The 117497-nt window shown below is 43.3% G+C and overlaps 1 protein-coding gene across 1 annotated transcript; it reads left to right on the forward strand.

Moving 5' to 3' along the window:
• Positions 1-3223: 3223 nt before the first annotated feature.
• On the forward strand, positions 3224-102886 carry GAREM1 (GRB2 associated regulator of MAPK1 subtype 1). Its single transcript, XM_075270516.1, has 6 exons — positions 3224-3672; positions 24471-24611; positions 72419-72549; positions 85295-86470; positions 95855-96021; positions 100772-102886. The coding sequence occupies exons 1-6, from the start codon at positions 3561-3563 to the stop codon at positions 101679-101681; spliced, it is 2637 nt and encodes an 878-aa protein (XP_075126617.1). The 5' UTR covers positions 3224-3560; the 3' UTR covers positions 101682-102886.
• Positions 102887-117497: the final 14611 nt, after the last annotated feature.

Genomic DNA, 117497 nt, shown 5'->3' on the forward strand with positions numbered 1-117497 from the left:
CCAGCGCTTGCTCGCGGACACTGATAAAAAAAAATAGCCCGTAGCACGCAGCTTCTACTATGGCTACTGCGCATGCGCCCGGGCTATATTTTTTTTATCAGTGTCCGCGAGCAAGCGCCGGAGGAGGACGGGACCCGAAGACGTCGGAGGAAGAAGAGGCAGGGAAGAAGATGAAGACACACCCTGAATGCCCGCCCAGCGTGCACGCTCCGTAAGTAAATCACATTCTTTTTTAAGTTATTATTTTAAAACGGGGGGGGGGGGTAGTTTAATTTAACATTTACGGTGCCTGAATAGCCTTTTAAAAGGCTATGCACGCATATGTGGGGCTCTATCAGCATGATTTTGCTGATAGAGCCCCTTTAAGTCCCTCTCCTGGTGCCCCAGTTTAAACTAGAGGAAAATAGAGGGGGACATTAAACTCGGGCAGCTAGAAGCAGACATTACACCGCAGGGGTAGCTGAAGGGGAATATTAAACTGGGGGCAACTAGAGGCAGACAGGTCCCCCTCCAGCTACCTCCACAGTTTAATGCCCCCCTCCAGTTGACTCCAATTTAATCACCCCCCAGTTTAAGTGCCCTCCTTCATCTACCCCCAGTTTCATGTCCCCCTCCATTTCTCCCCAGTTTCATATCCCCCTCCATCTGCCCACAGTATCATATCCCCCTCCATCTGCCTCCAGTTTCATGTCCCCCCCTCCATCTGACCCCAGTTTCATGTTCCCCTTCCATCTCTGCCCCTAGGTTACTGAGACACACACAGACACATGCACTCTCCACCCTGCATGACACAGACATGTGTTACTACTTAGGGCTAGTTCACATGTGAACTGCCCGCGCGGGTTTTGACACCGAGAGAGCCGCGGGGAGCCGCGTCTCTCTCTGATCAAAACCCGCCTGCCGCGACCATCGCGGTCGCGGCTTTCCCCTCCTCTGTCGGCTCAAATGAATGAGCCGACATAGGAGGGTGCTGCCGGGGGTGGAAGCCGCACGGCTCAACCCGCGCGGCTTCCGCCTGAAGATAGGGCAGGTCGCTTCTTTTCTCCGCTAGCAGCAGCCCGCCGCTAGCGGAAAAAAGAAGCCTGGTGGTCTGCATAGACCACCATTGTAAGGGGAGGTTTTTGACGCGAAATCCGCTGTCAAAAACTTCCCTTGGGCTCACGTGTGAACGAGCCCTTACACAGGGAGACACTGCAGGTAGTTCAGCTTTGCTGTTCTCTGCACGGGACTGTGGAGGAGGGGGAGGGGGGCTCATAGGTCACATGTTCAGTCTCTTCTCCTGGCTGAGTGAGAGGTGGGGGGAGGAGACGCAGCAGTGAGTTTTATAGAGAAAACACTCAGGGGCATAAGCATGACAATCTGTAAGCCGTTCAGGATGGCGAGATAGGACTATAAATCCGGGACAGTCCCGCGAAAGATTGGGACTGTTGGGAGGTATGGCAAACCATCATAAATTACCCCCTGTAAGTGCAAGTGCAGAAGATCATTTGTAGTGTCAATGTACATAAAAGAAATGAAGTTGCCAGCAACGCAGTACCCCATAAATATAGGGACAACCTGAAGGGGGATGAATGATTTAGTAATCCCCATACTGTAGCAACAATCTGCTACACTTACAGGGAGTCTGTCAACAGAACACAGCCTTTCATCACAGCCCTGGGGGAAGATAGGTTAGGGTCACTTAAATCAAAAGGTCTTTTCCCCTTATGAATTGGGTCCTCCATTGCAGAGATATCACTTTTTTTGGCCAATGTGCAACTGAGCTTTTTGGAGCAATGAGGGTGTTGCCGCTTACCTCTCTGGAGCAATAGTAATGCCCCTATTGCTTATCTTCATATTGATAAAAACTCTGATATCTCTGTATTAGAGGCCCCAATTCACATAGGGAAAACAACATTTGACATAGGAAACCCTAACCAATCTTTCTGTGGGACTGCGGTGTTATGCTGCATTCTAGTGATAGACTCCATTTATTGCAGCCATACATACCACTGTTTAAGAAGTAGGACTACTTCACCTGCTGTATATGGGACTGCTCCACATGAAAAAAAAAAAAATTGGTTCAAGATCTGGTGTACTGTGTAGTTCTATATTGTAAGCAGTATTACAGCCAGAAACTAATCTACAGCATTAAGGCTGGGTTCACACTACCGCCACTGTCCGCACAGAGGTTTCTGTTGTAAACCCCAAGGAAACTGGATAGGGGACGGCTTGCCATTCATTTGATGTTCCCATAGGCCACTTTTCAACTGAGACAGAAAAAAAAGAATATCCTGTTGGTCACTATCAGGTTGGTGTATGTTGTATAACTTTTGTATATGGAATAGCACAATTTATTGCAATATTCCATCTACAATTCTCCAACACATATGCCAAGAGTCTAGCAATGGGACCAATGGTGGACAAATAACATGGTATAAGTGTACAATGGTATCCATCAGAGGTATGTTTTAGGAAATCCTCCCAATATATACCTGAAATGGACACTACAAGACACAGTGTGAAGGTATAGACTGGAAAGATGGCACCTCCAGGAGCTTACTGTGATTATACATTAAAGGGAGTCTGTCAAGTCCAAAGTGACTCTCAAACTAACAGTAGTTGAAGTAATGCAGAGAGGCGACAGGAGACCTGGAGGACGACTTCGGATGTCAGATTAGACTGTGCAAGACATTATGGATCGTTTGAAACCTTCCCCCACAAAATCATTACGTCGGTTAGCTCAAGAAACCGGGTACTCAAAGTCGACCTGTCAAAGAACCGCCAAGAAAGGGAAAATCAAGCCATACCGCGTCACATCTGAAATTGCTGCCAACAACAGTGACATGTTGTAGAGGACATTCTCGAATATGGAGCGTCGCGTTTCTTTGTGCGCAGATGTTGCACTTTTTGTAATGTGGACTTGTTTTCCACTAAATACAGGTATGTTCAGTTCTTACAGCTCGTCTTTACGTTCACGTGTTTGCAAGTAATTCACATTTTTAAAGTTGTACTCCGGAGTGGGACACCCTGTGTATATATCAATACTATTTATAAATACATATATACAGTATCTATTACATGTGTACAGTATGTTACATATATGCGGTATACAGATGAGTATAAAATATTCCTTGTGTAGTCAGTGCAGTCATTGAGGTATCCCCATGAATGGCGTTGCAGTTGTGCTTGCGGCCACTAGGGGGCAATTGTGGGCTTCCACTTTCTCTTCACTCCAGCTCCATAGCAGGAGCCTGTGGATGTCAGGAAGTGTTCCCCTTGCAGTGGGATTTGGGCAGGGGAGGAGGCGTCTCCCGCACACCCTGTTGATTAGTCAGCGCCGGGTATGGTGTATTCTAGTGCCCGCTGGAGGGGAGCGACAACCAGAGCAGCAACTGGGGCCAAAGAAGTGGCCGGGAAAGGAGCAGGCACCGAGCAGGAGAGGAGACTCTGCAACTCCGATCAACATGAACCCGAGCAGCTGAAGGCAGTGCAGTAGATCCCGGCACTGCAGAGTCCTGGGCAGCCCCCTGGAGCCCCCAGCCCTGCTGTCTCCCTCTGTACGGGGCCGGGGGAAGAAGATGGAACTGGCAGCCCCCTCGCTGAAGGATGTGAAGTGGAGCTCGGCCTCATTCCCCTTGGACTTGCTGGTCAGCTCTTACCGGCTGCCTCAGCTTGTCAGGCTGGAGAGTGGTGAGTACAGCCGCCTGCTACACATATACATCCATATATAGTGCACATCCATACGGGGCACCCAGCCATATACATGTGAGCCCCCGGACTGTGAGCACACTGCATGTCCTGGCTATTTATAGCACTATCTATAGGTCACGGCAGGGGGCGCTGCAGGACGCCCATACATTGTATGACACCTGGGCACACTCTATGTAATAGTACCAGCGGTGCCAGCCTGTGCTCAGAGCTGTGCCATGGTCACTAACACTGCGGCTCAGATTTTCCATGGCAGCTGCCATGTTGTTGTGAGAAATATTGCCAGGGTTCAGACGTGATTGGGCTGCAGTGCCGGGGGCGTCAGAATGACGTGAGGGGACATGAGTGGCAGCTCTGTTGGCTCCATCATACTGCTTTGCCATGTGTTGTGCTGCCCCCTCTGTCTCCTGGCTGTGTATATACTCCAGGATACTGATGATCAGTGTATACTTGTGACCCCTGCGGGTGCCCAGTAAGTGCAGCACTTGCCATTGCTGGACACTTAGTTCTACTAGCCAGTCTGTCAGATTACTAGTCCACAGCTAGTTCACTACTGATACAATTCTGTATTTTTTATGTTGAGCTGCATCGGTTTGATTGCGATGTCATGACTTCTACATGCTTCCAGCATATGCTGATGCCCTAAGCATAAGTACCTGTGCAAGATATTGTGACCGTAAAGAGCCGTAACCACCTTTAACCACTTCTGGACCGTCCGTAGACTATAAACATCCGGAAGGTGGTTGCCTAGTTCTGACAGGACATGCCGGTATGTCCAGCAGAACTTGCTCCACTGCGCCCCCCTCCACCGTACTGAGCTCTGAAGTCCCGCGGTCAATAGACCATGGAGACCTCAGAGCTTCACCCAGAGACCACTCTGTGTGTTCTTCAGGTATGTGATCCATACACAGCGATAACAATGACAATCGGCACATGAACAGATTGCTCTGCTGTGCCTCCACCCCCCCTGTACTTAGCTCTGAGGTCCCGCTTTCTATTGACAGTGGAGACCTCATAGCTTAGCCCGGGGACCGGCCTGCGTGGTTTCTGGGCATACACTTTCTGTGACAGGCTGCTATAGATCACATTGCGATCACATTGTATGGTGCATGAGCAGAATATGCTCCACTGCACCTCCCCCCTCCTTCCCTCCATCCCCCTTGCACACAGCTCCGAAGTCTCCACTGTCAATACACAGAGACCTCAGAGCTTATCCCAGAGACCAGCCTGTGTGGGCGTGTGATCGCTGTCCCAGCCAGTCACAGTGATCACAAGGAAGCTTGTTACACAGTGACAAACTTCATTGGCTGAACGCTGATCTCCCTCTCCTTTAGCCTATCAGAAAGGGAGATCAGCACTTCTGCCTCCACCCCCAGCAGTGCTCCGTGGTCAGAAGACAGCTATGATCAGAGTATCTGCACCCTAATATACATTTGTCATACAAAAGCAGATTTTTTTGTGCTATATACATATAGGTTATTGTTGTACTTTTAGGGTGCAGTCATGCAGTGGCTCTGGACACACAGTATAGGGAAGAAATGTATTGATTATTGTCTACAACTTGTTACTGGCCAGAGCCGCTGCATGTATCTGCACCCTAAAATGCTTGTTTGACTCAGGCAGTCTACTATAGTTATAGATTTGTAGAGAGTTTATTGGTTGTCTTCTATAAAGTTAGTGATCTTATAGACATTGTAGTGGTTATTATTAATTTATAGGATATTATATTTATTTGTCAGGTTGTCAGCATCATGTCACAGAAATTATATATAGTGCTGAGGAGGCATACGCTATGCTTTGTTCCTCTGATGAGGAGATAGTGTGAAACGGTCAGGCTCTGAATATGTACCTGTTGAAGGCAGTGATACCTTAACTGTAAGGTCAGATGATGACACTTCTGCAGAAAGGGACAAAAAAATTACAGAGAAGGCAGCAAAGACAGCAGCGAGCAGTATACAGCTAGCACGAGTATACAGATGCCAGGGACCTCTACCAGCCAAGTCAGCGAAGCTACTGAGATCACTAGTGAGAGGCTGCACAGACAGCAGGACCAAACATCCCAGGCTGCTATGCAAAGTGCTCCATCAGAAATCATTTACCCAGTGTGGTCAAGTTCTGCAACATACACACCTGCTATCCCTTCCTTTACGGCCCAAGCTGGTGTAAATGTGCCAACAGAGAATTTTGGCCCCATTGACTTTTCAAACTTTTTATAACTGAGAAACTGCTGGAGCATGTAGTGCTCCAAACAAACGTATATGCAGAACAGTATCTGGCAAACAATCCGTCCTCCTGCTATGCCAGACCCAAATACTGGAAACCAACAACTGCGCCAGAAATGAAACCGTTTCTAGCCCTGACCTTTAGTATGGGACTTACAAGGAAATCAGAACTAAAGGCGTACTGGTCTACCAACCCCATTCACCACATGCCAGTATTCTGCTGTGATGGCCCGCAGTCGCTAGGAAGCTTTATTGAGATTCTTACATTTCAATGATAATGCCCTTTGTCCCCCACAAGTTGGGAGGTGTAGAGACAGTCTATACAAACTAAGGGCCCCTTCACACGGAGTTTACACTCCGTGTATTCTGTCTTCGCGCTGTGTATTCTGTACAATTTACACATGTATTTTTACACGTGTAAAATGTACAGAATACACGGAGCGTAAACTCCGTGTGAAGGGGCCCTAAGGCCTCTCATTAATCATTTCAACAAAATTTTTTGCAGAGGTATACACTCCTAAGAAAAACATAGCAATTGATGAATCCCTGATTCATTTCACAGGCCGCCTTGTATTCAAACACTATATACCAAGTAAGAGGGCAAGGTATGGAGTTAAAGGGGCTCTATCATTGGAAAAAGTCATTTTTAACTAATCACATCCTTGAATAGGTTTTAGAAAGTCTATTCCACACCTACCTTTAGTATGTAAATTGTCTCAGTGGTTTTTGAATAAGTCCATTTTTATTCATATGCTAATTATACTGGTGCACGGTGCATCGTGCACCCCCTGTGCTATTCTTTCCTATGGGTGTATACAGTACAGGCTGCTGCTGCTGATGACTCAGCTTCCTGTGTGCACACACACATAGGAGATAATAGCAGGGACGAGTGCTGCTGGGAACTTCCTGTGCTGGCTGGAAGCTCATTAGCATATGAATACAATGGACTTATTCAGAAACCACTGTGGCAATCTACATACTAAAGGTAGGTGTGGAATAGCATTTCTTAAACCTATGCAAAGATGTGGTTAGTTAAAAATGACTTTTCCAAATGATAGAGCCCCTTTAAGCTCTACAAACTTTGTGAAAGTGGCACTGGCTATACCTATGCCTTCAGGATTTATGAGGGAAAGGACTGCCTTCTTAGTCCCCCTGGTTGCCCATACTACATGGGTGTTAATGGGAAGATTGTGTGGGATCTCATAAACCCATTACTTCATCAGGGCTATCACTTATACTTGGACAATTATTATACAAGTATACCACTTCTTAAGCATGGAGGGCACAGTTACTTGTGGAACTGTACGATCCAATCGTAAGGGCTTTCCAGAGAGACTGGAGGCATGAAACGGGGAGAGTTCTCATGCCTGCGTAGCTCAGAAATGCTGTCAATAAAATACAGGGACAAAGGAGATGTCTTCCTTCTCAGCACCATACATGCTGATGCTACAGTCCCATAGCAGTCAGACAAAAAAAATGTGCAGGCAGAAAAACCAGTGTGTGTGGTGGACTACAATAAATTTATGGGCACAGTTGATTTAAATGACCAGATGCTTAGGCCATATCTGATCTTGCGCAAATCAAGATACTGGTATAAAAAAAAGTGTTCTTCTACCTTCTACAACTGGCAATATACAATGCCTTCATTGTTTACAAGCAATCTGGAAACCAGGCTCCCTTCCTAAAGTTCCAGGAAGAAATCATCATCAGTCTACTTTATCCATCTGCTACTGTTCTAGCCCGTGCACACTCCCATTGACTTCAATGACATTTTTTACACGTTTAAAAAACGTACCAAAAAATGCGCGTTTTATAACTTGTTTTATAAATTGTTTTATTAGGGGGCGTTCACACTACCGTCGGTGTCCGACATGTAGTGTCCGCTCAAAATCTGTCACAGACACTAGGAGCGGACACTAGCTGTCCGTGACACCTGTCATTTATTTCAATGGGCATCGGGTGCGTTCTTTTGCACTCCGTGCCCGTCCTTTCCTGTCCGCAAGTGAAGATGTCCGACTTCTCAAGCGGACAGAAAAACCCTGCATGCAGGGTTCCTCTGTCCGCTTGAGAAGTTGGACATCTTCACCTGCGGACAGGAAAGGACAGGCACGGAGTGCAAAAGAACGCACCCGATGCCCATTGAAATAAATGACAGGTGGAGCGGACACAGCTAGTGTCCGCTCCTAGTGTCCGTGACAGATTTTGAGCGGACACTAGGAGCGGACACTACATGTTGGACACTGACGGTAGTGTGAACGCCCCCTTACTTGTTTTGTGATGTTTATTGTTTATATATTTCACATAAATAGAACTTTTAGCACAAGTCGTGTCTGTTAGATTTTTTCAACATTTTGCCAAATAAGAATTATAAATACAAATAGAAGCGGTGGGGGATAATTTGTTCCACATGGTCATTTTGTCAGTTCACAAAACCTGTAATGATAGATAAGATAAGATAATTCTTTAATAGTCCCACAGTGGGGAAATTTCAGTTAGCATGTTCAATAGCATGGTGTCCGCAAACCAGCTATGGAAAATTTAGCCTCCAGTTTGCACACCATTCATTGCAGGCCCTGCTGTAGGCCCAAATAATGGAGAAAATACTCAAATGTGGTATTAATACAAACAGCAGAAATAAGAAAATGTATTTTAGAATATATATATTTATTACATTTTTTTTTAGGTTATAAACATAGGAAAAAGCATTTTTTATTTTTTTTTTTACCCTTTTCCCTCAGTTTTTTTTTTTAAAGTTAAATTTATTGCTTATTTTGTTATAAAACGTGAAAGCCCATTATGTTCTGAGCAAAAGGAGACCAAATACATGGAGGTTGGCAAAGTAATAGAAAAACAATTTGCAGTTAAACTGGAACATGGTTAAAACCTGAAAATGTGCCTGGTCTGGAAGGGGGGGGGGGGTAAAGGATCTGGTATGGAAGTGGTTAAACAGGAGCACATCTAAGATGTCACTGAAGGGTTAACCTAGAGACTTACCATATATGCTGGTGCACATTTACTTTCTGCAGTTTCTTCATGGGCACAGGACTCTTTAGGAACTCATACTGTTTTGGTGGCTGCACATTTGTAAGGGTAGTAACTAGAGATGAGCGAACACTAAAATGTTCGAGGTTCGAAATTCGATTCGAACAGCCGCTCACTGTTCGAGTGTTCGAATGGGTTTCGAACCCCATTATAGTCTATGGGGAACATAAACTCGTTAAGGGGGAAACCCAAATTCGTGTCTGGAGGGTCACCAAGTCCACTATGACACCCCAGGAAATGATACCAACACCCTGGAATGACACTGGGACAGCAGGGGAAGCATGTCTGGGGGCATAAAAGTCACTTTATTTCATGGAAATCCCTGTCAGTTTGCGATCTTTGCAAGCTAACTTTTCCCCATAGAAATGCATTGGCCAGTGCTGATTGGCCAGAGTACGGAACTCGACCAATCAGCGCTGGCTCTGCTGGAGGAGGCGAAGTCTAAGATCGCTCCACACCAGTCTCCATTCAGGTCCGACCTTAGACTCCGCCTCCTCCGGCAGAGCCAGCGCTGATTGGCCGAAGGCTGGCCAATGCATTCCTATGCGAATGCAGAGACTTAGCAGTGCTGAGTCAGTTTTGCTCAACTACACATCTGATGCACACTCGGCACTGCTACATCAGATGTAGCAATCTGATGTAGCAGAGCCGAGGGTGCACTAGAACCCCTGTGCAAACTCAGTTCACGCTAATAGAATGCATTGGCCAGCGCTGATTGGCCAATGCATTCTATTAGCCCGATGAAGTAGAGCTGAATGTGTGTGCTAAGCACACACATTCAGCACTGCTTCATCACGCCAATACAATGCATTAGCCAGTGCTGATTGGCCAGAGTACGGAATTCGGCCAATCAGCGCTGGCCAATGCATTCTATTAGCCCGATGAAGTAGAGCTGAATGTGTGTGCTAAGCACACACATTCAGCACTGCTTCATCACGCCAATACAATGCATTAGCCAGTGCTGATTGGCCAGAGTACGGAATTCGGCCAATCAGCGCTGGCCAATGCATTCTATTAGCCCGATGAAGTAGAGCTGAATGTGTGTGCTAAGCACACACATTCAGCACTGCTTCATCACGCCAATACAATGCATTAGCCAGTGCTGATTGGCCAGAGTACGGAATTCGGCCAATCAGCGCTGGCTCTGCTGGAGGAGGCGGAGTCTAAGGTCGGACCTGAATGGAGACTGGTGTGGAGCGATCTTAGACTCCGCCTCCTCCAGCAGAGCCAGCGCTGATTGGCCGAATTCCGTACTCTGGCCAATCAGCACTGGCTAATGCATTGTATTGGCGTGATGAAGCAGTGCTGAATGTGTGTGCTTAGCACACACATTCAGCTCTACTTCATCGGGCTAATAGAATGCATTGGCCAATCAGCGCTGGCCAATGCATTCTATTAGCGTGAACTGAGTTTGCACAGGGGTTCTAGTGCACCCTCGGCTCTGCTACATCAGATTGCTACATCTGATGTAGCAGTGCCGAGTGTGCATCAGATGTGTAGTTGAGCAAAACTGACTCAGCACTGCTAAGTCTCTGCATTCGCATAGGAATGCATTGGCCAGCCTTCGGCCAATCAGCGCTGGCTCTGCCGGAGGAGGCGGAGTCTAAGGTCGGACCTGAATGGAGACTGGTGTGGAGCGATCTTAGACTCCGCCTCCTCCAGCAGAGCCAGCGCTGATTGGTCGAGTTCCGTACTCTGGCCAATCAGCGCTGGCCAATGCATTCTATTAGCCCGATGAAGTAGAGCTGAATGTGTGTGCTTAGCACACACATTCAGCTCTACTTCATCAGGCTAATAGAATACATTGGCCAATCAGCGCTGGCCAATGCATTCTATTAGCTTGATGAAGCAGAGTGTGCACAAGGGTTCAAGCGCACCCTCGGCTCTGATGTAGCAGAGCTGAGGGTGCACAAGGGTTCAAGTGCACCCTCGGCTCTCCTACATCAGAGCCGAGGGTGCGCTTGAACCCTTGTGCAGCCTCGGCTCTGCTACATCAGAGCCGAGGGTGCGCTTGAACCCTTGTGCACACTCTGCTTCATCAAGCCAATAGAATGCATTGTCCAGCACTGATTGGCCAGAGTACGGAATTCGGCCAATCAGCGCTGGCCAATGCATCCCTATGGGAAAAAGTTTATCTCACAAAAATCACAATTACACACCCGATAGAGCCCCAAAAAGTTATTTTTAATAACATTCCCCCCTAAATAAAGGTTATCCCTAGCTATCCCTGCCTGTACAGCTATCCCTGTCTCATAGTCACAAAGTTCACATTCTCATATGACCCGGATTTGAAATCCACTATTCGTCTAAAATGGAGGTCACCTGATTTCGGCAGCCAATGACTTTTTCCAATTTTTTTCAATGCCCCCGGTGTCGTAGTTCCTGTCCCACCTCCCCTGCGCTGTTATTGGTGCAAAAAAGGCGCCAGGGAAGGTGGGAGGGGAATCGAATTTTGGCGCACTTTACCACGCGGTGTTCGATTCGATTCGAACATGGCGAACACCCTGATATCCGATCGAACATGTGTTCGATAGAACACTGTTCGCTCATCTCTAGTAGTAACTAGAGATGAGCGAGTAGTATTGTGTTGTAGTGTTATATCTCAGATATTGGCATATGTAAATGACCTTTTTGGACATGATTTGTTGTGGATTTTTGGTGTGAAATCTGCAGAAAAATACAATATATGTACAAACATTAATCTGTGTACAAAAGATTATCGCAGATGTGAGGCCGTGCTTTATTTACGTTACATATGGCAGATTTCTTCCAGCGGTTTGTCACAGTAAATTCCATGTGTTACAGATTATTTTATTTTTGCCTATACAAAAGAAAAAAGTCTTTCCATGATTTCTTACCTGCACAGCCATATGTCCAAATCTATAGGAATAATGTCCGGCAGTGTCAAGTGTGCAGCCTGATCGACACCAATGGTGTGTAACAGACCCCATACAGGCTACATTCATTTTGTACAACCATCTTGCACCTGAGGGACGCCCATTTTTGACGGCTTCTCCATACGTTCGCCATAAAGGTATATTGTCTCCACACAGACCATAATAGGAAATGACGGACTATCACGATAATGGCCACATGAATAGCCCCCATTCACTTGAATTGAATTTAATGCTGCCGAATATTACAGGCTCATTATTTACTGTCATGTGAATATAGCTTTACCCTGCCAGGGTCTGTAGGATTTCCCTTAAAGTATCCATCATTTTGCATCATTTTTCCTTCCACATGCTTCAGGCCCACTGTGGAAGGAAATTTATACACTTGAGAAAGGGCTTCCTAGCCAGAAACGCATTGTGTATCTGTTCATAATAAAGAAGTTTTTCATCCATTACCATGGGCGAGCGCTGTTTGTCTTTGCCCGAATGCTGTGAGGAGGCTGGTCCGCTATTTCTTGGTTTGAGTCCTCTTGTACACTGCTCCACACATGGTAGAAGGTTTGCCTATAGGAACCCTTTAGTTCTGTGCCATGTTGTGTTGTGGTCATTGTCAAAGTTAGTGGGCCCACACTACCATTATTTAAGTCCGTTGTTCTCATCTCTCACAGGATAAGAGCAACATTAAATGACAGATGCAGATGCAGGGAGCCCACCCTGTTGGGGCCCATCTGCATTCACCCCAATGTAAAAAAGCACGATGCTCTATTCTGATAGAAGTCGCGCAAGCAGCACTTTTACTTCTGTTACAAAAGTAAGCAAATGTGACAGAAGAATGTGTCCATCATGTCTTTGCATTATAGTCAATGAGAACGGAGGCAGGGGGTGTCCATTACTGTACTACCGTTAATGTCTGTTGCTGTTTTCCTAAAGATAGTAACGGTAGTGTGAACATACCCTTAGGGATGGAGAAATAAAAAAAGTCGTTATGCTAGGGGATGGGGGGGTTAAGGATATAGGTAAGGATATGTGGCCAATGTTGTGATAACAAAGGGAACGCTTTCACTAGACACACTACATGTCACGTAAATCAGGCTGGACGGCATTTTCTGAATGTTGCCCTGGTTTGTTACTGTACATTTCCATTGCAAAGCTTGTAGTGTGTGGACCAATTTGTCAATGAATGATATTTTATTACATAAAGACCTGGCATGATGAATAATCTTATACAGAATACCTAGTTTACAATGCATCCCTTGCACAGCCTGGAGGACACTACTTACTGTGACTGTGTGGAACTGCCTACTGACATACATTGATTTTTCTACATATGGGAAAAAACCATGCCAGGAAATCTGCAATATTACATGTTGGTTTCCTGTGCTCTGTTATGATCCCTTTTAAGGAATCAATGTAGGGTCCTAATCTCATCTAATAGATGTGTCATATGATCACCCGTAGCAGGGCTTCATATAATTAACATTAATATAATGCCTCGGTATTAAATGCTGGCCATTGATCGGGTGACGCTAGAAGTGCTTGTCTTCCATTTCTAATTTACTTGTTACAGTGCGGTCACAGGGAGCAGAAGAGAACCTGTCATCTTTCCTGACATGTCTATTTTAGCAGACGCCTGTATTTATTAGGAGATAGCAATCCTAGAGCATCTTTTCCCTATAGTCTACGTTTTGGCGACATTGGGGTGCATTCACATAGTGTGTAGTTGGGCCTAGTCAAGACTATGTCAGGAAAAAAATGCATGCAGTTCTTTTCAGTTTTCATAGATGAAAATTGTAAATGAAATAAATATACTTCAGCTATAAAATGAAGAAACTGCATGCGTTTTTTTCTGATACAGTTTTGATGCAATTTTAACAGGGCCCAGCTTCATTGTGTGAATTCATCCTTATGAATACATTGAAATTTGGATGTTACAAGACAACTGGGTCTTGCTTAATCTTAATATTTATTAAGAAAAATACAGGAAGAATAAGGCTAAATTGACATGTCCGAGGTGCCAAATGGCCGTGAATAGCTGCTAGTTTCATCTATCCCCTATACAGTGTATGGACGGCTCTGGAAAATGGACCATCTCTAATGTATTCCCTATATTCTCTATATATCCCCTATAATTTGGCAAGATGGGAAGATATCTTCATCTTTGGCTGTGTTCACATTGATGTGATGAGCCTCTGGTATATTTCCCATCACCTTTTCCTGCAAGAACAGTGGTAATTTAGGTTCCTGCTCGGAAAACAAAGGAAAACTGCACAATATCCCAGTGGTCCCCATTATATGTCTATGGGGAAAGTCGTTCACCATTTGGATTGATCATATGACTGATTTGGCATCGTGTCATGTCTTCTATTATAAATGGCCATGACACCAATGTGAACATAGCCCAAGGCCTTAGACCATCAGGTAGTGAAGTGATTTCTGTAAGCTCTCCTTTCTGTGCTCCTGGCTTGTTGCTCAATAAGTATTTTAATCAATTTCCCAAAAGGAAAGTTTAATATTTAATCAGGTCTTTAAAGAGTTAATATCTTTCGCTCTGCTGATTTATTTCATAGGTCTCGCCCCTACTGTCTAATTCATGGCAGATCTCAGCATCTAGTAATTGGGTGAAAGGGCGCATTGCAGGGAGTAATCCGAGTACCAAACATTGAAAATTGCATGGTTGTGGTTATATACATGGAGGATGGGAACGTGACCTTGACCATTGTAACCAGTGAGTTGCAGTCTATTGTTTCGTTGTCTTAAAGTCAGCATGTACAGGCCAAGACCTCAGAAGATGGATACATAGCATATAATCGGTTATACGTATAGTATTGGACTGCAGATTTTACTGTGACGTGCACACTGTATAGCTTATAGGTGATGTCCTGCATTATAGCCCGTCTCTTACTGAACTTTTATTGGATCTTGAGCTTGAAATCTTGATCAAAATGTCTTGGAGAAATCAGTCCCAACTCCAGAGCCCTGGGTATAAGTAGATTAATGCAGTGTTAGGTTACATTCACACTACCGTTATGAATAGGTAACAAAATAAAACCTCCAGCGCCAAAAGTGGTTGATATTAAAACTTCACCTTTACTTCATCCAATTAAAAATGTATACAAAATGGATCCACTCCGTAATAAAAAGGCATAGCTTACGCGTTTCGGGGCTGCATAGTATGCCCCTTACTCATAGCCTGCTATCAAACAACTGAACACATCTTAAATAGCTAGTTAACTCCTCCCATGTGTGGGTTCGATTTTAACCCTCCACGCACAATGCAAACAATACCATACAACTGGTAACGCCGCCACCGCCAAAGTTCAAACATCATTATATCGCAAGCCTACCTCAGGTAACACCACGCTATTGGCTTCCAGCTGCCATCCACCCCACACTATTAAATCTGTGCCGGTAGGGGAGTTGACTCGTACCAAACGAGCCTGTTCAGATGATGCGGTTTTTAAAGAACAATCACAGGTAACATTAAGAAGGTTAAGAGATCGCCAATATCCCACATGGACCCTTAAAAGGGCTGAACAGATTGTTTCCATTAAGGATCGTGGGTCTCTTTTAGAGGATAAATCTTCCTCGATGAAAAATAAAAAATCCCTTTTGTATTTTTCAACACCATACAGCCCTCAATATAATCAGGTAGTTCAAGTCATAAAAAGGAACCTACCAATTTTAGAAACTGATCCTGTTGTCAAAAATATCTTGCAGGTGGGTGTTAGATTTGTCCCAAGTAGGGGCATGTCATTAGCAGACCACTTATCGCCGAGTTTGTATGTCTCTCATGACAAGCAGGAATCTACTTGGCTGGGAACTGTGGGTTTCTATAAATGCGCATGTATTAGATGCGATATAATGATGTTTGAACTTTGGCGGTGGCGGCGTTACCAGTTGTATGGTATTGTTGCATTGTGCGTGGAGGGTTAAAATCGAACCCACACATGGGAGGAGTTAACTAGCTATTTAAGATGTGTTCAGTTGTTTGATAGCAGGCTATGAGTAAGGGGCATACTATGCAGCCCTGAAACGCGTAAGCTATGCCTTTGTATTACGGAGTGGATCCATTTTGTATACATTTTTAATTGGATGAAGTAAAGGTGAAGTTTTAATATCAACCACTTTTGGCGCTGGAGGTTTTATTTTGTTATCTATTGTATATCGTATCCTCTTCAGTTGGGGATCTATCCGGAGCAGCCTATAAAAGTATGTTTTTCATTCCTTTCCCATTCATTTTTTGGGTTTGAGCGTTTTTTTGGCAATATATTTATCTGTGGACCGTTATGAATATCTGTTTCTGTCATCCATCAAAGGATCAGAGCAACAGATATTAACTATAACTGAGTAACGAACATAGACAGAGCCCCCTATGTCTGTTTCTCTTCCCACTGACTGTAATGTAAAAAACATGATGGACACTTTCTTCCATCATATTTGTTTACATTTGTAATAGAAGAAAAAATTCTGCATACAAAACTTCTCTTCTGACAGAGAAGTAAAAAACATGATGGAAGAAAAATTCTCTTATGATATTTACATTGGGGAGAATGTAGGGGGACATCTGACAGAGGGGCTTGAATCTTCACCCGTCATTTCATGTCCGTTATTCTTATCCTGTGGTGGATGAGCCCACAGGCATTAAATAATGGTAGTGGCAACACACCTTTACTTGAACAATTGTTTGGTGTACTTACATAGTCAGACACATATTGGCAGTTAGTCACACTGGCCATTCTTGTCCAGTGAAACAAGGCAAAGGACTAATGATCTTCCAAAGAACATTCGTTTTGAAGAAAGATCCTACATAGAATGAGCTTTTCTGTCTATTGAGTGAAAATTTCAAACATGGCCAGCATCTTTCCAGACAGTGGTAATGTTTCTCCAAGTAAATGCTCTGTCAGATAAAAATTAAAAGTTTAGTTACGCATTACATCCATGACCAGTAAACAAGTGCAGATGTGAATCCAGCCTTAAAGATAAGATAAGATAATCCTTTAATAGTCCCACAGTGGGGAAATTTCAGTATGTTGCAGCAGCATAGTAATACAGATACAGGATAATACACAGTGATATATTACGGAAGTAGACACACATATGCTGAGAAGAGAAGATATACTAGGAGTCCATAGCAGCTAAGGAACAGAAGAAGAAAGAAAGAAGGAAGACTTCATAGTCATAATCATTAGTTCTCTGTGCGGAGAGATCTTCGCTTGGCCTGATGTAGATTATGTAGCCTGGTCGCGGTTGGAAGGAAGGACTTGCGATAGCGCTCCTTCTCACACTTGGGGTGAAGCAGTTGGTCACTTACAGTGCTGCCAAGTCCCATCAAGGTCCCATACATGGGGTGGGATTTATTCTCCCACATGGAGCTCACCACGGACAGTATCCTTCTGTCACCCACCACCTGTACTGGGTCAAGGGGGCTCCCCAGGACAGAGCTGGCCCTTCTGATCCGCCTGTCAAGTCTGTTTCTGTCCCTGGTTGATATACTGCTAGAGGTAGAGCCTGCTGTGGCACTTTCTGTGCAGCGCCTCCAGGTGATCAGCCCATTCTAATGTATTACACCCAGATACTTATAGGTCCTGACTATCTCAATACATGTTCCTTGGATCTCCACCGGGGTCGGAGCACTTCTCTGTTTAATAAAGTCCACCACTATCTCCTTGCTCTTCCCAGCATTAATCCTGACGTGGTTCCGCTGATACCATTCCACAAAATCCCGGTTTGATTCTCTGTATTCCCTATCGTCGCTATCAGTGATAAGGCCGACTATAGCAGAGTCATCGGAGTACTTCTGTAAGTAACAGATGGATGAGTTATGCCTAAAGTCAGCAGTGTACAGTGTGAAGAGAAATGGGGCAAGAACTGTACCTTGTGGTGCCCCCGTACTACAGATCACAGTGTCAGACACACAGTCCTGGGCTCTCACATACTGAGGGCGGTTAGTCAGGTAGTCTAGGATCCAGTTGGACAGGTGATGGTCCACACCACCAAGGTTCAGCTTCTCCCTCAGTAGCCCTGGCTGAATGGTGTTGAACGCACTGAAGAAATCAAAGAACATTATCCTCACAGTGTTCCTGGGTTTCTCCAGGAGAGAGAGAGCTCTGTGAAGAAGGTGAATGATGGCATCATCTACCCCAATGCCCGGCCGATAGACAAACTGGAGGGGGTCCAGAGCAGAGCTCACTAGGGGGCGTAGGGGTGTCAGGACCAGTCTCTCTAGGACCTTCATCAGGTGGGATGTCAGTGCTCAGGGTAGTCATTGTAGCCCATCGGGTTGGGTTTCTTTGGGACTGATACCACACAAGATGTTTTCCACAGTTGAGGTACCACTCCCAGCTTTAGACTCATATTGTACATGTGCGTAATAATGCCACACAGCTGGTCACTGCACATTTTAAGAATCCTTAAACCCTTAAAGGGATATTGTAATTCCAGTCCATCTCCTAGTCACAGGATAGGGACTAACTATGTGACTGCTGGAGGTAGCTGAGCTCTGGCCTAACTATAAAGGACTCAACTGCAGCCAGGCCTAGAAGTCAGGATTGTGCATAGGTCACCCTCACTACACTAATTCTGAAACTCGTTTGATCTCTGTTCAGATTTCCTTTGATGTCTTGCAGTCTTTGCATAGTGAATGCACTACCCCTGCTGTCTGGATTGGGACACAGATTTATGACGCACAGACTTATCTGCCCTATTGATATGAATGGAGTATCAGTGTACATACTTGGCCGGCTGCTCCTTCTGTAGGAGTGACATGGAACCCCTGTTCTTATGATAGTGGGAGTTTCGGATCATATCCTGTCCTGTGGATAGAGGATAACCTCTAATCATCAGAATAACCCTTTAAGCCTGCCATGGCCTCACTTAATAACCAGTCTCAAGAACATCAAGGAAGTAGCAGATCCTTATTTTCTACCAACACTGAGGCTACTGTATTTGCTGGTTGTCTCCATGTCTTGCCCATTATGTTGGTAAGACTTAGTATTCCTGTGTCTCCAATAATATTAGACAATCTACAGTAGGTTAATAAATTGAAAAACCATCCCATGAGTGGTTCTGCCATACTTGTGAGGTATACAATGTGCCAGGTTGGTTTCTCTTTAAGAGTGTGGGCACTGAGCCTCTTTGCAGCGGTGGTGCGTGGTGTTCTGCTTACTGCTGTGTTGTTCCCTTGACAACCCACAATTTAACTTTAGAAATTACCTGGGGAGGGGCAGACGTACAATGTAAAGGACATAATCGCTTTCCAAGCAAAACTGTTACAATAATATAAAGTACAAAGGAACACTAACCTCTAAGTGTGTTTAAAATGTGGTTTTACCTATAATTGCACTTTTTTAAAAAAAATTGCATGTCGTAAATGGCTTCCTTTGTTGCCGCTAGCTTTATTATATATATATATATATATATATATATATATATATATATATATATATATAGTGTGTGTATTTATTTTTTTCTTGTGGGCAATTACATTCTATTGAGTAACTTTTTGTGCTGTAACTTTTATGGGCATCTAAGCTTGATATCAACTTAGAGGCAATCGGATACAAACTTGTGCCCATGTTCACCTGGTGCGGTTTTTTGTGCAGTTGATGGTAGTATAACAATATTGGACATGAAAAGGTAGTGCAGTCACATAATAACTTGAGGAAACATAGGAAATGGTAAGGAAAACTAAAACAAACATATAGTAAACGTATAGTATAGTATAGAAAACATTTCTTATCCACATATACACTTGTGTTCTAGTGGCAATATTTTAGAAGATGTTCATATTTAGAGCAAGAGACCCCACTACATGGGCGTTTTTTTCCCATCGTACTTGCTGACATAATAGCCGTCTGTGTATATGAATGCATTTTGAGAGTGACTGGCCAACCAACAGGCCTGCCATTTGAGACAAGTGTAAGCATATTCAGTTTTTTGACAGATATGTTCTATATTTGTCCAGAATCAACACCTCAATTTTTATTAGACTTTAAAAAAATAAAAATAAATCAATCATAGACACCCGAATTATAAAATGGAGGACACTCAGGACACTCATGATGAACGCTGTCTTGCATGCACGACTTTTTATTCTGTTACAAAAGTAAGCAAATATTGTGGAAGACAGTGTCTGTTTAATACTCAGAGTATCCGCAGACCAGGAAATCCAAAGATGCACCAGATTTAGGATATTGATGTCTCTAACTTTTCACCTGGAAAACATTTCTGAAATCTTTAGTTTTCCATAAATATAATTAAGTTTTTAATGAGTTGGAAGTTGTCTTCTCCAGCAGAAGTCACGTGTAAAGGCTGGGTGAGGTCACATCTATGTTGGAGTTTCTGTCGGAAACTCCGTAGCAGAAATCGCTGAGATTTGATGGAGAAGAAAGTCTTGAATTGTAACTTGTTGTAGCGGTCCAGCTCTCTGTTGTTCGGGGGCCCCGATGGACCCGAGAGCCTGGATGGCGCTAGTGTGAACCTAGTGTCACCAAAATGAACCTCCAAATGTATATTTGAGTAAACTGACCATTTTCTGTTACTATTGGAATCTATGAAGGTTAATAGACTTTCTATCTTCAAGGCTTCTTTCACATGAGCTATCTGTTTTGCGGACTAGGAATTGTAGAGTTGGTTCTTGCTGATTTTTATTACTGTTCAGTTTGCTTCATTTTGAGTAAATGTTGCTGCCAGATTCCTTTTCTTCTAAAATTACATGAGACAAGTGGCAGATGCTAGTATTATAAGGTTTTGTGATATTGCCAGAGTAACAGGAAAAATCTGTAATTACTTTTTCTTTTAATATACAATGAAGATGCAGCAAACTAATGCTACAGCTTCCGTAGTGGGCCAGTTCCTTAGTCCAGCGAGATCAATATCCGGACTCTTAGTATAGGTAGTTTTCTTACTCGGAAATTGACTCTTATAAGTGATATATTTATTTCCAGAATGTTACATTTACTTTTTCTTTTTTTTTCTCCCTGCAGTTAATCTAAGATCTATGGCTAGAGTTTAAGATACTCAGTAGAGAATAGTTTGTATCATTCTGACATTTTATAGGCTCCCCCATGCTGGATGAGTGGTGTTACTCCTGTGTTGACACTGCCATGTACCACGTTTCGATGTTGAGGAGGGGAAGATTTTGTTCCTTCAGCCCATTACTGTTCAAGCTTTGAAGGGCATGGACAAAGTCATAGTATTGATTCTAGTTGTAAGGAAACGCAGAGGAACCGGAGACTTAATGGATGACTCGCCTGTGAAATAGACTCGTTCTGCGGAGTTGGCTAAATCCAGGGAAGAGCGATCATTAGCAGGAATAACACTGCGACCATAGAAAATACCACATTCACAGGCCTTTGTTCAGTCAAATACATTCAGAAGATAAATATAGGGGTTGTTTATGGCCTAGAAATCTGTCATAGACAGCAGTGATAAAGATAGCAGGGCTGTTCATTTATCCAGTGTGCAAGAAATACACTGTTCAGGCCCTGTTCACATCATGTTAGTGAGCTACATTTAGGATGTAAGCTGGAAAAAAGCACCTGGCATACATGCCAAGTGTATATATACTTCTCCATTTACCCAACAAAGGGGAAAAGCGTATTCTACTTATCTCCATTATCATACCTCCCAACCGTCCCGATTTCCGCGGGACAGTCACGATTTGGGTGACATGTCCCGCGGTCCCGGTTGGAGGGAGGTATGTCCCGATTTCAACTCAGATCTGCGTCCAGAGGACGCAGATCTGAGTTGAACACATATGCGGCTGAAGCAAGGAGCTGACACAGGTCAGCTCCTCGCTTCGCCTCTGCCCGCCTCTCTCCCTGACACATGCGGCTGAAGCTGCTCGCTTCGCCGCTGCGTCTCTCTCTCGCTGACACATGCGGCTGAAGCGAGGAGCTGACCTGTGTCAGCTCCTCGCTTCCCTGCTACCGCCGGCTCCTGGCTTGTAGACGCGATGTACAAGCCAGGAGCCGGCGGCAGCGGTGAAGCGAGGAGCTGACACAGGTCAGCTCCTCGCTTCAGCGGCATGTGTCAGCGAGAGAGAGACGCAGCGGCGAAGCGAGCACGCGAGCAGCTTCAGCCGCTTGTGTCAGGGAGAGAGGCGAGCAGAGAGCGGCGAGGGAGCGGAGGAGAAGGTAAGTTTAATGTGGAGGTGGAACGTGAATCTGGGGGCAGATGAAGGAGAGGACGGCATGACACTGGGGGCAGAGATGGAGAGGACGGCATGACACTGGGGGCAAAGATGTGGGGACATGAATCTGGGGGCAGAGATGGAGGGACATGAATCTGGGGGCAGAGATGGCGGACATGAATCTGGGGGCAGAGATGGGGGACATGAATCTGGGGGCAGAGATGGAGAGGACATGAATCTGGGGGCAGAGATGGAGGGACATGAATCTGGGGGCAGAGATGTGGGGACATGAATCTGGGGGCAGAGATGGGGGACATGAATCTGGGGGCAGAGATGGAGGGGACATGAATCTGGGGGCAGAGATGGAGGGACATGAATCTGGGGGCAGAGATGGAAGAGGGACATGAAACTGGGGGCAGATGAAGGGTGTATATGAAACTGGGGGAGAGATAGAGGGGGGGACATATAATTTACGGGTGACTGTAGGAGGATTATACTGTGTGCGGGCACATGAAAAATTAACGAGTGGGCGGAGTTAACACAAAAGTGGGCGGGGCTAAATTTGCCGCGGCACGCTATGCGCGCCGCACATTTTATCCCTCTTTCGGTTCTTCAAAAGTTGGGAGGTATGCATTATTATTATGTATTACATAGTACTGTGCTGTACATTTGTGAAGGGGTTCACATACAATGTACAATAAACACAAAACTAACAAGTAGATACTTGTAGAAAAGAGGACTCTGCCTACAGGCTTAGTCTTGTATGGTAATAAATCATTGCATACACTGAGCAACTACAAGGCCCAGCACAATGTAAGTCTCTGATGTCCTGTACAGATTATAGTATAGGAGAGTATGTCGCTGGGCGCAGGGACTCCTCGCAGATTAGATAACTATATTGCTAGGAGTCCCTCTCTCAGCATACTGTTCAGACCACTAAATCCAGCCAACAAACAGGCCGAGTTTTACAGGTGAAGCTCAGTCGTGTGACTGTAAGGATAGTGATGTGTCTGTACAATGGGATGTATTGCATCAGTCCATCTGACACTGGTGTTTGTCTTCACTTGGTCTCAAAACGTGATGAGAATAGTCTTAGGCTAAATTCACATAATTCACTAGGAGGAATTTATCAATCCTTCTACACAAGTTTTCTGGTGTAAAGGGATGATATGGTGGCGCACATATGGCTCAGGGCCCTTTCTTGTGACAATCCCCGTTTTCGCCTTCTCCCTTTGTTGTGTGACTATGGGTGGGCAGGACAGTGGACTTAGACTTGTTCATCCCAGAGTAAAATATTGTATCTACGCATTGTGCATTGTATGCAACTATGTCAGAAAACTGAAGTAACAGTATTAATCTTATGTAATCTTTTCCACTGTGTTTCACTTATTAACTACATTACAACTGGCAGGTAATAAATGAGTGCACTTATCCTTCTGACCTCATATATGACCCTTGCTGTACTATGCCTGTTAATATGTAATCTCTTCCTGCAATATGTTGTATTAAATTATCGTCTGTTGGCAGGATTTGTCCTTTTACGTGTTATCCTTTACAGCTACACATCATGGCATCATTGCTTCAGAGACCATTTTTTAAAAATGTAGATTGTGAGCCCCATATAGAGCTCACAATCTACATTTTTCCCTATCAGTATGTCTTTGGAGTATGGGAGGAAATCCAGGCAAACACGAGAAGAACATACAAACTCCTTGCAGATGTTGTTCCTGGCGGGATTCAAACCCAGGACTCCAGCACTGCAAGGCTACAGTGCTAACCACTGAGCCACCGTGTTGCCCCCGCTTCAGATACCGTGGCCCTTTCTTCTGTTCTGTGTTCCCTAAAAGTCCTGCATGTCAGTGCAATTACTGATATAAGTAAGAGGGTAAGAGATCCTGAGGAACAATCGCATGTATGGTCCAGTCGAAACGGTCCAGCCGATGTGACCACCTGAATGGTTTTACTAGGACCTCATTTCTAGATTTATATGCGGAGATTTCTTTAATGGAGTCCAGAAAGGTGTCCAGAAATTTGCTCAGTATCTCAATCTGTTGGGTCCATGGACATCCTAATGTGTCACATATCACAATACCTGACTAGGCTGTTATCATATTGGACTAGTCTTTGCAGTACTCTATTATCTGGGAAACCATGTCTAGATGAACAATGCCTAGATATGGACATAAATATACAGTAATGTACAGAGGTATTAAGGACGTTTTCAGTAGTGGGAATTATTGGGCTTTTTGTGTTATATTGTCTGTAGCACCATTATAAGAGCTCTATCTCAATTTAGTCTCCAGACTAGACATATTAATGGCTTTTAGGTTATTATCTGATTTATCACAGACATTACTTATGGATTAACCTTTGATATCTCACAGTATAGATTGAATGGTTAAGTCTCATGTCATTTCAGCCCTTTATAAAGGTGTGTCGTCAGTCCATCGTGAATGCAAATAATCTATATCTATATATTTATTTTTTTAGGGGAAAACATTGAAGGTCTGCGGGAGAATGACTATCTCTTAATTCACTCGTGTCGGCAGTGGACCACCATCACAGCCCACAGTTTAGAAGAGGGGCATTATGTCATAGGTCCAAAGATTGAGATTCCTGTGCACTATGGAGGTATGTCTACAAAAATACCACTACTTCTTTTATAGCTATAAGTTATCGAGCCTCTTACCTCTGGGCAGTTTATGTAATGAGTTACGAGTTCCACCTTCAATAAAGAATCTGACATGTTTTTCCATGTTGTTGTGGCTGCTTTGATATTGTGCATTGCATACCATTGATGGATATGCTGCTTAATGCAGCGTTGTACAGAGCTGTAATTGCTCACTTCAGTCCCTGTCACATTTTTCCCTTACACACACTATGTGCACAGAAGTAATGGGGCTTATGCCAATTGTCCCATTTCTATGATTTCTATGTTTCTTTTTGGAAATTTTCATTAGATTTTAATAACAATCAAAGTGAGTGACAAACTTTCAGATTGTCCACCTGTACATTATTTGTACTCCAAACAGACATATCTATGAGCATAGAATACATGTGACTGCCACGTAGTTTGACATTTCAGATGGTCTGGGATATCAGTCAGTGAATTTACTTGCTCAGCATATATAAACTGATCAGAGTAACATTGTATAGGGAACAGGAGCTCCATTTCAGATCAAGACATAGTTAAAGAGGTATATCAAGACTTTACTACTGATGACCTCTCCTTAAGATCAGATTGGTGGGGATCAAACGCACAGCACCTCAACCAATTGGCTGTTCATAGAAGCCACCGTGAACTGGAGCCGTCACAGGTCAGTGCATTGTGTAGTACCTATGCCTTGTTATTGCTGCTCTACCCAATTCAAGTCAGTGGGGCCGAGCTTGCAGTATCTAGCCTGACTGCTACACTCTGTATAGAGATGTACTAGTTCTGGTGCAAACTACTGGAAGTTAGATCCCCCTCCCCCACCTATCTGATATTGATCCTATATCCTAAGATTAGGTCATCCATATAAGTCTTGGAATATCTCTATAAAGAAGACATTTTGCCACCTCCACCAACTCCATCTCCTTGCATCCTTCAATAGGTGGTGATGCAAGGATTCCCACACCGTTAGAATTTTTTCCCCTACCCCCTGTGTTCCTGAGCAATGTACTGTATAGACTAGCACAATGGCAAAGATGATGGCGCCTTTACAGTGGAAAGAAGCTGACGGTGCCCATGCTTCTGAATCAAAATTTTGCACACTGCATTACCATTAATAACATTATCATTACAACTAATAACACTATAATTTTTGTTTCCTGACTTGCGAATGCTACATTTTTACAAATGATATTATTTTCTGTTTAGTACAAAGTAACATAGTACATTCCAGATCTACTCCTCATTTCACTATGACATTGCCAGCAGAGTTGATAATAACTTCTTTGTATCTGGTGAGTCCTCATCGCAGTGTTTTATGTAAGGCACAGTACTGCTCTTTGGGACATGATACTGAGATGTCTCCTCTCTGCTCCTGGCTTCATCTATGTAACACCCCTGCTATGAAAACCTTAGAAGGAAAAAGTAAATGAAACCATTCTGACAACAGGGCAATAAATGAATTGGCAGTAGTGTGATGTATATGTTCTTTGCTGCGTTTGTTGATCGGTGTTTCGCTATGTTTGACCCTAGCCATAGTCAAAGTTTGCAACTTGGATTTTGTAGTTTTGTGTTCATGGGACATTTGCAGTTCCTATGTTGATGACATTATAGTTATTAGCTATAATTGCCTGTCAATAGTCCGAATGGTTTCCTAGAGGGTTGTTATGATACATTTGTAATCTCCAGGTCGATAGTAACATGATAAGCTGTCTAGGATCTAAACTGCAGGATGATGGATACATATTGTTTGGTGCCTGGTAATAACATCCAGGTTTCCTTAGTCATTTAGTCATGGTTAGCTATTAACACTGTGGTTAATGATCATTGTGGTTATAAATCTCCAGCCTTTATAGCTATTTATTATCTCCGTTTTCTGTCTTACATCACTTCACTTTAGTTACTTTCTTGATTTCCTCAATTATCCAAAAAGATTTCTCAGTTAAATGATCTGTTGTATCAGTTTAACCCCTTTAACACTGACGTCTAATCCTCTGGATGGGCTCACACCTAACATTGCATATTTGCCAAAACTGCCTATAGATCTTATCATTGGGAAGAGTGACCCATCTACGGGAAAAGCTATTGAATAAAGTCTCACCATACTGTATCTGTTTAGCAGTCAGATTTTATTTCCAAATGTGTCTCAGGTTTATTAAGGCTAAGGATTGTAGGCAACAATGCCAGTCATTCACATTGAGGAGGATTTGGATATATGGATTCTTTCTCCTAAATCCTTTTTATCCAATGCAAGTGAATAGGGTATATTAAGCCTCATTCACATGCAGTGAATACAATTTGTGCAGATATTCCATAGGACTAGCTTTGATGCTAGTCCATAGTCATGGCAATTTTGCAGCAGTAATGTGAATGTCGACCTCATATTACGGTCACGGATTCTCTTGTAGACAGATATTTGATTTGCTAAAGAACAAATCGGAGATGCCTGAACATACATTACAGGAAAAAGACCATTGTTCACTTATAGTAATTTACATAAGAGATGACACAATATGTACAAAGTGTAAAAATATTAGTATTTGGCACATGTATAAACCCAGAGCAGTCTAACTGGTTACCATTGCTCAGGACCGCTGTTTTTTTGTTGTTGTTGGGGTTGTTGTCCAGTTTCATATTTATCAAAATGATTCTCTTTATTCTGGCCATGACCCATAGCAGAGCACTCTATATACGCTATATTTCTTGGATTGGTTGGATTAGACTTTGTGCAAAAAAGCTTTCTGTGTCTTCACTCAATTGTCATAGTGTTTGTAAGAACTAGAAAATTGCAAGGAAATTTTCCGATATGATAAAACCACAAGAAACGTTCAAGTGCTCCAGACCTTCTATCAGTTCTTGGTTTCAAGACGGTAATAGATAAAGCTTTTTATACTTGTATGTATGTCTGTACGATGGTTAAACGTTTGTGGTCCAGATGGTTTTACTTATCACACAATGACACAGTGACGTTTGCCTACAGCTCTTATCACATTGTGGAATTCCCACTAGGTCTAAGTGAGAACAGGAGGGAATGACGGCAACAAAAACTTATGCATTATTTATATCTCTTACTTGGGGCCTGCTTAGGGGTACTTCACATGGCGCAAATTTTCCTAGCTGAAAATTCAGCTTCGGGAAATGAAATTCCAAATTCCGCACCTGCCAGGTATTTTCTGTCTGAAGATCAAATATGATAAAAATCCATATCTGAGTGGAATGAAATGAATGGAGGATGTTTTGGGACAGAATTTGGAGCTGATTTTGATGAAGAGGGCTCTGTCTGTGTCTATTACTCTTCTACTATTAATGTTGGTTGTTTTCATTCTATGATGAAGGCAACAGTCTGCAATAATGATAATGTGAACATGCCCTAAGCCACCCTAAGAATATATTCTTTGCTCTATATAACTTTCTCTTTAGTCTGATGTCTTCTTTGCATCTGAGGAAGGGGTGCACTCTGTGTAGTGCCTCACACCCCAAAATGTGTAATCTGAGTCATTAAATATAGTGAATTTTATTCCACTACTTATTGGGATTATTCATTCCTTGTGGAGCGCATAGCCTGGTATAGCCACTCAACAAGGGATTTGTTCTTTAGTCTTGACGGCCATTTTTTTTTTCTGTCTCATGGAAGTTTTAGAACTAAAACAGTCAGATTGAACATAATAAATGGCCAAAACCCCCTCCCCTTGCACACCAGATGCTCAGTTTTAAAGTTTAATGCCTCCAATTTTGACCTTCTGGTCAGTGATCTTTATGTAGTATGCAAGCAGATACTGTCACAAGTATATTTACTCACGGGCCCTTTGTCAGTAGGAATATACTGGAGATTCACAGAGCCATGTCATTTCTAGTGTATAGAATGCAGTTATTACAGTATGGGTTTAATTTAGTGTGTGTCCCCCTGACTGCAGCAATGTACTTCATAGATGCCCTGTACGTTGTGTGACGTGCGCATTGTGTGCGAGCCGGAGCAGCTGGGACATGATCTGTGGGCTGATCTGAGTGGGTTGTTAAAAACTTGTTAAGACCAGTTTGATTAGTTAATGCTTTTTATAATAGGTGTTCATTACTTGACTGCATCCTATTATTAGAGGGGATGGCGTTGCAAACGTTTGTGTGTTCATCTATGTTTCCATTTGTTGTGTACATTTCTTCTGCAAGTTATTTGGAAGTCAGAGGAACAGCTCACATGGACATGGCAGGATTAACTCATCAGCCATCGTCTGTAATTGGTGTATAATATGAGCTTGTCATGTCGCAGGATTATTTAGTGAAAGATTGAAGGGAGTGTATACATAATGCGTCCTTCCCTGCTTCACAACAAAACTCATATTCTCCCAGTGATCTGGTGAAATGGCAAGTTATACATTGAAGACGACTTGTCTGTTCTCCTGACATGTTTGTTTAAGCCAATACATAAAATAAATAAGAATTCTGGAACATCTTTTCTTGAGGTGCCCGCACACCTTTATTAGCTGTCAGTTGAACACTCATTCCTCCTGACTCCCCTATTCTCATGAATGAACGGGACATCACTGCTGGTGTCAGCCAAGGAACCGGTATACAGAAGACCATAGCTATTGCTGCTGAGGCCTTGTAATGTTTATCTCCAGCTATAAACAACTTTGTATAAATGAGTAGTACAGGTTAATAACTGAAACTTTGTAATATATGTTATGAAATATGTTTTCTTCTCCACTTTTCAGGCACAGCTAGGGGGCGTTCACACTTGCGCCTGGTGTCCGTCCATCGTGAATCCGCTGAAATTTCAGAAGAACAGATTGAGAACAGTTTGCAAACGGTCCATTTAAAAACCCATTCACTTTGAGGAGTTTTAAAAGCAATCCGCAGGTGTCTGTTTGCAGTCTCTCCCGTGAATTCACTTTTTTTGGACAGACACAAAAGTCTTGCATGTCCCTCTTTGTGTTCATGAAAAAAGGCGGATTCAAGATGGAGAGGCTGCAAATGGACACCTGCAGATTGCTTTAAAAACCCATTGAAATGAATGGGTTTTCAAATGGACCATTTCCAAACCGTTCCCAATGTTTTTCTGCAATTTCGTCGGATTCATGACAGATGGACACCAGGCACAAGTGACCAAGGCATTACTTCCTACATATTAATGTATGGACGGGGATAGAAAAGACACTCAAATAATTGCTGCTGTTACACCCTCTTACTCTTTTGGGTCCATTCACACGTAGTAAACGCTCGCTCATTTTGGCAAAATACAAAATTTTTTTTAAAAAAATACACGTGTAAAAATAAGACTCCCATTGACTTCAATGACTTTTTTACGCGTGTAAAAAAACACATAAAAAACCCGTCAAAATACACGTGTAAAATGTCAATGGGAGTCTTATTTTTACACGTGTATTTTTGACAAAATGAGCGCGCGTTTACTCCGTATGAATGGACCCTTTGAGTTTACACTTTTGACACGGCTAGGTTTGTAGTTAAGGGACTTCTAGTGCACAGAACAAGGCAATAAAACAATTAACCAGCTGGCTGGCGAATCCTACTCCACTGCTCTCTTCTGCATAGAGCTCTGTGTATGAGGCTGAATGCAGTCAGATTGAAGATACGGAACAGGAGAACAGCTTAACCCCTTCCTGACATCCACCGTAATAAGGATGCTGAGGCGGGGTCTTAGAAGATGTATTGCACTGCAGAGACCCAGAGCTAGTGCACACAATCACATCACTCTGATCACAGGCATTGCATTAAGTGACATTCCCTAAGTGTATTTAAAAAACAAACATCCAACCCCCTCACCTCTTCTAGTCCAGAAGGCGGTCACCTACTGGTTCCTAATGAAGTCTCCCAGGCCTGTCTTTGTAATATAGCTATTGAGGCAGGTCTATGACCATCTTCAATAGCTATGTAGCGAACGCCCCATAGACTTCAGTACAGCTGTATTGTAATCTATGGGACATGCAATCAAAAGATTGAGGGGCCAAGCCCTCTAGGTGAGCTAAAAAAAAAAAAACTAAAAAAAAAAAAACCCAAAACAATAAAACACTAAATAAACACTAACTCAAATCACCTCCCCCATCCCCGGAATAAATAAACATATTATACATCTGTGTTTCTGAAAACTTCTACAAACTTATAAAAATATTTATCCCATACGGCGAATGCTGAAACACAGAAAAAAAAATCCAAAAGGTATTCTTTAATACTGCTGAAGGGGCCGTGAACATAAAGTCAGACAAACCACTTTACACTCCTGTTCATACTTGGTAGATAAATCTGTGTAAATCGCTGTGAAATTTCTGCAGCAAAATATAGTTTTCTGCAAGTAAATTAGAACTTTAGGAAACTGCATTCCCATATTACATAAAACTGCTCTGTTCTCGCTTCTATTTTGTTGTCACAGAAATGGGAACAGATCCCAAAAGAGAGAACAAGGGAAAACTTCAGATTTGGCTTTTTGTTCCCACTTTTTAGATATTTTTATCATTCTTGATGACCAAATCCAAGATGGAGAGAGAGAGAGAGAGGGTATGAGAACAGATCTCTTTGAATTTGGTGGGAACGAAGACCATTCAGCTTTACAGAAAATAGACTATTATATTAAGGAATTACTTGGACACTTGATACAATCTTATTGGGGGACTTTCCATTAAAACACCAGATTGGAAGGCAGATGGTGATGTATAAATGTCATTACCATATTCTACAGAAGTAGGAACAAACCATGGAAAGAATCTAAAAATCGGAACAAAATAAATATAAATAAAAACTATTATTACTATTATTAATGGTGTAGTCTGGAGACGTACTGCATGCTGAGATGTAGCCGTGCCGCAGATGTCTCGTGCAGCCCTGGCCCCTCTTATTGACAGAATGCCTGTGTGTTCTAATTACGGCCCATCTTCCCATTTCCTGCTCTTAGATCCCACTGAACAGCAATAAAGGAACCACTAGTATGGCTAAGAATGCTCCCATTGTGTCTCATGGCGGACTGAAGAGCGAGCAAGCAGAGCACAACATGGATACAACAACCTATACTGGCTGCATGAGCATATTAATCCTGTTATATGGATTTTTTTGTAAACAGGGAGTTTACCAAATTCATAATATGTATTCACGTCTAAGTCCCCTTATAGAAGGCTAAGTGCTGAATTCTATCTACAATGAAGTCTGCACTTATAACCCTTCCTACACTGAGGAGCTTCTTAGCAGAACAAATTTTGGAATTGATATACAGATGTAGAAGAGTTATCGTAACCTGAACTTACACTTTGACTTAAACTTAATATCTTATCTTATCTTATTTTAATATCTTTGATGGGTTTTTGTTGTCCTCTAAGATATTGCTGCAGCAGTTTAACCAATTGCAGAAGTTCGAGATAACTCTGCTATATCTGTATTTATATTGTAATTCTATTTTCACTGCAAGAGAAATGTACAGAAATATATAAAGGCCCTCTCATTGCTGGGTATTGGTAGCTGTGATATCCAACATTAAATGAGTTATAAGTATTTTATCACAGTGACCAGCAGTGCAGGAGATGCCGACTGTCAGGGAAGGATCCAATTGCAACTCAGTCTAAGTGTATGTACTTGTTACAATAGGTACCTCCTAATCTATACAATATATAGCTCCATTTCTCATATGTAGAGTGCCAAACCCCTGCATAGAGACATTAGATTAAAGAAAAAGAGAAAGATTTACTAAGTGAGCTTGAATACTGGCTCAGTGTTGTGTCATGCATCACTTTATTACATTTATTACATGTATTATACAGTGTAGTCTGGTAAGCTGCGAGAGTCTATGCTGAGACTTGCAATAACTCTGAGACTTCCCTATAAGTACAGGTTCTTTAGGTTGGTTATGCCATGTCTATGGAGGGAGTCTTGATTCTTCCTATTTGTTTCTTGCTGTGTAGTTTATGAATCCAAAGAACATCTTGGTTTTCTCTCATGGTTAAATAATGTGTCTTGATCAGTGGCGTAACTAGGAATGGCGAACTTTTGACATGGGGGCCCCCAGACCGACGCCGAAGACCCCGACCAACCGCCTCCCCCCCATTCCTGCGTGCACTATTATGCCCCATAATACTGCACACAGTATTATGCCCCATAGTGGCCCCTGCAAACAGGACTATGCCCTATAGTGGTCCCTGCACACAGTATTATGCCCCATAGTGGCCCCTGCGCACAGGACTATGCCCCATAGCGGCCCCTGCGCACAGTATTATGCCCCATAGTGGCCCCTGCACATAGTATTATGCCTGATAGTGGCCCCTGCACACAGGGGCCCCAGCACACAGGATTATGCCTCATAGTGGCCCCTGCACACAGTATTATGCCTCATAGTGGCCCCTGCGCACAGTATTATGCCCCATAGTGGCCCCTGCACACAGGACTATGCCCCATAGTGGCCCCTCCGCACAGTATTATGCCCCATAGTGGCCCCTGCACATAGTATTATGCCCGATAATGGCCCCTGCACACAGGGGCCCCAGCACACAGTATTATGCCCCATAGTGGCCACTGCACATACGATTATGCCCCATAGTAGCCCCTGCACACAGTATTAAGTAACTCCAGCCGGTAACAGCGTATTTTTTTTTAAAAACACAGCGGTAGTGGCTGTCGCCCGGCCCCTTAATGTCCCGGGCCCTGTGCTGCTACCGCGGCTACCCCAATAGTTACGCCCCTGGTCTTGACTGCGTCATGTATTCAAATTAACCCTTTATTGACTTTTAGTGCTATCAATTCTTACTAGGACACATCTTGGCTTTTTTAGAAGGTTGATTTAGTTATTTACTTATTTCTTCTCATTTGGACCAATTGCAAAGTACAGGAAAATGCCTCTGATCCTGAGAAGCCGAAGGACTGCCTGCCACTATTCATATAGGGCTGTGTTCATATCACTGTTTTAGCAGACTGGCTGTCCGACGGACCTGAATGGTGGAGAGCCTGGCACAAGTGTGAACCTAGCCTGAGTTGGTAACTTTTTTTCTGTCTCACTCTTACTCCACCCAGAACTGGTCCTGACGCTGCAGTTTAGGCCCAGTTCACATCTGCATTCGGGGAGTCCACTTAGGGATCTCCTGAACGGAAACCTATATGCATAAAAAAGTGATTACCATAGACTATAATGGGGTCCGTGTGGATTCCATACAAAACATGAGGAGAGAAAAGTGCTGCTTTGTAGTCTATGGGTTCCGCCGGTTTCCTTAGGTAACCACTTTTTTATGCATATAGGATTCCGTTCTGGGGGTCCCCAAGCGGACTACCTGAACAGAAACCCGAATGCAGATGTGAACCAGGCCTTAGTTTATAAGCACACCACCATGTGCATATGGCTGGGCTGTGATAACCATGGATAACCTCTGTGTGCTGCCTGTGCCTCCACCGCCCAGGCTTAGGACCTGTCTTGAGTTTTGTCCTGAGCGCACTGCTGCATACGTAGGCCCATGATATGTGTGTATATGTGGCCATAGAAATTAATGGGTCAGTGTATTGTCTGCGAAAAACATGTCTAGCATACGCACGAAGCCTTAGACTCAGACCCCACAGCCCTGTTTTTTGAGAGGCAATGATGTGGGACTTGGTAAAATCCCACATCATTGCAGCAAAGGCCTCTGGGAAGGTCGGGCATGATGTTAAAGGGAGCGACCCCTAGTGGGCTGCATGACTGAGGCACTGTCTCCCTATATTAACATCATGGGAGACAGATTTACATATTCTTCCCATGATCCCTCACAGTGGAGTGCAAATGGCTTAATAAGTCTCCACACACCTATATGGTGGTCTCTCCCTAAGGAGTGACAATATGCCCTTAACCTGGTCTAGAAGCCTCTCACCTCTGCCAAGTTAGTCTTCTCTGCGTTGGGCTGAAGAGATCCAAACAGATTGAAACAGCTGTCCTCGGCTGAGAGACTGACTTGGTAAAATCCCACATCATTGCAGCAAAGGCCTCTGGGAAAGTCGGGCATGATGTTAAAGGGAGCGCCCCCTAGTGGGCTACATGACTGAGGCAATATCTCCCTATATTAACATCATGGGAGGCAGATTTGCATATTCTTCCAGAGAAAAAAAATAGTCATGTAGCTAAATGTATTGTATATTGGAACTGAAGAAAATGACGACTCTAACTCATGATGTGACTTAATGTCGTTTTCCAATTTGTTCTGACTCTCATAACAAGATGTTTATATCCAAGTTCATGAAGGTTTTTTATGTTTTTTCTAAGAAATAAGGATTATTAATAAGGTGCTTCTACAATTCCATAAAAAGCTCTGTGAAGTGCTGCTGCTGAGGTGAAAACACGTACTCTGTTGTGTGGGCTGTGTTTGTTCCCGCTGTTCCAGTTACATATGTACTGAATCTTGATGATTTTCCTGGAATAGTACGATGATACTTGAAACAAAAATGCTGTAGAATTAGAGATGGCTGTGACTACAACTGGTCTGAGTCACTGAGCAGCCGGCGGCCGACGCTTAGCAGCCCAGCTGACAGGTTCATGCTCTTACACTACACCATTATTCATTATGCTGCCACGGTTTGGGTATGGAACTTATAATCTAAATTCCAGACTTTTTCCCACAATAATACCCTAATATTATTTTGTACCAAAATGTCTTAAAGATCACCTCTAAAATGTACCTAAAGCAACAAGTACGCATGAGATTTCATTCACACGCTGCAGCACTAGAGACTTGGAAAATCTGGAGCCTAGGCCTGGTTCACGTGTGTGCATGGGTTTCCATTCGGAGATCCGCTTGGGGGCCCCACAGACACCATAGACTACATTGGGGTCTGTGTGGTTTCCACATGAAAAATGTGGAGAATAAAGAGCTCTTTGTAGAACTTTTCTATCCACATTTTTCATGCAGAGAGGGGAATGGAATCCCCGAATGCAGATGTGACCCGGGTCTTAGGTACATGGCACAGAAGCTGTAAAAATGCACCTGAAGTCCTATGTAGCTCCATATGACAGAGCTATACCTGACCTTACATCATGGCATAAAATGCTCTGTTGGGCCATATATACACCGCTATTGGTACATACAGTAAAGTATCCAACATTCCAAATTTTCAATGAAATTGGAGATATATGGAGATACAGTAAAGGCCCCGTTCACCTCAATGGCTGCCTACAAAATGAAGCTGTAAAAACTTGAACTGTGCGGAACAGTTGGTGCAGCCCATAGATATCGTTTGACAAAAGCTTTAGGATACTGTAGGAGTCACATGATAGTATCAGAAAATCATTTATTGAGGTCAGGAGAGAGGGACCAGCAGGGAATATTGGTGGGGCCCGCAATGGAAGTAGAATTGTTTGTATTACATTTTTATTTGCAGTACAACCCTTTTGTAGAGATCCTGCAAAATTCAGAAAGGTAAGAAAGGTTGTTTCAGCCCAGAAGGTACACAATGTGATCCATAAGCCAATATCTCGGGGACCAGGGCTGTGTGAATGTGTTATCTGTTTATGCAGCACATCCATGGACACTTCTATTCATGTTCTTTATTGTAATGTAGTGTCTCCAGAATGTTTATATGTGACTGATCCGTACCCTTCCCCTTCACACATCATAAACCATGGCTAGGGCTCAGTTATTCTGGAATTTAGATGTCCCCGGCTTTATAGTAATAAGATATTGTTTGCAATGGGCTCCAGAACATACAAGGACAAGATGCAAAACAAGGTATTAGAAAATGGGAACCATAACCAAAACAAACAATACAGGTTCCTATGTGCTTATCCTCATGTCACATACTGCCTCATAATCTGACCGTACAGAATTTGTGTATCTGCTTATTCATTTGCTAATCCATTTTACGTTTTATAACTTGATGTAAATCTGTTTTTTATAAGCTTTTCTATAGAAACTCAATTTGGGGAAGATGGCAAAAGGGATAAGGCTAGGTTTACATGGCACTTTTTGGCTGAAGAAGTTTTTATTTCCAGTAGTGCCTAGCACATGTACTATAGATGTCACCTATATGGTAACAGCCAAAACACCAGCAAATTTCAGTATAATGGTTCTTAGCATAGAGGTATCACGTATACTAACATGGGCTACTCATTACTGCAAATAAAAATTGTGTAAAAAAAAATTGAAGAAAACTCTGTGGACTTTCTGTGAAAAGCATTACGGGAAAAAACGGGATGAGTTCCCGTTGCAGCGCTTTTTGGTTGCGGCTCACTATGTGGGGCCGTAGCCTAAAGTAGAGATCAGAGATTAGGGTTTTTTGAGTAGTGATCATTCGCACTGATAGAGGGAACTCGGGAAGTCGTCTTCTGATCCATGCTACAAGGTCACTTTAATATCAATGGGTTCATCAGTAAGGATTGACCTTGTTTAGGCATGTTAATGAGATATTGGGATATTGATGGGTAGCACAGTGTTATACAAGATGGGGATAAAAGGTCAATGATTTAATCAGTTGCCAAATGTAATGCCATCATATTCTATTGTGTGTGAGATAAAAACTGCAGGTTATATTACAAAATAAAAGGAAATCTCATAATGATCTGCTAGCAGCATGTTATAGATCAGTAGGAGCTTTTTGGGAAAGGGTTTCAGCATGACTTGTCATACTTTGATTGAAACCCTTGTTCTTTGTGTGCTTGGGACCACCCAGTAGACTCCCAACAGTGACTGACAGCGTCTATGTAGGCAGACTCCTACAGGTAAGACTGTTTATCATAGCGATAGTATATATAGATCTGCTCTGCTCCCCATGCTGTATAACGCTGCCAGTGGTGAAAAGTATTGTCATGGTGGCAGGTTCCCTTTATGTATTGTCACCAGTTATGATGTCTAAAACTATTATTTGCTTTAAGGAATAAATGAAGGAAGACGCTGTGTTAGTCTTAAAATTGATGTTTCTTACAAATAGTACTATACTTAGATGGATCTCATTCACCCAAATGTTTCAGTATTATGTTGTGCAGATGAATGATAATGGGAAGAAATGACCCCAACAGCTCTCCTGACAAGTCACTCTCCAATGTGTATTATTTGTGATTTAAAGTTTTGGAGCCTCCTTCGGGCTAGTTCACACTGGGCTAGTGACCGCGTATTTTGGTCCTGATTTTGACGCGGGAAGCCACGTCAAAATAGGACCAAATGCACCTGCCGCGACTGTTGCGGCTTCCGAAAGCCGCAACTTCCTGCTCCAGAGTATGCCCAAATGAATGGGCTTAGTCCGGAGGCTGCTGTCGCGAAGCGGACACCACGGCTGAATCCGCCTAAAGAAAGGACAGCTTGTTTCTTTTTTCCGTGAGTGGGAACACACTGCTCACGGAAAAAAGAATACTAGCGGTCTACATAGACCTCTATTGTTAGGGGGCGGATTTTGAGGTGGATTCAGCGTCAAAATCCACCCCCTCTTGCCCCGTGTGAACGATCCCTTTCTCATACCTTGTGCTATTCTTCTGTTATCCCTCCTAGAAGGTAATACATAAGATGGCAGATGGTGTGTCCCTTCCACAAGAGTTTGAGTTGTGGATTTAGGCCTGTAATGGTTTTGGATGAAGTTAGAAAAAGTTACTGATTTTCATAGGAATTCAATCACTAGGTTTTTAATGAATGAGATGGTATTGACTGCTTCTGGCAACCATTTATGAAGGGTATGTTCACACTGAGTTTTTTGCAGGCGGATTTTGACACGGACCCCATTAAAGTCTATTGGATTGGTTTTCCGTTTTCAGATTCCCAAGCTAAAGCTATAACCGTGCACATGATACCTGCTGTATAAATGGACAGATGAGCTACAGGGGCCTGGACCTCTGAAGCTACATGTCTGCTCCTTGCTTCACTTTACTTGCAGGATCAGAGGATGTGTGATCTATACCCAGGATTAGAGAACAAGGTCTTCTTTTTTTATGACAGAAACAATCACCATGTCTGTCTGTAGGCTGTGTGTGGTATTGCAGTTTATCTGCATCTAAGTGATGCTGTTTCTAGAAAAAAGCAGACCCTTTCTTATTCTAATAACCCTGTAACTCCTCCAGTGCTTGGCTGACACAATCTTAGGTGTCAGAGTAAACCACACAAATTGGTTCTTCCTGAATGCACCTTCCTATATGATTATTATTATTATTATTATTATTATTATTATTATTATTGTTTATTTATATAGCGCCATTAATTCCATGGTGCTTTACATTTGGGGGTTTTCATACAATACACAAAATATATAGGTAGATATAATACTAACAGTGACCGACTGGTACAGGGGGGTAGAGGGCCCTTCCCGCGAGGGCTTACAATCTATGATCTCTAGTCTATGATCTCCAGTCTATTCTTCCATCATGTACCTGTATGATCATTAGACTCCAATATTGCGCTAACATAATAAAATGTCTGTCTCCGACCCTCCTGCCATCTGGTAATTGTTATGTCTGAGGGGTTTCATTCTATGACAGATGATGAGCGAGACGGTAATTGTGTCTTATTATGATACGGCTCCTAACCATGTCACATCTTAGTGACTATGTTATTATCATTTAGAAACCTCACTTGGGGTCTCTCACTAGCTGGAATTACAATACAGCGTAATACTGAAATGTCAGTAGGGGTGACCATTCTGCTTTATATTGTAACATTAACTTGTATGTGAATAGGTGTTTATCCTTATACCAGGTCTCTCCCTGCTATCCTCTGACCACCGTCTAATTCAGTGCATTTCATTTGGATAATCTGGATGGTCGATCCCCTGCATGCACATATACTGGGACCCCATCTGAAGGTTGTGCCTCCTGTCTATTCACATGTATATCCTTTTACTTGCACTGTGGTATATAATTATAGCACATAGCGGAATAGCAAACCACTTTACCTGATCCAAACTGTTCCCCCGCACAGTACATTTCTTGTCCTTTAATGCCACATTTGTGATTCACTATTCATTTGTCCCTGATATCAGGTTTATTACTTTGCCCTTTCCATACTCCTACGAGCCTGGCTTCTGTGTTACGATACTAAATCCGCAGATTGCTCAGCACATGTATTTACAGAGCGCTAGAAGATGAATGAATGTTGTGTTGGTGTGCATTTTATTTCCATTGGAGATTTCACAGCCTGCCTACTATCTTATCTATGGAAACATTGGTGGCTGTGTTGTCTACATCAGTGACTTGTCTGAGAAGTAATGGCATTCACAGCAACCTGAATGTAGATCAGATGAGTCACAGGAGGGAATAGGCCTTGTTTATCCATTCATCTCATCATGTGGAAGATATTTACAGGGCGGCCTATCAACCTGTAGCCGCTTGGGAAATCTTTTATGCTCCCATTATTCTTTTATGCAAGCTTGGCTCAAATAAGCCTAAATTAATCTAATGCCATAAATTGCTGATCTCTATAGAACAGTCAGTCATGGGACTGTGAGAACATTTTCTGGCCTAATTTTTGTGTTGCCATTTCCCATGTAACTGGATTGTCTTTTGACCTAGAATTGGAACCTTTACCCGTTTATGCTTTGCTTGTCTTTTATTCTGTTTCAGATAGTGGGCATTTGGGTACCAACAGGCCTTATGGCTACTTATTTTTAACTAGTTTAACCCATTTGTGACTGACCCATAGACTTTCTACGTTGGTCACAAGCAGGCCTTATTCCGGTACAACTGACTTTGTGTCACTTGCATTGGAATAAGTGTACGTCTTGTGTTCTGTGTGAAGAAAGTGTACAAAAAGCCAGGTACCCTCAACTAACATCCAGAGTCAGAAAACCAGTGATCCCAGGGGTTTAACACTTTGGATGCCACAGTCCATACCAGCTTGGAAGGAAGTGGGCTCACTCCAATTTTAGCTCAATGTAAGCCAACTAAAAGGCAGCACAAACCTCTAAAGATGCACCAAATTTACCATCTAGCATCAGCCACTGTGATAAGTCTGGAGCATTTTTAGACTGTCTAAATTTACACTGTCTGACTATTGGTAAATCTGCGCCAGTGCTTCATTAGTCTATGGACTGTGTCTGGAATTGCTCAGTCCCACTCGCGTGAAAAGGGCCAAGTCTCAATAATAGACGTAGCCCAGGGGCAAAAAGTTCTTTGGGAGCAAATGCACCTATTTGTCTCCACTCAGGCAATCCCCTCTGACTGGATCTTATGGTATTTGTGTGACTTTGAAGCTATAGAAGTCCTTTGGTAACCCCAGATGACCTGTACAAGTCAAAGATGCTAATGCTGGCTTAAGATGACAGATAAAGAACACTAAATTGTTTTGTGTCCTTTACTATTGTCCATATTGTGTTTTTTAATGTGAACTTAAAACATGGAAGGACTTTTTATGAACCAGTTCCTATTTTTGCATGTATTTTTCACATCAATCCCATGTTTATACATAAAGGTTTTTTTGTTCTTCATTTCCTATGCCAATTGTTCATTGTATACTTAAATATTCTTATGTTCCTACACCCACACCACCAGAAGAAAAATGTTCCTATTGAATGTTCAAAATTCTTTTAGGTCAGTGATATATATATTCAGAACAGTGCTGACTATACAGGCAGGCAGAAGCATGCTTGCTAGAAGACACCTAGGTATATGCAGAGTGACCTGAAGAAGGTCAAGATTGGTGGAAACACTAAACACAAAAAAAGAAAACAATCCTTCCTTCCTGTTCTACTTTCCTTTGCTCATACTTTCTCATGCTACATTTGGTTTCAGAAATCCACCATATCCCTCTTCATCCTCACAGTATTGTGTCTGGTTGTAAGACAACTGGGTGAAGCAGGAGCATCCCTGCAGTGTCCTGTCTGCAGTAGGGACAGATGATTCTTTAAGCACCATCCTCTTCATCATGTCCCACCCCTTAACTCCATCTTCAAACAAAGATGGCGCAGATCAGTAGTAGATTAACCTTATGTTCTCTGAAGGTTACTAAAAGACTGTGTCCGGATCATGCAGAACATTCTGCAGACTGACAAGCACTGAGGGCACATGTTCTTGTTTAATTTTATTTTGTGTTCCTTTAAGAACAGAGAAAGCCTTTGGTATCAGTTGTTTATGAATACTACAATACATCGGATTTCTTCTTGACTCAAAAAACAAAGCAGCAGTAGCGGAAAACGGCAGAGGTCTTGGCGTGACAAGCTGAGAGTGCTAGGTTGGAAGAAGGTGGATGAGATGTATAGCGGGTGTATTAGTGACAGCATTAGACCCTATATCGATTCATATTTAGAGGCACCTTTTGAAACCACTGGAAAAGAGGTCCAAAATCTTTTCATAACCAAATGAATAACTTTTTCAGTGGTTTCCATCTTTCGATAAAGTAGCAAAGAACATTTCTTGTTATGCTAAGGCTGCCTAGTTTGCTCAAGTACTTTTCCCTACTATAGAATTGTAAGATAGTGTCCGGCGCTCTCAGCTGTTTCTTATTTTACAAGTGGTTCCGCCTCTCCTTTTTAGTGATATGATGAGTGCTATTATGTTTACAGATCCCAAGCCCATGATTTTCTTCTTTCCTTGAGTAGTGCTCAGCGCAGACTGTGAAGAACTCGGATTAATTGATGCCCGGATACTTGAAAGTTCTCCAGTCTGGATGAGTCATTGGTGTTTGTGTAGCACAAATAGGCATAAGAGACGCTGCCAGAGGAAGCACTGCCATTATGCTCCGTGTTTATGCCCATGCAATATGTCATGTTTGTTATAGCCGTACCCCCTTCACCGCATGAAAATGTCATGGCAATCTGTTATATCCTGTGGAAATATTAATTTATGGGCTTATTCTGTTTACCCTTAGTTGAATTTACTTCACTGTCATATGCCACGTGGGCTGTGACCCAGTCGCCAGGTAGTCCATAGTACCTACCTATGGATATAAATCTAAGTGTGACTCCGAGATTTGTGCAAGTGCCAGGGTAAATTTAGCAGTTGGAAATTACTCAGTTGTTGGTGTCTGTGTAATAAAAAAAAGACACTAAATAACTAGTAGAGCCAACGTGGGTACTTGACCTGGTCCCTGATCATTTGGATGCTTACTTGTAATGTCAATCCAATCCAATGACTGGCCGAGACAGACACATAGGTGACCTTTTTTTTTTTTTTTTTCTGAAACCAAAAAATTTGACATTCTAGCATGATGTATAGAGAGAGCTTTACCTCACCCTGACAAATCCTCAAGTATACGAAGTCTCCAGCTGACCAAGATTACACAAGGTCTAGTAACGGAGAATATTATTTGCTCTATTAGGGAATGAGTATAGAGTTCTGATCTAGTCACCATCCATCTGCCTAGTCCCCTTAGTATAAATATATACAGGGTGTATGTTATGGCTACAGTAAGTATTAGAGATGAGCGAACAGTGTTCTATCGAACTCATGTTCGATCGGATATTAGGCTGTTCGGCATGTTCGAATCGAATCGAACACCGCGTGGTAAAGTGCGCCATTACTCGATTCCCCTCCCACCTTCCCTGGCGCCTTTTTTGCTCCAATAACAGCGCTGGGTAGGTGGGACAGGAACTACGACACCGGTGACGTTGAAAAAAGTAGGCAAAACCCATTGGCTGCCGAAAACATGTGACCTCTAATTTAAAAGAACAGCGACGCCCAGCTTCGCGTCATTCTGAGCTTGCAATTCACCGAGGACGGAGGTTTCCGTCCAGCTAGCTAGGGCTTAGATTCTGGGTAGGCAGGGACAGGCTAGGATAGGAAGGAGAAGACAACCAACAGCTCTTGTAAGAGCTAAATTCCAGGGAGAAGCTTGTCAGTGTAACGTGGCACTGACGGGCTCAATCGCCGCAACCCAGCTTTCCCAGGATCCTGAATGGAATACACTGTCAGTGTATTCCCGTATACCCGATATATACCCCGATACCCGTTCCAACGGTGTGCCCCCCCACCTTCACCCCAGAAATACCCTGCAAGTCCCCTAGCAATAGAATTGGGGCTATATACACCCACAATTTTTACTACTGGTATACAGTGCCATTGTCTGACTGGGAATTCAAAGAATATATTGGGAATACAAATACCCTCATTTCTTGCTACTGCCATATAGTGCCAGTTTCTGACTGGTAATTCAAAGAATATATTGGGGTTACGTGCACCCACAATTTTTACTACTGGTATACAGTGCCATTGTCTGACTGGGAATTCAAAGAATATATTGGGAATACAAATACCCTCATTTCTTGCTACTGCCATATAGTGCCAGTGTCTGACTGGGAATTCAAAGAATATATTGGGGTTACGTGCACCCACAATTTTTACTACTGGTATACAGTGCCATTGTCTGACTGGGAATTCAAAGAGTATATTGGGAATACAAATACCCTCATTTCTTGCTACTGCCATATAGTGCCAGTTTCTGACTGGGAATTCAAAGAATATATTGGGGTTACGTGCACCCACAATTTTTACTACTGGTATACAGTGCCATTGTCTGACTGGGAATTCAAAGAGTATATTGGGAATACAAATACCCTCATTTCTTGCTACTGCCATATAGTGCCAGTGTCTGACTGGGAATTCAAAGAATATATTGGGGTTACGTGCACCCACAATTTTTACTACTGGTATACAGTGCCATTGTCTGACTGGGAATTCAAAGAGTATATTGGGAATACAAATACCCTCATTTCTTGCTACTGCCATATAGTGCCAGTTTCTGACTGGGAATTCAAAGAATATATTGGGGTTACGTGCACCCACAATTTTTACTACTGGTATACAGTGCCATTGTCTGACTGGGAATTCAAAGAATATATTGGGGTTATAAATACCCTCATTTCTTGCTACTGCCATATAGTGCCAGTTTCTGACTGGGAATTCAAAGAATATATTGGGGTTACGTGCACCCACAATTTTTACTACTGGTATACAGTGCCATTGTCTGACTGGGAATTCAAAGAATATATTGGGGTTATAAATACCCTCATTTCTTGCTACTGCCATATAGTGCCAGTTTCTGACTGGTAATTCAAAGAATATATTGGGGTTACGTGCACCCACAATTTTTACTACTGGTATACAGTGCCATTGTCTGACTGGGAATTCAAAGAGTATATTGGGAATACAAATACCCTCATTTCTTGCTACTGCCATATAGTGCCAGTGTCTGACTGGGAATTCAAAGAATATATTGGGGTTACGTGCACCCACAATTTTTACTACTGGTATACAGTGCCATTGTCTGACTGGGAATTCAAAGAGTATATTGGGAATACAAATACCCTCATTTCTTGCTACTGCCATATAGTGCCAGTTTCTGACTGGGAATTCAAAGAATATATTGGGGTTACGTGCACCCACAATTTTTACTACTGGTATACAGTGCCATTGTCTGACTGGGAATTCAAAGAGTATATTGGGAATACAAATACCCTCATTTCTTGCTACTGCCATATAGTGCCAGTGTCTGACTGGGAATTCAAAGAATATATTGGGGTTACGTGCACCCACAATTTTTACTACTGGTATACAGTGCCATTGTCTGACTGGGAATTCAAAGAGTATATTGGGAATACAAATACCCTCATTTCTTGCTACTGCCATATAGTGCCAGTTTCTGACTGGGAATTCAAAGAATATATTGGGGTTACGTGCACCCACAATTTTTACTACTGGTATACAGTGCCATTGTCTGACTGGGAATTCAAAGAATATATTGGGGTTATAAATACCCTCATTTCTTGCTACTGCCATATAGTGCCAGTTTCTGACTGGGAATTCAAAGAATATATTGGGGTTACGTGCACCCACAATTTTTACTACTGGTATACAGTGCCATTGTCTGACTGGGAATTCAAAGAATATATTGGGGTTATAAATACCCTCATTTCTTGCTACTGCCATATAGTGCCAGTTTCTGACTGGTAATTCAAAGAATATATTGGGGTTACGTGCACCCACAATTTTTACTACTGGTATACAGTGCCATTGTCTGACTGGGAATTCAAAGAATATATTGGGGTTATAAATACCCTCATTTCTTGCTACTGCCATATAGTGCCAGTTTCTGACTGGTAATTCAAAGAATATATTGGGGTTACGTGCACCCACAATTTTTACTACTGGTATACAGTGCCATTGTCTGACTGGGAATTCAAAGAGTATATTGGGAATACAAATACCCTCATTTCTTGCTACTGCCATATAGTGCCAGTGTCTGACTGGGAATTCAAAGAATATATTGGGGTTACGTGCACCCACAATTTTTACTACTGGTATACAGTGCCATTGTCTGACTGGGAATTCAAAGAGTATATTGGGAATACAAATACCCTCATTTCTTGCTACTGCCATATAGTGCCAGTTTCTGACTGGGAATTCAAAGAATATATTGGGGTTACGTGCACCCACAATTTTTACTACTGGTATACAGTGCCATTGTCTGACTGGGAATTCAAAGAGTATATTGGGAATACAAATACCCTCATTTCTTGCTACTGCCATATAGTGCCAGTGTCTGACTGGGAATTCAAAGAATATATTGGGGTTACGTGCACCCACAATTTTTACTACTGGTATACAGTGCCATTGTCTGACTGGGAATTCAAAGAGTATATTGGGAATACAAATACCCTCATTTCTTGCTACTGCCATATAGTGCCAGTTTCTGACTGGGAATTCAAAGAATATATTGGGGTTACGTGCACCCACAATTTTTACTACTGGTATACAGTGCCATTGTCTGACTGGGAATTCAAAGAGTATATTGGGAATACAAATACCCTCATTTCTTGCTACTGCCATATAGTGCCAGTGTCTGACTGGGAATTCAAAGAATATATTGGGGTTACGTGCACCCACAATTTTTACTACTGGTATACAGTGCCATTGTCTGACTGGGAATTCAAAGAGTATATTGGGAATACAAATACCCTCATTTCTTGCTACTGCCATATAGTGCCAGTTTCTGACTGGGAATTCAAAGAATATATTGGGGTTACGTGCACCCACAATTTTTACTACTGGTATACAGTGCCATTGTCTGACTGGGAATTCAAAGAGTATATTGGGAATACAAATACCCTCATTTCTTGCTACTGCCATATAGTGCCAGTGTCTGACTGGGAATTCAAAGAATATATTGGGGTTACGTGCACCCACAATTTTTACTACTGGTATACAGTGCCATTGTCTGACTGGGAATTCAAAGAGTATATTGGGAATACAAATACCCTCATTTCTTGCTACTGCCATATAGTGCCAGTTTCTGACTGGGAATTCAAAGAATATATTGGGGTTACGTGCACCCACAATTTTTACTACTGGTATACAGTGCCATTGTCTGACTGGGAATTCAAAGAGTATATTGGGAATACAAATACCCTCATTTCTTGCTACTGCCATATAGTGCCAGTTTCTGACTGGGAATTCAAAGAATATATTGGGGTTACGTGCACCCACAATTTTTACTACTGGTATACAGTGCCATTGTCTGACTGGGAATTCAAAGAATATATTGGGGTTATAAATACCCTCATTTCTTGCTACTGCCATATAGTGCCAGTTTCTGACTGGGAATTCAAAGAATATATTGGGGTTACGTGCACCCACAATTTTTACTACTGGTATACAGTGCCATTGTCTGACTGGGAATTCAAAGAATATATTGGGGTTATAAATACCCTCATTTCTTGCTACTGCCATATAGTGCCAGTTTCTGACTGGTAATTCAAAGAATATATTGGGGTTACGTGCACCCACAATTTTTACTACTGGTATACAGTGCCATTGTCTGACTGGGAATTCAAAGAATATATTGGGGTTATAAATACCCTCATTTCTTGCTACTGCCATATAGTGCCAGTTTCTGACTGGTAATTCAAAGAATATATTGGGGTTACGTGCACCCACAATTTTTACTACTGGTATACAGTGCCATTGTCTGACTGGGAATTCAAAGAGTATATTGGGAATACAAATACCCTCATTTCTTGCTACTGCCATATAGTGCCAGTGTCTGACTGGGAATTCAAAGAATATATTGGGGTTACGTGCACCCACAATTTTTACTACTGGTATACAGTGCCATTGTCTGACTGGGAATTCAAAGAGTATATTGGGAATACAAATACCCTCATTTCTTGCTACTGCCATATAGTGCCAGTTTCTGACTGGGAATTCAAAGAATATATTGGGGTTACGTGCACCCACAATTTTTACTACTGGTATACAGTGCCATTGTCTGACTGGGAATTCAAAGAGTATATTGGGAATACAAATACCCTCATTTCTTGCTACTGCCATATAGTGCCAGTGTCTGACTGGGAATTCAAAGAATATATTGGGGTTACGTGCACCCACAATTTTTACTACTGGTATACAGTGCCATTGTCTGACTGGGAATTCAAAGAGTATATTGGGAATACAAATACCCTCATTTCTTGCTGCTGCCATATAGTGCCAGTTTCTGACTGGGAATTCAAAGAATATATTGGGGTTACGTGCACCCACAATTTTTACTACTGGTATACAGTGCCATTGTCTGACTGGGAATTCAAAGAGTATATTGGGAATACAAATACCCTCATTTCTTGCTACTGCCATATAGTGCCAGTGTCTGACTGGGAATTCAAAGAATATATTGGGGTTACGTGCACCCACAATTTTTACTACTGGTATACAGTGCCATTGTCTGACTGGGAATTCAAAGAGTATATTGGGAATACAAATACCCTCATTTCTTGCTACTGCCATATAGTGCCAGTTTCTGACTGGGAATTCAAAGAATATATTGGGGTTACGTGCACCCACAATTTTTACTACTGGTATACAGTGCCATTGTCTGACTGGGAATTCAAAGAGTATATTGGGAATACAAATACCCTCATTTCTTGCTACTGCCATATAGTGCCAGTGTCTGACTGGGAATTCAAAGAATATATTGGGGTTACGTGCACCCACAATTTTTACTACTGGTATACAGTGCCATTGTCTGACTGGGAATTCAAAGAGTATATTGGGAATACAAATACCCTCATTTCTTGCTACTGCCATATAGTGCCAGTTTCTGACTGGGAATTCAAAGAATATATTGGGGTTACGTGCACCCACAATTTTTACTACTGGTATACAGTGCCATTGTCTGACTGGGAATTCAAAGAGTATATTGGGAATACAAATACCCTCATTTCTTGCTACTGCCATATAGTGCCAGTGTCTGACTGGGAATTCAAAGAATATATTGGGGTTACGTGCACCCACAATTTTTACTACTGGTATACAGTGCCAATTTCTAACTAGGAATTCAAAATGCGCAAGGCTCCCGGAAAGGGACGTGGACGAGGCCGTGGGCGAGGTCGGGGGAATGGTTCTGGGGAGCAAGGTAGCAGTGAAGCCACAGGGCGTCCCGTGCCTACTCCTGTGGGGCAGCAAGCATTGCGCCACTCCACAGTGCCAGGGTTGCTTGCCACATTAACTAAACTGCAGGGTACAAACCTTAGTAGGCCCGAGAACCAGGAACAGGTCTTGCAATGGCTGTCAGAGAACGCTTACAGCACATTGTCCAGCAGCCAGTCAGACTCTGCCTCCTCTCCTCCTATTACCCAACAGTCTTGTCTTCCTTCCTCCCAAAATTCCGAAGCTTTACAGAACAATAACCCAAACTGTCCCTGCTCCCCAGAGCTGTTCTCCGCTCCTTTCATTGTCCCTCAACCTGCCTCTCCACGTCACGATTCCACGAACCTAACAGAGGAGCATCTGTATCCAGATGCTCAAACACTAGAGTCTCCTCCATCTCCGTTCGATTTGGTGGTGGATGACCAGCAACCCACCCTCATCGACGATGATGTGACGCAGTTGCCGTCAGGGCATCCAGTTGACCGGCGCATTGTGCGGGAGGAGGAGATGAGACAGGAGTTGGAAGAGGAAGTGGTGGATGATGAGGACACTGACCCGACCTGGACAGGGGGGATGTCAAGCGGGGAAAGTAGTGTGGATGTTGAGGCAGGTGCAGCACCAAAAAGGGTAGCTAGAGGCAGAGGCAGAGGTCAGCAGCTTAGGCGAAGCCAGGCCACACCCGGAATCTCCCAAGATGTTCCAGTTCGTACCCAGCCCCGAAAAACTCCCACCTCGAGGGCACGTTTCTCGAAGGTGTGGAGTTTTTTCAAGGAATGCGCCGAGGACAGATATAGTGTTGTCTGCACAATTTGCCTCTCGAAATTGATTAGGGGCTCTGAGAAGAGCAACCTGTCCACCACTTCAATGCGCCGTCATTTGGAATCCAAGCACTGGAATCAGTGGCAGGCAGCAACGGCAGGACAAAGGCCGACTGCCGTTCACGCCACTGCCACTGCCTCTGCCTCTGCCTCTGCCACTGCCACTGCTGACTGTGCTGGCGATGCACTCCAGAGGACGAGCCAGGACACCACTTCATCTGCCTCCGCCACTTTGTTGACTTCTACCTCATCCTCCCCTGGTCCTGTCTTATCTCCTTCTCCTGCACCATCAAAGGCACCATCAGGCGTTTCTTTACAACAACCCACCATCTCTCAGACATTGGAGCGGCGGCAGAAATACACTGCTAACCACCCACACGCGCAAGCCTTGAACGCCAACATCGCTAAACTGCTGGCCCAGGAGATGTTGGCGTTCCGGCTTGTTGAAACTCCCGCCTTCCTGGACCTGATGGCAACTGCGGCACCTCGCTATGCCGTCCCTAGCCGTCACTACTTCTCCCGGTGTGCCGTCCCCGCCTTGCACCAGCACGTGTCACTCAACATCAGGCGGGCCCTTAGTTCCGCGCTTTGCACAAAGGTCCACTTGACCACCGACGCGTGGACAAGTGCATGCGGACAGGGACGCTACATTTCACTGACGGCACACTGGGTGAATGTAGTTGAGGCTGGGACTGCTTCCCAAACTGGCCCGGTGTACCTCGTCTCCCCGCCTAACATTCCTGGCAGGGACACGAGAAGAACACCCCCCTCCTCCTCCTCCTCCTCTACCGCCTCCTCCTCCGCCACCGCCTCCTCCTCCGCCACCGCCTCCTCCTCCGCTGTTAGATTGACCCCAGCTACGAGTTGGAAACGTTGCAGCACTGGCGTTGGTAGACGTCAGCAGGCTGTGCTGAAGCTGATCAGCTTGGGGGACAGACAGCACACTGCCTCCGAGGTGAGGGATGCCCTCCTCGATGAGACGGCAATATGGTTTGAGCCGCTGCACCTGGGCCCAGGCATGGTCGTTTGTGATAACGGCCGGAACCTGGTAGCAGCTCTGGAGCTTGCCGGACTCCAACATGTTCCATGCCTGGCCCACGTCTTCAACCTAGTGGTGCAACGTTTCCTAAAGAGCTACCCCAATGTTCCAGAGCTACTGGTGAAAGTGCGGCGCATGTGCGCCCACTTTCGCAAGTCGACAGTAGCCGCTGCTAGCTTAAAATCTCTCCAGCAACGCCTGCATGTGCCACAACACCGGCTTTTGTGCGACGTCCCCACACGCTGGAACTCAACGTTTCAGATGTTGAATAGAGTGGTTGAGCAGCAGAGACCTTTGATGGAATACCAGCTACAAAACCCTAGGGTGCCACAAAGTCAGCTGCCTCAGTTTCACATCCATGAGTGGCCATGGATGAGAGACCTTTGTGACATCCTACGGGTCTTTGAGGAGTCCACAAGGAGGGTGAGCTCTGAGGATGCGATGGTGAGCCTTACAATCCCGCTCTTGTGTGTTCTGAGAGAATCCCTGATTGACATCAGGGATAACTCAGATCACACAGAGGAGTTAGGGATAGCATCCGATCCGTCACAGCTGGAGAGTAGGTCCACACATCTGTCCGCTTCACTGCGTTTAATGGAGGAGGAGGAGGAGGAGGAGGAGGAAGAAGAGTTGTCCGATGATGTGATGGTGATACAGGAGGCTTCCGGGCAACTTCGAATCGTCCCATTGTTGCAGCGCGGATGGGTAGACATGGAGGATGAGGAGGAAATGGAGATTGAACTTTCCGGTGGGGCCAGAGGAGTCATGCCAACTAACACTGTGGCAGACATGGCTGAGTTCATGTTGGGGTGCTTTACAACCGACAAGCGTATTGTCAAAATCATGGAGGACAACCAGTACTGGATCTTTGCTATCCTTGACCCCCGGTATAAAAACAACATCTCGTCTTTTATTCCGGTAGAGGGGAGGGCCAATCGCATCAATGCTTGCCACAGGCAATTGGTGCAGAATATGATGGAGATGTTTCCAGCATGTGACGTTGGCGGCAGGGAGGGCAGTTCCTCCAGTAGGCAACCAAGTTCTCACCGGTCCACACAAACGAGGGGCACACTGTCTAAGGTCTGGGACACCTTGATGGCACCCCCTCGCCAAAGTGCCGCCACGGAGGGTCCTAGTGTCACCAGGCGTGAGAAGTATAGGCGCATGTTGCGGGAATACCTTTCCGACCACAGCCCTGTCCTCTCCGACCCCTCTGCGCCCTACACGCATTGGGTGTCGAAGTTGGACCTGTGGCTTGAACTTGCCCTATATGCCTTGGAGGTGCTGTCCTGTCCTGCCGCCAGCGTCCTATCTGAGAGGGTGTTCAGTGCAGCCGGTGGCATCATCACTGACAAGCGCACCCGTCTGTCAGCTGAGAGTGCCGACCGGCTCACTTTGATAAAAATGAACCACCACTGGGTAGAGCCGTCATTTTTGTGCCCACCTGTGTAAAGCACCCCAACATGAAACTCCATGTCTGTACTCAACCTCTCCAATTCCTCCGCATCCTCATACTCATCCACCATAAGCGTTGCACAATTCTGCTAATACTAGGCTCCCTCCACCCTGATTTCCCCCAACTCTGCTGGTTAGAGGCTCCCTCCACCATGAATTTGCCCAAACTGGGCTGTTTAGAGGCTCCCTCCACCATGAATTGGTCCAAACTGGGTTTTTTAGAGGCTCCCTCCACCATGAATTTGCCCAAACTGGGCTGTTTAGAGGCTCCCTCCACCATGAATTGGTCCAAACTGGGCTGGTTAGAGGCTCCCTCCACCATGAATTTCCCAAAACTTGGCTGTTTAGAGGCTCCCTCCACCATGAATTTGCCCAAACTGGGCTGTTTAGAGGCTCCCTCCACCATTAATTGGTCCAAACTGGGCTGGTTAGAGGCTCCCTCCACCATGAATTTGCCCAAACTGGGGTGGTTAGAGGCTCCCTCCACCATTAATTGGTCCAAACTGGGCTGGTTAGAGGCTCCCTCCACCATGAATTTCCCAAAACTTGGCTGTTTAGAGGCTCCCTCCACCATTAATTGGTCCAAACTGGGCTGGTTAGAGGCTCCCTCCACCATGAATTTGCCCAAACTGGGCTGTTTAGAGGCTCCCTCCACCATTAATTGGTCCAAACTGGGCTGGTTAGAGGCTCCCTCCACCATGAATTTGCCCAAACTGGGCTGTTTAGAGGCTCCCTCCACCATGAATTGGTCCAAACTGGGGTGGTTAGAGGCTCCCTCCACCATGAATTGGTCCAAACTGGGGTGGTTAGAGGCTCCCTCCACCATTAATTGGTCCAAACTGGGCTGGTTAGAGGCTCCCTCCACCATGAATTTGCCCAAACTGGGCTGTTTAGAGGCTCCCTCCACCATTAATTGGTCCAAACTGGGCTGGTTAGAGGCTCCCTCCACCATGAATTTGCCCAAACTGGGCTGTTTAGAGGCTCCCTCCACCATGAATTGGTCCAAACTGGGGTGGTTAGAGGCTCCCTCCACCATGAATTGGTCCAAACTGGGGTGGTTAGAGGCTCCCTCCACCATTAATTGGTCCAAACTGGGCTGGTTAGAGGCTCCCTCCACCATTAATTGGTCCAAACTGGGCTGGTTAGAGGCTCCCTCCACCATGAATTTGCCCAAACTGGGGTGGTTAGAGGCTCCCTCCACCATTAATTGGTCCAAACTGGGCTGGTTAGAGGCTCCCTCCACAATTAATTGGTCCAAACTGGGCTAATTAGAGGCTCCCTCCACCATGAATTGGTCCAAACTGGGTTTTTTAGAGGCTCCCTCCACCATGAATTTGCCCAAACTGGGCTGTTTAGAGGCTCCCTCCACCATGAATTGGTCCAAACTGGGCTGGTTAGAGGCTCCCTCCACCATGAATTGGTCCAAACTGGGCTGGTTAGAGGCTCCCTCCACCATGAATTTGCCCAAACTGGGGTGGTTAGAGGCTCCCTCCACCATTAATTGGTCCAAACTGGGCTGGTTAGAGGCTCCCTCCACAATTAATTGGTCCAAACTGGGCTAATTAGAGGCTCCCTCCACCATGAATTGGTCCAAACTGGGTTTTTTAGAGGCTCCCTCCACCATGAATTTGCCCAAACTGGGCTGTTTAGAGGCTCCCTCCACCATGAATTGGTCCAAACTGGGCTGGTTAGAGGCTCCCTCCACCATGAATTTCCCAAAACTTGGCTGTTTAGAGGCTCCCTCCACCATTAATTGGTCCAAACTGGGCTGGTTAGAGGCTCCCTCCACCATTAATTGGTCCAAACTGGGCTGGTTAGAGGCTCCCTCCACCATTAATTGGTCCAAACTGGGCTGGTTAGAGGCTCCCTCCACCATGAATTTCCCAAAACTTGGCTGTTTAGAGGCTCCCTCCACCATTAATTGGTCCAAACTGGGCTGGTTAGAGGCTCCCTCCACCATGAATTTGCCCAAACTGGGCTGTTTAGAGGCTCCCTCCACCATGAATTGGTCCAAACTGGGTTTTTTAGAGGCTCCCTCCACCATTAATTGGTCCAAACTGGGCTGGTTAGAGGCTCCCTCCACAATTAATTGGTCCAAACTGGGCTAATTAGAGGCTCCCTCCACCATGAATTGGTCCAAACTGGGTTTTTTAGAGGCTCCCTCCACCATGAATTTGCCCAAACTGGGCTGTTTAGAGGCTCCCTCCACCATGAATTGGTCCAAACTGGGCTGGTTAGAGGCTCCCTCCACCATGAATTGGTCCAAACTGGGGTGGTTAGAGGCTCCCTCCACCATTAATTGGTCCAAACTGGGCTGGTTAGAGGCTCCCTCCACCATTAATTGGTCCAAACTGGGCTGGTTAGAGGCTCCCTCCACCATGAATTTGCCCAAACTGGGGTGGTTAGAGGCTCCCTCCACCATTAATTGGTCCAAACTGGGCTGGTTAGAGGCTCCCTCCACAATTAATTGGTCCAAACTGGGCTAATTAGAGGCTCCCTCCACCATGAATTGGTCCAAACTGGGTTTTTTAGAGGCTCCCTCCACCATGAATTTGCCCAAACTGGGCTGTTTAGAGGCTCCCTCCACCATGAATTGGTCCAAACTGGGCTGGTTAGAGGCTCCCTCCACCATGAATTTCCCAAAACTTGGCTGTTTAGAGGCTCCCTCCACCATGAATTTGCCCAAACTGGGCTGTTTAGAGGCTCCCTCCACCATTAATTGGTCCAAACTGGGCTGGTTAGAGGCTCCCTCCACCATGAATTTGCCCAAACTGGGGTGGTTAGAGGCTCCCTCCACCATTAATTGGTCCAAACTGGGCTGGTTAGAGGCTCCCTCCACCATGAATTTCCCAAAACTTGGCTGTTTAGAGGCTCCCTCCACCATTAATTGGTCCAAACTGGGCTGGTTAGAGGCTCCCTCCACCATGAATTTGCCCAAACTGGGCTGTTTAGAGGCTCCCTCCACCATTAATTGGTCCAAACTGGGCTGGTTAGAGGCTCCCTCCACCATGAATTTGCCCAAACTGGGCTGTTTAGAGGCTCCCTCCACCATGAATTGGTCCAAACTGGGGTGGTTAGAGGCTCCCTCCACCATGAATTGGTCCAAACTGGGGTGGTTAGAGGCTCCCTCCACCATTAATTGGTCCAAACTGGGCTGGTTAGAGGCTCCCTCCACCTTGAATTTCCCAAAACTTGGCTGTTTAGAGGCTCCCTCCACCATTAATTGGTCCAAACTGGGCTGGTTAGAGGCTCCCTCCACCATGAATTTGCCCAAACTGGGCTGTTTAGAGGCTCCCTCCACCATGAATTTGCCCAAACTGGGCTGTTTAGAGGCTCCCTCCACCATGAATTGGTCCAAACTGGGCTGGTTAGAGGCTCCCTCCACCATGAATTTCCCAAAACTTGGCTGTTTAGAGGCTCCCTCCACCATTAATTGGTCCAAACTGGGCTGGTTAGAGGCTCCCTCCACCATGAATTTGCCCAAACTGGGGTGGTTAGAGGCTCCCTCCACCATTAATTGGTCCAAACTGGGCTGGTTAGAGGCTCCCTCCACCATTAATTGGTCCAAACTGGGCTAATTAGAGGCTCCCTCCACCATGAATTGGTCCAAACTGGGTTTTTTAGAGGCTCCCTCCACCATGAATTTGCCCAAACTGGGCTGTTTAGAGGCTCCCTCCACCATGAATTGGTCCAAACTGGGCTGGTTAGAGGCTCCCTCCACCATGAATTGGTCCAAACTGGGCTGGTTAGAGGCTCCCTCCACCATGAATTTCCCAAAACTTGGCTGTTTAGAGGCTCCCTCCACCATTAATTGGTCCAAACTGGGCTGGTTAGAGGCTCCCTCCACCATGAATTGGTCCAAACTGGGGTTTTTAGAGGCTCCCTCCACCATGAATTGGTCCAAACTGGGGTTTTTAGAGTCTCCCTCCACCATGAATTGGTCCAAACTGGGGTTTTTAGAGTCTCCCTCCACCATGAATTGGTCCAAACTGGGGTTTTTAGAGGCTCCCTCCACCATGAATTTGCCCAAACTCTGCTGGTTAGAGGCTCAATCCACCCTGATTTTCAAAACAAATGTTGGTGCCAACCTCAACTTACTACAAGGGCCAAATTCACTGCTGGTGACAAGCTCTCCTCACTGCAAGTGCCAAATACACATGTTTCAAGGTGTTTTCCTACTGTCAGAGAGGTGGTATTGAGTGTGTAAAGTGTGTAGTTGTTAGGCTGTGATGTTGGGGTAATAGAGGGTCTTTGGTGTGTTAGATGCCCCCAGACATGCTTCCCCTGCTGTCCCAGTGTCATTCCAGAGGTGTTGGCATCATTTCCTGGGGTGTCATAGTGGACTTGGTGACCCTCCAGACACGGATTTGGGTTTCCCCCTTAACGAGTATCTGTTCCCCATAGACTATAATGGGGTTCGAAACCCGTTCGAACACACGAACATTGAGCGGCTGTTCGAATCGAATTTCGAACCTCGAACATTTTAGTGTTCGCTCATCTCTAGTAAGTATCTATTATTGAGGAAGATTACTTTAAATTGTGTACAATGTTTCACAAATATGGTGAAATATCTCTCAATAAGATGGATGAGATATTTACTTAATGGAAGAATACTTAGTGTGGGATGGTTCAGCACCTGGACCAAGTATCTAGTATCTGACCAGCGTTGGCTCTTTAGAAAGTTTTATGTTTTTTTTGCTTAACCTCAAGGTTCTAAAATTGGTGTTTTATACAAATGGCCCTAACATGTGCCAAATGACGGTTACAGTGGCTTGTGCCCCTTTCAGAAAATAGCTGCCAGGGTACACATTGTGAGGATCCTACTGGACACCAATGAATGCCTTAGGCTCTAAACGTGATTTGAACGGAGCCTTAAGTTAATAAGAAAGTAACCGGAGTCATTCAACTGGACATCCATTTAATGAATACATTGTCATCCAGGCAGACCTGGATTCACTTACATAAGGATACATGTCTTCCTGCAAGCGTCTGAAGATGTTTGCAGTGGAGGAAGGAAGAAAGAAGAGTTAATTGTGTTAGAGGATGATGTCAGTAAAGCTTTGGTGGGAGGCATACGTATTGATTAAGGAGCATTGTGTTGACCTGAAATCATATCCGCTCTGTTCTTGCTCTTTTTTTATGTCTCCTCCTTAGCAACGCTGACTTTTCTCCCTATAGAGTAAGCGCGCCTCTTCTCTTGGCCAGGATCCAGTATTCCTTCTTGGATTCTTTCTCCTTAGTTTTAACTATATCTAAACGAATCCTCTCCAAGTGACCAAAGTAACATTTACAGTATTTTCATCATACACATTGGATAGATGTCCATCACCTAGACTCCCTTCACCAAGACTCCCTTCTTTGCCTTCTATCGGGCACCTCTGTATCTGCTACTCACGCACACTGGAGCTCCACTCACTGGGACCATTGAGGATGATTTTGGGGCCCTGTTCTCCTGGCAGAATGATACATTGCAGCAGAACAAAACCTGCAGAAGATACGGTTCGCTTAAAGGGGTATTTTGGTCTTAAGAAGTTACTTCCTAATTGGTGGGGGCCTGACTGCAGAGACCACCACCGATATTGAGAATTGAGTGTTTTACACTGTAGCTTGAATAGTTTGTCAGATTGGAAATGCGCACTGCCGCACCATTCATTTCCATTGGAACCACCTGAGATAGCCAAGCGCTGTACTTCAGCTATCTCTGGTGGCCCCACTGAAATGAATGGAGTGGCAGCACACATTTACGACCTGCTGCTCTATTCACACTGGGGTGCAAAACTCCCCAGTTCTTGTGATGGTGGGGTTATTTAGGAGGTGGTAGTTTGGTAGCGGAATACTCCTTAAATGTTCATATAACAACTACAAAGCAAATGATCATACGCTGCATATATGTATAAAAACTTTATAGTTTATTTAAACCTATATTAGTAAGCCGTGCATCTCCCATATAGAGCAATTGCTAGCTCTTTGTCAGATTTGGTGTATAGCGGAAACTACCCAAAACTTTTTGTTCTTCATCTAGTCTAGGTATGTAATAAAATCCTTTCACTGCAGCACGCAGGAGAGATGTGTAGGCAGTAGCACGGTCCCGCTCCTTTTCTGGGTATACATTCTATGACCTTGACTCCGCTCCATGATAAACAGGCAGAGGTACAAGTGTAGGATGTTGGAATCTAGTTTTCCACTTGAATAAATCCAGTTATACAAACAGGAATTCCTCTGGAATGTGCGATTTACAGCATTTACATCAATGAGCCGCTTGCAATGGTAATGTGTCATGTTACAAAGTGTGCATATTGTAGCAGATGTAGTCGTTCATTTCGCGCCAGTTTCGTGCTATGGTGTCTTACAAAGTAGTGGCTTTGGTACCAGGTGAATTAACGGATGTTTATTGCAATACCAAGACTTGTTTTACATCTTCTACATCTGTATATTCTGCTTCACATACGGTCTGTGCTGTTAGCTATTGTTCTCGCTTCATGTCTCTTGTAATGCAATAAAGTTGTGTAGTTTTTATTACTTCCTATTAAGGAATTATTTCTGTTTTTAGCTACTTTAGTGAACTTTTCCACCTAAAATAAAAGTAAATCTAAGGCAATGTTTCTTAACCAAAAACGGATTTAAGGAAAGTAGTATAGCAAGAATGTCTACAAATATAGTGCCAACATATTCTGTAACATGACAACCAGGCACAACACAAAGCATGTTCTAGACAACAACTTAAAGGGAGTCTATCAGGCCATACCTATAACTGTGTCGCATAGGGGCATTGGTTTGTGGCCAAAGAGGGTTGATTCTGTGATTCTGCTCCTATTTAAGGGGTTACCTATCAATTTAAGATTGGTGGGCATCCAAGTGCCAGGATTCCTGCAGATCAGCTGTTTTCCATGCTCACTCTTCATACTTCTAATAGTGGTCATAGTGAGTACTGCAGTGGATTTCCCATGAACTGAAATGGAACAACTGCTGCTGTACACCCTACTGCACAGTGAAATGGCTGATCTGCAGTGGTCCTGGCAGGTTGACTCCTATGAGTCTAAAATTGAGGTTCTATTCTATGTTTGATGCATCAATTTTTAAAAGCTGGATCACCCCTTTAAAAGCCACAACTCGGCACTGTTATTTGTTTGGGCGGTCCTTTTGACTTGACATGTGTCTTGAGTTTTACTTCATGTAAGAGAAAATACTCTAATTCTCTACTCACACTGGGATTGAGGGCCGCTGTGTCTTCTCTCCTTTGCTCAGGTCTCAGAATAGTGTAGCCTTCCTCCTTCTGAAAAGGGAAGCCATGTAAACAGAGCCTAAAAGATCTCAAGCACCGAGACCTCGGAGACCTGACATTCTTTCCTATTACTGTACAGCTACCGCACTGCACAGTACTAGAAATGTAAGTTGTGAAACATAACTTTACTGAGGACTGACAGGTATGTTCTCCTGCAAAGTGTCACCTGACAAGTTCATACAGTAGAAAGTGGAGAGGAGATTGAGACTTCCCCAAATTCCTCTCCTCTTTCTGGCCCTCTGACTTTTGACTGTGTAAAGATGAAGCAGATTAGGCTCAGATAAATGGGTCTAATCTGCAGAGTGACTTGCAACGCGGGTTACAGCAAGATCAAGCAGGACACTTATTTTTTCAGCCAACCTTTGTCTCTGCCACCTCTTATATTTAATGGGGTGCAGAATGAGGACCTGAACATACTTACTGCGCAGCCATTCAGACTCTCTATTTTCACAATTCACTAACTGGGGAGACTTTTGTACTAACAATTACAATGAAACAATTCTCTTTCTCATGAAAGGAAATTGTATAATAAAGCTCAAGCTTGAAGTCTTCAGGTTTATGAATAAACCCGGAATGCTTAGCTCCTTTTTTGGCAAACCGTAGAATCTGGTGGAGGAATGCATTGTAGCCTAAGCCTACACACATGAATGAAATATATGGTATGTAATCCCACACACCAGCACATGTACAGCTAAGAAGCTCTGAACAGAAAGCTCCCTCTGAATGACCTAGAATTTGGGACTACTAAATCGATGTTTTGTTTTACAACATGGATATACACTTAATTAAATCAATGGGAAATATGGATTTTTTTTTCTCTAGTAGCAGATAAGGCAGGTTTAGTATTGAGGTCACAATTTGACTCTGACATTTAGTTTGAGATTACAAAAAAAAAAAATTAAAATTACAACTCTCCCAAAAAGTAGAGAACAAGGTGTGGCTTAAATGCGCCAAAATTTTGACTTTAAATTCTCCAAAGTATTAAATTCAGATTGCCAAGTGTTAGAGTATGTTCACACGTACAATTTTGGAGCAGTCTTCTGCCGCAAAAATCTGCTTAAAAACATCCCTGTGGAACCGGTGGCACAAAGCTGGGTGTGGACTAGGGGCTAACCAGTGTGAAGTTATACAGCGCTTTAGGGGTGATACAGACGCAGAAACTGTGACAAGATGGGGAATGACATGGGGGTAGATTAGGGGTGTTCTTTGGAGCAGTTTTTAAGGTTGAAGACTGCCTCAAAATCTGCTCCCAAAATTTTTGTGAACATACCGTATTTTTCGGACTATAAGACGCACCTAGGTTTTAGAGGAGGAAAATAGGGGAAAAAAAATTGGAAGCAAAAAATGGTAAAATATTTAATATATGGGAGTTGTAGTTTTGCAACAGCTGCAAGGTCACATTGACAGGTGACCCTGCAGCTGTACGGGGATGCATAGAGTGTTTTTTTTTGCGGGGCCAGAAGTACTTTTTAGTTTACCATTTTGGGGACTATATATTGCTTAGATCACCTTGTATTGAAAAAAACCCCGGTGGTTTATGATATATGATTTTCTACTTTTATATATATATTCTAGGGACAGGAGGTGATTTAGAACTTTTATTTATTTCATATTTTTATTATATATTTTTAAAGTTTTTTTTTTGTTATTATTTTATTCCCCCCCGGGGGCTTGAACCTGCGGTCACTTGATTGCAAGTCCCATAGACGGCAATACAACTGTATTGCCGTCTATGGGACATTCTGTATTACAGCTGGTCATAGACCCAGCCGCAATGCTAATATAGCCGTGACAGGCCTGGGAGCCTCATTAGGCTCCCGGCTCTCACCCGAACAGGTCGGCTCCTGCGATATCGCCGCGCAGGAGCCGGCCTGCAACTTCACAGGTATGGGGCCGGTGGGGACCGGCCCCGGGGGAGAAGTGGCCGCCAATACAGACCCGGCATCCGCTGTACTAGAGAGGCGGATGCCGGCGAGGGATAGACGCTATCACAGGTGCCGGGGCCTGAGACATCGCTGCGCTCCTCTGCCCTGCATGAAGCCAGCAGCGGGGGGACGGAGGAGCAGAATAGCATCGCCGCTGCCGCTGCTGGCTTCATGCAGGGCAGAGGAGTGTAGCGATGTCTCAGGCCCCGGCGTCTATCCCTTGCCGACATCCGCCTCTCTATTACGGCGGGTGCCAGGCGCCACATTCGGACTATAAGACGCACCCTTCTTTTCCCCCCAAATTTGGGGGGAAAAAAGTGCGTCTTATAGTCCGAAAAATACAGTAAACATAAACATAGGTTTATACTAGCTATTAGTGTATGTGGGCGAATGTGTGCAAAATATCAGTGAACTAATCACTAATGCAGATTTCGACCAATACAACCGTGTAAAGATGTGGTCAGAGGTTACTTGTGGATACCAAGAGATTTCACTCGTTTAGGCCAATGGCTTGACTATGACATTAATCTTCATTTGTCTCGGTGGTTGGCTGAATTTGGTACCACATTCACACCTTTATGAAACTCTGGGAGTTTTCTATATTTACTGCTAGAGCTGGACCTTTCAAAATAAAACATTATTCCTCATGTTGACATATGGTCTTCCATTTTTATATCTCTTTCACAAAAAGCCATAACGCCAAAGTCCCTAATATGAGTCCAGAAAAGGAAGGTTCAAGTATGTTCCAACAAATTCTCGTAGAAGAATTGAACCTTGACATTAATGGGTTATAGCAACATCCAGTTGGACCACATCAGGCCCCATTCCTATCAGCTAAGACCAAGACAGAGAACATGGCCTTACCAAGACTGAATAAATTCTGCCTTGTTCCCCCCCCCCCCCATTGGGCACCCCCAAGAATTCAATCTTCTGAGGTCCTGCCCAGTACAATGGTCCCTTGAGTACAATACAATATTATGTGAAACTATTGTAACTTCAGACCATAACACATGGGAAAAAGAGATAATTGGGTCTGAACTTTGCAGAAATGTAAACCATAAATATAATATGTAGATACATATAAAGCAAGGCTGTGCATATAAACGTTACAAAGATCTGCTGGAACATGGCGAATCCCTTTGTCAGTACATAAGATAACAGAAGCGGGACTAAGCAGCCAGACTGATTCTCCAACACAGATGTGAACACAGTAGTTCTGACTCTTACAACATTTACAAGTAAAAATCATCAGAATACTGTAGCATTGTAACCGTGTCAGATTGTCTGAAATTTGGGAGAGAGGGTCAGTAAGACTTTTTACGTACATATTCTGTCTATATATATATATATATATATATATATATATATATATATATATTTTTTTTATTAAAGTGCAAACCTGCTTTATTTTGGTCAGTATTACAGATAATGGACACCCATTAAAATATATGGATGACAATCTTGTCTTTTTTTTTTTTTTAATTTATTTCCTCACAGTTCACACTCATTACAAAGTATAGCATTTCCTTTTCAGAAATCTGGTTCATTTTTCACTGACCATAAAATCACAAAGTTCATATGCTAGCAATTGAAAGCTCTGACGTGACTAATGCCTTGGCCATCATTAGCCATCAGAAACCAGTGAATTACATTCTGTAGCTTGCTATGTAGAGTATATACGCCAGCTGCAGAAACTAAGTATTCTAAAAAAAAAAAAAATTAAACTAAATTAAAAAAACCCAAATTATCACAAATTTATTTTTTACCCAAAATGCACCACATTTAAATGAAACCACGACAAACAAAAAAAAAAAAATCTGTGTTCATAGCTTTTAATGTGTATCAACCTGACAGGTCAACGGGCAATGCTCTCTGGATTGCTGACTTGTTTTCAGGTGACCTTTATCCTTGGCTGCGTTTGTCACTAATGTTGCATAACTAAAAGTTATTAAAAAAAAGAGATACACAGATATTTTGTGCTGAATATTATTATAGAGATACTTAGTGCTGAATATTATTATATAGTTATTTAGGGATGAATATTATTATACTGTATAGATATTTAAGGCTGAATATTATCATAGTTATTTACTGCTCTATATTTTGCTGCCCTTCTATTGGATCTTAGTTTCATGCTGCATATTCCAGCACTAGGTATACGGCCACTTTTGAAAGACGTCTTTTACTCCAGTGTTTCTTCAGCAAATGAGAAAATAATATGATAATGAAATATTTCCCTATAGATGAGGCCAATGCGATGTATCGAGGTCAGTCCCTGTATCATGTATGAAGGAATGGAAATGATTTAGGTTCTGCCTCTTTTGTGACCATACACGTCGGCAGCTTTGGGTATTGTGCGCTCCCTTCTGTGCTGCTGATGATGCCATTCCTTCTGTTCTGGAAAACCGTGCCAATGGTACAGCCGTTCTGTCTTTGGCATGAATTTCCCCTACCCTCCCACTGAACTTTACAGCTGAACACCTGGTATTGAATAACATAAGCTGTAAAAGATCTCTTAAAGCAATTGTTGTGTTCCTTCTCTGTATAACCTATTGGCAGGTCTCAAAGGTGAGTGGGTGTAGAAGTGTAGGCGTTCACAAACAGATCACTTGTCAGGATAGAATAAGAACTATGGCGTGTTCTGTATGTGAAGGAATGTATGTGTATATATAGTATAATCTATAGAAAGTTTTTACTGGCAATACTACTTACATGTGTCTTGTTTGCGTTTTTACATTGACTAGTGACAAGTCCGTAAATTGAAGTGTAATAACTTTCCATGGGTCCTAAAGACACTGCTCGCTGGCACCAGTTCCCAAGATAGCATATACACATGAATGTAGCAGAGTTCATTTTCATTTAAAATAACTTTTTTTTATAAAAAAAAAAAACCCTCCACATTTTGTACACAGAGTTTATCACCCAGGGTTTTTTTTTGTGATTCCTTTTCTGTTGTTTTGCTGTATACCAATACATAGTAGCCAGACATATCAGAAGGTATAGAATGAACAGGCTTTATAGTATAAAAAAGATAACCATAAATAAAGGTCATTACAATCGGTTGGTGCAGATTGCAACGTATGGCATCTTTCATTGGCTTTTATTAACCTGATACCGTCGGCAGCTCCAGTGACGTCACTGACTATATATAGACAGTTATACGTGTAATCTTCTACAAAATGCCCCCCCCCCCCTCAAATACAGAGGTGACTCTTGTTTCTCCAACCTCTGTCTCCTCGGGCCTTTGTACACATTCCACTTGTCTTTCTGAGGGGTCCAACAAGGATCAACAGCAACAATTTTTATCCCCCCCCACCCCCCAGCATATCTCTAGTTTAAGACTCATAATGTGGTGTGAACTGTGCCTTATAAAGTGGAATACTGAAACAATGCTCACTAGCTGAAAATCTATTATTGGTTCAGGATGTCCATTCTCATAAGAGGTGATGTTGGGTATAAGAAGCTTCAGAACAAGAGCATTTCTGTTCGGATACAGGGCTATGTGATGCTTTTGATCACTTGCACAGATGTGTGATTGTTTTGTAATGTGCCGTGCTCAGTAGAATTCAGCAGTGTTAAATTGACAGGGCTGACAGTCACACCCGGGCCAAGATCACTGGCCAGGGCAGTTCTGCAATGTAGGAAATGTCTGGCTAGCAAATAATTTGCTATATTACTTAAGAGTTTGAAATCCTGGCCAGCCAGTTCTGTGAGCCAAGAATATGTCATCTCCTGAGTATAAGTCTCCCACGCAAGGAGAAAAAAAACGGAACAGAGAAGCAGATTATTAGGATACACCTCCGTAGTGGGACACTGGAAATTCATCTCTGCTAAAGAAAACGTGGACACTGTAATGTTCTGCATGGACAATGCAAATAGCATGACATGGCACATACATATGGAGGTGTTGCATGATCCAGTAATGAGTGGGCCGCACCAGTCAGGTCATGGCCGAAGAGGTCACATCCTCTCATTATAGACTGCCGCTGCCAGGAGAGCTTTGCTTATTTTTTCCTCTTTGTGGTGGCACTGGAGGTCCTGGCACCGAGTATAAACGCGGCCTCAGATTTTCCTGGCTACTGAAGTAAAGTACACATTTTACATGATTTGTGTGTGTTTGGAATATTTCTCAAATAATAATCCTTAGAATATTTCTTCTACCACCTACCTTTTCTAGGAGCTCAGCTTCATCAGCATTGAGTCGATTTGGTGTCATGTACCTGTCATTCAGCTGTTCAGCGTTTCTTATATTTTTTTCCCAGAATTTCTCATTTGGTTATATTAGTCACCGAAGAAATGCTTAACTCTGTATTTTGTATTTGAGAAGAGACAGTTCTGTTTGTAGGTGGGTCATTTCTGCTCATCTCATTTTTATTGATGACCTATTCTCAGGATAGGTCATAAGTGAGAGAGAGGTGGGGGGTCTGACATTTGGTATCCCTTTTGATCATCGGTGCCGTGACCTCTTTACTGTTTACATTGTGTACTGTTATAGCGAGCGGCCGTGTGATGTCATTATAGTCTTTTACTTTTCACTATTTTAGAATCTAGCTGTTCACTACATCACAAGCCGTCTGTTTCATAATGCCCATGCAATGCAAATCGTAAAGAGGTGGCAGCGCTTGTACCAGTGCCGCAGCCACGGTAAGCAACTAATGAGTGGGGGCGCTGGGTGTTGGATCCACATTGATCTCTTAGTGTTGCCCTATCCTGATGGTAAGTCATTAATAAAAATTAATAGTTGGACAACCCAACCAATAAATATAATTTAGGTCCCATGCACATAGAGGAATCCCGACCGAAAGACCCAGTTCATACATCGGGGCTGAACTTCTTGCCCTAACACAGTCTGGACACTGACTCCCTGCATAATGGTTATCTGTAATCTAGGAGTCCCTGTTCTATACTATATACAATATGGGACAATGGAGCTGCGGTGAGGCAGGGACTCCTACCATCATAGATCACTAGTATGCAGGAAGTCATGCTCTTCAGACTGAGTTGGTGGCTGGGAAATCCAGCCAATGTACAGAAGGGATTTTCCATTGGGGATTACCCTGTGTGCCTGGAGCCCTAGATTGAAGTAATACATTTAATGTAGATGGAACTGTACCTTTTTTTTTTTGCAATTTGGTAAAAAAATAAGGGGATTGTAGGGTTATAGGTTGGACTTGATGGACTGATGTCTTTATCCAACCTCGTCTACTATGTAACTATGTAACTATGTAAGAATAGCAAGTGTATGAAAGCTTCCCGGACTCTTATGTTACTAACACAGTGTTATCAGTAGTTGATATAATAGACTTTAGGCTGCAGTCCAATGTTTGAAAAGGTGATTCTCTATACACTAGATGGGAGTGCCATCGTTTTACAACTTACTCTTGTATTTATCTATCCAGATTTCTTATGTTGATTTTAACCCGCTTCCCCCATATGAATCTGTGACAAAAAAAAAAAAAATACTATTGCATGTCCCATCACAGGCTGTTATATTGGAGGTATTTTTCCCTAAAAGCATTGCTTCTGGGGTATATGCAGAATAGTATTTTGGCACCATATGGTGGTATACAGAGTACTAATGTATGTTATTGTATAGGCTCTATGAAGAGTCCTTAATCCAAGTTTATACAGGGGGATCTGCAGGAATATTAGCCCCATCGTCATCATGGTTTTTGCCATCTTCTAGACTTCCTTCTCCTTGGTACATCACTGTTTTTTGGACATTTTGCTATATCCAGTGTGTCCTATGACAATCTCCACTTTGTTGACATGTGTATGAGTAATTTAGAGGAAGAAGCGGGAATAGGCCTCATTCTTCTGTTTCCTAACATTAGTGAGGTTTAACTAAATCTCTGTCCAGCTGCAGCCTAACAATATGGCTACTTCCCACGAACATAACACTCCAGGACAGATGCTCGCCGCCTGCAGCAAGTCCCTGTAGAAACCAAGAAGTTCAGCGCTTGTCATTTGCTGGAACTAAGTGTGTTTGACACTAAATGTACGACTAGGATTTAGACATTAGACACCTGCATGATAACAGCATGGTTATGTTGTTACAAGCATGTGATGAAATTGCATGGCCAGCACTTTAGCAGGTTAATGTCATAATACTTATTAACTAGTTCATTCCCCATGTACACAGATAGCTGGCGCATCAATATACAACCACATCACAGCATGGGAACTAAAGGCTATCAGCGCCCAAAAATTCTAGCCCATGAGGTGCAAAATAAACGGTATTTCCAACTTTATATTGACAATATATTGTACAGATGCCATATTGCTTCTTAGGATGAGACTGATAAAGCACTGTATGGTACATTTACAAAGTTGCATTATACTGTTCATTATTATTGTAAGTAATGAAACCTGAAAAGTGTGTGATGACCCTCAATATAAAGCCTCATTCAGACATTGTACATAGGTTTGACTGTATTCTGTATACCTTTATACTCCACGTTCTACTAAACTCAGTGTACATCACCATATAGACTAAAAAAAACTCTAAGGTCAGTTCAGGGTGTTACATACAGGTAAAACATGCCCTCTAAATGAGGCCCAAAACTCAGTATACACACTAACTCTAACCCAAACCATCCAGATTTGGCAGATCTGGCCAATAGTTTAATGTGTATGGGTTGCTCCTGACCGTCCCCTTACAGCAGATATCAAGCCAAGCATGCATATGTATGGAAGAGTCAGGCTAGATAGCTGTCAGCCAAACACGCTTTCAGCTAACAGCTATCTGATGTGTTGTGCCAAAACTGTGCACGAAACTATGATCGTGTGACTAAATACAATTGTATGGAGACCCTGATACTGGCGTATGGTTGGAACATCCTGTGCCAGTAGGTAGAATGATCATAGTAGAATAAAAAGAAGAATTCAGAGGTCAACACGGTGGCTCAGTGGTTAGCACTACAGCCTTGCAAGTGCTGGAGTCAGTGGCGTAACTACCACCATAGCAGCAGTAGCAGCTGCCACAGGGCCCGGGACATTAGGGGCCCGGTGACAGCTGCTACCGCTGCTATCATTATTCTCGGAGGTCTTTTCAGACCCCCGAGTATAATGATCGGGGCCCCCTGTGGTGGAATACTTTTCACCAACAGGGGGCCCTGAAGCTGCAGCAATGGCTGAGACACAGGAGCTGCAGCTCTGGCTCCTGTCAGCTCTTCAGGACGTTCCCCCTCTCTCCCCCCTCCCTTTCTCTGTCTGTCCTCTGCCCACCAATGAGAGGGCTGAGGAGAGCCCAGGAGGCGGGGCTTATCCCTGCGAGCTCCTGCCGTCCTGCACTGAAGAGGAAGAAGCTGCTCCAGGAAAATGAAACTGAAGCTACACAGGTACGTACTGGGGTTACTTATTAATGTCAGGCATATGGGGTGATTACTTGTGTTTTAGTAACTCCATGTGCCTCATATTAATAGCAGTTAACCCCATCATCTCCCTCACAATAAACCCTGTGTGCCTCACCATAAGAGTTACTGATATGTGAGACATATGGGGGTAATAATAATGAAGATACTTTATTATTACCTCCATGTCTCTCACATATCAGTAACTGTTATGGTGAGGCACACAGAGGTTAATGTGAGGGATATGATGGGGTTAACTGCTATTAATATGAGGCACATGGAGTTACTAAATTGTAATGCACATGACCAGATTTTTTATCCACAATTTGACCTTGTATAGCGGTCAGCGGGTGACGTGACAGTATTTAGTCCTGTAGGGGCCACTATGGGACATAATACTGTGTGCAGGGGCCACTATGGGGCATAATACTGTGTGCAGTGGCCACTATGGGACATAATACTGTGTGCAGGGGCCACTATTGGGTATAATACTGTGTGCAGGGGCCTCTAAGGGACATAATACTCTGTGCAGGGTCCACTATTGGTCATAATAGAGCACGCAGGAATGCGTAGGAGGGACTCGGTCGAGATCTTCGGTGTCGGGGGGGCCCCATGTCAAAAGTTCGCCACGGGGCCCCGCCATTCCTAGTTACGCCACTGGCTGGAGTCCTGGGTTTAAACCCTACCCAAAACGTCTGCAAAAGTTTGTATGTTCTCCCCATGTTTGCATGGATTTCCTCCCATTCTACAAAGATATACTGATAGGGAAATATGTACATTGTGAGGCCTATATGGGGCTCACAATCTACATTTACAAAAAAAAAAAAAATTGTTGTTTCTTTTGGGTCAATGGATGCAGCAATTATGTGTGTAATATATAGGTAGATAGTATACCTATTGCTGGTTCATGATTTTTCTTTCTATGCTGAGGCTTGGCAATGAAGGGGTCAGAAGAAACCTGCCCTGGGATTTGTCCCACATGAAATTTCCTGTTGTGGGCAATAAATGTGAAATGAAATAGCGTAGCGGAGATCTGGCAGTGCGCTTGGTTCTCTTCATTGCTTAACTGGATATTTCTCGGCTTTCACTGTCAGGATGTAGATGGAAGCTAGCGTAATGAAATATTGGCAGTGCCACTGGACTGCTCCGCGCCTACAAATAAAATGCCTCCTCCCACGGGAATTGTTGTGAACTCATTTTACTTCCAAATAGCTACAATTCTCCACACTGTGTTACACTAATCATTGCAACACATTCCGGATGTAGAGGAAATCGCAGTATGGGCCCAAGGACAATTTTTCTTAACTCCTTCTGCATCTACCTAGACGTTGTTCTCCTGGCATCACAATGGATGAGTTCACTTTTCTGAACTGAGTTTGTGTTCACTGACTCAATAGCCTATTGGTAGATTGTGTTTTACCTATTCCACTTCTATTTGGAAGGAAATATTTGCTGTATCCTCATGGCCCAAGTGCCATTAGTGTGTATTTATAGACTATGGCAAGTTGGCTGCTTCTTCTACATTTCTGTTGTTGACCCATAGTGACATTGCTGCAGCCGTCAGTGAACCAGACTGTCAAAGCTGCATTTACATCTCTGTCAGGATTTCCATTATTGGAGTCGAAAACTAATCCTGACCAGGAAAGGATCCATATGGTGCACACGAATCCCAATGGAAGCCATTGACTGTAATGCAGACCATTTGACATCCATCCCATCCTGATGTCCATAATTTGGTTCATTCAGGACTTTTCCATCAATGGTTTCTGATAGAATCTGTGACTGAGGCTTCTAACGAAACCTCTGACATAGATGTAGGCTGAATTCACACATGCTGGTTTTGACGCATTATTTTTTGGCAAAATTATAAAAATTCCTGCATGCCATATAAAATATAACTCTTTACTTCATATCGAAAGGATAAAAAAATACAAGTAACAGGGTTCCATAATACAATTTTAAAAAAAACAAAAAAAAAAACCAGCTTATGTGTTTTGGGGAGGACATATTGGGCCCCTTACTCATAGCTATTCAGGTGCTGCTAATTGTTTTAGAAAAGACCCCCACTATTTTTATGATTTACTGGTAAAACGGATATGCTAATGAGTCTCTCCTTGCACCCTGGGCGTTCCATGCACCCCCCAGCGTCATACCTTCTTCATGTCTACCTCTGTTGCTTGTGCTCTATAAGTCCACCTCCTCCACCCTGCGAGTAATCACCTCCAGCGTCTGTATTCTCAGCAGTAGAGAATTGAAATCTTGGGCATGCGCAGTAAGCATGCCAGAGCGCCATTTTCTTGTGGAACTCTAAGTATGACGCTGGGAGGTGCACGGAGGGACTCATTAGCATATCCATTTTTCCGGTAAATCATAAAAACGGGGTTCTTTTCTAAAATGATTAGCAGAACCTGAATAGGCTTTTTGAAGGCTGTTCAGGCATATGCTTATCTAAAATTGCCAAAATCTATTGATAGAGCCCCTTTAAAGTGCATCTAATTTGTCTGTGTTTTTCTGAGACAACTTGCTCTACAGCCATTGTTAGAAGCACTCAGGCTCCCATATGTCTGCATGATGTTTTCATGCAGATCATTTATGCCATTCATGCTGAATCCTGTTTTTCTCAGCAATAGTCCTGCTGTAAATAGAGACAGAGCTTGATACTACCTAAAAGCTCTTTCTATGGTCTGGCCCATATTTGTAGATTTTGCCATCTTCGAGAAGACATAAGCTTTATAGTGGATACTGTTAATTTTTATAATACAATTCTAATGCAAAAGATAAAGTTGGAATGACTGGCATAAGTGTGTTTGAAGTGCCAAGTGTTACAACAGGCTATGTCGTAGATCATCATAGTTACTGGGAATGTCCATCAAGATATGAGATGATCGATTGATAGACTTCATCTTACTGTAAGTCACTATAAGGGATGAGGGACTTTACTGTGCGCACTTTGCCCTTACTTTGCCAGGAGTAGGCACATACTGCAACCTTGCTTATGGGAGGACTAGGCACAGCCATACATGTATTTGAAGGAAAAACTGTACTTTCCCCAAAGGCCGTGTATAAGGGACATTGGTTGGTGTGCCATTTGGACAGTGATGGACCCATAGGCCCTTGCTGGACTCAAAAGCCAGCCATATTGTAATCCACTGTTGAAGTCTACAGAGCTTTATGCAGTATTAAATCCAATCTCTGCATATTTTATGATCAGGTTATACAGTAATGGACCTAGTACAGACCCCTCAGAGACTCCACTTACAACATCTGCCTACGTTTAAGTAGGACCCAACATATTTTCAGTATTTCCTAGACCTTAAATACTTCTATCTGGGGCAAGTCTCCTAGAAAACTGCATCACAGGCCATCTGTATAACCGGCTCAGCCTTAGAGCCGTCATAGTTTAATAATCTGTTATTTCCTATAAACAGCTATTAGGATTATGAAAGGTTGTATTTATATGATAGCAGTGCTGTTATGTATACATTGAATGTATTTATGTGCTTTGTGATGGTGTGATTAAAAATGTTCCATTTCACAATGTTGTGCAGTTATCCAGCTCAACCCACTGGAAATTGTGGACAGTTTCCACTACAACCATGTCCAGAATACATTTCTTACAACGCTTGTATTTATCATTTATTTCCAGGACAGTTTAAGTTGCTGGAGCAAGACCGGGATATTAAGGAGCCAGTGCAGTATTTTAACAGTGTGGAGGAGGTGGCTAAAGCTTTTCCTGAGCGGGTCTACGTCATGGAGGAAATAACATTCAACGTCAAGGTAGCAAGGACAACGATTTATCACTACTGTAATGACCAAGTGGAGACGGCTCTTTGTTATGTCTTGTAATGGGATCTTGTACAGTGTACAGTATTTATCATGGTTGTTTGAAAGATCCGTAGGGACTTTTTTTTTTTTTTTTTTTTTTAGTCTTACCGGTTTGACTTGATGTGACTCACCCACAACAACAGTAAAGATGTTTTATTTGAATGGGAACAAGAAAATATGAACCGGTTTTAGTAGTAAAAAGGTCTACTATTCCTCATAACAGAGCATGAATTTATACTACGCTACTACTGTATCAATTGTAACAATTCTACATTCATGTAGTTTGTGTAACTCCTTTACATAGTTGACTGTCCTGCTGCCTCTTTCATATAGATTAGATAACAGCACACCTCTCCTGGCTATGTCAGCTCTAGGCTGGTCTTACACAGCTGTAATGTAAGTCCTCAAATGGTCCGCAATTGAGGGTTTGCAATTGCGGACCATTTGCGGACACATTATATTCAATGCGGCCTCTTACACCACCGGATATTTTATCCGTGCTGTGGCCGGGCCGCAACCGTGGTCTGCAATTTATAGAACATTTCCGTAATGGCCGTGATTTGTGGCACTGCACGGACTCGCCCGTAGTACTCTAGGGGCGAGTGCGGCAGGACACGGACGTCTGTGGAGTCTATGTTGCTGATCAGCAACTTGCGGACCGTACATTCAATACAGTCGTGTAAGACCAGCCTTACTCTCTGTTTTTTTTACTGGCTCATTGGTTAACACTGTTGCCTCTCGACAATGGGGTCCTAAGAAATGCACCTCAGACATGTTTGTCATTGTTTTAATGCTAGAAATACTAGAAGTAAGGGGAAGAAGGTTACTCAGGACAAGTGGCGAGAAGAGGAAGCATCCAAGTTTTCATGGAAGGCAGATCACCTAGAGAAAAGCACAGTGGAGGGATTGGAGGCTGTGTATCAGTGTACAGAGAGGAGCCAGCATAGTCTCTATCGTGCAACATCACTCTTTATTCTTCTGTATTTGTGGCATTGGAGATTCCTTATGGCCTGTAGTAGAAGAAATCAGTATAATAATGGAGCTGTGCTGATACATGAGAGCTACTGAAGGCAGACCCCTTGTGCATACATATACCTCACATCTAGGGTTTATTTCTAGGAGGTACAAGCCCACATGAAAAAATTTGAAACTAGGAGAAGGCTATAAACTGTATATAGACTGTAACCACTAACATATGTACAAATTATTTTATCCCATATCAAAGGTGTCCGTAGCTATTCATTTCTGAATGGTTAGCTGTGTGCAGTACAGGGTGTAGTAGACCAAAAACTTTCCCATTCATGCTGATGATATATTCCAGACAACTCTGTAAAGGAAACCTACAATTAAATGCCTTTGATTTATTTTTCCATCATTTTTTTTATAATGCTTAAAATTTGTCTTTTATATTTTTATGTTCTACCAATTAAGTTAGGAAAAGTATGCAAGATGAGAGTCCGACCTCTACTAACCCTACATGTGACCAAGAACAAGGGCCCACAAGCAGAAGTTGGCCAATTGTACAATCATACACTTTATGTATGAGATGAACCACCATTTCCATTCTGATAGGTCTGCTTTGCTCTGAGGAAGACCTGCTGTTGGTAACTTAGGGTATGTTCACATGGTGGGATTTGGAGAGAAAGTTGTGGCGGTCTTCAACCTTAAAATCATCTGCTAAAATTTTTGAAGTGTGAGGTTTCGTATTGTGGTTCGTTTGGTGATTCAGATGAGGAAACCATGGCAAGATTAAGCAGGAAAAACAAAGGATAGGCAATTTTGGACTGGTTTTTGGAGTAGTTTTGAAATCGAAGACTTGGGGTATTCAGTTTGGAAAAAAAGACTACTTAGGGGTGCCCTAGTTACATTGTATAGATGTATGAATCGACAGCACAGAAATCTTTCCATTGATTTTTTTTTTTTTTTTTTTTTTAATATCAAGTCTAGGGTTGAGCCGATCTTGAAATTTCAGGATCGTTTTTAAAATCTGATTTTCGATCATTTTCCATTCCAATTCCGATCCCAATGCAAGTCAATGGGATTTTTTTAATAATCGAAGATCAGATTTTAAAAACGATCCTATTCACTACACAGCATGTAGTCCAAAAATTTAACCAATTTTTGGACTCCACACTGTGTAGTGATTAAAAAAAAATCCCCCTGGTGTCCACTTACCTGCACAGATCCGCTGCTGCTCCCAGTTCTTCTTGGTCCAGTCCTGGTTTCTCCTTCACAGGCCTTCAGAGCGCCGCCACCTCCCTAGGCTAGTGTTAGAGATGATGGGAGTAGGCGGGGCTTGCTTGTTGTGGCTTAGGAGAGTGTGGGCAGGGAGACGTGAGTGCATCACTACGTCTCCCCTCCCAGTACTCGCCCACACTCTCCTAAGCCACAAGCCCCGCCTTCCCCCAGCATCTCTATAATACTAGTCTAGGGAGGCGGGGGGGCACAGTGTGCTCTGAAGGCATGTGAAGGAGAGAGGACTGGATCAGAAGAGGGCAGCGGCAGCACTTCTGTGCAGGTAAGTTGAGCGAAGTTTGTGAGTAGATAGATATTACTGTACATTGACTTGTCTAGTAGATAGACAAGTCAATGTACAATAGTATCTATATACTCGCGAACTTGCCTTGTCGTCCTCACAGCAGCGCAGCACACAGTGATTTACTGCAGCCAGCCACTCTTCTGCTTCGTCCCTGTTTTGCCGTATATTCAGCTGAGTGCATGGTAAAACAGGGACGAAGCAGAAGAGTGGCAGTCTGCGGTAAATCCATAGGAATGAATGGACGCAGCCGGCACGTAGGGGGTTAAGCGGCCAGCCGCTTCTATTCATTCCTCTGGGTGCTAAGCTTTTCCCGCAATGATTGGCCAGTAGCCAAGCATTGTGGGAAATAACCTCCGATCTTGATCCCGCCCGAAAAGATCGGGATCAGAATTCTGATCGCGATCGTGAAATTTACTCGATCACCGATCGGAATCCAAACATTTCCGATCCTGATCGCTCAACCCTAACCAAGACTTGTAACTAAAACAAGGAGGCAGCCTCTGTTTAGATCAGGGGTCCACAACCTTTGGTTCTCCAGCTGCTGTCAAACTACAACTCCCAACAGGCTCCATTCACTTCCACAGGAAAACCAAGAACAGCAGAGCAAGTATGCATGTTGGGAGTTGTAGTTTTAAAAAGGTTTTTACCATAGTCATAGGCAGAACTTCTTTACGGTAAAAGCAGTGAGACACTGGAACTGACTGCCACAAGATGTGCTGATGTCTTATAAATGACAAAATTTCAAGAGGAATATGGATGCCTTTCTTGAGAATAATAATATCATGGGATATGGCAGCTAGACATTTATGAGATATTATGATCTAAGGACTTCGTCCAATTTCCAAATCTGGATTTATGAAGGAATACTTCATCTAATGGGGCAATTGTTTTATTTTCTCCTTCTTCTGGTATCTTGGTTCGGTTATAGTATGGACTTGATTGGTGTTCTTTATCCAACCTTATCTACTATGTTATTAATATGTAAGACCAACTCAAATTCCTCTCCAAATTCTGCATTGTGAACATACCCCAAGGATCACGATAACATTTTTTGGGTATTCATTACTTGATTTCCAGTACTTTGCTTAGTGATCTCTTCACAGATTAAGAAGATAATGTTAGAGCTATTAAAGTTTAACAAATTAACATGCTAAAATACCCCAGTAAGGCTGGATTCACATCCATTTGGAGTCTCTTGTTTGTCACAGTGATCACTCGCCGGATGGAAAAAGTGCGGCAAATCCGACTTTTTCATCTGGAATTTTCATTTTAAAAGAACAGATGGAACAGAACAACAGACACATGGTTGCAAAGGTGAACATAACATAAAACATTTAAAGCTATGTTTACATCTCCGCCAGAGTCTGTGTGACATGAAACAGCACCACACTTGTTCATGGCTTGCATTGGGTATTGCAGCTTGGCTCCTATTGTGAAAGTAGACAACCTGCAGTACCACACACAACCTGTGTACAGGTGTGGGACTCTTTACGGTAGGAAGCAGCCATGTTTTTCTTATCCTGGGTTACCACCAGAATAAGGGTATTAGAGTTGTGCTCCTCTGGCGCTACCATGAGATTCATTTCAGTTGTGTATAGACCAAGAAGTCTAAACCACCAAGAATAACAAAGTTTAACCTGTGTGTGGCCAATGATAAAGCACTTACCCCGTGAGATTCCTGTAGTGCTCCATCCAGTTACGTAAGCAGAACAAACACAATGGTCAGACTGCAAGAATAACTAAGCACAATACAATACAATACAATACAATACAATACAATACAATGCAAATGACTTTACTGAATAGTAAAGGTCGGATGCTGACAGTTTTGCATCTGACGTCAGGGAGTCTGGTTGCTGTGACAACTAAGAATTTTGGTAAACTTTTTCATTCACAATAAGGTAATCAGAGACTAAAAAAATCCTTACTAATTCCTCCTTGAGACATGAACAGGCAGCAGAATAAGTGAGTTGCTACAGATACAGAAAATATGTTATAAGGAAACTCTACACTCTCTTTAGATGAATAGTCCATAGTCATGAGAGATACTATAAACCGTCTTGTGTGCTACATAAAAAATGCTGAAATTGTACACTGTAGGGCTCGGCTTATCTGTGACCCAAATACCACAACTGTCATTGTAATCCCGCGGGCCTCTGAGCTCACATGTCCTGACAGCCCCTGCTAGAGGTATAGACCACAGGATGAGATGGTTTATTTACAGTATACATTGTATATAGGTAATATACAGTTTCCTGTGTATGACAGTAGTAATTTACATAGTTACACATTAGCTTAGAGTCCAGTGGTTGGTCCTTGTATGAGCATGCTTATAGAGAGAGCTGTCAAACCGATTAGGACCGCCCACTGGACTCTTAAACATACAGAGAGCAGAGGTTTCAGGTAATAAGTTACAAGATATATTAAAGGAGTCATACAGCTGTTGTGAATGTAGCAGTAAATGCAGAATGCACATTCAATGGGAGTACTGCTAGTACTGCTCTTGGCTATCTCTGGCACTCCTGTTACGTGAATGGAGTTGAGGCATTGCTATATTCACGACAGGTGTAAAACACTTGCATGCTCGCGATTGGTGAGTAAAGGGCCTTCAGCATTTAAAGTCTTCTGTAGATTCCAGGCATGCTACGCAATTTCACTGCAATCCACTGAATGCCCTATTTTTTGCTGAAATGCCGCAGGTTTTCTGCACATATTTCTTTCTTTGCAGTGAGTGGATCCATATATATATATTTTTTTTAAAGTTCAGGCAACCCCTTTAATGACCCCTTTACGCTAAGTTCACATCGGCGCCTGGATGTCGGTTGTTCTGGTCCTTAACCACTAAATGGCAGATACAACAGTCACCAGCGGAGCTCATTGACTATAATGGGGTCCATTAGATGTGTGTTTGCAGCACTATTTTTTATTTTCTGATGATTTTTGATGATCCATGGGACAGAGTATCGAAACGGAGTCTCTAAAGGTGTGACCCAGCCTTACTTTTTGGAATGTACAGTTGACTATATTAGTTATCAAAGGTACAGTATTGTAATGCAGTTTTTATGCTATACAATGCTAGTGCAGCTCATGGTACATATAGTAGGAGGTTATTAGCAATAGTAGTATATGCAGTATACAACATCTAAATGGAGATGCGTGTGAACTAAAATGCAGTCAAACCTGCAGGGTCAGCAGGACCAGTTTTTGATCTAGTGTATGGAGGCCTCCCAATTTTCCCATAACTGCATATGTTGGGTTAACAGGATCAGGCATGTTGGATTTCAACATGCCCAGTCCTTTAATAAACATCTTCCTCTCCCCTTATACTCAGCAGAACACACACTTATAGTGAAGAGGGGAGAAATAGATGACGTCTGAATGAGTGTAGGTGACGGATGCATAGCCATCGTAACAGTTCTACTCAGATCTCCAATGCCCTCTACATCTTGGCTTGATGTTATCTTGGACTAACAATTGTGTTCTTTGTTACTGGTGCTTGGACTTCCAGTTTGGAGGAACCATACATCTAAAGGTTTGGTGCTAGCAAATGGACTGATAAGAAAGTAAAACCCCTACAATTAGTGAGATTTTGGGCAAACTGTAAACTGTGGTGTGGATTTATTCTTCAAAGTAAATGTATGCTCTGGCTACATTGCAGGACCTGAGATGAGGTCATCCCAGGCCCTTCAGCCGGGCTCCGATAGGTTTGCTGCATTCTGTGGCCGATGGGTGATATGTGAGCCGTAGAAAATGACGGCTGCTGGCCGCTCCGGAGAGACGCTGACATGCGGCCTGGCTGTGCAAGACGAGTCGATCAGGTGTGCACAGTCTGCGCTCCAGAAACAATGGGGCATATCCACAGCTCTGGAGTGAAGCGGCCTCACTCGGCGGGACAGGCCAAGTGAATCGGCTATGTGAGTAACCTGGGGGACTGTAGTGTTCGGTGTCAGGGGCAGAGGAGTTTGGAGGCCCAGGGGGACGCGTAGGAGGGGAGGGGGTCGCGGAAGAGGGGTTTGGGGAGACAGAGTGGCACCCAGGGCCCTATGGCAGGGGAGGCGTGGGGGTGGGGTTTGGGGGTGCGCACGGGAGGAGGGGGCACGCTTGAGGGGTTTTGGTTGGGCCGGGGCCATGCGGGACGGGGCCCGCGAGATAGCACTTTAGGGGGGCCTGCATGGGGGCGCGCGGGATGGTTGGCCACGGAACAGGAATTTGGGGGTGGAGACCAGCGTCACCAGGGGTGACACAGGAGAGGAATTTGGGAGGGGGTAAAGTCGGCCACCCGGGAGTTGGGCATGCGCGCATATCCAGACATGTACCATGACAGAGAAGTAGGCGCAGGTGGATTGTCCGCACCAACGACCCGCAGACGAAGTCATGGGCAAATTCTAGTATAGTTATAATACAAGCCATAAAGTACATCTCGGGCTTCATACAGAATGTCTTTCAGGAATCTGATGTGAATTTATCAGATGTCCAATTATCTGTAAGGTAGAGACGGTCTTAGGCCGGGACCCCACGGACCGGAAACGCCGCGATTTGCCCACAGTGGAGACGCTGCGGGGAAAAATCATTGTACAGTGCAGGCAAATCCCATCCCCACTTTGCAGAAAAGATCGCAGCACGGACACTCTGCGATTTGCAAAGCCGTTGCGGCTTTACAAATAGCAGACTGTCAATTATATCTATGGAAACGCCGGTGGCTTTCCTGTAGATATAATGTTAAGAGAAAGTCCACAGAGGAAAACTCTGTGAGCTTTCTCTTAAAAGTGCTGCGGAAAGAACTGCAATGCTTCACGCAGCGGTTCTTCCTGCAGCGCTTTAGTGCTGCAGATACGGCCCGTGGGGCCTTAGCTTTAGAGACTACTGTAGCTGCTACATGCCGCGGTACTTTCCGATCTGGAGAATCTCTCCTATTGAATCCTCCTAGATTTGCTTTGGATCAGTGGTGTAAAGAATAAAGTGATTGTTTCCTCCTCTGCTGGCTAGGAAATGATTGGAGGTGTTCAGATAACATTAATTGTGAATGGTTTCCTGTCAGGAAGTAGTAGTAGTAGTTGCAGTAGTAGTAGCCAGGCCAGCAGGCGGTATTGCTTGTTCTCACTCACTCTTCATGCACTGACTGCAGATGCTGTACTATTTGTTCTGTGACATTTGCCTGTGGGGTTGCTTACTGTCACATGCTTGCTTTTTGTTAAATTAGATTAAAATGTTTTAGTTGCATTATGTCATTTTGGTTTTCCAGGATATAGCTATTTTGGGATTTCCCTGGCAGCTGGGATCAGCTTATCCATGGGGATGCAAAGTTTTTGGATAATGCTAAGCACCATCATACCTGTAGATAGTCCATTAGATGCAGCATTTCCAAGTCTTTGCATACTGAGCCCATGGAGACAGTGACACACCTCATTGCACTTTGAGGTTTTTCAAGGTATATGGTGCATCTGTTAGACTATGGAAAGGTGTGATGGTGCTCCACTGTAATGTCCTGTAGTTTAATATTGAGTTTCCTGGTGACAGATTTCTTTAATAGCCAGATCAAAGCAAGATACAATAATGCACCAATTCTCAGTGCCAAACTCCCTTATTCCATCGTCTATGCTACCACTAAAGTTTACCCATTAAATGTAAATGTGAACTGATCTTCAGTAACCTGGCATGGCCATCTCACAGTTAATGGAGTACAGGTCCTCAATAGTTTTAGCCCAGAAGATCCCATGTAATATGTCAGTGTGTACAGGCTTCTGTAAATTCACGACAATTCAGGACAATGACTGATTTATATTGTGTGTTCTTGGTATTAGGCAATATAACTTCCCATGGAATCCAAAATGTGGCTGTGCTGTAAGTAAGTAAGGACTTGCCAGTCATAAAGACTATTCTGTTCCTCCAGATATGCTCTTCCTTCTGTGAATTCTTCATATACCTCCCACAGATACATGAACAGTAAAACACAAGCTTACAATGGCTGTAAGGACCCGCACAGTGTAGTCACTGTATGTCCGATGCAAATAACTCATGACCTAGAGAATATAAAGATTCCTGATGTCCTGTTTAGTGGTAAATTGGCATATCCAAAAATTACGTTATTATGTAATTCAATTGTACAGTAAAAATGTAAGTTCTAGGAAAACCCTGTAACTATATTACTGAATAACGTAGTACACCGGAATTTAAGAGGAAGCGGTTCATTAAAGTGCCATATATATGGACAATATGTCTTCTATCCACTACTTTATTTAAATTATAGCTATGCGTATGAGTAAAGTTTACTGATGTCTCATGTATATTCATTATTTGTTATTGGTCTTTCATTAAAGTCTTTATTAAACTGTATGTTGCATGTAAAGGTTCTTAAATTTATGTGTAGATTCCCCAAAGACGTACTATTACTTTACACCAAGTATCGCTCAAACCCCTGAAAAAGTGCACTGATAATACATTGTAAAGCGTATCTATCATCTCACTTTCCTGTTTTGGTATATCCTGATATTCTTCAGAAAATAACAATTCTGGAGCATATTCTCTTATACCTTTCATGTTCTGTGGTTCTATCCAGTAAGTGCTGCCTGTGTCGGACTGTTTAGGGACAGCTTTGGTAAGTGGGAATGGAAACGCCCAGTTGTCACTTTCTTAATAAATATTCATGAGGAATAACAGAGCAAAAACAGAAGTAGAAGGGTAGGTGGATAGTTATTTCATGTGGAATACCATTATTTACTAAAGCAGCCATGTCAGAAATGATGGCAGGTTCTCTTTAGAGCTTTATCCATAGTGACATAACCAGTAAGTATAACCTAAAGGAAGGCATAAGTTATTATTATTTTATTATTATTGTTTATTTATATAGCACCATTACACCCATGGTGCTGTACATTATTATATTAATTCCATGGTGCTTTACATTTGGGGGTTTACATACAGTACACAAAATATACAAACAGATATGATACTAACAATAATCGACTGGCATGGTGGGGTAGAGGGCCCCGCCCACAAGGGCTTACAATCTATAGGGGAAGAGGGATAAAGACAGAAAGTGGGGACCATTTACCACCAACAAGTCCAGATCTTTACATCATTTAATATGTGCTGCTCCATTGATTCTGGCAGAGTTGAGTTTTTTTCTGTAGTTCCCACCATTCCTGAGCAACAGGCGCAATTAGTTTTGGTGTCTGATATGTTATTTAGGCTCTATTCCTGCCAGAAGGGTGATGTTAGGCAGGAGCAGGCCGCACAGCCGGGTCATCAGTTTTTAATGTCTCTTTCCTTGTTGGTGCCTTCCCCCTGCTCCTCTTCATGGCTGCATCATTTGCAGCTTCAAACATCCAACGCATATGAAATGCTCAGTACACCATCTTGTTTAGAGCCGTAGCTCTAGTAATGCAAGTAATGCAACCAAGAAGAAGAGCAGAGGGAAGGCACCAACAAGGAAAGCGGCTTTGGAAACTGATTTTTTTTTTTTTTTAAACTCCCTTTTAAATAGCACATCATACACCAAAACTAACTATATTCATAACTCATGAGTGGTGGAGGCTAGAGAAAACATTCCAACTGCATGTGAATTAGTGGAGCAGCAACTATTACCATATGCTAGGAAATTGATCTGGTGAAGGTGGTGAAGGGTCCTCTTTTAGGCACATTTCTACATCCTCGTTTTCATTAACCACTGATTCACTATTTCTGACACCCAGAATTATTACACATCAATGTGCCCATCAATAGTGGTCACAGAGGAAGCAGCCAAAAAATACAGGTGTAAAAAGTATGGCAGAGTACTGTAATGGGATTTTTATGTAATGAATGTATAAGCCAGGTCCTTAAAAGGGGACCAGTCTTTTGGCTTCCCCTTTTACAAAGAAGGGGTCCTGTGTGAGAACCCTGCAACTATTCCATTCACTTGCCCTCCATAGTCTCACAGCTCTTATTCTGTTCTGATGGTGAAACCTTCTTCCCCTAACAGACTAGATGCCCCTGGTTACAGGGCTATGAAAAAAAATCCATAGACTTGTGTATTGACCTTTCATGTATTTCTACATAATAAGTGGGTCATTCCTAAGCCGTCTTTTCTCCAAACTAAATAACCATAGTTCTTGAGATGAAATATTCCCTGTGCTGTTTATCCCGGGCTGAGCTCAGTCTTCATGCTCTTATAATAATAGCAGCAATAATTACAGATTTTCTGGGACCAGCCGGGGCAACGTGACTTCTGCTCTTATCCCAGATCATGGCCGAAAGAAGTACTGAAAAATAGTGACACCCGATGAATATTACATGGGAAGAGATCTCAAGAAGATCTGTTGAGCCCCTGGATTGTAATATCAGTGAGGCCAATGAACCACAGTTGTAGGGAATACCAGTGATTTTCTACATGTTCTACCAATGTGGCTGATGGCAAATGTGTTGCATGTTAATATAAAGGACAACTAAAGCAATTACATACACAGGCACCCCAGATGCTTACTTTCATTAAACAGCTTCCTACAAAGATACCATATTAGAGAGCTATGGCAAGTTATCATAAATGCACGATAGGTGTGGATCCTATTTCTAGAAATCCCCTGGAAACCATTTGTCTCCTGACCCCTCTTTGCCAATAATCGGCAGTCGATTGCATCAACTTGGGGGTGGACATGCTTGTGCAACTCTCTCACTATTGACACCTATGCTGTTGTAGATAGTGAGGGGAAGCCTGCACTAGTGGGGCCATTACTCTACCTTTGGTTGTACAATTTTGGATTTACATCATCAGATGAAGGCGAGGAGACCTCCATTCTTCCATAGGGTCACAACTCTGTCTGCTATTTTATAGCATTACTTGGGGATATGCCATAAATGCTTTCGATGGGAATGCCATGGGTTCTGCCCACGCAGACTCGTGAGTTTGATTCTGAGGTTTGACCCTGTCTGGATCTCTAAATAATAGGACCATCCATGTGACAGCAGAGTCTGATTATCATATCAGACACCAAAACTAACTGCACTGACTACTTGGAAATGGTGGGGGCTAGAGAAGTTATCCCAAATGCACCCAAGAAGTGGTGTGAGGAATCGCTCAGGTAGATGCTTGTAGCAGTGCAGGAAACAGGGACACAGACACTGGATTGGACACAAGTTTAGGCTTTATTCACATGTAACGCATACACTGCCGTTGCAGAGGCACAGAATAAACAAAACAAAACCCTTCTCGGCTGAGAAACTAACTTAATCGTAAGGAAAGCTTTCCCTGACTATATAGGAGACTGGCTACCAGTCTCCCACCTTGGTAACAGCAACAGGTGGCACAGTGCCTGCTTTGGAGGTCCGGTCTGGACAGGTCAGCTCTGTCAGTGTGGTGCCACACTGCTAGTCTTCACACTCAGACTATTATCAGGCCTGATTAGTCAGCTGACCTCCCTGGTGTGGGTCTCACCATACACCCTTTAGGTGCCTGGCTGGAATATACTTGTCCTCCCAGACTACACCCTTCACTCTCTCACAGTGGATTGACGCCTATTAGAAAATATAAAGAAGTGCAGTTAGGCTAAGGCCCCATGGGACAATATGCAGCGCTGAAGTGCTGCGGGAAAAACTGCGGTGGGTCCGCGCTGCGGTTTTAAATGCAAGGTGGGCAAGGGATTCGCATGAATCCCAACCACTTTGCAGTTACTGTATAATGCCGCAATTTAGAAAGAAGATACCTGTTAGATGAAATGTGGTGCAATTTATTTATTTGATTATTTTTTAAAGCACAAAAATCACTTGTGCTTGTGCTGGTGATCAGATAGACTAACATACGTTCACGTTAGTTAAATGACCATGTAATGCAGTTTTTCTCCCCAAATGGATTTTCCATGTTGATGACCTATTCCCATGACACCGCACACATCAGCGGTTCTGGAAGCTGCTACCATGGACAGAACATGAGCAGGATAGCCCGATTGGAGAAATAAGACCTAAAATCCATTTGGGGCTAGAAAACCCCATTAACAAAAACCGGGAGGATTTTCATACCCAGTATCTTTTGACAGACTATTGGAATATTAAACCAAGTATGTTCTTGTCTGTATGCGAGGTATTCAGCAATCGCTTTGTACAGACGTGTTATCTGATGTTTATAAAGCAGATATTCCCTGCGGATGATACAAATTGAATAACAGATATCATTTGCTGTACTTACAGGTTGCTTCAGGAGAGTGCAATGAAGATACAGAAGTGTATAACATCACACTGTGTACTGGAGATGAACTCACCTTAATGGGCCAGGCTGAGATTCTTTATGCAAAAACATCCAAGGAGAAGTCACGTCTGAATACCATATTTAAGAAAATTGGAAAATTGAACTCAATCAGCAAATTGGGGAAAGGCAAAATGCCGTGTTTGATCTGCATGAATCATAGAACTAATGAAAGCATCAGCCTCCCATTTCAGTGTAAAGGAAGGTTCAGCACACGCAGCCCCCTGGAGATTCAGATGCAAGACGGGGAACACACTATCCGTAACATTGTAGAGAAGACACGACTGCCCGTGAATGTGACTGTGCCTAGCCCACCTCCCCGTAACCCATATGATCTTCACTTTATACGTGAGGGACATCGCTACAAATTTGTCAATATACAAACGAAGACTGTTGTGGTTTGTTGTGTACTGCGCGCTGGTAAAATCATTCCCATGCATTTTCCTTTACACTTATCTGTCCCTACATTTAGCCTACCTGAAAATATAGCAAAAGGTGAAATGTGGCAGGAGTCTGTAGTACAACATTGGTACAACATGTGCCAAGAGCAGTTTGATATAGAGGAATATTCCCGTGCCGTGAGGGATGTAAAAGCAGACTGGAATGAAGAATGCAAGAGCCCTAAAAAGAGCTATTGCTCCGGACATAGTCATATACCAAACTCCCTCAGTTATGCCCGTGATGAGCTGACGCAGTCCTTTCATAGGCTTTCAGTCTGTGTGTATGGAAACAACCTTCATGGAAACAGTGAAGTGAACCTACATGGTTGTCGGGACCTGTGTGGGGATTGGGCTGTGTTCCCTCAAGAGTCTTCTCAGTACCAGGACTCCGGTGACAGTGGCAGTGACTACCTTTTTCCTGAAACCGGCGAGGAATCTGTAAGTTTACCAGCCAAGCCAGAGCTTCCCTATGAGGAGCTCTGGTTAGAACTGGGAAGTGGGAAACATGGCGGAAAACCCCTAACCCGCTCACAAAGCGAGAAGAACAAATGTGATCCTTTCCGAGGCTCATTGCATTCCAAGTGCGGCACATCGTCACTCTCATCTCCTGGATCTCTACTGACAAGTAAATGTGCGGATTTATCTTTACCTCCACCTCCAGTGCCTCCCAAATCAGAAGCTGTGAGTATACGTGTAACGCTCAGGTCATACTTGTTATATAGGAATAGTCCATGTACATACTATAGAGACCAGTGCATGGAAGCTTTTTTATCAGTGCACAGATGCCATAAATTCCTGATTAACGGTGTCTTAAGATTATCCTCCTTAGAAGCTAAGCTTCTCAGGAAAAATATTGCTATACATTTGATGGAACATGCATTTTATCTGTTCTAATCATATAGAATGATTGAAATGTAAGCCCTGCAGAGGAACCCTGGCCTGGTTACGGCTCTGTACCAAACAGGCCGCATTACAGCTATACATACCTAGACAGTACCTACAAACTGGAAAGCATTGCAGAAACCAATCCCAATGTGGTTACTAGAGGATAGGGTCAGAGTTGCTTGCACAGAAGGAAAGTGCCAGGAAAAGTGTGGAAAACTAGGCATTTCTATTGCGTGCTACACAAAACCCAACAAAAATCTGTGCGTGCATCATAGCTGACATTCTTCACATAGTTATTTACTGGTAGCATCCCACATCCTGCATGTCTGAGATCATTATGTCTGGAGTCAATGGAAACTTCACTATAACATTACACCTCAATAATAATAATAATAATAATGACGATGATGAAACTTAGGCCGGTTTCGCTTTGCTGCATGCCATATGTGGTTAAGATGTTGGCCCAGATTTACTATTAGACAGCGAAAATTTAGATGGGCAGGCTGAAAATGTGCCAGGTTTATTACAGTGACTAATGCTGGATGTTAAATGGAATTTGTCACCAGAGCCCGGCATGTCAACCCAACCCTACAGATACATAGGTTAGAGGCCTCTATTGCCAAGATATCATATTTTTTGCACTAGGCAAATGAGCTCTTTGGAGCAATGAGGGTGTTGCCGCTAACCTCTTTGGCGCAATGGCAACACCCTCATTGCTTCAAAGAGCTCATTTGCATATCACAGTACCAGCAATATCTTGTCAAAGGAGGTCAAAAGGGGAAAACGTAACCTATCTTTTTGCGGTGCTGGATTCTGGTGACACAGTCTAAGTTTATACCATCTCTTAGTTCGCTAGCTTTGAGCCAGATGCAATTTTGGCACATTTAAATCATGCCCCCTTTTCCTGAAAAGCCACACCCACGTGTCTAACAAGTCTTTAAAAATTTTAACGTTTCAGTTTGTGCCAAACAAGCACCACCTTTATGCCAGAGCCCAGTCATGACCACAGTAGTAAATATGGGCCATTGGCTGTGAATATTTTAGAACTGGAGAGTAGGATAGAGGAATTTGAGGCAGACATCCGCTTCAGATTCCTCTTCATTTTCCACCCGGATGAATGGGCCTAATAAGTGCGGAGTCTCGAGCCATGGTCTCTGCGGCCAAATCAGCCATGGAATCTGCAGCAAGAGCGAGCAGGACGTTTGTGTTTCTTTTCTTCATCCTGCTGTGATCTCTGCCTCTTATTGAATACTGGGAGAGGCGGAATCCTCCTCAAAATCAGCAGCAGACTTCATTGTGTGAACAAGCCATAGCAATGACGATATAATCCATCCTCAATCCATTCATCACTGGGATTGGACATGTACATACTACAAGATGTGTAACTGTAAAGCAGAATTCATTTCCATATTGCTGTTACCCTACACAGCTGCAGAGGCTGCAGGCGCACCCAGACCTTGCTGACTACATTAGGCCTCATTCACATGGGGCACGGGACCGCGTATTTTGGTCTTGATTCTGACGCAGGAAGACGCCTCAGAATTGGAGCTTCCCCCTCCGGAGTAGGCTCAAATGAACGGGCCTAGTCCGAAGGGTGCTGTCATGAGGCGGACACCGGCGCTGACTCAGCCGCGGAATCTGCCTGAAGAAGGGACAGTTCGTTTCTTTTTTCCCTGAGCTGGAAAATACCGCTAACAGAAAAAAGGAAGGTAGCTGTCTGCATAGACCTCTATTGTGAGGGGGTAGATTCTGAGGTGGATTTGGTATCAGAATCTGCCCCCTCTTGCCCCGTATGAACGAGCCCTTATATACTTCTACATTGTATTAGGGGGGATATTGCCCTGTATTGTAGATTTTTAGTCAAGCTGACAAAATTCTAGTCACAAAGAAATGTAATGCCGGAACACAAAGCTTCATAGTCACAACATTTTTAATCCATTAATACAGATGTAGATATTTGTGCGAGATTACAGACGCATGGCAGCCAAAAACTCTTAACACCTGTCCATGTGCTGTGTATTTAATAGGACTAAGATGTGGCTCAATTTATTGGAAGAAAGCCGCCATGTTTTTCCAGTCCTGTGCAACCTCTATAAGATTGCTAGAATTAACAGAAATTTCCAATGAAGTAAAACGGCCAAAATAGATTAAAAAAGAACAATGCCAGTTCAATGTGCCATAAATGGAAAGTTCCATTGTAAGAAAGCAATAATACATTATATATGAGAATAAAGTGATTGTAGGTTGTGAGAGGTGCTGAGATTTCTGGGTAGGGCTGGCGGCTTCCTGATAGAGAATTCTCTGGCTGTGGTATAGGGTGTGTTTGTGAATATGGATGAGCTGTTCAGGGATCTGGATAATTATAAATGCAAGAAGCCTTTCCCATCGTCCTCCCAATCCATGTGCTCATCATCACTGCCTTATGTGCCAGAATTACAAGTGGCATCTGTGAGCTTTTCATGTGTATCTGCTGAAAAATAAGTGCATTATACAGTATACTGTCAGGGCTGTATGGTGGCTCAGTGGTGAGTAGAACACAACCAGTGACAGTATCTGCATGGAGTTTATATGGTTGCTCCATGTCTGCCTGAGTCTCCTCTAGATTCTCTGGTTTCCTCCAGCGCTCCTAATGCATACGGATAGGCTACATGGCTTCATATAATATTGACCCTGATTTTTGTGTCTGAAATGGAGGAATTACATTGCAAGCCCCAACTGGGGGTCAGGGGGTTAGATAGTTAAAATCTTGGTGATTTTATAGCATATGGTCTATATACTTCTGTCCATATAACAGTCATAGAAGGATTATAGAGGGTGCAATGTGTTACACTGATGATTATCTTTTACTGTCATCATACGGGGACACCAACATCTATTAATGTTGTCAGCTTATTTAGTCATACAGTGCTGCAGTCTCCCTGTCTGCTTAGGCCCAGTTCACATGTGCGTTCGGGCCATTCTGTTCCCCTCGCTGCATGAAAAATGAAGAGAGAAAAGTCCTCCAAGCATCACTTTCCACTCCATATTTTTTGTGCGCAAACCATACAGACCCCATTATAATCTATGGACTCCTCGGGTTTCCTAAGGTAACCGCTTTTTTATGCGGATTAGGTTTTTGTTCAGGGGTTCCCCAAGCGGACTCCAAACCCATGTGCAGATGTGAACTGGGCCTTAGTCCCATTTTCCTATAGTAAGTACAATGTGTAGGAACCTAAGGTATGCTAGATACTCACTAATTAATATCAATTAATCGTAGACTACAGATATTGTACTAAACTGCTTGGTATAGTTGCACCAAAATCTCTGTACCACACTTCAGAATATGTTGGCACTGTATAATAATCACTGCCCCTAAAACAACATACTGATGGCTGACACCTGTAAAATGGTCATTGTACATAAAATCCTCTTATCCTCACTGCTTACTATGCTATATACCAACATGTGAGCTGCCAATGAGAAGTTAGGGTGCCTTCACACGGCGTAGCGCGCCGCTCCTTTAGGCACGTATACACGTGTCCAAGCGTGAGGCTTCAAAACAGAGCCCATTGATTTCAATGGGTGCCGATATACACACGCTACCCATTGAAATCAATCAGAGGCTTTTTTACCTATTGATTTCAATGGGTAGCGCGCGTATATCGGCACCCATTGAAATCAATGGGCTCTGTTTTGAAGCGTCGCGCTCGGACACGTGTATACGTGTCTAAAGAAGCGGCAAGCTACGTCATGTGAAGGCACCCTTACGCTCAGATCATTTCCTCTATCTGCTCTTCTCTTGGAGAACGGCACAGAAAGGTGATCCATCAGAATGGTTTTTTTTTAGAAAGTAGAAATGCAGATGGATGAGTACACACAATACAGAATATTACAGACACTACACGATGGGTGTCATTTTCCAAGTATCTATTGTACAGAATGAAATGTTTTCAGAAGAAGCGATAGTTCTCATGTCTGCGGAGATGAGTCTGGGTGGAAACATAAGCTTCAAATTACAGGTAGCACACAGGGATTTATAATAATGTGTTCTCAAGAAACTTCCCACACATATGTCAAGAATCCAAGAAGAATAATTGGTAACAGCTATAACCAAAACACTCACACCCACACTGCAATGCACATACATATATACGTCTGGGGATATAGGGGAATGGTGGAGATGATGCAATTTCTCAGCTGCTAATTTAGCAATAATTCCAATAGAAAAGCAGCCGGAAAGACCAGACATAACTCACAAGTTACATTATGTCTGCTGTAATACTACAGTTCCCGGCATCTAAACCCTAGAAAAACAAGGTGAAGATATACTGTAGTCTACAAGCACTTCTATAAGGTCCTAAAGTAGAGAAACAAGCACCTGTCACTGATAGATCTCTCCAACATGGATATGGGCTTGCTTTATCTCTAACATTTTGGGAGGATTTCAGTGGCAGCAAGCTGCCTCCCACACAGTGGTATATCTTGGAAAGATATGTGCTGTGGTATTGGTAGACCAAACCTCCAATCTAATTAGTCATATATCAATAATTGTGTAATAGAATTCAAGATAATTGTTTTATTTTGATGTCGCAGTCTTTTTTCCAACTCCACCCACAGTTATTCCCTACGCCACCCACAGCTAATCCCTACTCCACCCACAGCTAATCCCTACTCCACCCACAGCTATTCCCTACTCCACCCACAGCTAATCCCTACTCCACCCACAGCTATTCCCTACGCCACCCACAGCTAATCCCTACTCCACCCACAGCTAATCCCTACTCCACCCACAGCTAATCCCTACTCCACCCACAGCTAATCCCTACTCCACCCACAGCTAATCCCTACTCCACCCACAGCTAATCCCTACTCCACCCACAGCTATTACCTACGCCACCCACAGCTAATCCCTACTCCACCCACAGCTATTCCCTACACCACTGACAGCTATTCCCTTCTCCACCCACAGCTATTCCCTACTCCACCCACAGCTATTCCCTACGCCACCCACAGCTAATCCCTACTCTACCCACAGCTATTCCCTACTCCACCCACAGCTATTCCCTACTCCACCCACAGCTATTCCCAACTCCATTCACAGCTATTCCCTACTCCATTCACAGCTATTCCCTACTCAACCCACAGCTATTCCCTACTCCACTGACAGCTGTTCCCTACTCAACCCACAGCTATTCCCTACTTCATACACAGCTATTCCCTACTCCACACACAGCTATTCCCTACTCCACACACAGCTATTCCCTACTCCATTCACAGCTATTCCCTACTCCACCCACAGCTATTCCCTACTCCACGTTTTTTTTGGACACTACACATTGCCTCAACCTAATACCAACCTGTATGTGGATTTTTTTCTGAACTCGGCATAGCCAGCTGTGATACCATAATATATGCTATAAAAACCAGCCATGGAGTCCCAATAAAAGAGATCACAGTGACAGTTTGCCCATAAGATCATATTCACAGCCTCTCTGTATGGCCGGGCACTGAGCTAACAGGGAATTACAGTAGTTACACATAAGAACCTGGTAACTGTTTGATCCCTATGTGCTAGGTCAGTGTTGCCTAAGCAATAAAAAAATATATATATATATTTCTCTTCTCTTAAAGGCAACATGTTATAGACCAAAAGAAGTGGAGCAGATTGAGATATATATATATATATATATATATATATATATATATATATATATATATATATATATATATATATATATTAGCATCTGCCCGCGACTTTGTCTGCGGGTTGGCGTTGGCACTGAGCCGCGTACATTTAGGCAATTGATGCTGGTTATAATCCGCCATGTGCGCAAACGCGGCCCCTGTAGCCCCCCACTTCCGTGGCACCCCCCTTCCCGCGGTGCCCCCCACCTCCCTCTCCCGCAGCACCCACGAATAAAAAGCCTCTCCTGGGTCCTCCATTTATAGTACCAGCTTCTGTTTGCAGGTCCCGACTGACATCGGTGGATGATGGTCCATTTGCTGTCAATGACAAGTCTCAGCAGTGACCTTTTCCCAAACAACGTGACGTGCTATTTGTGAATAGGCCACTTCTGAAGCCTGTCATTGACTCTAGCAGTCACCTGATACAAACAATGTCATCTATTGACATCCACCGGGACATGTAAATTAGAAGCCACCATTGACAACATTTTTTAATTTGTCAAATGTGACTAAAAAGTGTCTTTTTAAGTGAAAGTTAAGCCAGAATTTAGGCACGTTTAGCATACATAAGTTTCCCCATTTTACTAGTGTGACCGTTGTCTATGACACATTATTCTGGCTCCATCTTCTGACATCATTTTCTGGTCCCTCAAGGTTACAGAATATTGAATACATATAAAGTAGTGAATCTTTAATGTGATTTCCATGAGCGTAGTGGCGGTGACCTGCTGGGCTTGTGAAATTTTGTGGTTTCCCGTCATTTGGTTCATTCTGTTGTAAGATGGATATTATTTGTCATTGTGTCCTCAACCCCGCAAGTTATTATGGGAATGCTCCAGCAACTAATAGAACATATCGGATAATAACATTATGTAGGTCATTTCCTGATGTAACGTATATACTCGAGTATAAGCCGAGTTTTTCAGCACAGTTTTTGTGCTGAAAAAGTCTGCCTCGGCTTATACTCGGATCATTACGGGTCATTGCTGTAATTCAGCAATATCATACTTACAGACCCGGCATCCAGACCTGGCATACAGACACTGGGACGAGTGCTGGGCCGCAGCATAGCCACGCTCATAGCAGAAGCGTAGCGATGCTGCTCATTTCAAACTGCATAAGTACTTACGGTACTTCTGCTAGCAGGCCCGGAGTACAGACCCTGCCCCCCGCACTCCATCACATGCCAGGTGACATGGCCATGTAAGCTCAGGCCCGCACCCGGTGTGTATCTGTGTTCCGGGCCTGCTAGCAGAAGTACCGTAAGTACTTCTGCAGTTTGAAATTAACAGCATCGCTACACTCCTGCTATAAGCGTGGCGATGCTGCAGCCCGGCACCCTCCCCGGTGTCTGTAGGCCGGGTCCGGATGCCATGTCTGTAACTATAATGGCGCTGCTCTGTTTCAGAGTGGTCACCATACCAACCAGCACCTCCGCTGTAACTTTTACAGCGGTAATGTCGGAGTTCCCTGCAATCATGCCTGCAATCAGAGATTGCAGGCATGAGCTAGGACATCTCCGCTGTAAGTGTTACAGCGGAGATGCTCTACGATGTCCCAGTACGAGGGGTCCGGGCAGGTGCCACCATGCTGCTGGAGGAAGAGGGCGCGACCGCTCTCTCAAGTGTGATCCTTTAGATAGGAACTGCGGCCGGCCGCCGGCAGAAGCACTTCTGCCGGGGATTCCCCTCAGAGCTCCTGTAAAGGCTCCCCAGCCGGCAGTGCTTCTCTTCTACAGGCTGCTCTATGCTCTGTCCAAAAACGCCCGCTCTACATACCTATAAATATATTTTTCCTGTACGGTAAATGCCGTAGCGGGAAAAAAATGTTGTCTAACTGCCCCTTCCCCGAGACTGAGTTTTTTTCCCCCCCTACTTGGAATTCAGCCTGACTACATCCAGGCTAAGTATAAGGGTATTGGCACTGCTCATATTCCGTCGGGAAGGGGTTAATAGGAGCACCGCAGATACCCTATATTCAGCCAGGCTAAATTCCAAGTGGGAGAAAAAAACCCAGTCCTCAAGCTCAGGGAAGGGGAAAACAGACAACCAAAACACCCCCTCCCCTTCCTCAGCGTCTACTGCACCCAAAAACTCTGATCATTTTTATTTTTTTAAATTTTCCAGTGGCTGCTGTATTCCCCCCCCCCCCCCCCCCCCCCGGCTTATACTTGAGACAATAAGTTCTCCCAATTTTTTGTGGTAAAATTAGGAAGGTCGGCTTATGTTTGGGTCGGCTTATGTTTGGGTCGGCTTATACGGTATTCTGTGAAGTGTCCCCTAAGATAGATTGTCCCTTGTGTGGGACTATGGCTTGGGGTTGGCATAGCTTTACAAATAATGGAGGAGGCTGGGAGGAGATGTGACTAGAGATGAGCGAGTACTGTTCGGATCAGCCGATCCGAACAGCACGCACGCATTGAAATGAATGGACGTAGCCGGCACACGGGGGGTTAAGCGGCCGGCCGGCGTCAAAGCGGAAGTACCAGGTGCTTCCATTCATTTCAATGCGTGCGTGCTGTTCGGATCGGCTGATCCGAACAGTACTCGCTCATCTCTAGATGTGACGCTCCTGCTTCATTGTTAGTGAATACATTGGTGTACAGCGCTGTTGAATATGTATGAATGTTTAATTAGTTAGTGCTATATTCCTAAATAGGACATAACGTATGGAAATTTTATGATATTTGGGCATAATTTTATCTAGATAAATGCTGTCTTAGTGTAATATTAATAGCAGCGGTAGTCAGGAGACACCTGTGATCCTTACATTCCAGCAGAAGGAGGGCAAGAAGCCTTCTAACTCAGCCTGACAGCTTCACTGTGAAGCCGCTTGTAATGCAGAGAAACCTGTCCATACAACATTAGTAGTTAAAGGCCAGTCTGGAGCTGATCCAGAAACGTCTTCATTTCACAAGAGCTTAGCAGAGACTTCAGTGAGGTGACCCGCGCGAGGCTCGTCCCTAATTGGGGTCACACCCTGTGATTAGAGGTGAATGCTGAGGAGCAACTTCAAGGGAGCAAAGTCATTGACAACGTGTGTGCCATGAAATGTAAAGTGGAAATAATGTTACTAAGGTCAGTTGTCACATAAGGCCACAGACATTACACAGAAGCTCCGAAGCCCTTGTAAACCCGCCACCTACTACGACCATAATGCTGGACTGCTTGTAAGCGGCAGATCGGCCTCTACAGCGTTAAAATCCACGAATGTAATGGATGAAATCTGTGGTGTAATGCAGCAAAAATGTAAAACCTCATTCTTTTACTGTAGAACTTTAGTTAATGTGTTATGTCAGCTTTTTATACATTATATAATATTATGCTTGCGTAATAAGGTTTTAGAATTTCTACTCCGACTCATGCATATTAAAGCCCAGTTCACACCATTATTTCATTCAGTAGTTACAAGGAACAGTAAGCATTCTGTGAACATAGTCTAATGAGCACTATACTGTATACTTTCTGTCCTCCGCAGCTTGAGTTGCTAATACAATCCACCCTTTCCTTGCTTTAGGTAAAAGAAGAATGCAGACTCTTGAATGCTCCACCTGTGCCTCCTCGCAGTTCCAAACCATCGTCCCCCACCCCATCTGTTCCTCCGCCAACAGGAAAAATAGCACGGCAGCAAACACGCTCTCCCAGTCCTACGCTTTCCTACTATTCCTCAGGGCTGCACAGCATGTAAGTACTGCCTGTTTCTGTAAACACTGGATCTGCTGAGGGCTACATTATAGTGGAAACTCAGCAAAACCACAAGACTGGAGGTGACTTCTAGCCGTTCTCTCAAGTCACTAGGCTTGCATTAGATGTAACATTAGTCAAGCAACGTGATAAGAACTAAGCATATTATTTGGCTGCAGGCAAATATTTAATTCACTTTGTTCGCTCACCAGAATAGAGGGGAAAAAATCCCATTGTGACTTGATAATGAAATACATAGAAGTTATGTGAGGACAGACATTTATTCAAGAACTGTACTTCACAATTACAATTACGGTATCCACCTCCAGAGACAAGACACAACATTTATTCCGCTACTTTCTCAATGTCACCTATACAGCACAACAAGGCCTGTAATGTATCTAAAAGCCCAAATAAGCAATTCCCATTACAGCAGAGCACCATAAGAGATTCTTCTTCACATTATTGTGTCGTTTACAGTGTTTCTTTCTGCCTCAATTCCTTTGGTGTATTAAAGCGATCCCCAACCACTGCATATTGATGGTCTATTTCTATGAGGTCATCGATATTAGATTGGTGCAGAGCTGGAAGCAGATGGCTTCATACACTATGTAGTAACCCCACAGCCCCATTGCCGCTTACTTCCCATTTAAGTGAATGATCGCTGAGCTGCACTACTGTAGCACATAGTATACGGAGCCAGAAGCAAGCAGCTCTATACACTGTGTTCTGGATATCTGATCAGTTGGGGGTGTCGGAGAATAGGCCATCCATATCCAGACTCTGAGAACCCCATTGAAGATTCCCATTAAATTACAGAAGGCAAAGCTCTTAAACAGAATAGTAAGCGAATAGCCATCCCTGCTGGCCTGCTAGATTTACATTTAATGACCCAATGCCAATCATTGCCGGCCATGTCAATGTTTGCCCCAAATGATGGAGAGCCTTATGTCATTGAGTCAGAATCTAAACACCGACATTTGCTCGGACTTTATGAGAAATTGATGGGATTGCTTGACAACTTGGTGACCTCCCTTGTGGTGCTGTAATGACGACCCTTTATTCCCAGGAAAACCTCAGATACATTTCTCTTGCTTATAATCATTATGTGGCAGACTATAGATAATAATGTATATACCTATACAAGCCTTTAATGACCAGACTTTCTTTGGTGTTATTGGCACACCAAATGTCTTAGTATTTGCCTCTCTGTATTTCAGCAGTAGTGTTTTTTTATTTTTTTCATTGACATGGTTGGCTTTGTCTCATGTAGGAGCCATTGGCATTTTTTTTGGCATTGTTAGACTTCTGTATGCTAATGCTTTGTCATTTTAACACAGGAACACAGGCTCAACATGTCCCAACAGCAGGCTTATACTATAGACCGCCTGGTTTGATCATGTCACTGTCACTTGTGACTATGATGATCAATGTTCTAAGTAGCCAGGATCGGAGGTTCCTCCAAACCCAACTATTCCAGGAGCAGCAAACAGCACCCTCTTCAGAATATACATTACTATACAGGAGGACCTAGTCTACCTCACTTACCAATGTGACATGTCTCATTAGAAATGGATCCTTGTACAATAACTCATGCTCCATAAATAAAGCAATTTATCCAGAAATCCATTTCATAAGCGATAACATATTCAGAATCAATGGGCAGTTTGTCAAGACACTCGCTTACCAATATCTCAGTGACAATGCCCAGTCAATATTTTCATCACGTTCTAGTGGATTGATCATTTACTACCATACTAGTATAAATGATTAGTTAACAGGTGCTCAGGTTAAGAACACGTGGCAGTATTATTCTAAAATCTGCGCCACGTCTGTCCACAGATTGTGTGGTATTGCAGCTTGTCACCATTGACTTCAGTGCAGCTGTCCTGCAGTATCTCCTGACACTGTATCACTGCAGGAATGTTTTAGGGTGAATTATATATAATTTGGACATCTTTACTCAGGTCCACATTATATATAATATATAATGTAATTGTACAATACTATTAGGATATATTATGCTATACCAATGTTTTTATATGATGAGCTAGATGTTTTGTTTTTTTTTTATATGGGCCAGTGTCATTTTATTACTTTTTTTTTCCCCTTTTGTGCACTAAACTACATGTGTGCCTTGTCTATAGACTTTTAGTGCCAAGTAGTAAAAATAGTAAGAGGACAATTTAAATTCCCATATATAGTAAAGAATTTTGGATAATTGACCTACCTATCGATCACCTATCCCCAAACTACTTGGGCTGAAAATGCAAGGGCTCAGGTGCCTAATGTGTCCAGTCACTGGCTTGCGCAGTCACATTTGCATAAGGTACCCAACATGTAACCATTAAGGCCAGTAATTGTCACAATGGCCACCTGAGCAGCTGCACTTCCGGGCCCAAGGACCAAAGGGGACCTGTCACAAAAAAATTAAGACTGAGTGTTGATACAGTTAGTCTAAATATTTTTTTGATTGTCCCCCAGTCCAGCCTCCATTCCATTGGTTGACGTACTTTGACAATAGGAATGAGCAGGAATAGGTTAAGCACAGCCGAGAGTCTTTCATTGCGCATTTCATCACAGACAGATTACTTAGAACTGTTAATGTTGCTTTAAGGCTTTGTAAAATATTAATGATACAATCTTGGAGTAAATAAAATGTACGCTGGCCACTAATATTATATCATCTAGACATATCAGTGTGGTCAGCAGATGCTGGAGGGATGTTGGTCTGTCTTCCAGGTATTCAGAGTTAAAGACATTAAGTATAAGAGCATTAGCTTCCTTCTGTTGAGTTATTGCTGATATTTTACTCCAGGTTCTTTATTTTATTCATACCACAGTGGAATACACCAGAGAGAACTATATGATAAGGTAATCTTATATCATAATGGGCACTGCTCAAGCTGCATAGTATACTGTATTGGATATGTAGCCCTACTGCTTGTGTGTAAGTGTGCCCATTGGGTGGAATATAAGATACAAAAGGCTGAGAACCAGTAAGTTCTTCGATCAGAAGATCTATCTCTTAGCAAGATGTGTGAACGGTCACAGCTTTTTCACTCTCCTCTACATGCCCTAGGCATACTGAACATAATCTGGCATCTGGGCATGTAGAGAAACCATGAGGCCATGCATGGAACACCACACGTGGTGACATGGACTATAACAAATGACTTCTTAGAGGATTGTTTGATATACACTCACCGGCCACTTTATTAGGTACACCTGTCCAACTGCTCGTTAACACTTAATTTCTAATCAGCCAATCACATGGCGGCAACTCAGTGCATTTAGGCATGTAGACATGGTCAAGACAATCTCCTGCAGTTCAAACCGAGCATCAGTATGGGGAAGAAAGGTGATTTGAGTGCCTTTGAACGTGGCATGGTTGTTGGTGCCAGAAGGGCTGGTCTGAGTATTTCAGAAACTGCTGATCTACTGGGATTTTCACGCACAACCATCTCTAGGGTTTACAGAGAATGGTCCGAAAAAGAAAAAACATCCAGTGAGCGGCAGTTCTGTGGGCGGAAATGCGTTGTTGATGCCAGAGGTCAGAGGAGAATGGCCAGACTGGTTCCAGCTGATAGAAAGGCAACAGTGACTCAAATAGCCACCCGTTACAACCAAGGTAGCCATCTCTGAACGCACAGTACGTCGAACTTTGAGGCAGATGGGCTACAGCAGCAGACCACACCGGGTGCCACTCCTTTCAGCTAAGAACAGGAAACTGGGGCTACAATTTGCACAAGCTCATCGAAATTGGACAATTGAAGATTGGAAAAACGTTGCCTGGTCTGATGAGTCTCGATTTCTGCTGCGACATTCGGATGGTAGGGTCAGAATTTGGCGTCAACAACATGAAAGCATGGATCCATCCTGCCTTGTATCAACGGTTCAGGCTGGTGGTGGTGGTGTCATGGTGTGGGGAATATTTTCTTGGCACTCTTTGGGCCCCTTGGTACCAATTGAGCATCGTTGCAACGCCAAAGCCTACCTGAGTATTGTTGCTGACCATGTCCATCCCTTTATGACCACAATGTACCCAACATCTGATGGCTACTTTCAGCAGGATAATGCGCCATGTCATAAAGCTGGAATCATCTCAGACTGGTTTCTTGAACATGACAATGAGTTCACTGTACTCCAATGGCCTCCACAGTCACCAGATCTCAATCCAATAGAGCATCTTTGGGATGCGGTGGAACGGGAGATTCGCATCATGGATGTGCAGCCGACAAATCTGCGGCAACTGTGTGATGCCATGATGTCAATATGGACCAAAATCTCTGAGGAATGCTTCCAGCACCTTGTTGTATCTATGCCACGAAGAATTGAGGCAGTTCTGAAGGCAAAAGGGGGTCCAACTCGTTACTAGCACGGTGTACCTAATAAAGTGGCCGGTGAGTGTATATGATGAAGAAATGTCATAAAAGCTTGGTGCTATCATTCACATTAGTCCCTTTCTGCAATGTGGTTTACAATCTTATCTCCCTGTCTCCAATAAACAAATAGTAAGGCCAATTTATGCCTTTAGACAGTGCTAGGAAACCAGAGACCCTAAAGCAATGCAGTTCAAACTCCATAGAAACGCTGTTCTTGGACAAATTCATCACTGAACCTCTGGGTTGTCCCTAATATCACATAATGCTGAGGTTATAGTACATAACATCATTGAAATCTGTGAGAATCTGCTATCCTCTATTTCATCGTCAATAGTAAATTGGTTTCTTTCTTTGTATTTTTCCAGTGGTGTTCCAGAAAATGAAGTAACCAGCTCTTCAGACAGTGCCCAGGTTTCATGCTACCCTTGTAACTGGATCAAGAATGAGTCAAGTGAACTTGAGAGCAAGTCGCCTTGTGGGTTAGCAGCTTCTGAAATCCTTCCTTCTCGACTATCATGGCCAAACCGTTACTGTGGTGGGGCTGAAGGCATGAACACAAATGATCTACATGTGGACCAGTCCCGTAGTTATTACAGCTATCCTCGACAAAAGACACCAGCCACACCAAAGAGAAATTTTCCAGCTCCCTTTGACTTTAGTGGAATTGATCCTTTAACTGGGTGCGCACCGGGCACACCAAGTGAGTTTACGGACATTGCTGCCGGCTGTCCGAAGTCTGCCAGCTACTCACTGGAGACCTCATCTGAGAAAATCGCCACTGACAACAGCACAAAACAAAGTATGTCATGTCCAGCATTACCCCCACGGGCACCCAAAACAAGTGAGGTAAGCCCAATCCTCGAACCCCTCTCTCTCTCCATGAAAATTGATGGAGCAGAAGAAGGCTCACAGACTTGCTCCCCGGATATATCAGAGGAGCATTATTTATCTAAAAAGGGCATGCAGGACATATTCTCCATTTCATACCCGTTCTCTTCTCCTCTACACATGCAGCTAGCTCCAAGGTCATGCGGAGATGGCTCTCCATGGCAGCCTCCATCTGACCTCTCAGGATTGTCCATTGAAGAGGTGTCAAAATCTCTTCGATTCATTGGATTATCAGAAGATGTCGTCTCCTTCTTTGTCTCCGAAAAGATTGATGGCAATTTGCTTGTCCAGCTTACAGAGGAGATACTTTCTGAGGACTTTAAGTTAAGCAAACTCCAGGTTAAAAAATTAATGCAATTCATAAATGGTTGGAGGCCTAAGATGTAACACGGAAGGTGTTACGAAAGGTACTGAACAAACGTACGAGAGCCCTCGGCTTATGAGCCGATATTTGTACAATCTGAAATTGTTATTTTGCACTAAGAGAATAATCGTGGCTGTATATAGTCCTACAAAAGAAGAAATTCTTACTATGCAGTGAAAGGTACGAGTTGTAGTTGTATCACTTAGTACTGTATGTTAATGCAAACCTTTACGAGAACACTCACAGTGTGCCTTGTGCATCACTGACCACTGAGCAGCTGCTACAAAGTGTTTGGAAACTTTAAAGGGAATTTTACTTTATAAGCTTCATGTTGAAAATATAATATATTACTTACTAGCCAAAGCTTACAAACAATGTAGTCATCTTATCTCTTCTTAGACTAGAATTCATTAAAACTATTCGCAGCCCTTTGTTGTCCCCCCCACTTACCCTAATATAATATGAAGGAGCACTTAACTGTATGCAGTTCCCTACACATACAAAGCAAGAAAACCTTTTCCACGTGTATGGGATTACTAAAGAACTTCCCGAAAGCCTTGTACTCTGCCTTAGAGGTCGCATTTCATTCATGTCCCAGCGTTCGCGTACATGATGTGCTATGTGATGATCTATTTCCTGTATGGAGACAAGTGCTCGATCAATAAAACATATGGAATTCTGCAATGTAACTCCACAGTGGATACAGATGTAACCGACCCCACTGGAACATCTGCTGTATTCTGGAGAATTCTATTGTTGCCTCTATTATCAAGGTTTTATTTTTTTCCAGTGAATTCAGTCAATATAAAGATAACCATGTTACCTGGTGTTAGTGTTTATGCAAAAAAAACTGTATAGATATACACATGGGCTCTTACTGACCAATGTCCATAGACATACTCCCATCCCATTCCTACATTGTTATTCTGTGTCGTTCTTTGCAATCTGATGTTTTGCACTTACGTCGCCTAAGAGTGGCCCAGTTTAAGGACGGCCATAGTCTTAAGAGACTGTTTTATTCCAACTTCCGAAGGATGAGCCTCAAATGGTCAAGTACAGTTTTTATGATGAATCCTCTTCTTTTAAATCCTATTTTTTTGAATAAAATGTAAGTCCCAGAACAAAACCACTTCTTGAGATGTAGAAAACTCATATTGTGGTAAAGCTATGGACATTCATAGACTATGTATGTTTTGTGTATATACATATGTATAATATATAAAGTTATTTTCACTCTCTATGTGTGAGATGTTATTTTCTTGGAAAGGTGTTTTTCTTAAAGGGATTATATCACGAAAATTAATAATCCATAAGATAGCAGAGAAATTGCAGATCAGTGGGAGTCCGACCATTGAGACCCCTACTGATCCCGAGATGAGGGGTGTTTTACACCCATTCAAAATGTAGCAGTGGACACAGAATTTTAGTGGGAGCACCAGAGATAGCTGAGTGCTGTTCTTCACCTATTACCATGACTCCCAAATAAATGAATGGAGCAGGGGTACCCATTCTGTATCTACCAATACATTCTGAACAAGAGTAAAATACTCCCGTTCTTGGAATTGTGGGGTCTCAGCTGTCAGCCCTCCATCTTTCTTGCAGTTTATCATTTATCCTATGCATAGGCAATATAAACAATTTTTGTAGCATAACCCCTTTAATGGTGTTTCCTGATTTTGAAAACCCATAATGGGTTAACAGTTCAGAGGTGGGGGTTACTTTAAAGAGGACTTGGCACCAGGTCTGAAAAATCCCAAAGACATTCATCATATGATAGGCGCTCTCATCAAGGGCATTTTAGTATGTTCTTTATTTAGGTCTGTTCAGCTATTCCAAAGATATAAGCCCTTTTAATGTTATCACAAAAAAGGGCATACTGGCCGAATGTAGCACATTGGTTTTTCCAGGGTCTGTGTGTGTTACATGTCATGTAGTGTTACCGCCCATGTAGACCATAACTTTTAGAAGGGCTTGTATCTTTGGCATAGCTGAACAGATTTAGATAAACGAAACCTGAAAATGCTCAGGATGACAGCGCCTATCACAGAATGCTGTTGGGCTTTGCAGACCTGGTGGTAAATTCTCTATAAGAAAATTATTAATTACTATTAATCCTAATCCAAAACCCAAAGAGTAAAATGGAGACGTTAGATTTGCTTGTAGGGGAAGTTATTAACTGAGTAATAACGCACATTTATGTCTAAAATGTATTACCGTATATACTCGAGTATAAGCCGACCCGAATATAAGCCGACCCCCCTAATTTTACCACAAAAAACTGGGAAAACTTATTGACTCGAGTATAAGCCTAGGGGGGGAAATGCAGCAGTTACTGGAAAATTTCAAAAATTAAAATGGCCAGAGTTTTTGGGTGCAGTAGTTGCTGGGAAAGGGGAGGGGGTGTTTTGGTTGTCTGTCTGCCCCTTCCCTGAGCTTGAGGACTGGGTTTTTTCTTCCCCCCACTTAGAATTCAGTCTGGCTGAATATAGTGTATCTGCAGTGCTCCTATTAACCCCTTCCCGACAGAACAGGAGCACTGCAGATCCCCTATATTCAGTAGACCGGGCACTTTCAGACACAGGATACCTAATGTGTATGTGTGTCACAGTCATTTTCTACTTTTGTATGTATTCTAGGAAAAGGAGTGTTTTAGAACTTTTACGTTTTTAAAATCTTTTTTTTTTTTTTCCTTTTGCACTATTTTATGGGAGATTCTATACATTAATATTGTGGCTGATCATAGACCCTCCCTCCTAAAAAAAAAAAAAAAAAAAAAAATTATTTTTTTTTTGCTGACTTGAGTATAAGCCGAGGGGGGCTTTTTCAGCACAAAAACTGGGCTGAAAAATTCGGCTTATACTCGAGTATATACGGTATGTTCCAACAGCAGAGCATGGTGACAACTAAAAAAAAATTATATATGAGATCACTCCATCCAGGAGGTGCTAGTTACTCTACTTTTTTAGGACTATGATCAATGCCAACAGCTTAGGTAGTGGGAAGTAATCTAAGAGGAACCTCTTCTGACATGTTTGGTTCAGGCTACTGCTCTCTTTTCTTTATGGCTCTGCTTCCCCTGCTTGGCTGCTGTCTGAACACAAGCATGTTCTATCTAGGCTCATAGTAGATTTCTATTACAGCTGGGATGGAATAGTCATCGGTGCTTTGTATCAGGTAATACACACAGGTAAGTGACCCTGCTGGGGGTTGCTTCAAATTAACAGAAGTGTGTGTTATAAGGAATCATATACTCACTAATATACATTATCAGGAGAATATGCATCAGCCTCGATCTGTCACCTGTGTAACAAGCTTAAGCAAGGAGCTCAGGTGAGTAAATAGTAATATTTGACTCAGGGCTCGTTCACATCTGTGCGCCCAGTGTTCGTTCATACAGGTTTCACACAAAACAGAGCAGGAGACGGAAAGCTGCAGGACTCTTTTACACCCATTCATTTGAATGGGTTTGAAAGATGTCCGGCCGTGAGCGTTTTATGCTCTCCGTCGCAAAACCGTTTTTTTTTTTTTTAAATCGGACATGCAGTACTCTGTGTCCGGTTAAAAAAAACGGTTTTGCGGCGGAGAGCATAAAACGCTCACTGGTGCTCACGGCCGGACCCGGTCTGACAGGTTTCCGTCTTCTGCATGCAGAAGACGGAAAGCTGAGAACGGAGTCCGGACGCTAGTGTGAACCCAGTGTCAATCATTTGTATCATTTAGAAATGGCTAAACCCCTCAGGCACACATTACAGATCTGTAATATAGCATCCTATTTCCATGTACCATACTGTACCTCCATGTGTTCCCAATATATAAATGGCAGCATGCTCCAACTGATGGTATATAATGATGATAACACAATGTTGTATATAGAGTGCCTGTGCTCTGCGATCCTTACCTGCAGGGGCTCTCTGTGCATCCATACAGGTCCCATAAGGCTATCACTTGATACAATTTACTTATACTACCATTATGAGATCACTGGGGTAGATTTATTATGCCTGGTTCACCAGTTTCCTGGCATACAAGGCATAAAAAGCTGCATTTCTTTAAGCAAAACATAGTTTTGTGCAAAAAAACAAAAGTTTTTTATTTTAGCTCTGTGCCGCCTTTGCCACTTTACTGAAAAGGGGGCTACGGGGGATGGGGACATTCACTCTGCCAAAATGTATCATCACTTACGCCAGTAATCTGAGGTAAATGAAGAGAAGAGTGTACGCCAGGTGTGAGCTGACATACATTTCCTCCAAGACGCACAGTCCAGCGCCGGCTCCAGGGCTATGAAGACTGGTGTGCAGAATCCCAGGCTTCATACATCTGCCTCATTGACTCCTGACAATTATGACTTGTAGAGACCCTATGTGCATCCATACAGGCTTCCTAAAGCTATTACTACTCGTCATAATTTACTTAGTGTCAATTTGTGAACAGACCCCTGACAATTATACGTGAGCCCTAAAAATTCTAGAAATATTTTATATATGTATTTTCACCTATTAACAATTATTATAGTAGTTCATTTTTCTAGAACACATATGTTCCTGGAGCAAGTGGTGGGCATGACAGCGCCAAAGATGAGCACCGTCTGACATTCTCAGTGTTGGCCATATTGCACATTCTGAACAATCCTTTGCCTGTTCAAGGAATAAACATTGTGATTCTGGCCTTCTGTGACTGGAAATAGTACATGTTGACTCTGGCCAGAACTACCTTCCTCTGAAGTAATGGCAGTCCACACACAAGCTCCCTATTAACTAGCTTGTATCCTCCTGTACGAGGTAATGGCAGGACATCTACAACTTCTGTGCCCAGGATTTTCTAAATGAAGACATCCTGGTGGAGGAAAACCAACAAATCCAAAGTAAGGGTGGTTTCGGATGAACATAATAGCCGCAACTTTTTGAGTCTATGCTACTATATGACCCTAAATGCAGGTCCATCTGCATTTCTAAGGACCAAAATATCACAGATACTACATGTTAAAGCTTGAGGGAGCCCTAAAAGTCCCAAATTCGCGTGTAGCTCCGCCCACCCATATTGGACTATGAAGTACAGGCAGCAGCAACTCCATTCTGTGTTACATACAGAGACTGCCTGTCTCTGCCATAATGAACACAATTGAATTAGCTAGCCTGATAACTGGGAGAACAGAAGAAATGAAAGCAGCTCCTCTCCCCTATCTGAGAGCAGGACCTAGGTCATGTGGTGTAGACACAGGAATAGCTAGAAACACAGGCTCGCTCCCGTGCACTTAGCCCCTCCTCTCTCCCCTCTGAGAGCAGCAGATACATCACTTAACTCATGAGCAGCTAAGTCAAGGGCTGTGGCCACAAAGAATTGAATAAAGTAAGATAGTGGCCAAACAAAGCAGTTTTGCTGAAGCAATGTATTTAGGAAAAGTCTTACATCCACATTAACAAGCAGTATAAATAGGATCCTTGTGATGGGACAACCCCTTTAATACTAATCTAACATTGGTAGACTTGGGAGCTGCGGACCAGCTTTCTAATCTCTCCGTGTGAGAGGAGTTCCATTACCAAAGATAAAAATTCAAGTAACCACTCTGTCATGGTTGCATCTGAAGGGTTAAATGCCCCTGGTAAGAGACATCATAATTAAATCCCGACTTTTAATAGTATGGTGGATGTCCATAAGGAGTTATTGCAGTAATAAATAGCCCTTGTTACTATGCATTTCACCTGTATGCGTACAGGAATTACATTTTGAAAACCTCTGATTTACTGGTATAATAGAAAAGCATTGTGTAAACACAGCCTAAATTTGAAGAAACACTGTATGAGCAAATATGAAATGGTTCTGTCAGATTGTATGCAGTCTTCCCCATCTTCACCTGTATTTCATGTATTATTTACTGTTTTAAAGAAGTTTTAAAGCACCTTTTAGTCCATGGTGGAAGCCACAGAAAAGCAGTAAACAGAAGTGTCTCCACCAACATGACATGAATAGGATTTGTTTGCTAGCTGAGCGTTTTGAAGTCATGTGCTGCAGAGCCTGCTTAGGTCTCTTGACCAGGCATGATGCCAATAATCATTGTGGCAGATCAGCACATAAACAGCACACCAATACAGGAGCGGAGAAATGTTACACCTCGTATCCAGAAATATTTTCCTTTTCACCTTTCAGATGAAACTACTGAGGTCACCGCTGACATCAGAATATAACAGTCACACTCTTCTTATCCTATCTGTGCTTCATTCATTTCTATTGGGGGTTCTGTCCTGTTGCGATTTGATATCATGGAGCAAGATAGGACTTGCTCTATACTTATCTGATCAGAACAGAGCATCGGAGACCCCCTGGGACAACAGACTTGGTCATGTGCATGGGGCCTTAGATTTGCTTACACAGTAGCTTTATTGCAGGTTGTTAGCTTTTCTGAAGAAAATCTATTTTTTAAACGGCTTTTGAAGATTTGGATGGTGATAGAAGCGCTGATTTATTGGGTACTGAGTTCCAGAAAAGGAGTGAGAAATTTTTGAGGCAATGATATGGAGAGCAAAGAAGGTCACCAGGACTTGAAGTATTAAGAGGTAGCAGGAGGTTAGATATGGAGGGTTTATACTGCCATTTAAAGAGGACCTTTCACCGTTTTGGGCACAGGCAGTTCTATATACTGCTGGAAAACTGACAGTGCACTGAATTCAGCACACTGTCGGCTTTCCCGATCTGTGCCCCGGGTAAAGCGCTATCGGTCCCGGTACCGTAGGGCTTTACAGTCAGAAGGGTGTTTCTGACACTTAGCCAGGGATGTCCTTCTGCCCAGCAGCGCCTATCGCGCTGTATTGTGGAGCAGGGAGGAACTCCCCCCTCCCCTCCTGATAATACTCGTCTATGGATGAGCACTGTGAGCAGAGGGAGGGGGAGTTCCTCCCCGCTCCACAGTACAGCGCGATAGGCGCTGCTGGGCAGAAGGGCGTCCCTGGCTAACTGTCAGAAATGCCCTTCTGACACTAAAGCGCTACGGTACCGGGACCAATAGCGCTTTACCCTGGGCACAGATCGGGAAAGCCGACAGTGTGCTGAATTCAGCGCACTGTCAGCTTTCCAGCAGTATAAAGAACTGCCTGTGCCCAATCTGATGAAAGGTCCTCTTTAAAGGGGTTGTCCCATAACAAGGATCTTATCTATATTGCTAGTTTATGTGGATATAAGACTTTTCCTAAATACTTTGCTTTATCAAAACTGCTTTGTTTGGCCGCTATCTTAATTTATTCACTTCATTGTTGACACTTGGGATTATCTGCTCATTTGTCAAGTGATGTAGCTGCCTGCTCTCAGGGGGGGAGGGAGGGGCTGACAGGCAACGGAGCTCCTCATATAGGGGAGAGGGAGGTGAGAGCTCCGGGATTACTGTGCTGTCTATCTTCAGCTTTTCCACTTATCAGCCGGTTTAATTGAATTTGGCTGATAAGGGCTGAGATAAGGAGTCCATTACCTCTGTATGTAATGCAAGCTGACTCAAATCCAGCTCTGCTACATCAGTTTCTACATCAGCGTCATACTGTGGATGATAGCAGATAGCAGAGCAAGTGTAACCCCGCCCACCAATGTGTGAGAAATCCGGGAAGTGAAGAGAGTACAGAGCCTTCAGGCTGTAGAACAAGAGTTATGGGAATACCCCTTTAAGTTCTCTGGCAGTATTTTTTAATAAATGGGTCAGCAGTGAAGGAAGTGGCAGCAGAGGGAGTAGACAGGTGGACTAACCAGAGAGTGGATATAAGGTTGGATTGGGGGGCTGAGGAGGGGTCACATTGGACAGTGCTTCATCTATGTGGGATATAATTAGATTATATGCAGACAATTCTGTTGACTGGAGATTGAGGAAAGACTTTCTACACTACAGTATATAAATTGGAAAAACTTGACTATCTTTGGCAGGACATCCTACATATGTCTTCTGTTCCATCTCCTCACTTGCAGTGCTATGTGTCAGGCATCGATATAAAGGTGGATTCACACTACCATCATTATAGTCTGATGCAGGTGGAGCCCCTGCCATGTGGATTCACTATAATGTAAAACACATGATGGAAGCTTTCTTCCCTCATATTTGTTACTTTTCCAACAGAAGAGAAAGTTGCGCATTGAGGACTTGTTCTTTTTCTATGGTTAGAACAGTAAACAAACATGACTGTTTCAAGAAGCCGCAGAGTTTGGCTGAGCATTGTGACCTCTTTATTACTTGCCAACCACAGCACTATACATTCTATAGTGGCCGTGCTTGGTACTGCAGCTCACCCTCATTGACTTATTCCACTTCCTATATTCTGATATTTATACAAAGAATAGTATTCTAACAGTGAATTTCATTTGAAACTGTAGACTGACAAGTGACATTTTCTAGCTGACAAGAAGAGCATATACTTCCAAAATGTGTTTTTCTGCTTTGAGTGCCACGTGTAGCAAAGTATAATAACTTTCATAATCTGACAATTGTTATTCTATTCACCTGCATGATGCCCAGCTATAAATGGCAAGTGTTCCACAGTGAAGACTGTATGTTCTGAGACTGTTTGCCACCTACACAACCAACTGTCTGCTGTAATGTGTGCTCAGTATCTTCTAATGTTTGACTTTAAACCTGAATTAGTGCAAAGAAAGCATTAGAATAAAGAACAAAGGCTCTCAAAGAGAAAACCGCTTACAGGCACAGTGATATAACAGAGAACTATTGTCCTACGGTAAAAGGAATATTAGTAACAGCCATCTACAGACATCCAGAATGTTTCCTGCAGCCCATCTCAGAGTGCTACAGTTACATCATCTATATACCCACACAAGTCACAGTTTATAGAAAAGGCCATATGTGTGTGCCGAGGACCATTCAGCATCATGCCAGGTCCAGATAGGACATTCTGTGCATTTGGCTTTAGATTTACCATGACACTGCAGATACCATATGTTAAATGTACTATCGATATGATAGTGTGGTGTGTGTTATTAACAGGAATCTGTCACCACCTTTAGGCTGAGGCCCCACGTTGCGAAAAAGAGCATTTGTTTTTTGCAGATTTTGCTGCGGTTTTTGAGCCAAAGTCAGAGGTGGTTTTGGAAGGAATGGAAAATATAAAGGAAGCTCTTAGATGTTTCCCATCTGTTAAATACACTGTAGAGTAGACTTTGGCTCCAAAAAAAAAAAGCAGCAATTCCTCAATTTGGAACCTTAGTCTTAGGCCTGGTTCACATCTGCGTTCAGTATTCTATTCCTGGAGTCCGCTTGGGGACCCCCTGAATGGAATACCGAACGCACTGACAAGCGGTGAGCTTATAAAAGCACACGGACCCCATAAAATATAATTCCATTTTCAGCCATTTTCCGACATCCGCAGTAATATTATGGAAGATGGTCGGTATTTAAATATGGCGGCTGCTCAGGAGCTGAATGACTGTCGGGTCTTCACTGATTATGGACAATAACCCTGTCTGGCACCACAGTCAAATTAATTTTGGGATGTATTGAGAGCCCCCCCATTGCCATGGATCCCAGGCTTGTCTGGCATACGCTAGCATTACTGGCTGCTCTATACAGCCTGTAATACAAGTGCCAGTATTTCAGAATGCATTGCAATGTGCTGTATTAGTGATCAGACTCAATGGGGTTCAATACCCCTAAGAGGTCTAAAAGTTACAATAAAAAATAAAACTTAAAAAAAATAATCCCCTCCTTTCTCTAAAACTCACATAAATGTACTTAAATAAATTGAAAGACATGCATATTTCATTTCCCTGTGTCCAAAAATATTTTTCCCCAAAAAATTATGCCTTATGCTTCCTGAAAAAAAAGCCAGTGAAAAAGTTGTATGAACGTAGTTTTTCTCTAATTCCACCCCATTCTGAAAAAAAGTTTTGGCTTTCAGAAGGAGTGGTTTGAAAAATGGAAAAATGTCAGCATTAGGAAGGGGTTATGTCTGAGGTTTTCATCAGGACTGCACCATGTCATTGCATATTGAAGCCAATGCTATTGAGATTTTGAGATCCTGTGTCACCGGGGTTGAATAAAATGAAGGGATACTATGGCTGCCTTTTTACTTCTGTGTCTTTCAAACTTGTTCAGAAGGTGAGTGGAAATGCTATTTTTCAAAAACGTGCAAAGTGAGAAGGTGCAAAATCTCTCAACTTTGAAGTGGTGTCATCTAGGCACTTAATTCATCATGGGCGGACATATAGAGATCCTGGCACCTGTGCATGAGCAGCTGTAGGTCCTTTGTTTTTCAACAGCTCTGTATAGAGAAATCCTGTATGTCTCTCTAACAATCTACCAATAATGGACAGTAGAAAGTTGTTGTTAAGGTGATGAGGCCCCCTGATCTCCTAGGCCCCTGTACAAGGTCTGCTACTGCATATGCACATACATAGATGCACACACTTGCCTAATTTTGACTCCTAACATGGGGGAGAATTTTTTCAATATTCAGTCTAAATATTAAATCATCATTGTGGCTCATTGCAGTGCTCTCTGCCCCTCACAGGCCCAACTACTCTGATACAATTGTACATAGGTAAATTGGAGACAGATTATCCTGATTGTAGCCCCCTCTGCTGGATTGTATTCGATGTGCTAGGGATTTTGTAGCTGTGTTCATACATTGCAAGCCATAGAGCAGCAGGAAACTGAATGGACATGTAGTATTTATATTCCCAAAATCAAAGCAGACCTCAGACCAGACCCACAAACAAATAGAAATACAGACCTCTAAACAAAATACAGACCCCATATCCCAAACTACCGAACATGAGTAGAAACTGAGAATTAGACAATGTATACAGAACAAGAGCGGTACAGTGTGTCGTCTACAGTATATATACAGAATAAGAGTAGAAACAGAATTCCATTCAGCATATAGGATAAGAGAAGTGGTACTGTGTAGTGTGTATATACAGAATAAGAACAGAAAATGGGAATTACACCCAGCACACAGAACAAGAAAAGTAGTACTGAGCGTCATCCATATATAACTTTGGTAAATCTGGGATAAAGCTCCTTAAATACCATCTCTAAAGGTAAATGTTTCTAAAACCCCTTGACCCCCCCAAGAATATCATAGACCCCACAGGGCACATGACACCACGTGACACCATCATAATTGTTATAGAATGTGTAAATTTCTTAACCTGAGCGATCTTGTGTCACTTGAACTTGACAGCTTAAAGAGGTCACACGTGCAGGGGCAAGTAGCTCTACACTCAGTGCAGAAGACGCATGTTGCTGCTCACGGAAAAAAGAAGCGAGCTGCCCTTTCTTCAAGCGGATTCTGAGGCTGATTCACTTGGGCCTACTCCGGAGCAGGAAGCCGTGACTGTCGGAAGCCGCGTCACAATAGGGCCAAAATGTGCCTGTCACGTTTATCGCGGCTTCCTGTAGTTGGGAAGGGGAGGCGGGGTAGGTTCAGGATTGTACAATCAACACTCCTAAAATCTCAGCTAGACCCTCTGTACAATGTGTTTCATGCTGTGACTGTCAGAACTATTCTTTCCACGAAAGACATTTCTAAGAAATGTTGTTCAACCTGATCCTGTACAAATGTGCAAACCTGGGAAATGTGTTTTTGCCCCTCCGTAATGTGAACATTACATGTCCATATGCAGTAGTGTAACTGAAGTCTTGTAGGCCTCGGTGCACTCTTTTTGTCTGGTACCCCCTACTTCATCCCTACAGTGAATTCTTGATAGTGATGGTTACGGGTGTTAAGGAATTTAATGAATCTTAGTGTGGTTTGGGTAATCTGTGGGTCTCCTTGGTTTATAGGCCAGATAGAAGCTGCAATCTCAGTACTGATGCCAGACCTCATGGGCCCCCTAAGGCTCCTGGGCCCCAGTGCCCCTGCACCCTCTCAAGTTACGCCCCTGTCCATATGGCCTGACAAGGCATTTGAACAGGGACATGGTCCAGTTAGGATAATCTTTTAGGTTCTTTTTTATTAGTTTCCCACATAATGGCCTGAATTTGACACATTTTTGGCACACTGTAGCGCATCTCAGCCTCTACGCCCTGCTCGCCACTTTTTTAGACAGTGGTCAGAGTAACTCTGGAGCCTCATAGTAATTTTAGAGAGTCGTGCGCCTGACGGGAAATGAATTAAGACTGTTGTAAGAATCGCCAGTCTTAATAATTTTCCCCTAATGTGAGAACAAAGCATTCTGTAACATAAGCCTGTGTACAAAATGCTATAGTTCTCTGTTATCAGCTTCTTTTGTTCATCTGGGATCAGGGAGTGACCAGTCTGGGATCCTGTGTGTTCCTTTAGTACACAGAGCAGTAGATGATATTTATTAAAGCAAAAGAGTCCCTTCCCAAAGTGTGTCTTGACAGACATGTATCACAATATATCATGTTGTGCTGTGATGTAGTTTTATATTGGTGCAGTCACTGTTACTTATCTATTATGTGATTACCATATTTTTCGGACTATAAGACGCACTATTTTTCCACCAAATTTGGGGGAAAAAGAAGGGTGCGTCTTATAGTCCGAATGTGGTGCCTGGCACCCGCTGTACTAGAGAGACGGATGCCGGCAAGGGATAGATGCAGGTGCCGGGGTCTGAGACATCGCTGCGCTCCTCTGCCCTGCATGAAGCCAGCAGCGGGAGGAGTGATGCTATTCCGCTCCTACGTCCCCCTGCCGCTGCTGGCTTCATGCAGGGCAGAGGAGCGCAGCGATGTCTCAGGCCCCGGCACCTGTGATGGCGTCTATCCCTCGCCGGCATCCGCCTCTCTAGTACAGCGGATGCTGGGTCTGTAGTCAGTATCGGCGGCCCCTTCTCCCCCAGGGCCGGTCCCCACCGGCCCCGTACCTGTGAAGTTGCAGGCCGGCTCTGCGCGGCGATATCGCAAGAGCCGACCTGTTCGGGTGACAGCCGGGAGCCTAATGAGGCTACCAGGCCTGTCACGGCTATATTAGTATTGCGGCTGGGTCTATGACCAGCCGTAATACTAATATACAGAATGTCCCATAGACGGCAATACAGTTGTATTGCCGTCTATGGGACTTGCAATCAAGTGACCGCAGGTTCAAGCCCCCGGGGGGGAATAAAATAGTAAAAAAAAAAAAAAGCTTTAAAAATATGAAATAAAAGTTCTAAATCACCTCCTTTCCCTAGAATATATATAACAGTAGAAAATCATATATCATAAACCGCCGGGTTTTTTTTCAATACAAGGTGATCTAAGCAATAGATATTCCCCAAAATGGTAAACTAAAAAGTACATCTGGCCCCGCAAAAAAAAAAAAACACTCTATGCGTCCCCGTACAGCTGCAGGGTCACATGTCAATGTGGCCTTGCAGCTGTTGCAAAACTACAACTCCCATATATTAAATATTTTACCATTTTTTGCTTCAAAATTTTTTTTCCCTATTTTCCTCCTCTAAAACCTAGGTGCGTCTTATAGTCCGAAAAATACGGATGTACATGAGATGTACATGAGATGTACATGAGGGTTTTATGGTGCAGATCTCTGCTACATTATAGATACCACATGACATCACAGACGTTCCATGATGTTACAATGAGAGTAGAATGTGTACAGGTCTTAACCTGAGCCATCTTGTGTCACTTGAGTTTGACAGCTTGGAAAGGACAGTAAGGGTCCATTCACACGGAGGAAAATGGCGCTTTATTTGGCACTGAATTTTCAGCGCTGAAAAAAATAGCCTCCCATTGACTTCAATGGGTGCCTCTAGCTTTTTTTTTCCGCTAGCGGAACAACATCTGCAAGCAGTTTGTATGTCCTCCCCGTGTTTGTGTGGATTACCTCCCCTTCTACAAAGACATACTGATAGGGGAAAAAAAAGTACATAGTGATCCCTATATGGGGCTCACAATCTACATAAAAAAAAAAAAAGACTCCCATTGACTTCAATGGGTTCTTTTTTCCGCGAGCGTATATATGTATGTAGGGTATGTTATCACGGAGGAAAATGAATTCCTCTTCATTTTCTGCCGCTGGCACTTTCGCCCGTGGTCAGCAATGGCAATTTCTTCATGGCTTTCCGCTGCTAATTAGGTCCAGATGAATAAGGCTAATTAGCAGGGAGTCTCGAGCCGCAGAATCCATGGCAAGATCGACCAGGACACTTCTTTTTTCTGCGTCCTGCTGCAATCTCTGCCTCACATTGAAAACAATGAGAGGCGAATTCCAAGCAGGATCTACCCTGGATTTGGGGGCGAAATCCGCCCCCAAATCTCCAATAGAATCTGCCATGTGAACTTACCCTTATGTGTACGGTCAGAGGACCAGTTTATCCAAATTTTGTTTTTAACCACTTCTGCACTGGGTTATTTTCCCTGGTTAAGGACCAGCCACATTTTTGTGTTTTTTTTTGTTTTCTTTTTGCTTTTTTTTTTTTGCCGTAGGTTTGATGGCTATAACATTTTTTCCTTTAGTTTATATAAATATTTTTTTCATCTTTTTTTCGTGTTTTTCACATTTTACATTTGTTTTTTTTATGGCACAAAGTTCTACTTAAAAAAAACAATAATTTAAATAGTTTTCCCTCTCTGCTACAGTCATTTTTATTTATTGCTGTTGCTGGGATTGGGGCTAGAAGCAATGATGGAGGTGTGGTAGTGGGTTGGGGTTACCTTATTTTTATAATTTTTTTTTAAATATATTGTGCCCCTCCATAAGGTCATAATAGACCTTTGGAAGTCCATTTTAACTTTTTTGGGGGGGAGATGATTTCTTTTATAACTGCCCCAATTATAGGAGGAATACAGCCTCCTATACTGTACTCCACAGCTGATCTGGGTCCTCTAGGACTCAGCAGCTCTTGGAGTTTCTGTCTCCCCAGTAGTCATGTGACCACTGCATCATGATGGCTCCCATAGCTGTGCACACAACATTCATTGAGTGTTGTGCACACAGTGATTGGAAAGGCAGGGATGGCATTAAACCGTCCCTGCCTTCTTTATGGGATGTCCGACTGTAGGACCAGCGGCATCCTGAGCCAATAGGTGAATGATCTTATGCAGCAGGCTAACCTTGCAAGGACATATTTATACGTGGACCACCTGGACGGATATAGTCTATGGGCTGTCCAGAAGAGGGTAATAAGATGATCAAGTAGAAATGTGTGGGGGAGTCCTTATTTCTATGAAGTATTTATCGTGAGAGTTTGTCTCTTTCTTTCAGACTGAGCTCTCCTGAGCTTATTATACAGCATACATACATATATACATACAGCAGAAAACAGCAGGCGATATGTGATCCAGGGAGATATCCAATCGCCATAACTGGGGTCAGGAAGTAGTTTTTTACCCCCTGAGGTATAACTCTCTGCAGGGTTTTTTCGCCTTCCCCTGGATCATTGGGTCAGGTGGCGCTCATCTCAGGATAAGGGTGGACTGGTCTTAATGACCGCAGCGAGTTCTGTGCTCTCGACCAGGCCTGACCTGAGGGTCACTGTGATGTTTTTTTTATTATTATTATTATTATTATTTAAAGGGATAGTAATATTTTCATTACAATGATGCCTATTCAATTAAAAAAAACATTTAAACATATCTATATTGCGTTTGTAGTTTTTGTCTTGTGTCTAAATTATTCCTTAGATAGTGACCATGATGATAGTAATGGCTATAGCTCAATATTCCAGTATATTCCATTCTCTGCATATACAGTAATAAAGTATGTCATCATCTATACGTACGTATATATTTATAGCAGTTAGGGTATGTTCACACATCAGTATGCCATCCGTCCGTTTGAATTCAGTTTGACACTTCAAAATGGACTGATGCACATACTGATTGCATACTGACACCTTTTTATGCTTATAGCAAACGTTCTCCGTCCCCTAGAGGACAGATAAGGGGATTA

The sequence above is a fragment of the Leptodactylus fuscus genome, chromosome 4 (genome assembly GCF_031893055.1).
Source record: "Leptodactylus fuscus isolate aLepFus1 chromosome 4, aLepFus1.hap2, whole genome shotgun sequence".
In the NCBI taxonomy this organism is placed as follows: domain Eukaryota; kingdom Metazoa; phylum Chordata; class Amphibia; order Anura; family Leptodactylidae; genus Leptodactylus; species Leptodactylus fuscus.

Excerpts from the sequence above, each read along its gene's own strand:
- GAREM1 (XM_075270516.1), top strand. The coding sequence starts at position 3,561 with ATGGAACTGGCAGCCCCCTCGCTGAAGGATGTGAAGTGGAGCTCGGCC. Across the intron at positions 72,550-85,294 it reads AAATAACATTCAACGTCAAG|GTTGCTTCAGGAGAGTGCAA; the intron begins GTAGCAAGGACA and ends CTGTACTTACAG. Across the intron at positions 96,022-100,771 it reads TCCTCAGGGCTGCACAGCAT|TGGTGTTCCAGAAAATGAAG; the intron begins GTAAGTACTGCC and ends GTATTTTTCCAG.